This window comes from Gouania willdenowi, unplaced genomic scaffold, assembly GCF_900634775.1.
Source record: "Gouania willdenowi unplaced genomic scaffold, fGouWil2.1 scaffold_85_arrow_ctg1, whole genome shotgun sequence".
In the NCBI taxonomy this organism is placed as follows: Eukaryota; Metazoa; Chordata; class Actinopteri; order Blenniiformes; family Gobiesocidae; genus Gouania; species Gouania willdenowi.
The window spans coordinates 813,156-955,767 of NW_021145250.1; the positions used below are offsets into that span (position 1 = coordinate 813,156).

The 142,612-nt window shown below is 37.1% G+C and overlaps 13 protein-coding genes across 14 annotated transcripts in view; 2 read left to right on the forward strand and 11 right to left on the reverse strand.

Annotated features, from left to right (window-relative positions):
- Window positions 1-2,450: 2,450 nt before the first annotated feature.
- Window positions 2,451-18,283, reverse strand: LOC114460962 (chitin synthase chs-2-like). Its single transcript, XM_028442868.1, has 23 exons — window positions 18,128-18,283; window positions 17,085-17,181; window positions 12,427-12,559; window positions 11,791-11,979; window positions 10,820-11,699; window positions 10,424-10,607; window positions 10,182-10,277; window positions 9,928-10,089; window positions 9,661-9,835; window positions 9,483-9,584; window positions 9,250-9,391; window positions 8,959-9,159; window positions 8,771-8,886; window positions 7,073-7,241; window positions 6,283-6,462; window positions 5,941-6,207; window positions 5,312-5,492; window positions 5,212-5,237; window positions 5,067-5,131; window positions 4,055-4,165; window positions 3,749-3,963; window positions 3,574-3,670; window positions 2,451-2,747 (listed from the first exon to the last, which is right to left on the reverse strand). Exons 2-23 carry the CDS (start codon window positions 17,111-17,113, stop codon window positions 2,637-2,639), a joined length of 3,831 nt encoding a protein of 1,276 aa, XP_028298669.1. The 5' UTR covers window positions 17,114-17,181; window positions 18,128-18,283; the 3' UTR covers window positions 2,451-2,636.
- Window positions 18,284-24,835: 6,552 nt separating this feature from the next.
- On the reverse strand, window positions 24,836-36,475 carry LOC114460972 (zinc transporter Slc39a7-like). The gene is made up of 8 exons (XM_028442881.1): window positions 36,341-36,475; window positions 34,497-35,033; window positions 32,918-33,086; window positions 31,649-31,729; window positions 31,458-31,580; window positions 30,852-30,941; window positions 28,921-29,117; window positions 24,836-25,492 (listed from the first exon to the last, which is right to left on the reverse strand). Exons 2-8 carry the CDS (start codon window positions 35,025-35,027, stop codon window positions 25,238-25,240), a joined length of 1,446 nt encoding a protein of 481 aa, XP_028298682.1. The 5' UTR covers window positions 35,028-35,033; window positions 36,341-36,475; the 3' UTR covers window positions 24,836-25,237.
- A 2,910-nt stretch (window positions 36,476-39,385) lies between these two features.
- LOC114460959 (guanine nucleotide-binding protein G(I)/G(S)/G(T) subunit beta-3-like) lies at window positions 39,386-47,787 on the reverse strand. Its single transcript, XM_028442859.1, has 8 exons — window positions 47,680-47,787; window positions 46,363-46,508; window positions 45,508-45,571; window positions 44,635-44,791; window positions 42,464-42,530; window positions 42,181-42,382; window positions 41,816-42,032; window positions 39,386-39,508 (listed from the first exon to the last, which is right to left on the reverse strand). Exons 1-8 carry the CDS (start codon window positions 47,746-47,748, stop codon window positions 39,402-39,404), a joined length of 1,029 nt encoding a protein of 342 aa, XP_028298660.1. The 5' UTR covers window positions 47,749-47,787; the 3' UTR covers window positions 39,386-39,401.
- Window positions 47,788-55,625: 7,838 nt separating this feature from the next.
- LOC114460967 (asialoglycoprotein receptor 1-like) lies at window positions 55,626-60,361 on the reverse strand. Its single transcript, XM_028442876.1, has 6 exons — window positions 60,136-60,361; window positions 59,690-59,818; window positions 57,327-57,554; window positions 57,017-57,201; window positions 56,488-56,603; window positions 55,626-55,902 (listed from the first exon to the last, which is right to left on the reverse strand). Exons 1-6 carry the CDS (start codon window positions 60,245-60,247, stop codon window positions 55,722-55,724), a joined length of 951 nt encoding a protein of 316 aa, XP_028298677.1. The 5' UTR covers window positions 60,248-60,361; the 3' UTR covers window positions 55,626-55,721.
- Window positions 60,362-61,525: 1,164 nt separating this feature from the next.
- LOC114460958 (pro-opiomelanocortin-like) lies at window positions 61,526-64,726 on the reverse strand. Its single transcript, XM_028442858.1, has 3 exons — window positions 64,606-64,726; window positions 63,429-63,556; window positions 61,526-62,184 (listed from the first exon to the last, which is right to left on the reverse strand). The coding sequence occupies exons 2-3, from the start codon at window positions 63,543-63,545 to the stop codon at window positions 61,654-61,656; spliced, it is 648 nt and encodes a 215-aa protein (XP_028298659.1). The 5' UTR covers window positions 63,546-63,556; window positions 64,606-64,726; the 3' UTR covers window positions 61,526-61,653.
- Window positions 64,727-70,706: 5,980 nt separating this feature from the next.
- LOC114460906 (angiopoietin-2-like) lies at window positions 70,707-76,830 on the forward strand. Its single transcript, XM_028442777.1, has 6 exons — window positions 70,707-71,336; window positions 72,986-73,223; window positions 73,315-73,449; window positions 74,737-74,953; window positions 75,051-75,246; window positions 76,684-76,830. Exons 1-6 carry the CDS (start codon window positions 70,707-70,709, stop codon window positions 76,828-76,830), a joined length of 1,563 nt encoding a protein of 520 aa, XP_028298578.1.
- Window positions 76,831-78,401: 1,571 nt separating this feature from the next.
- LOC114460965 (NADH dehydrogenase [ubiquinone] 1 beta subcomplex subunit 9-like) lies at window positions 78,402-81,405 on the reverse strand. Its single transcript, XM_028442873.1, has 4 exons — window positions 81,289-81,405; window positions 80,133-80,325; window positions 79,947-80,060; window positions 78,402-78,581 (listed from the first exon to the last, which is right to left on the reverse strand). The coding sequence occupies exons 1-4, from the start codon at window positions 81,375-81,377 to the stop codon at window positions 78,450-78,452; spliced, it is 528 nt and encodes a 175-aa protein (XP_028298674.1). The 5' UTR covers window positions 81,378-81,405; the 3' UTR covers window positions 78,402-78,449.
- Window positions 81,406-82,477: 1,072 nt separating this feature from the next.
- On the forward strand, window positions 82,478-89,158 carry LOC114460970 (putative deoxyribonuclease TATDN1). Its single transcript, XM_028442879.1, has 13 exons — window positions 82,478-82,550; window positions 83,338-83,403; window positions 83,480-83,529; window positions 83,609-83,672; window positions 83,766-83,909; window positions 85,017-85,059; window positions 85,583-85,668; window positions 85,748-85,788; window positions 86,439-86,515; window positions 86,583-86,653; window positions 87,508-87,634; window positions 87,700-87,812; window positions 88,834-89,158. Exons 1-12 carry the CDS (start codon window positions 82,529-82,531, stop codon window positions 87,800-87,802), a joined length of 894 nt encoding a protein of 297 aa, XP_028298680.1. The 5' UTR covers window positions 82,478-82,528; the 3' UTR covers window positions 87,803-87,812; window positions 88,834-89,158.
- LOC114460971 (estradiol 17-beta-dehydrogenase 8-like) lies at window positions 88,819-94,038 on the reverse strand. The gene is made up of 9 exons (XM_028442880.1): window positions 93,915-94,038; window positions 92,587-92,799; window positions 92,405-92,511; window positions 91,524-91,619; window positions 90,007-90,092; window positions 89,569-89,653; window positions 89,114-89,156; window positions 88,968-89,042; window positions 88,819-88,899 (listed from the first exon to the last, which is right to left on the reverse strand). Exons 1-9 carry the CDS (start codon window positions 93,958-93,960, stop codon window positions 88,880-88,882), a joined length of 771 nt encoding a protein of 256 aa, XP_028298681.1. The 5' UTR covers window positions 93,961-94,038; the 3' UTR covers window positions 88,819-88,879.
- A 3,148-nt stretch (window positions 94,039-97,186) lies between these two features.
- Window positions 97,187-107,287, reverse strand: LOC114460938 (bromodomain-containing protein 2-like). 2 transcript variants are annotated; one of them, XM_028442823.1, is made up of 12 exons: window positions 105,695-107,287; window positions 103,734-104,037; window positions 103,474-103,611; window positions 102,707-102,842; window positions 102,143-102,330; window positions 101,291-101,806; window positions 101,077-101,205; window positions 100,807-100,998; window positions 100,488-100,729; window positions 99,626-99,945; window positions 99,385-99,513; window positions 97,187-98,556 (listed from the first exon to the last, which is right to left on the reverse strand). In XM_028442823.1, the coding sequence occupies exons 2-12, from the start codon at window positions 103,995-103,997 to the stop codon at window positions 98,429-98,431; spliced, it is 2,382 nt and encodes a 793-aa protein (XP_028298624.1). In that variant the 5' UTR covers window positions 103,998-104,037; window positions 105,695-107,287; the 3' UTR covers window positions 97,187-98,428. The 2 variants fall into 2 exon arrangements, with proteins under 2 accessions (XP_028298624.1, XP_028298623.1); XM_028442822.1 differs by having other exon boundaries at window positions 105,705-107,286.
- Window positions 107,288-125,589: 18,302 nt separating this feature from the next.
- Window positions 125,590-135,088, reverse strand: LOC114460941 (antigen peptide transporter 2-like). Its single transcript, XM_028442826.1, is given in 13 exon segments — window positions 125,590-125,846; window positions 126,341-126,477; window positions 126,737-126,871; window positions 126,874-126,895; window positions 128,181-128,360; window positions 128,442-128,630; window positions 129,216-129,344; window positions 129,888-130,085; window positions 130,153-130,358; window positions 131,704-131,803; window positions 131,805-131,840; window positions 131,842-132,050; window positions 134,440-135,088. Coding segments are annotated over 13 exon segments (2,322 nt in total). The 5' UTR covers window positions 135,026-135,088; the 3' UTR covers window positions 125,590-125,651.
- Window positions 135,089-137,340: 2,252 nt separating this feature from the next.
- LOC114460956 (proteasome subunit beta type-9-like) lies at window positions 137,341-139,635 on the reverse strand. The gene is given in 7 exon segments (XM_028442856.1): window positions 137,341-137,549; window positions 137,621-137,762; window positions 137,847-137,976; window positions 138,450-138,581; window positions 138,644-138,711; window positions 139,571-139,596; window positions 139,599-139,635. Coding segments are annotated over 7 exon segments (648 nt in total). The 5' UTR covers window positions 139,621-139,635; the 3' UTR covers window positions 137,341-137,421.
- Window positions 139,636-141,032: 1,397 nt separating this feature from the next.
- The window catches only part of LOC114460952 (proteasome subunit beta type-6-B like protein-like), a 5,384-nt gene continuing 3,804 nt past the window's right edge, over window positions 141,033-142,612 (reverse strand). The window contains exon 6 of the mRNA XM_028442850.1: window positions 141,033-141,331. Coding sequence (XP_028298651.1) covers window positions 141,204-141,331 — 128 coding nt within the window. The 3' untranslated portion in view covers window positions 141,033-141,203. The remainder of the gene's footprint in view (window positions 141,332-142,612) is intronic.

Sequence of the window (142,612 nt, forward strand, 5' to 3'; positions counted from 1 at the left end):
CACTTGATCATAAATATGAAGTTAAAGGACATTTTGATTAAAGTAAAAAAAAGTCTATAAATTCTTATTTTTAAGTCGATTATATAATTTTTGTGTATAGTGTTTTTTAGTCCCATTAAAGATGAAAAATGTATATATTATACACACAATTAAAAATCCCTACTTTAATCACCTAAAAACCACATTCAACTATTTTGGTTCTCGACATTTTCAGCCCTTCAAAATAAAGGTCCCAGAGAGCAGGGACCCCCACTGTAGCTGAAGGTGGTTGAACACAGACATGAACATTGAAGAACAGTCATGTGGAGACAGGACCATCTATGAGGGGGAATAAAGGGGAGATTTTTGGGGTCCATCCATAAAGTCAGTAAAATGATGGTCCATTGTTCTATGAATCTGTGATAACCACATTTATTTATTCATCTGAATAATATCCACTGTTATCCAGGAACGTTTATTATTATTATTATAGTCATCTTAAAGATGGAAATCCTGGTTTTAATCACTAATAAAATGGTTCAAAGTGACCAAAAATGGTGGAAAAGGAGGTGAAATGTGATTTTAAAAACCACAGAAATTAGTTAAAAGTGGATAAAAACAGACAGAAATAGTTTAAACTGGCTAATAAAAGGCATGACAAATCATGACAAATGTGGTTAAATTGTCAAAAATGTGCAGAAATTATGGTGAAAAGAGGTTGAAAGTGACAATAATGCGTCAACATATGTGACATTAGGTGGAAATGGTTTATAAGTGGAAACAATGTGTAGAAAAAACATTGAAATGTGACGTAGAAGTGTCAGAAATAGGAATAATGTATCAAAAATGTATTAAAAGGAGCAAAAATATGGCAAGAAAAAGTGATGAAAATATGACAAATTTGGTGTAGTTGCAGAAAAAACGAGCTAAAATAGGCTCAAATTGTTCAGAAAAATATTCTTTAGTTTCTTGAAGGCATCTGGTGACCCCTCCCAAGGTTGAGAACCCCTGATCTAACCAACAGTTTAAAATGGTGAAAACTCACTGATGGATGTTTTTTTTATCCATAAACAGACAAAGAAAAAGCAGAAAGATGAACTTTCTGTAGTTTACCGTGGGAGTCGTCCTTCTGCTGCTCACTGTGCACACCTGACAGCGCTCAGCTAGAGGACAGCCAATCAGAGACTGGAGGGGCGGAGCTCTGGTCTCACCTGCTCCCTGTGTTCCTAATTATATGTGCGATCAGCTTCTTATAGACGCGTCTGACTGCATATGTCTATTGTCTGTTGGAATTACAAAGATTAGTGAGAAACGTGCAGTTTAATATTACATGAAGACAGTAAAACAAGATAAAAAGGTTTCAGAGAGGCTTTAATTACACATTTAAATAAACAAAGCCTTTTACACAAACATAAATCATCATTAGCACATTCTTCACATCGTGTACAAAACAGCTTTACATTTTACAGCATTTTATAAATACAGCGTCACCAGCTTCTCCTTCTGAACAAACCAGCGTCTCCATCGCTTCGGCTTTATTTATCTTTTCATCTATTTATTATTTATTTACATTTTGCACAAAGTTGCATTATTGACGAGCGTGTCAGGCTTTTCAAACAGGACAGAGTCGCCAACGCCTCGCCTCAGCTTCTCTACGTCGTAGTGATTTACAGCGATAGAGGAATGTGTGGCTTCTTCTTCTGCACGTAGAGAACCAGAGAAGAAGAACATAGAGACACGCCCACAGACAGATACCGAACACTAGCCTGAGCTGAACATATCTGAGCCATTTTAACAAGAAACCAGGAGAAAATAGAGACATTATGAGAAGAAACCCAAAGGTACTGGCAGATGAAAACAGGCCCAATGTCATCTAGGGCAGGGATTCTCAACCTTGGGGTCAGGATCTCATTTGGGGTCACCAGATGCCTTCAACAATCTATTTTTTGAACAATTTAAGCCCATTTTTTGCCTATTTTTAACCTTTTTTTTTTTTACAACTAACCAAAACTTGTCATATTTTAACCTATTTTTTATCACTTTTTCTTTTTAATGTATTTTTGCTACATTACTCCCATTTCTGACACTTATCCATCATATTTCAATGTAAACCACTTATAAACCACTTTTTCCACTTAATGTCGCAGTTTGACCCATTATTGTGACTTTTAACCTCTTTTTACCAGATTTCATAATTGTTTTTGCCAATTTAACCACATTCACCATTTGTCGTGCCCATAATTAACACTTTAACCCTTTTTTTCACCACTTTTTCTGTCTGTTTTTATCCACTCTAATCTGCAACTTTTAACCAATTTCTGTGTTTTTTTTAAATCCCATTTCACCATCAACATTTTTGGTCACATTGAACCCATTTTATTTGTGATTAAAACCAGGATTTCCATCTTTAAGATGACTATAATAATAGTAAACATTTTGGATATTATTCAGATGAATAAATAAATGTGGTTATCACAGATTCATAGAACAATGGACCATCATTTGCTGACTTTATGGTCTCTGGAACCTTTATTTTGGGGGTCTCAGGCTGAATACGTTGAGAACCACTGCTCTAGGGGAACCTCACAGACACAACAATCATAGAAAATGAAAGATGTTTAATATTATTGGCAGTTTGTTGGAGATATGTTGAGTTCTTAAATAGATGATGATGCGTCTCCGGTGACGTCGGTCACGTTCAGCTCCTCGTCGCTTTCCTCAAATTCAGACCAAGAGTCGGTCGAGCTGACGCTTGTTTCTGAGCTCACCTGGGAGTGAGATGTGATCAGAGGTACAGTCAGTGTGTGCTACAGCCTGGGGTGTGTACAGGGTGGGGGGCACTGGCCTTCAGACTGTTAGATACTATTAAATAGGAAATATCTGATCACCAATGAAAGAACATCTAAAAGATCTGTGCAGTCAAGCCTCAGATCTTTGTTATAATATGAATAAATACAGATGGACGTTTGTTTATATTAACAGGTCTGTAGAAAATTAATTAAAGACTTGTTGGAAGAAAAAAAGTGCTGAGAATTAAAGTTCACACTTTGGGAACCACAGACATATTGATCTGAGGGTCACATGATCAACATTCATGTCAGCATTTAAAAGAATGAGCATTTGTTTTCTATATTTCTGTGTGAGTTTGTTATTTATAAAGACATTTTTGAGTTTTTGGAGGAAATCGGTGTATTTTTTATTTTTTGTAATTTTGCTTCTTTTTTTAATCATTGAGGGTATTCTTGTTGCCATTTTGTACTATGTTCTGTTATTTTGGATGATTTTGGGTATTTTTCTTCTAATTTTGAAAAATGTTCCGTAATTCTCTATATTTTTAGAGTAATTTTGTGTATTTTTGTTGCCATTTTGTAATTTTTTATGTATATTTATATGGGGTTTTGTGGACAATTTTGCATTTTTTGTTGTAATTTTGTATATTTTCCTCTAATTCTGTATGTTTTTTGGATGTTTTTGTTTACTTTTGTTATCTAGTAAATGTTTCCCTATTATTGTATTTTTTGGAATACTTTGGTGTATTTTTGTTGTCATTTTCTATATTTTTATGTTATGTTAAACAGGTGCAGAGATGTTTACCTGTCGACCTGCTTGGTATGAGTTTTGTTTTTCCTGCAGCTGCTGCTCTTTGGGTTCCGTATCCAAATAGGCCACGTAATGGATGAGAGTCCCTATTCTGAACAAACACAAAGATACAAAGTAAGGAAAGTCTGAACCCTGTGCAGATGTGACTCAGACACGACGTGATCAGTACCTGTGGTATAACATGGCCAAGAACTGGATAATAACCGTGATGGCAAACCCTACGATGAACATGAAGGCGATGGGGTCCATGGTGAAGAACTTTCCCGTGGGCTCCAGAAAGACGGTGTAGATGGGGATAGAGATGGACAGAACCTCTTCAAACAATTGGAGGGTGAAGGCCGCGACCAACCACATGGCATTGAGGATGAAGAAGACAAACGTGACCTGTGTTTTTAGAAGGAAACGAAGTGAATTTAAAGCCACGTCTCACATTTCTTCTTTTTTCACAGAGCACACACACACACACCACACTAACCTTGTTTTTCAGTTCTCTGAGTTCTTGTTTGATCTTTGCCTGATACTCCTTGTCATTGGGCAGAGGTTTGAGGTACTTCTCCATAAAGTCTCTCCAAAACTGCTCCTCCTCCTGCCAAGTGCCATAAGAATTGTGGTAAATTATACGTCTACAGAGGTCCTACAGTGTTCTACAGAGGTCCTACAGTGTTCTACAGTGGTCCTACAGTGTTCTACAGAGGTCCTACAGTGTTCTACAGAGGTCCTACAGTGTTCTACAGAGGTCCTAAGGTGTTCTACAGAGGTCCTAAGGTGTTCTACAGAGGTCCTACAGTGTTCTACAGAGGTCCTACAGTGTTCTACAGAGGTCCTACAGTGTTCTACAGAGGTCCTGCAGTGTTCTACAGAGGTCCTGCAGTGTTCTACAGAGGTCCTGCAGTGTTCTACAGAGGTCCTACAGTGTTCTACAGAGGTCCTGCAGTGTTCTACAGAGGTCCTACAGTGTTCTACAGAGGTCCTACAGTGTTCTACAGAGGTCCTACAGTGTTCTACAGTGGTCCTACAGTGTTCTACAGAGGTCCTAAGGTGTTCTACAGAGGTCCTAAGGTGTTCTACAGAGGTCCTAAGGTGTTCTACAGAGGTGCCATAAGAATTGTGGTAAATTATATGTCTACAGAAGTCCTACAGTGTTCTACAGAGGTCCTACAGTGTTCTACAGTGGTCCTACAGTGTTCTACAGAGGTCCTACAGTGTTCTACAGAGGTCCTACAGTGTTCTACAGAGGTCCTACGGTGTTCTACGGCGGTCTTACGGTGTTCTACAGCCATCATTCTCACAGTCTTGCTTTTTGCTCACGTTTGTGTCACTAAACCATGCCAAGAGCTAAATAAGAAGAACCCTCAGATGATGCCAAAGGACAGATGCAACACAATGTCATTATTGTCTGATAGTGAGGAAGTCGTGATGTGTAATTGAACGTTTCAATGTGACTTTTGTTCAGATAAAAGCTTGGATCCAAACACAAACACACACACCTGGTCGACTGAATCCTCCAGCAATCTCATTTCAGTGGAAGACTCTTGGATTTTGGTGACCCAACCTGTAAAAAAGTAGCTAATGGTCAAATAACGTCACAGAGGTGGAATGTGTTTGATTTTATTAACACTGAATCTCACTTACATTGAACAGGATGGTCAAAAACAGGTCTGAAAAATACGACAAACAGATTAGCATGATGCTAGTAACCATCTAAGCTTCGGGGTTTTATTGAAGCACTTACGACTGTTGTGCGTCGGGGTCGGATACGTTGTCCTCCACGATGGTGTTTTGGGGTTGAAGTTCAGGATCCTCAGGCTCTGGAACGCTGTGTTGGCCACTTCTCAGTGGACGACTTTGAGTTTGTTGGCCAGACTTCCCACAACATTTGAACCACGAGGCAAAGCGCTGAAAAGATCTTCGAGCTGCGAAAGAAATCACGGCAAAAATATGGCAAGAAAAAGTGATGAAAATAGGTTGAAATATGGCAAGTTTGATGTAGTTGCAGAAAAAGGTAAATACGCAAAAATGGGCTCAAATTGTTCAAAGAATATTCTTAGTTCCTTGAAGGCATCTGGTGACGCCCTCCCAGTGTCTTGCGACCCCAAAATGGGAGGTAAAAACATTTTTGCAATATTTGACTGTGTCCATGATATGAAACGCAGAAGTGTTTTAACTTCTCCCTCCTGTCTCCAACCAGGTGTGCCCAAACATCCTGATTACCTCCCTCAACTATTACAGGTTGGCATTATTGACCCCGCCCTGTCCTGTTTGTGTGCTATGTTATTACAGAGACAATGAATATTGGACACGCCCACCACCGAGACAGTCGTAGAGTGGTTTCTGTACGAGCATCGGTCAAAGAAAACGTACCTTTCTCCGCTCCGGTTAGCTTGACCTTTGCTTCCTGTTTGATAACACTGGTTTCCCTGGTGCCCCATGAGATGTTGTCCAGGTTGACCATGGAGTAGATGATGAGCACCAGATAAGCACTGGGGACGCAGAGGATGTAGACAAAGCTGTAGAAGATCAGCGTAAACTCCTGTGGGTGCATGATGGCAGTGATGATGTAAATGCAGGCCATGACGATGATGAACATGCTGCTGGGGGTCAGGATCGTTTCTTCTATGATCATTGACCCTAAGGGAAGACGAAGGAGATTTAGGGTCAACGCAGCTTTAAAGCAGTATCATGAAGAAGGTGGAGTGAACTGACCAATGATGGAAATGATCACGACCAGCATCAGGAAAGCGTACATGACACTCAGCAGTGCTGCGATGGTCAGCTGAATCTTTTCTTTGATCTTGTAACAAAGGCCTAAATATATGGCTGGAGGGATTATGGCGATGACCAAAGCAGCAGCAGAATGGATCCTCAGGACGAAGGCCAAACCGCCTGGAAGACAGAAGAACAACTTTTATTACAGCAGGATGTCTGATCTGAGGGTCACATGATCAACATTTATGTCAACATTTAGAATAATGACCAATCGGAGCTAAGTTTTTGGGTACTTTTTTGTCTTTTTGTTGTCATTTGTGGATTTCTCTGTAATTTTATGTTTTTTTGTTGTCATTTTGTGTTTTTTTTTTCATTTAATTTGTTCATTTTGTATATTTCTTTCATTTCTGTAATTTTGATGTTGCTTTGTGTATTTTTCTTGTCCTTTTGAGTATATTTTGGTAGCTGCACAATTTAGACCAAGAACTACCTCTGAATTACGACTGTAAATAAAGTTGAATTGAATTGAATTGTGTGACCAAGATGATACAACAGATGGAGAACTTCATATGTTGAGTGTCTGTTTCCTTTTTCATGAAGTATATACTAAGTATTATCATTAACGATGCTCCAATCAAGTAGAAACTGATCGATATCTGCCAGCATCCTTTGAAACAGATCAATCAGAATGGTCACACATGCAGACCACTCCTAACTCTAAAGCATCATGTGATCAGTGATGTCTTAATCATTCTGTGTACACGTCCACAATACAAAAGCCACCGACTTGCAATCATGAGGCAGATGGTGGCCGGAGAGAGGACGATGGTGCACATGATGAACATCTGGTAGAACAGGTACAGCTTGGATACGGAGGTGTTCTTCTTGGACGTGGTTGTGGTCGATCCAAGCAGATCCGAAATATTGGCAAGAGTTGACGGACCCCAGCGGCGGCGCTGGAAATATCAAAAACAAAGCAAAAGAAAGGCGTGAAAATATGATATTAGATCAATAGTGTCATAACAGCATGAATGGGTTTAAAAGTAGAGCGGATGCAGAGGAACTCTATTACTTTGTTTACCTTAAAGCAGTGTTTCTCAAATGGGGGTACGCGATCACACTACAGGGGGTACTTGAGACCAGGTGGGAGATGAACAAATAAAAGCATAAAAACAATATAGGGATTTTAAAATGTGTATTTTTGGTTAAGAATTAATCTATTTAGGAGAAAATAAAGTGTTTCCTTCCAACTTTTTTACAAAGTTGAATTCTTTAAAATTAAATGTTTGCTAACACTCATTAATTCCATCATTATGTTCTATTGTTGTTTTTTTTTTATAGTATTCTCAGCAAAATACTGGGGCTACTTGAGCCACAGTTTGAGAACCACTGCCTTAAAGTATTATGAAAAAATAACTTTACAATAGTTTTGCTACAGTGATATACTGTACATTCCTTTATCCTCATTCAGAGGGACACAGTTGAAAAAGTTCTGTTTCCTCCCTCCCTCGTTATTCCACATTTTGTAAAAAATAAATCTGCTCCAAACAGGACAGTTGGATTTTTCTCACATTGTGACGTCACACGGCGGAAACTCCTCCTGACAATCCTGGCACCTCCTACACTATAAGAATGTGAGCTCCTCCCTCTCAATCTACCTTACAGGTAAAACAAACACTGCGGTTTAATATAGAATATACTTGACATTTTATTGTCATATATCTAAAGCTACATACATGAAATGTGTTCTCTGCATTTAACCCCTCCCTGAGGAGCAGTGGGCAGCCACGGTGCAGCGCCCAGGGAGCAGTTCCATTTTTAGTAGCCGTTATATCACGTTGTATCGCCTTTGACTTGATCTGACGTGTTTGTGACACAATGCGATGCAGCGGTTGGACAAAACAATTGATTATCATCTTAAATGGACTATTCCTGTAGTTAGAAGAGATGTGGAGGAGAAGAAAGTGACTCAGCAGCTTAACACTTCGGTGAGTGTTTGAAACAGCTGACTGACTCCGCTGCTGCTGCTGTGATAAACACAGACCCTAAAGCAGCGCTGAGACGGACTCACAATCACAATAGCCTCTTAAATAACCATGTGTTTTACTTTAATGGGCAGCCTTTTGGCTAAAAACAATAGCAACAGTGTGTGGATAGCAAAAGAAAACCGCTTTGATGATCACTGATCACCCTCTGCGAGAGCGAGGCATGAAGTCAGCGTTTATAGACACGCCCACTCACGCTTCTATAAACAGCCTGTCATTAAAGTGACTTTTCAGAGGCTAAAACTCCAGAAAACAGGCAGTTTGGGAAAATAAACCTCAAATACTATGTTGTTGGGGTTATTAGAACAAATGTTGTTGGGTGAAAATAGCAGAATACTGGACTGTTAAAGAATTTGTCCGATAAGACAAGGTAAGAGTGTTTTTCTGGAGGCCAACACATTCACATACAGCTACTTTTTAAAGTCCTTAGACCAACTCACTTGGTTGTAAAGTTCTTTAAAGTCCTCTGGTGCGTTGGTGTAAGCGTCCGACGCTGCGTTGTACTCCACCCTCCAGCCCTGCTGTAGCAGCAGCGTGCACAGCCAACGGTCTTCACCTGCATGCACCAAAAGTACAACAGTGCGGTGAACGTTCTGCTCTGAGTAAGATAGAAAACAGTAGGTGTTACCTTGGTCATGTTGGATGTAGTGGCTCGCCTGGATGGACCTACTGGCATACGTCTTCATAACGTTATTATCCATTAACGCCTTGGCTCGGAACAGACTGAAGCATCCGGGGCTGCACAGCACGCTACCAAACACGTGCTCCGCCGTCTTCTGCAGCCAGTGACTGACTGCATACTCAAACTTCTGAAACCACACAGCTGGACCTGAACGTAGAGGAATCACAGCTCTTATTAAAACGACCACGCCCACTCTGGGTTGGCTGTTCTAACAGTGCAAACGGTTGTGGTGCACACCTGCTCCAGTAGGGTGAATTCGTGCACATGCAGCCCCTACTTTAGGATACATCCTCAGACGATCAATGAGCATCATTACAGAAGAAGGCTGGAAGTCCGTGTCCCCATCCAAAGCCAGGATGTAGGTGTTGTTTATCTCTTTCTGCAGAAACAGTTGCACAGAGCTGTGTTTTAGCAGTGATACACACACATACAGCAACTCCCAATCAACATAAACACTGTCCTTTGGTCACCTCTACTTCTGCTTTCAGCTCCTTCTCTATGTCGCCATCCTTCCAGCGATTGTAATATTTGGACATCAGTTTCCAGCCCAGCAGGTAGTAAAGATACATGATCTGCAGGAGATTCAACACATCTTATTGGTCAAAGTGTCACTAGCCACTGTGATCATGACATTTCCACCGCTTTTACCTGTGACCATCTCTTCTTGTGCCGAATGAGCGTTTTATCCTTGAAGTGAATCACGATGTTGTTTCCTTCAGGCATGGTGACAATCAGACGACCTCCGTACGGCGTTCTGATGACTTTCTGATCGGGGATGTGGTGACGCTCCCGGAAAAGCTTATCTTCAGTGCTCAGGAAAATGCTGACAAGATGGTAGAGAGGGAGTGTTCAGTGATTCTTCAAGCACATTACAGGCTGAACAACGCCCTGAAAACTGAAAGGGTCACTCCTTACTTGTAGACTTCTGTAATACTTTGCACGAGCATTTTTCCGTATTCGTTAAGATGACGCTCCCGCCCCCCATCTACATCTTGGAATGCATCATCAAAGTAAATATGCACTTCAAAGGTGAAGTCATTGACTTTGGGATTGTTCTTGGGTCGATACCGGTCGAGCCTGTGAAGACACAAAGAGATGGTCCATCAGGTGAGGAAAAGCTCTGAGAAATACTGCTGTGGAACTCCATAAGATGAGATGCAGTAACTGACCTGAAAACTGATATTACGATGTTCATCATCTCATCGTAGGTCTCATGCCACATTGTTGCACAAAGATATATGTTCAACATTTCCACTGGCCTCCATCTGCAGGTGACAAGAGAAAGAAAGCACATGGTGTAATTAACAGAAATAAAATCTCTAATTTCAACAAAAGTTTCCATTCAAACCTAAAAGAGACACCAAGGATTGATCAAAAGACCAGGGAACATCAGCTCTGCACAATCGCTTACTTTTTAGTTTGTTCTTTGTTCTGGATATCAAAGCGGGTGTTGAGGAGCAGCGACTGCTCGACAAACGCGCCCTCGTAAAGTCGTCTGATGAACAGGTCTTGTGTCCTCTGAATTCGGTACACGCTGAGGTAAAAGATGTGGATGGTGACGAGCACAAAGCCCAGCCACCAGGACACGGCCGTCCCTGAGGAAAGAAGATCAAGGGTGAAACTTGTTCATCCCAAAGACATCCTCAATCGTACACTTTAAAATGTAAACTTTATCCTGGCATGTTGTGTACGCTTTAGCTAGCTATTTTAAATCACTTCAAATCTAATCTAAGGTGCGTTAAGCAGCTCAGAAACACACGTTTACAATAGTAAACTAAAGCGCTGTGATTAACCACGCGTTTCTCACCCGTTAGCAGGCCGATGTCTATCATGGCTGACATGTCCAGGTAACACAGAGTGTGTGTGACGTCTAGAACCAGTTCTGGAAACATGTTTCCAGTCAGAGTTCGGTTTCTCCCGTCCACCACTGTTGCGCAGTACCCTGTGAAGTTAGCGCTCGCTGTGCCGTTCAGGCCTAGTTTGTAGTCTTCATAATAAACGATGACAGGAACAATGAGCAGAACCATGACAGCCAGAGAGGCGAGGTACAGCGGCACAATAAAGCACCGCCGCAGAGCGTGCATCTTACACGCAGCTAAAGAAAACCAGTGGCAGAGTGCGGAGGAGACGAGCTGGACCCCGATGATGATGGCTATGATCCTGGTTTCGCGGCCCGGGATGGATCTGACGATGTCCCAGTCCATCTGTGAGAGCGGGACGTAGGCGCCGAGCACACTGGCAGTCACTGCGATCCTCAGAAGGCTGGAGATGATGTGGAGAATGTTCTGGCAATTTTTCATGTCCTCGCAAATATTCTTGAGAAGCTGATTGCGGCTTGTCTTAGCGATCAGCCTGAAGTAGTTCTCCCACCAGTTAAAGGACACTAATAAGGAGCTTCCTATTGCCAGGCCCACCCATATGATCATTTGGGTATTGGTGGGATCTTTCATGATGTAGAGGACACCAAAGAGGATGAAACCGAGTAAAAGGAAGATAAAGGCGCAGAGGGAGGGCAGCAGGAATTGATTTCTCTCTTTGGCGGAGCACTGAGCAATTACTTGGAGGAGGGCCGATAAAATTCCAACACCGTTGAAAATGGTCACATTGGTGACAATATCAAAGTGTGGCATTGCTACAATAACGAGAACGGCTGACCCTGCAGATACGATAATCTCAAAGAACAAAATCTAAAAAGGAAGCAAAAACATTCAAAGTCAAACACATGTCACTCAGATGAGGCTAGGAGTCAGAGAGAAACAAAGGGTTCCGTTCTCATACCACAGCCATGGTGTCTTTCCGTGGCAGCTTCGATGTCTTGTAACAGGCCTTCCATATGCTCTTCAGGAATAGTAGAACACTGGAGGTGATGAGAGCGCAGCCGATACAAAGCAGGGCCACAGGTTTCTGCTCTTCAGAGAGGATGAGTGTGCCTTCGTTAGCCAAGGTTATTAAGAGGAGGAAGGATGTCTGCACAGAGGGAAACCACACAGCTGCTTCAACAACATACACAGTTTATCATTGCTAATAACAATCTTTCCATTCATTCCCATTGTACTCCAATCCAACAACCAATGCCTCCCTCGCCCCCTGCGCCCCCTCTACATATTTGTTGGATTAAGAGCCAATCCTGTGTCTTTCCTGGTGTAAAAAGAGATTTGCATTGAAAGCAGAAAAAGTGTGTTTAAGCTGTGATTAAAATAAGACGTCAGCTTTGATCACCAAGGATCAAAGTTAATAGTTATTCTGACGCACATAAATCACTACATTTTTGTGCTGACGAGTTTCTATTGTGCTTGAGAAGAAAACACGTCTTGTATAATTTACTGCTGTTTTATTGTTTCCTTTTGCGCTGGAGGGGACTTATTGTGCAGTATCAGAGCGTTGCCAATGTTCAGAGCAGAAAAAGGAGCACACCTTGCTGCAGAGCGCCAAGCCAAACACAAAGATGGCTACGATTGACAGAGAAATGAACTTGAGCAGCTTGAGAAGTTTCCATGGCGTGTGCTCGTCCTCAATGTTCGGGAATTCTCGAGCGATGTCCCATGGCCTGGAGAAAGAGAGCAAACGTCACAGTGAAACAGACGTGGTGATGAATAGAACATGTCAGCACAGCCTTCTATTCAAGTTCATGTTAATTAAACCATGTTAAGATCAGAGGTCATGAGACTGGCCTTTTTCTTGTGTTTTCTCACGTTGTCAACGCAAAGCCTCATAACTTTGGATAAAAGCTATAATTTAAAACTGTGGTTCTCAACCTTTTCAGCCCGTGACCCCCTAAATAAAGGTGTAGTCATGGAGACAGGACCATCTATAAGGGGGAATAAAGGGGAGAGATTTTTGGGGTCCATCCATAAAGTCAGTAAAATGATGGTCCATTGTTCTATGAATCTGTGATAACCACATTTATTTATTCATCTGAATAATATCCACTGTTATCCAGGAACGTTTATTATTATTATTATAGTCATCTTAAAGATGGAAATCCTGGTTTTAATCTGAAATAAAATAGGTTGAAAGTGATAAAACTTTGTTTAAAGTGGCAAATAATGAGCATGACAAATCATGAATGTGGTTAAATTGGCAAAAATAATCATGAAATATGGTGAAGAGGTTAAAAGTGACAATAATGGGTCAACATATGTGACATTAAGTGGAAAAGTGGTGGAAATGGTTTATAAGTGCTGAACATGTCTTGAAAGTGGAAAAAAATTCCAGAAAATGCATTGAAATTTGATAGAGAAATGGCAAAAATTGGAGTAATGTAGCAAAAATGCATTAAAAGAAGCAAAAATATGGCAAGAAAAAGTGGTTAAAAAGGTTAAAATATGGCAAATGTGGTGTAGTTGCAGAAAAAGGGTCAAATTTTTAAAAAAGTATCCTTAGTTTTTTTCAAGGCATCTGGCAACCCCCTCCCCGCGTCCCGCGACCCCAAAAGGGGTCCTGACCCCAAGGATGAAAACCTTTGATTTAAAAGACTAATATGTGACGCACTATGAGCAAACCAGGAAAAAGTTTAGAGTTGTTTACAGATTCCAAAATTGTCATTTCTAAGCTTTCCAATGATGTCACACACAGAAATCAAAGAATGATTGAAAACGTTTTCTAAAGTACATAACCGAGAAATTCCTCCTCAAAGTTTCGGAAGGTTTCTCACCTCCCTGAGCAGTCAGCAGGGGGCGCTAACAATGGCTGTACATCTCTGTTACTTTGCTTTAACCCGACCCCCCAACAATGCTTATCAACAGCAGTTTTAACTGTTTTAATGTGATTTACATCCATAAATATTACCTTTACCTTCACTATAACGTTCATTCAGAAACACAGTTTCATATTTAGGAGCCAAACTCGTCTCGTTTGGTCTTAGGAATTACTGCTACGATAAAAAAACACACTTCCTAAATCAGCGTTTGTTCAGAATAGATGCCTACATATCCATATGTTTTAGTTTTATTGGTCCTAATCAATAACAGAAACATTTGTACAGCCAAAAAAAGCCGGATTGTCAATCAGCTGTGGAATTTACAACGCACCCACAAACATAGCAGCTGATCTAAAACAGGCCGTTTTCAAACATCCGAGTGTTGTCTTAACGACTTCAACTAGCATGTTTAGCAAAAACATAATTATTAATTTTCCCTGAAAACAAAGGCGTGTCTCATACACCATTCTGGTTCAGCGCTTCGTTCTTATTTTGATTGACAACTTTTTTGTGATCAACCAATTAGGTTGATCCGTTGATTCTCCAGAACTAATGATCTTAAAAGCGTGCAAAGTGAACAAACACTTAGTAGGTTGGGAATGAGATACATGCATTTCAACCTATTCACACGCCACACCGTGTATATCTCACACAGAGAATTGACCAGGATGCGTTCACACCGAACGCGACTGAAGTGACTAGATTACATTCAATATCAATGTAAATGATGCAACTTCAAGCAAACTCTCTTCAAACGACCAGACTTGCGTAATTCCAGCGACGAGGTTGATTTAGCATCATGTGTAGCATCCAACCAAAAAATACCGTATGCAATGTATTATGTATGTAACCCTCATTATAGGATGAACTTCTTATTACTACACTTTCAGGACAGTTAATGTACTGTGAGTGATTGGTGATGAGACACAGAATACTTCCTGGTTCATGTCCTCCCACCTTTGGGACCAGTGAAGTCAATGTTTTTGTCTTTGTTTGATCTCATTTTCAGATTAATCTTTAAACTACCAGTTTAGCTGCCTTATCCGCACTAGCAGTTTGTCTTTGAGCGAGCTAGGCCTGGTGCCCTATGTTGTTTACAGATTCCAAAATTGTCATTTCTAAGCTTTCCAATGATGTCACACACAGAATCAAAGAATTTGTTGCCCTACGCCCTCCTATACCAGCTCCTGCCCACTAGTCCCAGAACACCCAGAGGTGCCCATTAGCCAGCACCCAGCCTGTCCTAACCCTGAGAGCAGAGGTATGTGACGTGTGAGTTAGGAGGAGATGATAATCAGTGAGGAATGTAGATCAGAGAACCGCTTCTTCAGGTCACACTTTAGGTGTGGTGACTCCACCTTAAATATAAATATATAGTAGATAGTGTTACATAAAGATGGAGTGGTTACATCAAAGGAAGTTCTCGTCTGATGTGGTTCTATAAAAACCACTGAAGCATCACCTGCTCTGACAGAAGAATGTCCATCATGTAGAACCTTTGGAACTCACTTAAACGCAACAAAACTACCCAATGGGGATGATTAAAGTTCTGATTCTGAGTCTGATTCTGAGTCTGATTATGAAAGCAGAACAAACAAGCAGAATCAAGCATTGAATATAGATCTAACAACCAGCACTGTAAACTGTAAACTGTAAACTGTAAACTGTAAACTGTAAACTCTGAGAAGAAATTAGGCTTTAAATTCATCACAGACGCAGTGAGTGACAGCAGGTGAAATTCTAACAGGTTCTTACTTTAAAAAACTTTCGGGCAGTCTTGTCAATGTGTGTGTGTGTGTGTGTGTGTGTGTGTGTGTGTGTGTGTGTGTGTGTGTGTTGTCTCCCTCACTGTTTAGCTGAGTGTTTTTGTTTCCTTGTTTTCTCTTTGTTGATGATAACATGGTTTTTATGAAAGTCACTCTGACTATAAATCATAAATTTCACACGCAGCCTTTACTTCACAAGGTAGGACCTGAAACAATCAATCATTTTTTAATCAATAGCTTTTCATTTTTTACTGGAATGTGTGTACTTGTATTTAATCGTTGACAGTCTTTTACTTAATTATTGACGTTTTCTTTTCTTTGTTTAGTGTTTCTTTTCATCTGTAATAATTCTCAAGCCTCTGTAAGTGACTCATTTCCCCCTAATCATTAAATTACATCTGATTCTGATTCTAAATGCTCCAAAAACCTAAATATTCTTTTATGAATAATTTAAAAAAAAAAAACATACAAGAGCACAAACCTCCGTCATTAATAACCATAAAGTAAGTTACAATGTATAAAGGAACCACAATAGTTTTTTTATTTAAAGAAAAATCACAATAAAATGCATCTGATCCAAATAAAACAGATTTGGCCCTTTAGAGCATCTAATTTGGCCCCCAGAAGAAACTAAAGATGAGAGAAAAAACATGTCTCATTGTGTAAATGACACAATAATTTAGCTGTAGATACTGTATCTCAGCACCTCCAAACACTTTACAAATGCTTATATCACAAATTATTCTACAAAATTAAACAACAATTGTTCACTATATCAAGGAAATGTTGGATATTGTGGGTGTCAAATACTTTATTTATACTTTATAGGTATTTTATCATAGCGAGGTCACAAAAATGTGTTCAACATTCATATCAGCATTAGAACAATGAGTGATCTGAGCATTAATACAGGAAAGAACAAAGTTTTTATAGGAATATTGTGTGTTTTTCTGTCAATCTGTGAATGTTTTTTATAGTCTTTCCTCGTCGTGAGGCATTTTGTGCATTTCTGTAGTCCTTTTGTGTATTTTTCCAGTAAATTATATTTTTTGGAGTCATGTTGTATTTGTGTGTCAATTTACGTTTTTCTGAGTAGTTTTTGTGTATTTCTGTTGTTGTTTTGCTCGTTTGTTAGCAATGTGGGTGTGCAGAGTCATTTTTTCATGTTTTTTTGTCTTTTTGTTGTCATTTTCTGTAATTTTGTATATATTTCTGAGTAATTTTAAATTAAATTAAATTAGGCCGAGGGCCGGCAGTGGCACATTAACATTAAATCACTCTTCTTCCTGCTAAAACCTGCTCAGTTTTGATCAAACTGGTGTGTATTTGTTTGGCTCCTGAACTAAAATGACACACGTGGCCTAAGATCGACCTTTGGTTGAAAATGTTTCAGTAAATAAATAAACAATCAGTGGTGAAAACATGTCCTATAGATGATAAACATTTCACTATGAGAAAACAACAGAAGGTAAATGTCCAGTAGAGTTTTACATTTCAGTGAGAGAAAAAAATCAAACTAAATATGAAAGATGCACTGATTTAAAAAGAAAGTGAATCAATAGACTGAGTTTGTTTCTTAATGATGATAAATAAATATTTGCACTCACCTGTTCGTCTGTCGGTCCTCGTCCTCCATGGTGTGAGGTGGAAATAACTGGCCTGGTTCATTTGGAGATGTAACAGTGAAGGAGACACACCTAAACTCTAACAACACACCCAGATGTGAGCGTTTCCCTCTCAGGACAAAATGGATTTGAATCATCAGTGATACACAATTATGTCTAAATCTAATCTAAAGAATGGTTAAACTTTAATGATGGTTAGCACGTGTCAGAGAATTTAGTTTATTTATAACTCATCACATTCAGCACAGAGGGAGGATTCTATTGAATCTGTGGTTTTAACCCTTTTTATGGGTCGTGACCCTCATTTTTAGATTATAAATTTCTGGTGACCCCAGAATTACTTTTTGATTGTTTGTTATAATTGTAAACAAATACAGTTACCACAATTAGTGCAAATGATTAGTTATATTTGAGAAAGTAAAAATATAGAATATGTTTTGTTTGAGATTGTGTGTGGTAAAGAGTAACATTTCAATAATAATAATAATTATAATAATAATGAATAAATAAATAATTGTAAAATAATTAAACATTTACATTTTTATTTTAAATTTTTATTAAATTTTTACATTTTTATTAAAATTTTACATTTTTATTAAAATTTTACATTTTTATTAAAATTTACTTTTTGTTACATTTTTACATTTTAGATTTAACATTTAGATTCAACATTTCAATTTTATTTTAATGAAACATTTTATTTTAATTTGAAATCTTTACATTCTAAATTTTTTTATTTAATGTTTAGATTAAACATTTAGACTTTGATTCAACATTTTAATTTTTAATTTCATTTTTTTAATTCAAAATTTAACATTTTTAATTTTAGATTTAAAATTTAGATGTAACATTTAAATTAAAATTTTAGTTTAGATTTTTAAACTTTAATTTAGATTTTAATTTTTATTTAACATTTACATTTAACAATGACATTATATTTTTACAAGATAAAAAAAATATTTACATCTGGTCAAAAGTAACGTAAAAAATGAGAAAGAGTTATTTATTTGCTTTATTTTACCAACCTGTGGCTCCGGGTCCAGCGCTGTGCGGTCCAGGCCACGGGGAGAGCGATGGTCCTCCAGAAGAGGGCCCACCGGCTCGACCTGGCAAGCCTTTCCGAGGCGGAGAAGGGGGACGACCTGTGTTCCCGGCTCCTCAGGGCGCACAGTTCAAGAGCCCAAAACTTGGCTGTGGTTCTGGAGAATCTAAAACACCCTCCTTTTGAACCGCTCTGGGGAGTGTCTGTTCGGATATTTGTGTGGCTGCGAGTTGGTCCGCGCCCCTCACTTTCGTCCGGTTTTACCGGCTGGATGTTTGGCATGGGTGGTTCTCCTTCCCTGATTGGTATGTTGCACCTGCCGGCTGGTGTAGCGTGTGATAAGCTTGTCTGCAATACGGGAGCTACAATAATTCTATAGTGAGACGTTGAAACGAATGTTATGAAATAGAACATTAGGTTATGTATATAACCCCGGTTATATGAATATGAGTGAGATGTCCCACCAGACAACCCTTCTTGCCGCTTGAGTGAGAAGTGGTTTGTCTTTTGAATACCATGTGTTTGCTGTTGTTTTCTATATTATTTCGGTTCTCGTTTTGTGTATATTTGTTATTGTTTTGTGTGTTTTCTAGTTATCTGGTGTGTTTTTGGAGTATTTACATTATTTTAGTTGTCTTTTGTGCATTTTTTCTAAATTTTGTATGTTTTTGTTTCATTTATTTTTTTTCAGAGACTAGTTTCCACGTGATTATGATGATGATGACGATGATGACGATGACGACAACATTGACGATAATGATGATGATGATGATGATGATGATGATGATGATGAGACTTATGGGTGGAGAAGAAGTAAGTCAGATATGTCTTAATTATCAGGACTAGTCAAAGCGAGTCAAACTGGTCGCTGAGTTTTTGGGTGTAGATGCTGTTTACCTAAATTAAATTAATCAGAAGCAATCATTTCATCAGGTACAAATGTGTTCTGCCACAGACGTCTAACCCATCTGTAGCATCAGATTGCATTTTCTGTGATTTCACATTCAGATCAACCATGTGTGAATATTTTCTTTCGGTTTAAATTTTAAATCTCCAGGTTCATATTTTTTTCCCATCATTCATGACATGAAATTAATTTCACATTTTTTAGATTTTTTAATACGCAAGATCTCATTATGCAACATATCTACCTTCATTATCTACCTCGCACACATCTATGGACACACACATAGACATTATATACGTAGATGGGTGTCTACAGGGCGGCCATCTTGGAGCAGTGCCATTCCATCTATAGAGGAATGATGTGCTGACATCAGATAGATAGATAGATAGATAGATAGATAGATAGAGTAGATAGAGTAGATAGAGTAGATAGAGTAGATAGAGTAGATAGAGTAGATAGAGTAGATAGATAGATAGATAGATAGATAGATAGATAGATAGATAGAGTAGATAGAGTAGATAGAGTAGATAGAGTAGATAGATAGAGTAGATAGAGTAGATAGATAGATAGATAGATAGATAGATAGATAGATAGATAGAGTAGATAGAGTAGATAGAGTAGATAGATAGATAGATAGATAGATAGATAGATAGATAGATAGATAGATAGAGTAGATAGATACAGTAGATAGATAGATAGATAGATCAAAAGGAACCCAAATGAAATCAAAATAAAAATTTCACTCATTAAGCCTTTGCAGTCGACGGACGTGCCGATGTGTCCTGATCACATGACCGATTTAAGACAGCACAGCGGCCAGATGCAGCCTCACAGTGACCATTTAAACTTGTGTTAAAAGTGAAGACTCAAAACTATATACCAGTTTTTAAATGATCTTGATAGACCAAGTAAAACAATAGTTATGATAGATTAAAAAAATGCTGCACTTCATTTTTGTTGAGTTCAGTATAAAAACAAACAGTAAAGACTTTTTCCTTCGCAAAGCAAAATTCTGTTTCCTATTGGTGGAAAATTACACAACATCAACCAATCAAAATTCGATGGCAACTGATGACGTTTGGTTGCTGAGGAAGCGCTTCTTTAATGACAAACGCTGAGTGCAGTGGCACAAATTACTCCCTGGGCGGGGCAATCTCCATAACACCATAGAAACGACTGCGTTCAGGAGAAATATGAAACAGACGCTGCACAGACTGAAAAAAAACCTTAAAAAATAAGGAGACGTTTTCTAGTTTCAGAAATGTCCCTCATTCCACTTCTCATCGTTATTGACTCCGTTTAACCATTTTCTGTCAACATTTTACACACTGTTGTTCAATAAAGCAACGTTTAAAGCAGATTGTAAGTAAATATCTGCAGCAGATACCACAGCACACTTCCACAGGTGTGGAGAAACACATTCCTCCATGATTAATCAGGAAGAATTATCACAGGTGTTAATTATACTGTACAAGTCTAATAAAAAAGGTTATTTTCAAAGTGTGAAGCATGTATAAGAAATAGAGAATTGAGAGGAAAGCACGAGTGTAAAGAGTCACTAATGGAGCCGACTTCTTCACTCAGAGCGGAGGATCACTGAGAGCCATTTAACGCACACGCACGGTGCACCGTATTCTCATAATTTTTGAGGACAGGGAACATGTGAAAGACTGTATCTCAGAGGCTCCGCCCCCTGAGCTGAGCCCTGCAGACAGAGGAGGCTGTAACTCTGAGAAAGGTTCAAATAAAGACACTCCCATAGTCCAAAGGACCTGTGTCTAATGTCTGTGGTCCATAGACATTATATATGTATATAATGTCTATGGTCAGAACAATGTGCATCATCATCCACTGGTTCAGAGACACAGATGATGGTTAAAAAGCCTCTAAAGGCTGACTGAAGTACAAGCTCCGCCTCCAGGTGGACCACACCACAGGGTGTGATAGGCCACACCCTGTGACGTGTCCCCCTGTGGACAGGATGTGTTTGTTTTAGTGGCACAAATAATCTGTAGCATCTGATTGTGATGTTTTGTAAGCAGTCGTTTTAGATGATTTGTGAAAAACGCCCGAGGCATTTCATGCTTTTTTATGTAATTCGTTGCATATAACTTGATTTTTTTTTGGTAAACTTGTACATATGTTATTGATAACTACACTTTGTATTTGCATTTCCATTCATCAAATCAGTTCGTTAAACATATTTGTGATTTTCACAGTAAAAAGACCTTTTTTTTCTAGTTGAATTTGGTATTTTGATGTAATTTTAAGTCCATTATCTTTATACAGTATGTCAAAATGATCAATTACTATAAATCCATAAAGCTGAAGTTGCACTGAAAAAAGAAATGATACCAAACAAGGCAAGTTAAACTGTTTTTATGGTGAGATAAAAAAAGTAATCATAAATCCTGGACTCCAGAGGGTTAAACCTGTTGAGGATATACAGTACGTATCATTTTCATACTAAATGCAAACAAAAAGGGTTATAAACCATTTCATATTCATTATTTTATTTATTTAACATTTAAAGTCAGTCCGAAAACAAAAATTGGGGAATGTACACAACAGGTTAAATATATATTTTGCTCCGTAGTGACTCTGTATTTTTTCAGTGGTGTAACTCACACATCAGGTTAGGACACTTTCCTATTTCTTCACTTTTCAAACTGTTGTCATGGCAATAGTTTGAACTTTGAACATGTATAAAGCTTTGTGTTTTCTTGTTTTATAAAACACTTATTTACTATATAAGTCGGTGACATTTGATCCACACACACATGATAAACTATTTTATTGCATTAACTACATATCACATGCATTTTTTCTCTTTAAAACTTTAACATGTTTTGTTGCTTCAACATATAAGTGAAATGCCCATGTTGCTAATAATTATATAATGTAGGGTAAACAGTGTTATTAACTGTGATATTAATAAGTGGTTTTTTATTATTTTAAATTTCGTGTGCCACGTTAATCTGAGTCTGTGCCCCTGCCATGGCCCCCCAACCAAGATTTCCTAGACCCGCCCCTGTGTGCTCTGATTTTTATTGACAATGTTGCTTAAGGCTATGCATTGCATTTGACAATTATTATATATTTGTACTACTACTGTATCATTGTTATTCTTATAATTATCATTATATTCTCATATTATCTTTTATTATTAATATTTTATATCATAGTTGCTATATTATTATTAATACATTACATTATTATATTACCTTATAATATTAATTATTATTTAATATTGTTTTTATTATTGTATTATAGTTACTGGATTCTTATTAAATAATTTTGTTATTGCTATTATGATTATAACCATTACTATTATTACTGTCACTATTATATCCATATCATCATCTTAATTATTACGAGTACAGTGCCCATAGGAAGTATGTATTCATATAGTGGGAGGAGCTTAAGTAGAGTTGTCAGTTATGGCCAAATGAGTATGTGTTTGAAGGTTGGATGTACATAGAGGTGTACATACTGTACTCTGTAGTACACAGACTTTGAAGGCATGTGTTCACAGCACAGAGATGCCCCTCCCCCTCATGTCCGGTCTAACCCGCGTTCAAAATAAAATTTAAAATAAATGTTTTGCATCATCAAATAAGTCCAAAATAATGTATGCACACACTCAAACTATGAGGAAGCTGTTAAAAAAAGTTTTTTTTGAATAACATGTTATGGTTTCATTTATTCAACTTTTTTTTTTTCAGGAAATGTACTTTGATCTCCTCACATGTTTTGTCTTATTTCAGTAAATCTCCTGAAAAAATGTGCCTGAATAAATAAAACCTATTGTTAAAAAAAAAAAAAAAAAAGGATCTATCAAAGCGATCAGCAGATGCCTTTGAAGAAAGTAAGATCAAAGTAAATTTTCTGAAAAAATGAAACCATAACATTTTATCTAGAAAGAAGACAAAAACCACAGTCCAACGTCATTAATGTGTCTTTGATCTAGTTTATGTTGAGGCTTAAATGCAAATCAGACACAGATTTAGACTGAAATGCAGGAATCTCAGGTTAGAATTCACCATCATTTTAATCCTGATATGAAAAAAAAAGTTGTGATGTGAGAAAAGACAAACTGAAAAGCACCAACACTTGTCAAACTTTCCCATCAACACATCACCAATAAAATCAATGCTTAACAAAACCTAAAAAATTACAGTAATACACCGGACCTGGAACTAGTAGTTACAGTAAAAACTACACGATTAATTTCTCTGCATTGTTGTTTCAAAATTACATAATATCACTAACAATCATGTCATGAAAAGCTCTTACTTTTATTTAGTGACACATCACTTCAAGTCTGACATGTTGGTGAATGTAACATAATGCTAATTTATTGTGATCGTTAATCCATCACCATGTACAGTACACTGATGATATATTCTAATAATATACAGTAAGTTGGCTTTCACTGAGTGCATATTGATCCCAGAGTTGTGTAACGAAATAGAAAATGATTAACTTGTCATTTTATGTATGAAAGAAAGAAAGGACATTTTATTAATATTTAATTAGCTATTGCATTTTTCTAATGTATTTTTTTAATTACGTTTTTATCTGAGGAAGTGAAAATATAGAATACAGTTGTTTGACATTGTGTGATGATGTTTTAATTTGAAAAAGAAAAATTTCAAAAAACTACAAAAAAAAAACAATTTTAATTCTATTTATTATATTTAATTATTACATTTTTCTACAGGAATTTTTTTAACTAGATTTTTATTTGAAGAAGTGAAAGTATTGAATACAGTTTGACATTATGTAATTGTGTTTTAATTTGAAAAATAATAATCTAAAAAATTACAAAGACGTAATTTTTTTTAATTAATTACTAGACATTATAGGAGACCAGTAGTTAAGACACACCCACTCTATACTATAAAATCTGCAAAGAACAAGCTATGCTACGCTAACTAGCGACTTCTATCCACTATTCTCTCAGTCCAACATACTCACCACAGATTGTACAGTCCACAGGTTCTTATAGGAGGGGGCGGAGCCAACAGTGACACATGATGGTCCGCTGACATCACAGGATTTCGTTCTCAGCCAATAGCAAAGTTCAACAGCAATAGCCAGGTTTCATTTAGACATTTTATAACTAAATACGACAAATTAAAATAGTTTGACTAAAATGTTGTGAGTTGGACCAGATTTAATCAACACGACTTCATCACAAATATCTTTGTTTTCAGCAGAAAAAGGCGGTTTTGGGGTTTAATAGTTATTGTTATTATATTCCTGGTTTAGAGGCCCCGCCCACTGAGGTCAAACAAACACTGGCAAGAAAAGAAACACATACAAGTGTCAAACTCAAGGCCCGGGGACCAAATCCTGACCCTTTAGAGCATCAAATTTGGCCCGCAGGATCTAAAATGCCAGAAAACATGAAACATTAGTAATTCAGTTATAGAAATACACACATTCAATGAATATCCACAATATTCACACGCTTTCATCACATGACGGCAGTCATTTTAAATCACAAATTGTTGAAAATTAATTATTTTTTCCAAAATCCTGCAATTTTATTAAAATTATTCCACAAAATGTTTCCCAAATTGAATAAAAAATTAATCACAAACTCAGGGAAATGTAAAGTTGTCTGTAACTTCTCATTGCTTTGCATATACTGTATGTATTTATAGCGACACTTCCCGTTTTCCCGCCCACCTGAGATCAAACTGGTCCGTATTTGTCCCTTCAACTAAAATATGTTTAACACCCCGTGGCGTAAAAAAAGCTTAAATGCCTCACATAGTGTTTTAAACATTTCCATTTATTGTGTTCTATGTACGAAAACTGGCACTGAGCATCTTCAGTTTGACAAACAGGTTCATCACTGAAAACACCTGGAGGAACACACACACGCACACGCACACGTACACGTACACACACACACACGCACACAAACACAGGAAGCAGGCAGTCAGGTGGAAGAACACGACCAACGTTTCCACCACATCTTCATCACTTCCTGAATCGCAGACGCTCAGTCTTTCAAACGTGGACGACAGCGTAACAAATGATCCGTGGTGTTGCTCCCATAATAAAACACATTCAGTCATCTCCATCTCAGGGTGAAAAGCTCCGCCCCTCTGACCTTTTCACCTTTGGTCACCCGCGTCCGTCCGTCCGTCCGTCCTCTGGGGGTGAGGATCCTCACTCGTACTCAGCGATCAGAACCATCATGCCCACGCCAAACAGCAGCGCCAGGATCTCCATCAGTGATTGGCCCAGGCTGGAGCGCCCCGCCAACAACTCTGGGAGCACCGTCACCGTGGCGATGTAGACGAAGCCCCCGGCCGTGAAGGGGAGGATCCAGGCGGTGGCGGCGGCGCCCACGCCCTCAGCGAACAGGGAGCAGGCGGTGCCGGCCAGGGCCCCCAGAGCCGTCAGCAGCTGCAGACACATGGCCTTAGAGGAGAGATGATCAACAACTGTAAAAACACTGTAAAACATTTCATCACAATGTTTGTCTCCTAATGGACACAAACACACACAGGTTGTGCAGCTCAGACACTGAGGGAACAAATGAGAAAAGTAGCCAGTACTTAAAAACCTTAAAATGTTTTATCAACATTTATGAAACATTGTGTAGAAGTCAAACTAAAAGTGTGCTACACCAAAAAATATTCAGATTAATCAAACCGTGCAGAGCTGTTCATAAATCAGAGCCCACAGAGAATTTATTGTTTTACAAATGTTCTTTTTTTTTATATTATTTTGTGATTATTTTTTGCTTCTTTTTAATAATTTTTGCCCACAGGTTATTTTTTTCTTTTTTAAATAGATATATTTATCTATTTATTTGTTTTAATTTTGTTTATTTATTTTTTGCCCACAGAGAAGCACATTTTTTCTTTAACTTTTTAATAAATTCATTTTCGTTTTTTTATAATTTTTTTGCCCACAGAGGTTGTTTTCTTCTTTTTTAATTATTTAATTTAATTTATTTATTATTCTTTTGCCCACAGAGAAAGTCGCACAGCTGAACTCACTTCCTGTACCGCTCCCTCGACACGCCCACATTTTTACCATAAATGGCCAAAGCAGCTCATGAATGTTTTTCTACTAAACGAGCTGCTGACCAATGGGATTCCACGATCCATCGTGTCAGAAAGACGAAGAAAAAGGAATTTCAGGAGGAGGAGGAGCTATTTGTGAACGACTATTGATTTTGCTGATCACAGTAGTGACATCACCGATAAATAAAGTCTAGGTTATGTAAAAGCCACACCTTCACAGTATAAACTCCTCACGTCGGGGAGGTGTGGCTCCACGGCAGAGCGTGCACGTTACAGTGCACGTGTCAGTCTGCTCCACCACTGCTGTGTCAGCATAAATGAATGAATCGTGTCCATGTCACAGACTGTTGCACATTTTACCGTTCACGTGCACACGTTCAGCACCTCGTGCGTTAACATATCGGTGCGCATGAAAATAACCACAAACATTAAACACACACATGGTCACAGAGTTTGTCAAACGCGTTGCACAGTTCAGATTTTAAATGCACGTCATGTGTCAACTTTTAACAGTGTCAACAGTGTGCTGACAAGCTGTGGTGGCTGAAGTTAGCAAGTAAATCACGGACTGTTGAAGACCCTGAGGGCAGTTCAACTGTCTGTGATAATTCGCTAACTTTAGCCACCAGAGCGTGTCAGCGCACTGTTTAAACAAAAGAGGTTTACATCGGCATCTTTAACTTTTCAGAGGAGATTCTTTGCACTTCGTTACAACTATTTTAGGCCTTTAATTATTATTTAATGTATTCATGAATGGGTCAAGTTTAACATATTTATACTTTTATATTATATTGTGCATTGTTGGAACGTCATTGCTAAATAAATATATCTATATATTTTTTTGAAGCATTAATATTAATTTATGTAATTGTTTTAGTGAGGTTAGTAACATCCAGAGCCATAAATGTAACGGTACTAATAAATGGCATAATGTTGCAGTTTTAGTTTTCTCATTTTCAGTTTCGGCCAATAACTGTCATTTGGGTTCCCTAGTATCATAAATATCTCTCTTTATAAATATGTGGACAAACAAGTCTAGATGTTTAAACAGCTCAAACTTATGTTATATGAACCTGTCTATATAAATGTAACTGGAAACTCAACATGTATATAAACATTAACTAAGAATGAGCGAGTACAGCATTATCTGTATCTGTACTCAGAGTGGGCGGGGCCTAACCTGAAAGTGGGCGGAATTTAACCCAGGTGTGGGTTGGGTTGTCTTGAAATGGGGGCGGGGCTTTAACGGTATGTAATTCTAAGCATGCAATTGATATGTGTTGATCAGAAATTGTTTTATTTCTGATTAGAAAACTATCAGATATAAAACTAAGCATTGAGCTTCAGATCAATGGTTTTGATCATAATAAGAATCAAACTATTTACAGAACAAGTTTTAATTTGCAACAATGAATACAACACATGCGGTTGCAATTATGAAGTAAAATGTGATAAACAACAGTTTTCATACTCAACATAACTTTATTTATTTACCTTGATTTTTTTTTAATGATCCGTGTCATTTTTTTAGGTTTTTTTTTTATTATTTCCACACCAGGTGTGTGTGTGTGTGTGTGTGTGTGTGTGTGGTTTAATTTGTAATACTAATTACACCACTGCTACCTTTATTTTTCTATGAAACACAACAAGACAGTGTCAGACAGTGTGTGAAGTCAAAATCACAGGTTAGAGCTAGCTGATGGTTTACATAAAGAAATAAGAAAAACTCAGACGACCAGCAGAGTCAGAGAGAGGGAGTGTGTGTGTGTAGGTTAAAATTATTCATACCATTACTACCTTTATTTATTTTATGAAATACAACAAGAAAGTGTCAGACACTCAGTGAAAAAGAAAAGAAATCACCGACAGGCAGACAACGCGCTCTGCCAAGAACCACGTCTGAACAAACCCACGTTTACCAGAACTCTACTGGTTAATAAGAAGTACAAACCACAGTAAAAACAAACCTGAAGCTGTAGAAACCCTAAACGTTAACGGAAAAGACCCGCAAACCTGAGTGAAGAGAGGTGTTCTGTGTGTGAGCAGAGGGGAACACAGCAGCAACACATCTGAATGTGTGTAGGGGCGGGGCCTATCACAGAACGCAGACACAGTCAGCTACCCAATGAGGATTTTCATTCAATCCTGACTCCGCTGCTGCTGTGATAAACACACACCTGAAGCAGCGTTTGTCTGACTCACAATCACAATAGCCGCTTAAATAGCCATGTGTTTTACTGTAATGTGAAGTTTTTTGGATGAAAACAAGAACAAGATCGTGTGGATAGCAAAAGAAAATGTCTATCGACACGCCCACTCTCGCATATGCATGAAGGCCCCAAAAACAGCCTGTTTTTAGGAGCATCATTAAAGTGACCTTTCGGAGGCTAAAACTCTGGAAAACAGGCGAGTTTGGGAAAATAAACCTCAACTACTGTTGTTTGGGTTCTTAGAACAAATGGAGATGGGTGAAAAAAATAGCAGAATACTGGACCTTTAACTCGAGTTTATTTCTAACTCCTTTTTTTGTTTTTTTGCGCATGCATGATCAAAAACTAATTCTAAAAAGAAAAATGTCTTTGGGGTCGCCAGTAATTCTTGATATCAGAACAGGGTCACCGTCCAAAAACGTTTGTGAACCACTGCATTAAAAAGGAAAAGTCTTATTCTGTCAGTTTAACAGTTCTACATCAAATATATTTTAATTTCAAAATGTAATATGTTTTAAAATAATGTTTCTTTTTTCCTATAAAATATTGTATGAATCTCGTGAGCCCGTCCTGTACGTGAGAAAGTTGGGATAAAGTTGGTGCTCACCTTCCTCTTGGTGCAGCCGGACTGAACGAGGATGGCGAAGTCTCCGATCTCGTGTGGCACCTCGTGGAGCAAGATGGTGAGCGTGGTGACGGCGCCGACGGCCGGGCCCACCAGGAAGGAGGCGCCGATGGCCAGGCCGTCGGTGAAGTTGTGAGTGAAGTCTGCAGCCAGGTTCAGGTAACCCGACACCTTGATGTCTGCGTGAGTCAGAGACAGAGAGAGAAACTGTTAGACAGCGGAATCCACAGAAATACCAACCGCAGAACGCCAAGAGGCTGAGAATTGTTAAAGTAGGTCACAATGTTCAAAAACAATAAGACAAAGAAATGAATTACAGCTATGTACAGCTTTCACACATCAGGTCAAAGTGGGAGCGTGACTGAAGCATGGCTTGGCGTGCTGCCAGAGGGCTTCACTTACAGACAGCTTTAGTGACGCCACAGGCGCCGCATTAGCTGAAACTAATCTACATTTAACAATGACCTAAATTCATCGTCATATTTAGAGTCATTTTTTAACTGCATTTATAGGTTTGTTTAAGTTGCCTATATTCTGGTGTTTCCATTTATTAATATTTTGAAGCGGTTGGAAACAAGCGTTTATATACATTTCAGATAAATCGATAATAAAGGCAGGGCCTCATTGGTCGATAAATCAAAAATAAAAAAATTAATTAATAAAAAGGTTAAAAGTTTGCTTTCATCTCCACCATAAAAGCTCTGTTTGGTGACATTTTGCGCATTGCATTGTGGGATGTTGGAATTGTGTAGACGAGGAAAAACGGGAAAAAACTAGAACAAAAATAGAGTCAAAAAACAAAAAAAATCCCAGTCAGAAGAAAGGACAAACTCTTCTATGAATCCTATGTTAAGCTTTGTTTTCTTCAGACGACTGTGCTTCAGGAAATTTACTTTGATCTCCTGACGTGTTTCGACTGTCAGTCTTCTTCAGAGGCGTCTGCTGATCGCTTTGATGTTTCCTTGACTTCCGTATAATTATTTTTGAACAATATGTGTACATATTGTTCAAAAAGAACATGCTAGAGGTATTATGCAGAAGTCAAGGAAACATCAAAGCAATCAGCAGACGCCCCTGAAGAAGACTGGCAGTGGCAGCAGAGCGTCAAGAAGCTGATCATTGTTTAAGTAGGTCACAACGTACAATAATCAAAAAGATAAGACATACATTAAAGCTATGTACAGTTAAAAGTGCCAGCGTGCCTTAAGCATGACTCAGCACAATGTCAGCGTGCTTCACTTACAGACGGCTTAAGCGAGCGCCGCAGGCACTGCAATAAATCAAAAATCGACCCAAAAAAAAGTTTGAAAGTTTGCTTTCATCTCCACCGTTAAAGCTGAGTTTGGTGACATTTTACGCATTGCATTGTGGGATGTAGGAGTTGTGTAGACGAGGAATAACGTGAACAAAATAGAACAAAAAGTGTAAAAAAACTAAAGAAATCCCAGTGAGAATGAAGGAAAAAACTCTTCTATGAATCCTATTTCAAGGTTTATTTTATTCAGATGACTGTGCTTCAGGAAATGTACTTTGATCTCCTGACGTATTTTGACTGTCGACTGCCAGTCTTCTTCAAAGGCATCTGCTGATCGCTTTGATGTTTCCTTGACTTCCTCATAATTATTCCAGCAAGTTTATTTTTTATTTTTTTTGAATAATACAGTATGTACACATATTGTAAAAAATTATTACGCGGAAGTCGAGGAAACATCAGAGCAATCAGCAATTGACAATCGAAACATGTCAGGAGATCAAAGTAAATTTCCTGAAGAACAGTTGTCTGAATAAATGAAAGGATAACAGATTACAGCACTAGCTGGGATTACTTCTATGAATCTGTCTATGTGACAGATGTTTTATGATTCAGACCTGATTAATCGAGCTCACAGAAATGAAGGGTTGCAAAGTCGTACCTGAGCTCTTTGTCTCCTTCTTTGGTACTTTTTCCTTTTTCTTCTTTTCCGTTTCCTCCTCTCCGTCGCTGTCCTTCACTTTGGGAGCAGCTGAAATCATCAAACACAGATTAACCAATTGTTTTTATTTCTTTTGATTTAATCTCTAACAATACAGAATTCAGGAGCTTTAAGAGCGATTGTTTGTTACCAACGTAATTTCCCACTGTGGATGTTTAAAGTAATGTTTGTAGCTGATTTCCTGAGAAAATTCATTCTTTCAATATTTTTCATCAAAAAAACTCAAAGTAAAAGAATCCATGATCTATTATTAGAAGTTTGATGCTAACTTAAGTAATTCCAGCAAGTTCATTTTGTCATCTTTGTGAATAATATGTTGGGTTTCATTTATTCAGACAACTTTTCTTCCGGAGGTTTACTTTGATCTCCTCAGATCAAAGTAAACTTCCTGAATAAAAGAAACCAGAATATGCTAAGCTAAGTAGTAGTTATTCCTCACAATCAAATCCGGAACTGAAAACAGGTCCCCGACCCACCAGTTGAAAACCTCTCATGGACACATGGTCATTGTGTCAAACAGCGGGGGAACAAACAGGTGAACGGTACCGTGGGAATGTCCGTGTCCGTGTCCTCCCTTCAGAAGACGGACAAATTTCTCCACAACCAGGAATGCGATGATGCCCCCGAGAACCCAGAGACCCACCGACATCATGTGACCGTGGGCCGCTCCTAGGAGAGAACGCCAGTCACTCCAAGCATCATGGGAGTTATTAGGGAAAAAAAGAATGTGTGCGTACCATGAGAGTGGCCGTGATCATGTGACTCCTCAGAGGCGTGAGAGTGTCCGTGATCTCCGTCTGAGTGATGAGGGTGGGGCTCTGTGACGGACAGAAGGTCAAATGTCACAATGTGTTCTGTGAACTAAGAATATTTTCTGAAAATTTTTTAGCCCATTGTTGCTTATTTTTAGAGTTTTTCTGCAACGACAGCAAACTTTCCATATTTTAATGTATTTCCATCACTTTTTCTTGCCATATTTTTGCTACTTTTCTGCACATTTTCTCCACTTTCCAGACATGTTCAGCACTTATAAACCCTTTCTACCACTTTTACACCTAATGTCACATGTTGACCCATTATTGTCTTTTCACCATATTTTATGCTTTTTTTTGCAATTTAACCACATTCATGATTCGTCATGCCCATTATTTACCAGTTTAAACTAATTGTTCCAATATTTACACTTTGAACCATTTTCACCACTTTTTCTGTCTGTTTTTATCCACTCTAATTTTTAACAGTTAACCAATTTCTATGGTTTTAAAAAATCCCATTTCACCACCTTTTCCACCATTTTTGGTCATTTTGAACCATTTTATTAGTGATTAAAACCAGGATTTCCATCTTTAAGATGACTATAATAATAATAATAAACGTTCCTGGATAACAGTGGATATTATTCAGATGAATAAATAAATGTGGTTATCACAGATTCATAGAACAATGGACCATCATTTTACTGACTTTATGGATGGACCCCAAAAATCTCTCCTTTATTCCCCCTTATAGATGGTCCTGTCTCCACATGACTGTTCTTCAATGTTCATGTCTGTGTTCAACCACCTTCAGCTACAGTGGGGGTCCCCGCTCTCTGGGACCTTTATTTTGGGGTTGAAAAGATTAAGAACTACTGGTGTAAAGTAATCTCTGCTGATTGGTTGGGTGAAGACCACATGGTTCTAACTCTCACCTATAGACACAGGACTGGTGCATAAAAATGTCATTTTCCTGATAATAGGTTTTAATTGACGTGAGGATTATGATGTGGGGGTCCCCTTTAAAGAGTCCCTGGATCCAAAAATCTAAACAATTAAGCCACTTTGTGATGTTTTGTCCATTTCAGAGCTTAAACATCACCTTTTTCACGTGTAAATAAAGGGCTGCATATCAACCATTATAACTGACGTATTGAAAACTGTCAGGATGCATTCAAACAACAGGCTTTAAAAATGGAGATAATGGTGAGAATGAAAGTATAGTTGTTGGTGTGTGAAAGTGAAGCCCACCCAGTGCATGAGGGATGAGGTGCAGGAAGGCGTCTCCCAGTAGTCCACCTGAGGCGAAGCTCAGCAGCACCTTCAGCAGGTTCTGGTGCTGGTCGCTGTTGGACTGGACGGGGATGAGGAAGAGGATGAGGAAAGGAGCCGCGCTGATGAGCAACGTGGCGCCGATGGCCTGTGAAAGGTATCAACATGTGTCAGGCTGACCAATCATCGCAGAGGAACGCACAGGAAAATACATTATGAGTCACTTTGAACACAGCACGCAATAATAGTATCACCACTTCAGGGCAGCAATTACAGCAATCCTGTCATACTTAGCGATCATTGAAAGTGAACCAATAAAAGCCTTTTAAATGAGTCAGCACACACACACACACACACACACACACAGACCCAGCTTAGGTTAACAAAGCTAAGCAGGACTTATATCCTGGCTACATTTCTCACCACGCTGCAGCTCCCTGGTCTCTCTGGCCCTCTAGTGGCCACGTGTGTTACAGCAGAATAAAATGAAGAGTAGAAACTGAATCCTAAACTGTTTCATTACAGTTTTTAGCAAAATAAAAGTAATAATTGCATTTTGAAGGTGTTTCCATTGATGGTTGTTTTGGGGGAGGAGCCTGATAACTCATCTCTAACTCTAATCTCATCCTCTGAGACATCTCTGCAGGAGGACGGACACTCCACACCTCCTTAGAACACTCTGGATTCAAAGGTTGTTTCACGTCTACTGTGACACTAATAATCATGATTAAGTCTAATATCTGAGTCTCCTCTTACACGTACCGCGCCATGTTTTCTCAGAGAGAAGTGGTCATGTGACCAGGTGCGTCTCGTCCTGTCACATGGAATTGTGTAAAGAGTGTTTCTATTGAGCTTTAACCATACATTTATATATGGAAAAGTCTGAAAGGGTTAGAAATGAAAATCTTTGTCTAACAAAACACATTATGCACCATATTCATTTTATTAACTTTTATTACACGGCACCACTGCCTGTAAACATACCATTGTTTTAGTTGCTTTTTTTTTTGTCAAAATGACAATTTGTGCTGATTTTTGTTGCTCTAAATAATCAGGAAAAATTAAAGATCGATGTAAACCTATTTGGTTTAATGAAAGAGGATAAAAACAGTTCTGACCTGAAAAAAAAAAACAGTGACCTCAGGGGGGCGACAGTTCCAACTCTACGGTTGCGTTGTAGACAATGAGGCAGAGAAGAAGAGCTCTCCTAAGTGACCTTTACTCTCCCTTAAACGCTCTGGTGGCTGAAGTTAGAGAGTAATCATTATTTTCTGCCACTGAAAGCCGTATCCATGTGTTCATCACACCCAAACTTGACTATTGCAATAATAATCTGTTCTGTTCTGCACATCATCAAAAACCTTTCTAAACCGTAATATCATCAATTTTCTGTAGTTACCTTTATTGTTGTGTGTTCCTACTGCTAAATGTCTGAGTTTTTGAAAAGTGCTTAAAAATAAAAAGTATTATAATCATTACCACACCAATGTAATTGCAGTGTTTTGTAGATGTTTCCATAGAAACAACAGCTTATGAACAAAGTTGAAATGATATTAACCTGAGTCCAGAGCTCCAACGTGTCTCTCTTCTGTGACTCCGCCTCCCTCTTCACTCGCTCTGCTCCGTGTTCGCTCCCCTCCTTGTGCACGTAAATGATGTCCTCGTGATGTGCATGTCCGTGGTCGTGTCCATGCTCATGATCGTGTGCGTGTCCGTGGTCGTGTGCGTGTCCGTGGTCGTGTGCGTGTCCATGACCGTGTGCGTGATGCTCCTCCTCCTCCTGTTCTGCGAGGTTGGCTTCTGCGCTCCACTTGCTAGCTCCGTGGAACATCTTCACCTGTGAGCCGTGCGAGTGGTCATCGCCGCCCCCGTGGTGGTGACCATGGTGATGGTCGCCTCCCCCGTGGTGGTGACCGTGGTGATGGTCGCCTCCCCCATGGTGGTGACCGTGGTGATGGTCACCTCCCCCGTGGTGGTGACCGTGGTGATGGTCGCCATGGGAATGGCTGTGGGCGGAGCCTGGATGAAAGGCTAACAGCAGCGCTGCAGATGTAGCCAGTGTCAGCGCTAAGAGACGTGCGGCGCCCATGTTCTCCTTGTGAAATACAAGAATAAAGTACATTTATTATCACAACCTGGCTTCTCTAATATCACATTTGTCTTGTTGTTGGTCCAAAAATTCAGAAAACATCCAGTGATTGGAGTCCATCCATAAAGTCAGCAAAATGATTGTTCTATGAATCTGTGATAACCACATTTATTTATTTATTCATCTGAATGATATCCACTGTTATCCAGGAACGTTTATTATTATTATTATTATTATTATTATTATAGTCATCTTAAAGATGGAAATCCTTGTTTTAATCACTAATAAAATGGTTCAAAGTGACCAAAAATGGTGAAAAAGGTGGTGAAATGGGATTTTAAAAACCACAGAAATTGGTTAAAAGTCACAAATTAGAGTGGACAAAAACAGACAGAAAAGGTGGCAAAAAGGTTCAAAGTGTCAATATTGGAACAATTATTTTGAAACTGGTAAATAATGGGCATGAAAAATCGTGAATGTGGTTAAATTGGCAAAAAAAAAAAAAAAAAGCATGAAATATAGTGAAAAGAGGTTAAAAGTGACAATAATGGGTCAACATATGTGACATTAGGTGGAAAAGTGGTGGAAAGGGTTTATAAGTGCTCAACATGTCTGGAAAGTGGAAAAAAAATGTGCAGAAAAGGAGCAAAAATGGGCTCAAATTGTTCATAATAAATATTCTTAATTTATTGAAGGCATCTAGTGATCCCAAATGGGATTTTTATTTCTAAATTCCTTGATTTTGTGACCAATGTGTGTAATTTTTAGAGAAATCTCGTGACATTGTTTATGAAAAATTGCAGGATTTGGAAAACAATGAGGCGTTCTTCCACAAATTAAGATCGACAGTTGCAAGCTCCTGCAAATGTTGTGTAGTTTCATTAAAATGTATGTATTTGTAGATGGTAATTTACACCATGTTTATTCTGTCATTTTAACTTTCTCTTTCGGGCCACAATGGATGCTCTGAAGAGCCGGATTTGGCCCCCGGGCCTTAGATTTGACACAGCTGTAGGATCATCCTTTACCTGTATCACACACACGTCACCAACACACACACGTACTGCTGTGAATGGCTAATGTGTGTTTGCCGTAGGATTAACAGAGAAAACGTGATTAAAGCCCACTGTGTGCCTGTTTGTTTGTGTTTACACACTTTAATCTGACAGTAAACAGTCAAACATCATCAGTTTCTCTCTTTTCTCACCGGCTAATCTGGTGAACAATCAACTCGTTAGCTGCACAACTTGTAGGCTAAAGAAACATAACCGGCTGCTAGATGTTATGAAGCTTATAAAACACGACGTTCTTACCACTCAGTGACAGAAGTTTGTTCCCTTTGTGTCCCTGGAGAACTCTGTCCTGCCGGCTAAAAGTGCTAAAAGTGCTAATGCGTCTGTCTGAGCTGCTACTGACGTGGAAGATCTGCTGGTTTCCCGTGTTAGCTGGTGATCACTTCCGGCTGCGTTGTTGGTTGCTATTAGTAACAGGATGTGACGTGTCTTCGGCAAACTTTTCAGTTGCTTGTAAAACGACATTTTTGCGTATTAATCGTTGTCATTCGTTTTTATTTCAGGGACATGATACAACTAAGTAAATACATTTAAAAAAATGTATAATTAAAAATAAATAAAGATAAAAATAAATTCAAAATGTGTTATAGAAAAACTAGTTTAACCTGCAAATCTGTAAATCCTGTTTATAGCTTTGTTAATTTTCAATTTTTATTTATTATTATTATAAATAAATAAATAAATTATTATCATTATTATTATTATTATTATTATTATTATTAAATAATTAATTGTCAAAAATTCTGTAAATATTTTGTTAAAAAAACTATTTTATAACTTGTTACAGTATCAAAGTGATTATCAACGTGTTTAAACATAAAACGCACTTCATAAATTATAGACTGTTTACAAATGTTGCTGCAAACCGCGTAGTTTAAACCCTGATAGAGACAATCCGCAGAAAGAAAGAGTCACGAGTTAACTCGGTAACCAGTACATTTGTAACACCAAAGCGTTCATTGAAACGTGGCATTTATTCAAACAGTGCCCAATGAAATCTCGCGGAAGTGGTTTCATTCAGTTCTGATGACGAATACAAACAAACATACAATCATTTATTATGTGTCATGTTGTTGCTAGTTTAGCTTTAATCCACACAGTTAGTAGGAGATCAGATAAAATAAAATAAAACAATTATTGTATAAAATGTGCCATGTTGTTTTTGTTTTTTGTTTGCAAGCTTATTCCATATTTTATATTTTATAATTTTTTTCTCATGTTTAATCATTGCACACTCCGATGTATGTAATTAAAGAAAAAAAACTGACAACGTGACAGTTTTTATTAATACTGTTATTTATGTGTGTTAGAGAAGCTAACACATAAGCTACTGTAATTATAGGATTATCATCTGAAAAGGAGGACATTTGGAGACTAAAACACCCATCAAAATTCACCCAAGGATGTCTATAAAATATAATAATTATGTATTTAATTATATATTATTTTCACTGATAGAGATGTGGTCCTCACTCCTGAAAATTGGTCTAGACCAGGATAATAAATGTCAGACTGCTGTAAGCGCTTTCTCACTATTGCAATCCATTTTTTTATAAAATAATTTGGTGTTTTATTTAAAAAATGTATATATAGTTTTATATATTTTCATTATTATTTAATGGGTTTTTCTGCACATAAATTCTTCCAAAGTCTAAGTCTGATTTAAAAAAAACGGTATCAAAATGTTTTTAAAATTCAGGAGATTAATGCTTTTTCTTTTGTCTATTGAGAATTAAATATAAGCTCTATTAAAAGATCATATATTATACTACAGGTTTGTTTTCTTTCTGGTGTCATGCAGAGCATCTCGTGTGTAAACTGTGCAGCCGACTGCCGGCTGTGGCTGCTCCGATGCACAAAAAGAGCTCAAAAAAACAGTTTCATACACGTCGCCAAGACACCAACACACATCCTTGCGTTGTTTGCAGTAATAAATAAAACTACATTAGGGAAAATGTAGAGAAAAGCACAACAAAAGCATAAATAAAGAGACAAATCAGATGGAACCAAATATAAACACTGCGTGGGATTGTATTTTATGTCTACTTTAAATGTGTTTTTCCTTCATAAATGTGCACAAAATAATACAAAAAGACAAAACAATTATAAAAACTCAGAAAACCCCCCAAAAAATCTTAAAAAGACAAAAAAAAGAAGAAAAAAGAAGAATAGAAGAAGAAAAAAACAAAGAATAAATACTAAATTATCTAAAAAATATATTTTGTTTATGGTATTAAATTAAACACATTTTAGAAGTGATTTTTAAACATAGTTTTCGTATTTGTTTAAAAATGTTTAGGTTTTCTTTTAGTCAGACAACTTTCTTCAGGAAATTTGCTTGACATGTTTTGACTGTCAACTGCAAGTCTTCCTCAGAGGTGTCTGCTGATTGCTTTGATGTGTCCTAAAAGAAGACAAAATGAACTTGCTGGAATTATGGTTTGTTTATTTACTGCTGATTGCTGTGAAATCACTGGTTATAAAAAGCACACACACATAAACTCAGATGCAGAATTCTATGTTTATTAGAAATATTTTCAACAAACATGTTTGCCTTTTTACAGAGTAACTGCACATGTGTAAAAGTTCTACAAAATGTAGGTGTGATGTCGTTTTAAAGCTTGTTTGGTACATTTTGTTATAGTTATTTTCACTCCGAGACGGAGGAGAAACAAACAGCGGCGGTGGCGGCCATTTTGGCTCAAAGTCTTGAAGAGCCAAAATGGCGGCTCTACCATGCTGCGTGCTGCTCTGGATGCAAACACTGTACATCGACTCTTCTTCTACTGTGTCAAACTATAAAATACAAACAAATGTACACATGGGTGTTTGCTCTACGTAGCTTCAGGGCTCGTTTACAGGTCAAAGATCTCAGAAAGGATAAAAATATATCTTAGTCTATGCTTTTTATCTTCAACATGTACGTATTCCTCCTTTTTTATTGTTTTAGTCCAAAATCTAATTGAGTTTAGTGACATCTTCGATGTTGCTGATTGTCCGCTCAACAATCCTTTAGATTAATGTGCTATTTTTATTTTACATTTCTCAGTATTTTAGTCACCCTGACAGCAACACGTCACTCATACGTCCAGGTGGATGCATGGTGCACTGATTACCTGATGCCATTAACACAGCGTGACTCACTCTCACAGCCTCACAGATATTTGCATACATGAATGAGGAAGAATTGATGATGCAGGGAGAGAGACAGAGAGGAGCTCACACTTCTTTTTTCCTATATATCTTCATCTTTCCTCCTTTCCTTCCTCTCTTTCCTCTCCTTCCTCTCCCGGTGTTTTCCTCAGTTCCACAGCTTGAGGAAACTGTCCCAGGATCCTGTGCAGACGCCCATGCCATCGGCGGGAACGCCGGTGCAGCTCACCCTGTTGTCATGGCCAGACAGTACGCCTGTGTGAGGAACGATAGCGAGGGAAGAGTTCATGAAATATTTAGGCAATAACTGGGCAGTGGGATATATTTCAGAACCAAATCTCCTCCACATACAATATTATGGTCATTTTATCACGTGTTCAGAGACACGTTACGCGCCATTAATTGTTTAAATGAGTGAGAAATCGTCCCCTGAACACACACAGTGTTTTAGAAATACTTATTAAATAAATAGATAAATGTGTCCTTGAAGCATTGTATGGGAAACACATGGTTTAAACCACTGGTTCTCAACCTTTTTTAGACCACCACCCCCAAAATAAAGGTCCCAGAGAGCGGGGACCCCCACTGTAGCTGATAGTGGTTGAACACAGACATGAACATTGAAGAACAGTCATGTGGAGACAGGACCATCTATAAGGGGGAATAAAGGAGAGATTTTTGGGGTCCATCCATAAAGTCAGTAAAATGATGGTCCATTGTTCTATGAATCTGTGATAACCACATTTATTTATTCATCTGAATAATATCCACTGTTATCCAGGAACGTTTATTATTATTATTATAGTCATCTTAAAGATGGAAATCATGGTTTTAATCACTAATAAAATGGGCTAAAATTGACCAAAAATTGTAAAAAACAAAAACAAAAGATGGTTAAATAGCATTTTAAAAACAAGAAGGTGGCAAAAACCACCAAAACAGTGGTAAAAAAGGGTTCAGTTTCAATATTGGCCTGAAAGTGGCAGAAAAAAGTTGGAACAAATAGATTTTAACTGGTAAATAATGAGCATGACAACTGGTGAATGTGGTTAAATTGGCAAAAATAAGCATTAAATGTGGTGAAAAGAGGTTAATAGTGACAATAATGGGTCAACGTATGTTACATTAAGTGGTAAAAGTGGTGGAAAGGGTTTATAAGTGCTGAACATGTCTTTAAAATGGAAACAAATTTCAGAAAAGGAATTGAAATGTGATGTAGAAGTGGCAGAAATTGGAGTAATATAGCAAAAATGCATTAAAAGGAGCAAAAAATATGACAAGAAAAAGTGATGAAAATAGGTTAAAATTGCAGGAAAAGGGTAAAAATGGGCTCAAATTAAGAAACTTAGTTTCTTAAAGACATCTGATGACCCCCTCCTAGTGTTACCAAGGTTGAGAATCCCTTATAGACAACATAAGGAGGTGGAAACAGTGCTTCTTATTTAGATAATTACACACCTAGAAATAGGAAAATCACATTTTAAAATAGCCTGAGAGAAATAAAGAACACTGTAACTTATAGCTGCTGTTTACAGTCACAAAATGAGCAAAGGCTGTTAAAATACAGTATGTAAATAATAATAATCTTAAAGGGATCCTTTATTGTTTTTACAAGTGTGTTAAAACCTTTGAAATGTCCATATTAGTATGAATGTAGTGAGTGTGTGAGTGTTGGTGGTGATTGGAAGGTCAGATGATTCACTATAGCAGCCTCGCTTCCGTCAGTCTGCCCCAGGGCAGCTGTGGCTACAATAGTAGCTTACCACCACTAAGTGTGGAGTGAAAGAATAATCCCTTAATTCTGTAAAGTGACTTTGAGTGTCTATGATAAAGCACTATATAAAAAAGGTGCATTATTATTGTTATTATTTGTAGTAGATCTTTAACGAAACACATTGTTTTGCACCATATTCATTAAATCACTTTTTAAAAATGGGATTAATTTACAAAATTTTAAAAGTTAAAGATGTTGATGTAAACCTGTTTTGTTTACAGAAAGAAGATAAAAACAATTGTGACCACAGGGGGCGACAGTTTCCACTCTGAAGTTTGGTAGTAGGCAATGAAACAGAGAAGAAGAGCTCTCCTAAGGGACCTTTACTCTCCCTTAAAGAGTGCGCTGACCCGCTCTGGTGGCTGAAGTTAGAGAGTAAATCACAGACAGTTGAAGGACTCCCACCTAAAAGGACTTCCGTCCTCATGGTTTGTATGTTTTCAACAGTTCATGAATACTCGCTAACTTCAGCTACCAGAGCATGTCAGTACACTGTTAAAGGGAAAGTAAAGGTCCCTTAGGAGAGCTTTTCTTCTCTGCTATTTCCGAATATTGAAAATGATTTTAAAAGGGTGAAAACAAGGTGTCAGCTTTGTGTTTGTATGAAGAACAGAGCAGAACGTGCTTTGCCTGAGTAAAAAACACGCCTCAGTCAAAGCGTCTCGTGTTATTCAGTCACTGCTGTGTGAATTAGAGAAGATGTGACTGCAACATGTCTGCGTTTGACCTCAGAGTCGAGATGAAATAATCTATTAAAACTTTACGATACATCGCAATCTCCCACTCACCGACTTTCTCTCCCTTCAGTGAGTCCCAGATGTGACAGTTGAAGTCGTCGTAACCGGCGAAGATTAGACGTCCTGAGTTGGAGAGAGCCACAGACGTGACGCCGGCGTTCAGGCTGGTGTCCTGGTAGCCGATCACTTCCTGGTCTGCGCGCAGGTCGTACATCTTACAGCTACAGTCGTCAGAGCCTGTGATGATGGCGTTTCCACTGGGGAAGAACTGAGCAGAGCAGGGAATAAGACTCCTTACTTTAGCTTGTTTAAGTTATTTCATAACAGTAATACACTGCTTTTATCTTATCAACATTTTTCTGACATTTCCATGACTTAATAATGACGTAATGCCACAAGGTGTGTAGTTTCCTCACAGCGATAGCGTTGATGTCACTGGTGTGTCCACTGAACGTCTGCTTACAGGTTCCTGACCTGATGTCCCACAGTTTGGCCAGAGAGTCACAGGCTCCAGAGATGAAGCTGTTTTCATCAGGAGACAGAGCCAGAGACATACAGTCCCCGATGTGGTTGGTGAACACCACCTTCTGCTTCCCGGTCTCCAGGTCCCACAGACAGCTGTAGGTCACACATGTTTACTGGGTTAAGATCATGGAATCAGTTTGTGTAATTTCATGTTTAATGTTGTTAAAAACCCACCAGGTGGTGTCACCAGAGGCCGTGATGATCTCAGAGTCACTGAGGAAGCGGGAGCAGGACAGATACCCTGAGGACCACACACACGTTAGAGCATAGACGGTTTTTTAATCGCAGTGTCATCAAACTGGAAGTGGCCATATTGGAGGTACTCAGCAGGTAAACAAAGCAGATCCCGAAAGTCGAACTAAAGGAAACGGTGAATTATTGCCCTGTTTTTGGCTGTATCAATCAGTCAGACCATGAAAAACATTTAGAGTTTTATAGACTGTTAAAAGTTATAATAATACAAGGAGAACAATGTCAAAGGCTATCAGAGGAAAGGAGGCGCTAGTGGTTAGCGAAGCTAAACCAGTCAAACATCTGGACAACATCTGATTTTGTTGGGCCCATTTCTTGTCAGGTAAGTGAATTGTTGATAGCAGCGCCTTGTTGATAATAATATAATTAATATCAAGCTACTGCATGTGGCATTATAGACTTAATATAATCACATTTAATAACTGCTACAGTAGCAACACAGTTGTTAAAATGTAGAGCTAAAATGTAGAGCTGTATTTCTCATTGTATTCCAGGTCAAAGGTCTGAACATTATCTAAAGGATGACCCAGATTGGGTTAAAAGCATGTAGTTGACCATACCAGGATACGCAATAGACGGAAGACTCTCTGGGTCGTCATTGATCCAACTCGTATAGATCTGCACCACCAATAAACCATCACTTTTCCAAGTCCTTCCCTGTATGTCTTTGCATCTAGAACACATTTTAAGGAGCTTTTCTGTTGTGTCGGACATTGAACCATCGCAGTGTTTACCCCCGAGTGCCTCCAATATGGCCGCGCATCCAGGTTACTGCTCAGAACGTGACGTAGGTGAAAACCCTCTATACGCGGAGTTTGTATATTATACATAATATATAAATATTTTAAGTGCCATAAAACACAGTGATCGTACAAAATTTAAACAAATTAATTTGTTGTTCTTTTAAAAATACAAGTGTTTTTTGGCACTCGAGTCATGTGACCAACGTCTTCCTGTCAAGGCTACAGTTCCTTATTACGGTAAATAATAAAGCCTGGGAGGAATGTCAAACAGTTTTCCTGCTGTGAAACGTGTTCAAATGTAATTTAGATTATATATATATACTGTATACGTATATACTGTATATAACGTAGTTTTCTGGTGCTTTGATTCTAACATGTTACTGTTAGTTTCATGTCACAGATGTTATGCTGCATTCAATTGCATTCGAAACCTGGATCCGAGTCGTCAATTTTGACCTCTGACGTAGATGCGTTTCATTCAGGAAGCTCGGAAAACATGACACAGCAAGCTGACGTTTGTTTTTATATTTTTGAGGAAGAAAAAATGCCTGTTGGGGAAATATACAGTATATGAGCTCCTTGACAGTAAGAGAGAGAGAGAGAGAGAGAGAGAGAGAGAGAGAGAAACGTCATAAGCTTTAAGTCAGACTTGACCGCTCCAGCAGGGGTCTATCCCACATGCTTCATAGAACCATAGACTGTAGAGTACATTGAACTATACTGGTTTCATTAGTTACGCAGAGCAACATTCAAATGAACAGAGTGGGGATAGAAACACACATGCCATATTAGACGGCACATAAAAGTAAAAGTTGAGGAGAAAGTGACTGTTTTCGTCTAACGGTGGGCGCCGCCATTTTGATAAAACGTCATTCCGACTGACCCGGGCTGCTTGGATCCTGCTCGAGTTCCCGAGTTGGGGTCCCGAGCCCAAGGGTCATTTTATTGCACTTTTCCGATTCGATCTGTCGGATTTATCCGAGTTCCGAGTGCAATCGAATGTAGCATAAGTTCTACCTCTGGTGTGTAGTATAAGTTTTCAGTGAAATGGTTCCAACTTTTGAGAGTTTAGGTTGGTTCTTCTTCTGTTGCGCAATTTTTCTCCACAATGTAAATGGTGAAACGACACTGCACCCAGCAGGTCATGTATGGTACTGCAGCAAACATGTAGCAGAAAGATTTTATCATGAATTTACAACATTAAACGACACGTCGAAGCAAATTTTTGTACTGAACATTATCAAAAATGTCACAAATGTATTTTGCATTATTGCATATGCTACACACACTCCGCCTATGGTTAGATGGTGTTTCCTTCATCCAGCAGGAAGGGGGAGGAGCCTAACTCACCTGTGTGTGCGTCCAGCTCCCTCAGGGTCTTAGGACTGGCTGCCTTGATGTTGTAGACCGTGCAGATGTTGTCCAGACCACCGCTGGCCACCAGGTTACCGGACGGAGCGAAGGCCACGCTCATCACCCACGCAGATTTCAGAGGGACGGCGGTCAGCTGCAGAGAGGACGTTTATGTTATTATTATATTATTTAGACGTTTACGTCAGAAAGAAAATACCTTTTTCTTTTTTTTACTTTACTCTTCTCTCTTTTTATTCTTTTTCTTTTTTCTTTTCTATTTTTTCTTTCTTTTTGTCATGGTTTTTTTGCTTTTTTTATTTAAAAAAAAGTGAAAAAAAGCAAACACCTGTTCTATGTATAAATATCTACTGTATATTTGAAGATCCTGGACAAGTGTATGAATTTAACTTCCTCAGTTCTTCTTCCTTTTTTTGTGTTTTTTTTTTTCTTCTTCGCTTTTTCATATTTTTTTCTCTTTTTTTGCTTTTTATTTCATAAAAAAAGTGGAAAAAGAGAGAGAGAAGAGTAAATACATGTTCTATCTATAAAGATCTACATATGAAGATCCTAAAAGCATTTCTAAAATAGCTGAGAAATGCACATTTATGTAAAGGATTCTCATGCATTCATTGATTATAAATGTATGTAAATATTTACACTGCGTACAGTTTAAAGCTGATTATTGATCTTCCATTTAGCATCAGTTAGCTGCTGAATTATTTGACTTCACACCTCACAGCATCTTTCTTTAATATTGTTTAGTATAATTAAAATATCAAAAATAAGAGGAATCTCCTGGTTTTGTGTGAGAATTTAGGAAAAAACGTAACTCATGTAAATATGAAATGTATATCTGAGACTGAGTCGTACCTTGTTTCCTGTGAAGGTGTCCCAGATCAGCAGCTTTCCATCCTGTGACGCACTGACCATTTGCCTGAGAGGAAAACACCATGAACACAAATAAGCTGTACATGCAGTAGACCACATCCACTCTAAACCAGGGGTTCTCAACCTTGGGGTCAAGACCCCATTTAGGGTCACGAGACACTGGGAAAGGGTCTCCAGATGCCTTCAAGAAACTAAGATAAATACTGTTTTTCTGCAACTAAACCAAACTCACCATATTTTAACCTATTTTCATCACTTTTTCTTGCAATATTTTTGCTTTTTTTAATGTATTTTTGCTACATTATTCCTATTTCTGACACTTTTCATCACATTTCAATGTCTTTTCTACACATTTTTTCCACTTTCCAGACATGTTCATCACTTATAAACCCTTTCCATCACTTTTCTACCTAATGTCACATATATTGACCCATTATTGTCACTTTTAACCTCTTTTCACCAGATTTCTTGATTATTTTTGACAATTTAACCACATTCACCATTTGTCATGTCCATTATTTGCCAGTGTAAACTAATTGTTTTTACTAGTTGCGATAATAAAGACCTTTATTATCAGACTCAGGGTCCATAAAAACAATGCAAACATTGTTTTCTTTGATTGGAAATAGGGATATTCATTTTTGACTGATGTCAACTTTTTTTTTTATTCCAAAAGGTTTTTCTCCTGTCTTTAAAGACATTATATCTAAAAAAGAATCAAAGATTCCACATTGTTGGAAACTAAATCAAGCAAAGAATTAAAATCCACATTAATGGGATTTCTGCAGTGCAGCATCTGAAGTCACATGATTCACGCTCCGCCCACTTCCTCCTCACCTGGAGTCAGCTGACCAATGCATGGCGTAGATTTTGGCCAGGTGACCTTTCAGATTCTTCCTCAGTTTGAGCTGAACCCGACCCACCGCCTCCACTCCCCCCGCAGAGGCCGACATGCTGCCGTCGTTTACGGCCTTACGAGCTGCCTGAGGGTGACCCAGAGAAGGACAGGAGTCAATAACCATCCATCCATCCATCCATCCATCCATCCATCCATCCATCCATTGAAAATGCTAACCCTAACCCTACGCTATTAATGCAGCACTTTTTTAGCAGCCAAGGTTGCTTCAAGTGTCAAAAACCTACATTTTCTATATCTCTATGAATATTTATCGTACAAGTTTGATGTTTACATTTATGAAAAGCTCATCTCAAGTGTAGTATTATACTTCATTGGACCAAAGCTGTACAACGTACAGTAAAAAGATCGCTAGGGGTCAAAGTTCATGATGTCACAAAAAAAAACTTTTTTCCTATAACTTGGCCACAAATTGAGATCCAGTGCTCAGACTGGTACCATTGAACAACATTTCCTTTCAATGTGTGACCTTGACCTTCACTCAAGGTCACAATTAAAGTCAAGGTCAGTCTTCTGTTTTTAGTAAAAAGAACAAACAGATACAGGTCGTCATTTTTGGCATTTTTTTCAATTTTCAATTGCCAAATACATATTTCCCTTGCAAATACAGGTATTGCCTAGTATATAAATGAATTAATCCAGTGGAGGTGTTATGAGCGCCAAAGTAATCTGTGATTAAAAAAAACATTAAACCAATACATTGTTTTAATATTCATAAATAAATATTTTAAATACATGTTTTCACCCATTTAAAAAAGTAAGATAACAATAACTATTATGTCTCGTAATTAAAAAAAAAAAAAAAAACATAAATATATCTCCATTGTAAAAGTTTTCCAATCCTTACACTGTAAAGTTTAGGCGACACTGAGAGTAAATGTTTGATCAAATGTTGGGGTGATTTTTGGTTTAAACTGCTGTTCCAACACATGAATCATCAAGTTTAATAAATATTTAGAATTTATACTTTAAAGGTCTAAGATTAGCAGAAGCTCTTTGGTTTCTGAGGCCGATGTGAGTCCTGGAGAGCTGCTGTCCTGCATGTTTTAGATCCACTCCCAATTTGTGTGTGCCTTTACCTTATATATGCATATTTTTATTATTTTTATTTAGTTTGATTTCTCCTGTAATTTAATGAAAATGAGCTGATAATGTCTAAGACACAGAAACTCTGCAGGATTGATCAATGTGAGGATGAGGATGATGATGATGATGCCGTGTGGACATTTGGGGCTCACCTCAATCTGTGCACGGAGGCCATCGCACTCCTTTTTCAGGGCGTCCATTTCAGCTTTCTCAGCTGCCATGGCGACGGTTTCTCGGGGGGGTTATTCAGGAAAGAGTGTCACACTGTGGCTGCGCAGAGGAGAAAAACAACACTAATGTTAGTGACGTTATTTAATAATGTGTGAAACAGAAACAGTGTCTGACCCTGATACCTCATCTCATCCATACCTGAGCACTGTTGCATCACCAAAGTCTAGAGATCAGATTAAAGAGTGTAATCCTCCTAAATCACCTCACCTTCACCCTCACATTTACTCTATCAACTTATTACAGTATCCTCATTATATGGTCTCACTTATGGAGCTAGAGTTGTGTCTTTATTATTCAATCAAAAACAAATGTTTAAATGCACACAAAAAAAAACCCACTTTTTATTGAAAATGTGATTTTTTTTTATTTATTGGTCATCATTTTTAAGTATTTGGGCCATAATATGGCTACTACACTTGAGTTTCTATCATTCAATAATAATATTTTAATTACTTCAATAAAAACATGTATTTTTCAATCAAAAAAGATTTGTTTTGCATTTGAACAGTTTTTTTTTGATTGATGTAAACTATTTTTTTATTGAATAATAAAGACACTAATGATTTGATTTAATTTTATTTTGAACAGGAGCACAACAGCAGTGTAACTCACAATGACAAAATAAATAATTATAATAATAATAGTTATTTAAAAAAAAGAAAATAAATCAAACAAAGCAAAAAGAGAACAAATGGTACAAAAATCCTGCTCGTGAAGCCTGTACATAATCAAAAAGGAGTATGAAGAAGTATATACTATATATCTAATAATATTCTTATAATATACACCTATTTACACTATAATATACAAATATATACACATAATTATTGATATATATCTATATAATTATACATTAATCTGTCCACACATACACAAGTATATGTTTATCTCTTTAACATTTGTGCTTCAAGAATATAAACTTTATGTATTTATGTTTAAATTACTTTAAATTCATATATATATATATTTTCAAATCTACCTCCATACAGCACCAAAATAAAACGTATTCTAACAGAAACTAATACACATGTAAAGGACGATTGAAATGAGTTTCCAGTTATTATCTCACTTCTTTACCTTTATTTTGAAAATTCAATCCCAAGAAAAGCTATTCAGACTTTAGAAAGTCAACAAATTGTGACATCCAGTTTATAATTAATGTAATAATATAATATACTGACGTTAAAGAGGCCTGAAAATACCCTGAAGTGGGTCAAATAAACTCCTCCAGAGGGATTTGGGGAAGTTTGGCTGAAAGATTATTTTAGAAACATTTTTCTGTGAAATCGACCTCAGGATTCACCAGAGCTGGTTCCAGTTTGATATTTTTACAGACACCATGAGAACAGATTACTGTATATTAACACATTAGTCACCTTCCACAGGAGGAAATGTTAAATGTTTTAAGCTCTGTTTGCTGACGTCTGATCCATTTATCATAATTAAGCACATACAGTGAGTAAAGGAGGCTTTTTATATTCATATTAAAATCAAACATCATCACAAACAATGTCCGATGTGTGATTTTATAATTTTATAACGTGAAAGGGAGCTGTTTGTTTGTGGTTTGTTGTAAATTTGATTTTTTTCCAAACCCAGTCTCCTTATGTGTGAATATTTAATATCAATGGGACCATGACGATGAGTATGCATGCTTACTTTGGTATTTTATTTTGAAAAGCTTGGAATAAAGTTAAACTTTTGTCATGTTTCGAGCTCGAGTGATATTTGGAATGCAAAGAGCAGCAGTTTTATGGAAGTTTGATTTGAGTCTTTATTATTTAATCACAAATAAATATTTTTCAACCAAAGAAAAAAGTTCAAAAGCAAGAAAATTTGAAATTTTAGACCCAAATAATTGCATTTGAGCACTTTTTTTAGTATTTAGGCCATATTATAGGTAGTGCATTAGTGTCTTTATTATTAATTAAAAAATAACAATAATATTTCATTGAAAGGAAAGAAAAAAAAAGTGTTCAAATGCAATTATTTGTGTCTCAAATATTTTTTTTTCTTTGATTCTTATTGAAGTGTTTTTTATATTTTTTTTATTATTGAATAATACAGACACAAATCAACCTCCATACAGTTCCAGGACAGATCAGTGTGTGTTTGCTTAATCCTCTGTCTGTGTGTGATAATAAGCTAATAAAAGCACACACACACACACACACTGATGGTGGGCCTGTCTGTGGTACTGAAAGTGGTCTCCTGCATGGGCTGGTTTTGCTGCTGGTTTTTAAATCCCGACAGGAGATCTAAAGGAGAAGCTTTACCGCTCAAATCTCCTGTTCATCCGATTACTGACTGCTCTTTACCTCAGGATCAGCGAGGGAGGAGGGAAGGGTTGATGTGGAAGGTTGGTTAAAAGTCAGAGAGCAGCTCCTCAAAACCACAGCCCATAGTTTTCCTTCATCGTACGAAGGGAAAAAACTAGATTCTGCATCTGAGAAGTGTCAGTGTCAGTGGTGTGACAGCTTCCTGCCACCTCACCATCCATCCTCTCTACAGCCTCTAAAGATCACCTTCAAAAGGGTTTAAGGAAGCACTGCAGTGGACTCAACGTTAGCTGTTGTAGTTGTTTGAGTTGCTTTAAAAGTTATAAATATAGTTGTCCTACATCCCAATAAGCTCTAAGCAGAGACAGCTTCTCTGAAATCACTAAAAAAGCTGAATAAGAGGCAGAAAAATGTCCTGGAAATCCATTTCCATCATCAAAGAGTCCATCAGTTCTAAAAAAAAAAAAACACATGGATGCTTCTGTGTTGCAAAAAGAACCAAAAATCCAGTTTTCACGTCTTAAAGGAGATGATTCATCTGCACGGGGCTCCACAGGTTCCTCAGCAGCACTCAAAGATACGTAAAGGAGGAACTTACCTGTCACACCTGCAGCTCCTGGTCCAACAAGCAGCTCCTCAAACCCCACAGTCGCACCTCGGGAGCTCTGCTGCTGCAAAACTCTCTCTTTCTCTGTGCCTTCCTACGCGCTGAAGAACAGATGAGGATTGGAGGGGATGAAGGAGATAAGGGATGAAGGGATAAAGCTCAAAGATGGAAATAGAGAGGGCAGGAGAGAGAGAGAGAGAGAGAGAGAGAGCGAGAGAGAGAGGAAGCTGCAGGTAAACCGCTTGGAGGAGAGAATCAGGTTATCAGGTCAAAAGACAAGAGGAGGTGTAGAAATGAAGGAGAAAGGGAACAGGTGGAGGTGAAATGTGAGAATATGAGAGTAAAGTGAGGACATATGCAAAGGTTTGTACTGAAAAAAACACTAAAGATGGAGGTTTGGGGTCTTTTTTTACACAAAATAAACTGATCTGATTATTTTATACACGTTCAGCATCACTTTATTGTTTCTTTGATCTTTAAACACACACACACACACACACACACACACACACACACACACACACACACACACACACACACACACACACACACACACACACACACACACACGTTGGTGATTGATAACTTCTGTGGAGATGGATGATGGATGATGGATGGATGATGGATGATGGATGATGGATGATGGATGATGGATGGATGATGGATGGATGATGGATGGATGATGGATGATGGATGGATGATGGATGGATGATGGATGATGGATGGATGATGGATGGATGATGGATAGATGATGGATGATGGATGGATGATGGATGGATGATGGATGGATGATGGATGATGGATGATGGATGATAGATGGATGATGGATGATGGATGATGGATGATGGATGATGGATGATGGATGATGGATGATAGATGGATGATGGCTGATGGATGATGGATGATGGATGATGGATGATTAATGATGGTTGATGGATGATGGATGATGGATGGATGATGGATGGATGATGGATGATGGATGGATGATGGATGATGGTTGATGGATGATGGATGATGGATGATGGTTGATGGATGATGGATGATGGATGGATGATGGATGATGGTTGATGGATGATGGATGATGGATGATGGATGGATGATGGATGATGGTTGATGGATGATGGATGGATGATGGATGATGGATGATGGATGATGGATGGATGATGGATGATGGATGATGGATGATGGATGATGGATGATGGATGGATGATGGATGATGGATGATGGATGGATGATGAATGGATGATGGATGATGAATGGATGATGGATGGATGATGGAGAACCAGAAGTTGATGGAGGTGCATTGGTTGGTTGTAGCTAATGAGCTGAGCTGCTTAATCAGGGTCTAATGGGATATCCGGGAATGTGAAATCTCGTTATGGAATTAGAGCAGGACAGGCTGAACGTGCGTCACACCTGATGCACTGAGTGCAGAGGCCACGGAAACAAAAAAAGTAAGAATCAATAATTAAAAATCACTTCCTGCTTTTTCAAAAAAATCACTGCATGTGATCAAAGTGAGAGGAGATGGAGATGCTGGGAGGATCTACGGGATCTGCAGGAGGTCGAGGTGATCTGAGAGAGAGAGAGAACAGGGTCCAGGTCAGGTCTGTGTAAGGCTCTCTGATTGGTCCAATCCACACCCTGTAATCTGAGCCCTCATCACCTCAGGAGATTTCCTTCCTTTTCTTACTTCCTGGAATCTGGAGGTGGAGCAAAACTCACGCTGATCGTCTGCTTCTCCTTTCCTGGAGGGCTGCAGTCCTGCATGCTTTTGATGATCTGAATCTGAAAGGCTGATTATGAATGTTTTATTATGTTAGAGCTGAAAACATGCAGCACTTCATTCCTCAAGGATCAGTTTGACATTCCTGTTGTCAGAAGTGTCTAAAGAATGAAACGTGCAGGATTGACTGACTGACTGGTGAAGGGTGTGTATGTTATTAATACCAGTCATTAGCTGGGTTGACCATCACCCTGGGAAGTGATGGAATTTCGAAAAACCCTTAAATATCACAGAAAAGTTCTCACGCTTTCATGAGGAGGTTTTTCAGACATTTCTGATATTGAAATGTGTCACAAAAGCGCCGTGGAAACACTTTTTCTGCCAAGACACGTCAAAGGACGTGACGTACCTGGTCACATGACCACGTCTTTCTGCAGCGTAGTCACACGGGATGAGACTCCAAAACAACCTTCAACAGAAACACGTTTAAAGCTCAATTATACTAGAAAATGTCTATTTGTACTGTCACCAAAGCACGAGTACGTAGTGTCTTAGGTCAGGTTTAGGGTTAGGTTTAGTCTTAGTCATGTGACCTAAACTGGCCAAAGAGGGCGCTGCGTATGAATAGAATGTCGGTATATTGATAAGGCAACCATATGGATAGCCACTACCATTACACTACAGTATGTCGACATTTAGAAATATTACTTTTATTTTGCAAAAATCTGTAATGGAAACGCAGCTATTGACTCCCAACTGAACCACAGTGAGGTGGTTTGTAAAAAGAGACTCTAACGTTTAGCGCGTCTAAGAAAACTGTCATGTTTTCACATTGAGGAGACGTTGAGTCTGTTTTATTCAGCGTTTAGTGAATCGTGATTGTTATTTTCTCTTGTGTTTTCTCTGTCTGTCTGTCTGTCTGTTGTGTCAGTGCAGAGCGGTTGCTATGGCTACCGTCCCAGTCTGTAATCTGGACTAATGAGCTGTGACAGACGAGGGCTAGCTCAGTTATAACCAGCTCTATGCTAACGAGCTAAAACAAAGCGTGCACGCCACTGACGCTCAGCTCTCCACCTTTGGCCTCTTCACTGACCACAGGAAGAACACATAGCATCATCTTAAACAGGGGTTCTCAACCTTGGGGTCGTGAAACACTGAGAAGGGGTCGCCAGATGCCTTCAAGAAACTAAAAATACAATTTCAGCCCATTTTTGTTTGTTTTTTTTAAATCCTTTTTTCTGCAACTACACCAAACTTTCCATATTATATTTTTGCACCTTTTAGTGCATTTTATGCACATTTTTCCACTTTCCAGACATTTTCAGCACTTATAAACTCTTTCCACCACATGTCACATACTGTATGTTGACCCATTATTGTCACTTTTAACCTCTTTTCACCAGATTTCATGATTATTTTTGCCACACATTTTCCCACTGATTGTCAAAAGCGTAAAAGGCACTTTGAAAACTTTCTTCTGCTAAAAGGTGCTTCATAATAAATACAGTTTTTCTGATTGAATAAATGACGTTATGCATCTCAAATAAATCAGATTTTATTATCTTTCTTTAATAGGAAAATACATCATGTCACAGAAATGAGATACATACACTATATACACTCATTTTATTCTGATTCTTTCACTGTCCAGAAACACTAGCTGCCTGTTGCATTGCATTCTGGGTAACCTGAGCTTGGCATAGTTAGTGACCTCTGACCCTGATCAGGGTTGTTAGTGGATGATTTATTATTAAATGCATTTATCTATTCATTTATCACAGATCATTACTGATTTATTAATCACTGATCATTACTGATTTATTTATCACTGATCATTACTGATTTATTTATCACTGATCATTACTGATTTATTTATCACTGATCATTACTGATTCATTTATCACAGATCATTACTGATTTATTAATCACTGATCATTACTGATTTATTTATCACTGATCATTACTGATTTATTTATCACTGATCATTACTGATTTATTTATCACTGATCATTACTGATTCATTTATCACTGATCATTACTGATTTATTTATCACTGATCATTACTGATTTATTTATCACTGATCATTACTGATTTATTTATCACTGATCAATACTGATTTATTTATCACTGATCATTACTGATTTATTTATCACTGATCAATACTGATTTATTTATCACTGATCATTACTGATTTATTTATCACTGATCATTACTGATTTATTATCACTGATCATTACTGATTTATTTATCACTGATCATTACTGATTTATTTATCACTGATCATTACTGATTTATTTATCACTGATCATTACTGATTTATTTATCACTGATCATTACTGATTTATTTATCACTGATCATTACTGATTTATTTATCACTGATCATTACTGATTTATTTATCACTGATCATTACTGATTTATTTATCACTGATCATTACTGATTTATTTATCACTGATCATTACTGATTTATTTATCACTGATCATTACTGATTTATTTATCACTGATCATTACTGATTTATTTATCACTGATCATTACTGATTTATTTATCACTGATCATTACTGATTTATTTATCACTGATCATTACTGATTTATTTATCACTGATCATTACTGATTTATTTATCACTGATCAATACTGATTTATTTATCACTGATCATTACTGATTTATTTATCACTGATCATTACTGATTTATTTCCCGAAGTTTCATGAGTTTTAGTTTTTCCACTCAGTAAATAATTAGCAATGCAGCTGATGTAGTTTGCTGCCACCTGACGTACAAAATCAGTACTGCACCATAACTCACCATTGAACGAATATAGTTTCTAATTTACAGATAAGCATACATTTCTCCTGTAATGTAATATCTAATCTATAATATCTATCTGTCTCATTTGTTGCCACAAATTCGTATTTTGTGTCTATATGTAATGTCTGGGCTCTGTAGTTAACAGCAGCAGAGAGAATACGAAGCAAACATTCAAGTATAAAACATTTTATTTACACATGTAACTTTCACATTCAGTCCCAGCTTGTATTTTATGAGCCCGAAGAAGAAAAGATCAGCGTTGAAGGTCCAACACAGTAAAGATTAAAACAGTGAAACAGATCATCCCTGATTTCTAACCCTTAATCATTAAAAATCATGTAGATTTTAAAGGCACAGGCACATTTTCTAGATGAAGATGTAAGCTTTCAGTGCATGTTATAGTGCAAACATAATAATAATAATAATGATAATAATAAGAGCTGTGAGAGATTTGGATCAAAATTAATTCATGCAAATTTTACGAAAGCCTTTTTGTGAGGTTTTTTTTTTTGTTTTTTTGTTTTTTTTTTAGGACGGTGTCTCAGTGAGGGATGGCCGTACTGACTCCGAGGCCCATTTCCTTCTCACAGATAAATCTCCAGTACATGGAGCAGGGAGCGTCGTACCAGCTGCGAATGGCCACGCGCTCCAGAACGCGAGTTTTCACGATGTAGCCACAGTCCTCGTCAATGTGGTTGTTGGGCTCGCCTTCTTCCCAGAACCTGTCAGAAAAACATAAATCAAAAATCATCAAAAATCTCTGGATTTCCATAAGATTTGTATCACATAGCATGATAAGAACAGGTTCGTAAGTTCATGGGATCCCAAATGGTGTCCTCTGCTATAAACTAATGATGCATCACCAGATTTTAATCATACTATAACTGTATATAAAGTGGTGAGTGTCCATTAGAATCACATAAAAAGGATGGAGAAGAGTTGTCATGACCTCGTGAGCAAAGTTTTAAAAAAGAACGAGGGAAAAAAGGAAGAAAAGAGAGAAGAAAAGAGGAAAGAGCTGAGATTCATCTGAACAAACAACAGGAAGAGAAATGAAATACTTCTTAGAAAATATGATGAGTTGCAAAAAGCCCGGAAAGGTTCGCGCATATGGAAAAAAACAGGAAGTCACAGAAACATGAAGAACTTATTAAAGGGGAAGTGAAACAAAAAATTGACAAATGGATATATTTTGAATAAATGATAACAAAGCATTAAAGTCCAGTTGTTAGTTTTGTGTTTTATTGATAATCAGACCAATGTGAGCCACATGGTTCACACAGTGCAGAGATACATGGTACACCTACCCTCCAACCAGAGGTGAGCCATCCACCCACTTCCACTGGTCCTCTGTGTGCTCGTCAGTGATCCCAAACCAGAAGGCGTTCCAGTGTCCTCTAGGAAGGAGATCCCACACAAACTTCTGAGATGTGAGAGAGAGTGTTTGATATCCATCAAAAGTTGTTTATTTAACACGCTTTGTGTGATCTAACAAGTTCAACTCTACTGGTTCATATTGGTTCTGTACGTCTCTAACAAGTACAACTCTACTGGTTCATATTGGTTCTGTGCGTCTCTAACGAGAACAACTCTACTGGTTCATATTGGTTCTGTACGTCTCTAACAAGTACAACTCTACTGGTTCATATTGGTTCTGTACGTCTCTAACAAGTACAACTCTACTGGTTCATATTGGTTCTGTACGTCTCTAACAAGTACAACTCTACTGGTTCATATTGGTTCTGTACGTCTCTAACAAGTTCAACTCTACTGGTTCATATTGGTTCTGTACGTCTCTAACGAGAACAACTCTACTGGTTCATATTGGTTCTGTACCTGTTCCTCAGCCGTGTGGATCATGGCCAGGTACGCTCCCTTGCTCTCGCAGTAAGACTTGCTCTCGGGCCAGTCCCTGGTGTTCCTGGATACAAAGTAGCAGCTGCTGTTGAAGAGATGCCAGTCGACGGGACACACGATGGGGGCCGAGGTGGACTTCTGTGTGGGTTTGATCACCACAGGGGCTGAAGCACAAACGCATCAAATCTACTCAAGTTGTGCAGAGATTTGAAAGCTTTTACATGTATTTAATATTTAATATAGGCCGAGCAGTCCAAAGTGATCATCTGGACAGCGTGGAGCTGTTTACCTTTGGTGGAAGAGAGTTTGGCCAGAAGCTCGTCTTTGTCTTTCTGCAGCTCGTCTCTCTTCATCTGCAGCTCGTCTTTGTCTTTCTGCAGCTCGTCTCTCTTCTTCTGCAGCTGTTTGTTCTCCTGCTGCAGTTTGTTGATGGACTCCATCAGTGCGGTCATGTTCGCATCGAGCTTCTGACTCGATGCACTCGCTTCGTCGACACTGGCTTGGGCTTTATTTTTATCTGTGGAAGACATGTGTTGTGGCGGTTTAGGTGAATGAGCTGGAGTCAAACTTTAGGGTTGCTGGTCAGATGCTGACTCGGGTTTGGGAAACAGAGATTTGGAGGTAAACCAGCTTTCAGTGTGTGTGTCTCAGTGAATTTGCTGTTGTTCACTTTTCAGACACACCCAACAGCAGGGAGTAGCTCATAATCAGGGAATCTTCTACAGACTTACATGACGAGAATGTCTGGAACAGAGGTTTTTAAAATGAGGGTCAGGACCCAAAAGTTGGTCTAAAGCAGTTTTTAGTGGGTCATACAAAATCTTATATTGTGCTTTCATTTCTTGCTTTTGTACGATTAAAACTAGAAAATATTTTTTCTCCAGCTCAACGTTAACATAATATACTTTAATATTTTATCATTAATATTAACCATTGTAAAAGTACTTTTCTAGGCATTTTTTTCCTTTGAAATGCTCCTGGGTGGTTCAACTTTTTGAAGTTGGTGCAATAAAAACAGCCGCAAGAAAGAAAAACAACAAAATACAAAATGACCACAAAAAAACACTACAGTAGACAAAAATTGTCAAAAAAAAGACACTACAACTGCCTGAAAGAACCACAAAATAACCTTAACAGAATGACACAAAATTACTTAAAAAGATGTTTTTAAAAATTATCCAAAAATGAAACATAAAAAAATTGCTCAATATGACACAAAAAGACAATTACAAGATGAAAAATTACATAAAAAGGCACAAATAGACCCAGATAAATTGATCTCATTGAGATTTCAAGCAAACATTACCTGTTTTATATTTCATAATAAACTACAAAGGGATGTTTTGGGGTCCCGTAATTGAGAACTACAATCTAGAACATCCAGAACTGCAGATATATCTGCCCACCGATATTATCGGCCCACCAATTTGCAATAAAAGGTAACATTGAACGTCGGTATCGGGTTTCCCACTCATTTTTAAAAACTGATTTGTGCTGCTCTGCCTCGAGTGCTTTGTGACCAAACTTACTTTGTTTGTGGTGTTTCACTGTTATCTACTGATGAAAAATTATATCGCTCTACTTTTCCACCCTCTCCTCATTTCCTGTCAAAACCGGACGTCCCTGAACGTATCCTGCGTGGAGCCTCATTCCTTCTACAAATGTGTTGTTAACCTTCATTGTATGAGCTAAAGCAATGTTGGTTAGAGTTTTTAGTATGTATACAGTGTTTCAGTCATTTTACGCGGTAATTTATACTTGCTAAGCGAAGCTAACCGCTAACTCGCTATCTTTAATAGGAATGCAAAGATATTTCCTAAATCGTCTAAAAATTGATGCAAATAAAAGGGGATTTAAATGGATCCTGCACAGTATGTGCTTCAATACTCTGATTAAACAATAGGGGGTGCTGGGACTGTTTTAGTGACGCTTGTTTTGACGTCACGGTCTCTGGTTCAGCCGCACACTCGAAATAAACAGATCATTTCTGATCATTTCATCCTCCATTTCCGGTCATTTCTAAATTTATGGGAACATTATTGTGTGATATATCATTTCAAAGGTAATTCATTGAAGATTACGATTATGCCTCTCGCAATTCCATTAGGGGCCTGGGGACCCCCCTTTTTTCAGCAATTTCCAGTAAAGTCGTTTTCTCATTTATTTGTGAGTCAAATATTGCGACAGTTGGTGATACTGAATTATTGACACATACCAATATATGAATGGGGCCCATTACTCCATATGTGCCACGGGGGCACCAGGGAGCCCCGGGGGGCCCATTTTTAATGCTCGTTGAATCGGGCTGTAATTTGACATATTTGATATTCTATGAACAGATGTCTAGAGCCTCTCAGAGATCTTTTTTAACTTTGTGGAACCGAGTCATTTGACTGAATTATCAGGAACGTGGTACGTGCTATTCAGCGCGGGGACATTCTGCGGGCCCGGCCATAGTTCATCAGAACTTGTTCTTAAAGTGTGGGTGCATGAGACGCACGGGGGGGGGGACTCTCCTCGTGTGCATGGACGTGAGTAGTATCTGGTTGAAACGGGTTCAGGCTTAAACAGACATCGGCTTCATATCCTTCCACCCCTAATTATTACAAACCCATAAATGATCTTTTATAATATATTCAGTTGTGTACTCACAGTGAGCAGACATAGATATGATGGAGATCAGCAGGATGACACACAGTGCAGCTAAACAGATGCTGATGAGGCGGTACAGCCCCAGTCTGCTGCTTTTAGGGTCCACTCTGACCGGGGATGTCCTGTGACCTGAAGGAAAACACAAGGAAGGCCAATGTTACCTCTGTATTAGTCATTTTATCATGAAATACATTTAAAACATCCTCAAACATTTCTGGGATTAATTCTCCTGCAGGGGAGCATCAGAGGAATCTGAGCTCTGTTCAGACTTGTAAAAGTCAAACTAATCACTAAACACAGCGTGGGAACCTATGGTGTTATATAACAGTAAAAAATGAAGAGTTGTTTAATAATTCATACACAAGCCCAGAAATAATGAACTTAATAATAAGATAAGTAAAGTGAGTGAATAGGTGATAAAGTGTAATGAGATGAAATGTTGTTACCTGTGTGTCCAACATCTGGTCTGGGGTTCATCTCGTCATAGTTAGCCATGTCGTCATCGATCAGTTTGGAGTACATCCCCTCACAGGGAGCAGAACCACCGGTGGTCGACATTCGTCCAGATACAGATTAAACAGACTCAGAGTCAACTGTGTCTAACTACAGCTGTGTGTGTGTGTGTGTGTGTGTGTGTGTGTGCGTGTGTGCGTGTGTGTGTGTGTGTGCGTGTGTGTGTGTGTGTGTGTGTGTGTGTGTGTGTGTTCAGCCACCTCTGTTATAAACAGACCCAGCCTCCACGCCGTGCTGACATCCTGTCAACACTTTCAAAGTAAAAGTAGAGCATTTGTGTGAGCATGTTCAGCACTTATAAACCCTTTCCACCACTTTTTCACCTAATGTCACATATGTTGACCCATTATTGTCACTTTTAACCTCTTTTCACCATCATTTCTTACTTATTTTTGCTAGTTAACCCAGGTCACGATTTGTCATGCCTATTATTTGTCAGTTTAAACTAATTGTTCATACTTTTAAGCCAATGTTGACACTTTTGAACCATTTTACCACTTTTTCGGTCTGTTTTTATCCACTCTAATTTGCAACTTTTAACCAATTTTTTTGGTTTTTAAAATCCCATTTCACCACCTTTTCCACCATATTTCCAACCCATTTTATTTCTGATTTTCTGATTGTCGTTACAACCTCTGATTAGAATGAAACCTCTAAACTCTAGTGCATCTCCATCTACAGCTAGAAACGGCAACTGGATGTAAATATAGAGCAGCTTTATTGACTTCCCTTCATTTTTCTCTTATTATTACTGATTGACTCCTAAAGACGCCACTTTTTTTGGTTTATTCACATATTTCATTTTTTTCAGAGTTTATTACGTAGAGTTTTGTGAGTGGAGAGTTTTTATTCACATTTTACCACAAAGGATGAGAAGTTTTTACTAGATATTGGCGATTGTAACTATTTTGGGTATGGGATTAAAAAAAAAAGACAATGACCCTCATAAGTTTTGCTTGCAAACATCTTTATGATTTCAGGTCATTTACAGTTATACAATTCAGTCATTTACATAAATAGAAATATAAAACACGTTTTTCCTCTTCTTTTCCTTCCTTAACTTTATTTTTGTCAGTGGACGGTTGTAGATGAAAGATTTGCTAATAGTAAATAAAAGCCACACTATGGATGAGGAGTGAGCTGTTTCAGTGACAAGGCTCCCTCTAGTGGCCGTGAGAAAAATAACGCATGTCATTTAACGAACTAACAGAAAATGAACTGGTTTCCAACAGTGGGATTTGACTCCTAATCTTGACTTTTCTAAGATGCTGACAGCAACACATCATGATGTTTCTCAGGACGCTAGCTTCAAATGAGGAATAATTTAGTTTGAAGGTGTCAGAGTTTATTATAAGAACAGTATATTTTGTGCTAACAGGGTGTTTAAGGTCAGATTTAAAGGAAAACTCAGAACAGAAGGCTTTGAATAACGGGTGAGAACTTCTTGACGATCACTGCTCCCTCTTCTCCTCCTGTCCGTCTTTATTGATGACGTTCTTGAAGAGCGTGAGCAGTGGCCTCTGGCTCCTCTCATCCCAGCTCTTCATGAAGCCCCCGTAGCGTTTGCTAGCCGGCGGGCCACTCCAGCGGAAGTGCTTCATCTTGTACGTGGCGTCTTTTTTCTCCTGGAAGTCGGTCGGAATTGGCGCCGACTCTTCCTCTGCTTCTTTGGGCTTGTCCTCCATCTCTCCGATGATGCCAAGGAGCTCCCGTCTTCGCATCTCTCCGGGGAAAACCTCGGCCGATTCCTCCTCCACATCGTTGGAGGTGTAGATTTTAATCGGGCGACGTTTCTTTCCGACGGGCTTCCCCCAGCGGAAGTGCTCCATGGAGTAGGAGCGTTTGGCCTGAGGCGAGGGGGAGGAGTAGGAGGCTATGGTTAGGTCAGGGAGGAGGCCTGAGAGTGGAGGAGGTTGAAGGTGGGCTTCGCCGGGAATGAGGGGCATCTCGTTGGGGAGGGAACGACAGAGCTGGATACACTCCTTAAAGACAGAGATAGAAAACACATTCATCGGGACACTGGTGACGCTCAGTGTTTTGGAAATATGGAGTTTCTTCTGGATCATTCCATGTCCTATCAACAAATGGTCCATGCACTTCGGTCTCAAAGAATTCTAAAATTTGTGCCAATTGTTCCGTTATTTTTCAATATTCACACTAGAAATGTTTAGTTTGATGAATACTTTTTTAGATATGGAAGATTTAGTGATATTTACCTTTCACATATAAAGGTAAATATGGTATAGTAATAAGCTCCACCTACTCTCTGCTATACATCCTATCTGGTGGACATGTCAGCTCCTCTAAATAGTCACAAAGTCAGTGTGTGTTTGGGTCTGGAACATGTTTGTGTCTTCAGTAAACTACTTAGCATATGTCTCAGCTCCCTGTAATGTGATCAGCTTAGAGCTATGAACATAGACTGTTCACATCACTAATGATTAGTCACAGATATGCATTGGTTCTAGACTCACACGCTCTGGAAATATGAACAAAATACTTTTATTTACTATTTTCATTGGTCCATAACTGCATGTGGGAATGGAAGAAAAAATGTGATCTCTGTTTTAATGTATAGTATAAATAATACTCTTTCTTGGGATATAAAACATTTTTTCTTCTTGTGACTTTTTATTTTGGACCCCAACTTTGTTATTTATTGAAAAAAATAAAACATATTGAAACTCCTTTACATGAGGCCATTGTAACTTTAATCTGTGTCTTATAATCATTTGTTGTTTATTAGTTTTTCACTAGTAACATAAAAAATATAAAAAACAATTGCATCAGAAAAACATTTATTTTTGAAATATTGGAAACTTAAAAAATGAAGAAAAATAATGACGCACAAAAATGGACATACTAAATTGTATTAATCCGATCAAACTAAAAATGTACAGTGTGTCAAATGAATAATCACAGAACAATTGGTTAGAATTTCAGAATATCTAGAGACTGAAGTGAGTGATCATTAACTATGATTATAAGTAAATAAATTTTTTTCTTAATTTTTAAATTTTTAAATTTCTACATTGTACTTTCCCTGCATGCCCCTGTGTTCCCATACCTGTAAGCTGCTGGAACTGTGAATTTCTCTTGGAGATGAATAAAGTATCTATCTATCTATCTATTTTTGATGTTTAGACTATTCTACATAGAGTATGAGAAACATCTACTATCACTAGTGTGATCAACACTAAAAGGGGAAAAATGTGTGTTTTTTTACCAGCATGCTGCTCTCAGAGTCAACCTGTTGACAGCTCGGATGCTCCCAGCACTGGCTGACAGCTCCTCTGACCACGCCCACCAGCGTCGCCGCCACCAACACCCACAGAGGACACATCCTCTTGTTTTCTACAGAGTCATAGCCACAATCAGCATCACATAATCATCACTCAGAGAACTCTATCTCTCATTAAAAATGAAAAAAACAAACATGAATTCACTTTACATGGTCAATATTAGATCAATAATAAATGTGCTGCTGCACCAAAAGGAATAAAATGCATTATATGTATATATATATATATATATATATATATATATATATATCAATTTACAGAGGAAAATTATATGTGAACATCTAAAAACAACATTTGAAACAATCACATTGTAGCAAGCAAGCAATATACAAAAAGCAAATTAATCTGTTAATATATTTTAACAATGATTTCTAAGGAAATGTTTTTTATAATAAACTGGGAAAAAACATATCATTTTTTTTTCAATCTGTTGCTTTAAAAAACAGCCTTTTATTTCACAACAGATTAAATTAAGAATAATGTCATTGGCACGCGTACATTTAACAAGATAATTAAGAGATTAAACATTAAACGTCATATATTTATTAATTTTTATCGACAACAGAAAAACTCAAACGTAGCAGAATGTGTTTCATGTTTTCTTTCCTAATTACATAAAATGTCTAACAATAACAACATTGTTGGATTAGTTACTTTAATTATTTTATTATTTTAATAAAAATATTTCTTCGCTTTATTTCTGTTTTTTGTCCTTTTACACCATAAAAAAGTATCATTTTACAGTATTAAGATATGAACTATTATTAGCTTGCTTTATAAATAATTACTAAAATTGTGTTTTACATAATTACTTAAATTAGTTTTTTTTAAATCATGGCCTTAATAAAAAACAAAAAAAAACAAAAAATAATTGTTTAAAAAAAAACTTGTTTATCTAAATATTTATAATTGTCGAATTTAAAAGGCTTGATTTCTAAATGGCATATTGCTATATTCATCTTCAACTTAGTTTCATATAAAGTAAGATTAATATATATATTTTTAGGATTGTTGAATTATGATTTTTCCGTCTCTCCTTCAGGTTTTCATGTTGGTATGAACAGTAATTATCATAAAAAGCTGAAATGATGATCAACTCACCACCTGTCCTGTCCTGTCCTGTACGTCTCAGTCTCTCCGCTGATCGGCCTCAGTGTCAGACTGAGATGATGATGATGATGGTGATGATGATGATGAGCTACTTGACCCTTGGGCTTTATACTCTACCAGCCAAGGACACGCGCACACAGAAGCACACGGCAATGACGTTGTGTCCCTCCCCATTCATGTTCGTAAACATGCTCTGCTCTCCGTGGAAATGGATTATCAATTAAATGTCATCTACGTCTTCATCATCATCATCATCATCGTTATCATCTCCATCTGAGTCAAAGTGACAAACTTTCCAGGAAAACTTACAAGTAACTCCACTGCATGAATAAAACTGTAATTTTCAATCCCTCGTTTAAACATTTCTAATAATTACATGATTTTTAAACTGTGATGTATCCACTCACACATGCAGCTACGCCTCATTTATTGATTAAATTTTAAAAAGGTACAATGTGATGAAGGGAGCTGAAAAAAGCAAAGCTTATCAAGTTCAGTCCGTCTTACATTATCTATAAAAACATACTTCATTTATAAAACCATACAATCATTGATAATACAATTCACTTGAATATAAATGAGCCTTAAATACAAACTATTGAAATAAAATCCTTCTAAAAAGAACGATAAAATCTCCAGTTTTCTGCAGCTGATCTACAAAGTTTGTTTAGAGTTGCTTTTAAATTGTTTTAATTCAGTGACGTCTGATCTGAAACGTGTTTAGTTTTGACAAGTATTCCAACACTTTTGGAAACTCTGGTGAGCAAATATTTGATGTAGGTTTCCAGCCGAGCTTCTGATCAATAAAAACACCTTCACTAAAGGTTTAGAGGTATTAAAACGTGTCTAATAAGCCGTACAAACCACAGGGAATCAGGAGTGCGCGGCTGCTGTGCGCCACAATGCGCCCTCAATCCATTTAGTGCGTTTCCCTCTGATGAATAGTAGGCGGAGCTCACAATGGGAGCAAAAAATGGGAGGGGGGAATTAATTCAGGGGAAGTGAATTTTCCGTACAGTATATAAATGTAGCACGGCCCACAACCAGGGGGTAACTGTCAAAGTGATGACAGAAGTGATATTTGTGAGGAGACAAGGCTGGAAAGAGGAAAGACGACCATGGGAACACATTTTCAGACCTCAGGTTATTATATTTGGGATGAATGAATTCACAGTTCACACGCACGCTCATCAGCCACGCACGTGCACACACGTTTCCCCACTGAGGAATGAATAAATAATCTATCTATCTATCTATCTATCTATCTATCTATCTATCTATTTGCTGGAATTCATCCATTTTTTTTTATTAGTTTCCTCTACTAATTCCTCCAATTCTGCTGCTTCAAATTTAGTTTTTCACTTCCGCACACTCAGCTCTCCTTCACGCTCCATGTTCAACATAACACGTACAAAACGTTTATTTAAATAGGGTGGTCTGCACCACTTCTGCACGTGCACCAATCATTGCTGCAATCTTAGTGAATTCCTCGCAGCAGGTGAGAGGCAACTTGTTCACCACCCTTTATTTCAGATATTAGTGAATCATTCACTCTTTCAATTAACCCTTTTTCAATTGTTAATCATCACTCTTCCCATTATTGGTCAATTTCCGTTTATGAACTTGGTTTTGTTCAGATTTAATGATCATTTGTTTTCATGAAACCAACACTTTAGTTTCTGCCATTCATTTTTGACCCATCAGTAGATCTCCTCCTTAGCAGAAAATATTTGTCTCATCTGCAAAAACCACCATTTTATAAATATTTGACACTTTCCATAAATAATTTATGTATAGGATAAATAGTTTGGGTCCCAAGATCGACCCCTGTGGAACACCACAGGTAATGCTTGAGCACATTGATGTACTTTAACACCGTACCGCTCCATTTTTTTCAGCAATATCCCATGGTCTATCATGTGAAAGGATATTAAAAGACTTGAGACGTTTTTTTAAGGGTTTTTTTTTGGTATTTTGTGATTAATAATGACTGCAGTCATGTGATATAAGGCACGGGAAAAGTGTATATTCTTGCGAATATATTGTAGAGATTAATTGAATTTGTATATATGAAGAGACCAATGTATCTACAACAATAACTAATGTTTTCACTGTCAGTTTTACTTCTGAATTGGACACTTGAGTCTTCTCTCTGTGTGGAGTTTGCATGTTCTCCCCATGCTTGTGTAAGAACACAACAGTGTAACCACATTTTAATGACAGCAAAATTTGTATTGAATCATTTTAACCCCATTTTTTGTTTTTCACACTTCTCCAGGCTTTTGTTTTGAAAAACCACAAAGGATGAGTTTAAACACATTGTGTATCTTGTTAAAATAACTTTAGTTTTCACACTAAATGCACACAAACGTTTCTATTTTCCTATTCGTCTACAAGCTTCAGTGTCGGCTAAAAATGAGAAAAAAGCAAAGGTCTTGCGGGTGCAGCAGGTGTTGTAAATGTCAGCCGGTGTATTGGTCAGATTAACACCTGAGCGATAGGGTGTCATGGTGGAAAGAGGGGGATCAAAGGTTCACCCAAAGCAGCAGCGTGACGAACAGATAAAGCTGTTCAACACTCCTCAGACAAATCATTTAACATCAACATTATTAAACAATATAACAATAAACTAATTAAAAAAAGGCAGAGGGTGAGGTTGTAGGTTTGAATCCCTTTAAATGAAAACATTCGTAAGGAGGAAATAAAAGGTTCCACAGTGGAACAGTTGAGGGTGGAGCTTAACAGGATCCGGTAACTGGAGCCCAAATATTGGTTTACACCTCAAATTGACGGCTTATCACTTTTATTTTGTAATCCATGATGTTTTTACAGATAATTAAAGAGACGTGGTGTGACGTCTGGAATACAGGTGACACTCCAAAAATTACAATATTGTGCAAAAGTTTCATTATTTCAGTAATTCAAACTAAAAGGTGAAACTATTATATTATATTGACTTATTACATCCACAGTGAGATATTTCATGCCTTTATATGTTATAATTTTGATGATTATGGATTTTGCATAATATTCCCATCTGTGGTACGTTCTACCACAGCATCATTTAAAACAAACACTGTTTGTTTTAAATGAATCTTTGCATTATTTGGTTCTAGAATGATGAATTGAAGCAGTTTTTCCATTTTTACATTTGTCCACATATTAGAGCTCATCAGAAATGTATGTAGCTATAAATGTTTTATATTTCTGTTGCTTATTATTCGCTACATTATCACAACTTCATTAAAGGTTTCCCTCAAGGTGTAGCTTTAATTTGTAATGAATCATTTTCCCACATTTAAAGGGGACAAAAGTCAGGGCTAATTACAAACATTCCATTTTAGCAAAGGATGCTGAAAGTCAAATCTAAAATGTTTTTAGACAGAAGAGTCACTGAAAAGTCTTTACTCGGAGGTTTTTCCTTCTTTTTGTGTCTCTAATGGAACAAATGGAGCAGACAGAAGAAGGTAGAAGGTAAACATAAAGCCATTAGGGAGCTGCCATGGCCTTGTATCCCACTCAGTCCATTACAAACAGACAAACACACACACACAATGCTCAGGTAGAGGAAAGGAAAGAGAAATAATGGCATTGAGGAGCTCGACTCTTGACATCGTGTCAGAGCTCAGAGCACTTTGTTCACTAACGTCTGCAGGTCAACTCTGGTCCGTAGTTTGTGAACTTTATTTATCTTCATCTCATTGAAATGTCTACATTTTTGGATACAACGTCTCCTGAGCTTGGGTTGGGTTTTTTTCTGGGTTGTCCAGGTCCCTCCCACGATCCAAAAACATGCACGTTACTCTTCAAAACTAAACATAAAGGTGAACGGGTTAAAAATGACCAAAGAAGGTGGAAAAGGTGATGAAACGGGATTTTAAAAAACACAGAAGTTGGTTAAAAATTGCAAATGACAGGGGTTCAAGTGTCAATATTGGCTTGAAAGTGGCAGAAAAAAGTAGGAACAATTAGATTAAATAATGGGCATGACAAATCACAAATGTGGTTAAATTGGCCAAAAAAAAGGCATGAAATATAGCGAAAAAAGGTTAAAAGTGACAACAATGTGTCAAAATATGCAACATTAGGTGGGAAAAGTGGTGGAAAGGGTTTATAAGTGCTGAAAATGTCTTGAAAATTGAAAAAAATTGCAGAAAAGGCATTGAAATTCAATAGAGAAGTGTCATAAATGGAGTAATGTAACAAAAATGAATTAAAAGGAGGAAAAATATGGCAAGAAAAAGTGAAAAATAAAATAAAGCATGGCAAGTTTGGTGTAGTTGCAGAAAAAGGGGAAAAATAAGCAAAAGTGGACTCAAATTGTTAAAAAAAAATGTATATTATTCATTTTTTGAAGGCATCTGGTGACCACCTCCCAAATTGGATATTGTCTGTAACTTCATTACTTTACAATATTTACAAGGCAGAATAATGTTGAAATTGCTCGTTTTCCTGCCTAAAATTTGCCATGTAACGTGAGAATTTATTCACATTGTTAATATTGTATAGTTTTAGCTACTTGTCTGTTACCATGTTCATTAATCCTTTAATCTAATATAATACATGGAATAGACCAATGGCTGCCACTCCCTTTAGAGGATTATCATGATGTCATAACTATTATCTATCACACACACACACACACACACACACACACACACACACACACACACACACACACACACACACACACACACACACACACACACACACACACACACACACACACACACACACACACACACACTTGTGTAAGAACGTGGCAGCAGGTAGGCACCTCATCTGCTTCTCATTCACTCCGTTTTTAGTTTGATTTTCGTTTTAAAAACATTTTAAATTTTTATTTGAGAATTACAAACACTTAAAACTGACTGTTTGCTGCACACACACACATTCAATGACTGTGTTCACCTTTCAGTCTGTACCTGTTAAAGACACAAACCCTGAAAATAGAAGTCATTTTAGGTGAGAGTCCTTCAACAGTACGTGATTACTCTCTAACTTCAGCTACCAGAGCGTGTCAGCGCACTGTTTAAGGGAGAGTAAAGGCCCCTGAGGAGAGCTCTTCCTCTCTGCTTCATTGTCTACTATGAAACCACAGAGTTGGAACTGTTTTTAATCCTCGTTAGGTAAACAAAATAGGGCATCTTTAACTTTTCCCGATTATTAAGTTGTTATTTTGACTGAAAAAGCTGCTAAATGATCTAAAAATCAGGCTGAATGTTTCAATCTAATAGAAAACAATGGGATGTTTACAGGAAGTGGGGCCGTGTGACATCATCAATCATGTGATTTCAAAATGGAGGAACACAGGCTCTAAAACGGTTAATTAGTCCTATTATTAAAAAGCGATTTAATGAATATGGTGCAAAATAATGTGTTTTGTTAGACATAGATCTTCTAATAAAAACATTTAAAAGGTTTTGGGCCAAACTTGAAAAAAATAATGGAGGATCCTTTTATCACTTATCTACGTTAACAAAAGGCAAATATATTTGTGTGCATTTGGTTTCACTTGTAATCATTGTACCCAACATGATTACAAGTGAAACGTTCAGAGACGATAAAATCATAAGGTTCAGACTTTAAGTATATATTTTCACTCCTGTATTTGTATTTAAAACTTTTCCATTTGAGAGTTTAATTAGGTTAGGCTTAGGTTTAAAATCAGGCACAAGAATGTGTTATTAATGTGAGTCGCGCTGCGGTTGCTAAAGTGCGGTAACATGACCAACATGAGACGTCAGACCAGAGCAGTGAAAACTCCTGACATTTTGTTGACTGGGATTTTTATGAACAAATTTATGAATAATATGATTTGATGATCACGAGACAACAGCAGACAACGGAACAGAAGGAAGACTTCATATATCTAAACAAAAACAATCATGGAAATGAGTCGTCATATTTGTCACCAGCACATTTAAAAGGCTCTTGTCGTGATGCTAGCAAAGTTTAAAGCTCATTAGAAACATCTAATTAAGATTGAACCATTATCCACAAAATTTAATCATCTATTTTTGGCTTTTTTTTACATTTTCCAAAGCGCCCCAATGTCCTGAAACAACAACAGAGAGCTAAGGAGGTTCAGGATGAGGTCGGTCTTACTGACTGGTGTTTTCCTGCTGACTGGTTGGTGTTTCCAGTCTTATACTGGTAACCCTTTGACCTCAGATGACCTCACCACTATTGGCCAGGTCCAGGATCTACAGCCAGACAGTTTCTCTGGAGCTAACGCACACAGAAGATATCCAAGCATGAGAAGAGGCAGGAACGTAGCAGACACGGAACGCTTCAGAGACGACGAACTGGACGTAAACAAGGACGATTACGAAGATGCTGACTGGCATCCTCCGTCCTCGCTGTTGGAGAGTCACATTGACCTCATTTCAAACTCTCCACTGATGAAGTACAGCGACGACACCGGCAGAGACGACAGCAATGACCCGACCTCCAACAGGACCCCAGGGTCGGGTCATTGTGGCGAGTTCAGCAGCCAGCTGACGCCCAATGGGCAGTGCCGCCTGATGGCTACGCTGCCCACTGTGGGGAATGCTGAAAAACTCTGTCCAGACATTCTCCACTGCACTGAAGACGTCTCCCATTGGCTCAGTGAGAACAGGAACAGGAAGGAGCAGGTGGAGCAGCTGAAGGAGACGATGTCAGCGCTGCAGGAGGAGCTGAGGAGCCATCAGCACCAGGTCAAGGCCTTGGAGAAGCAGGTAGAGCTTTAGAACAGCCCGGGAACCCCAAAATAAAGGTCCCAGAGAGCGGGGACCCCCACTGTAGCTGAAGGTGGTTGAACACAGACATGAACATTGAAGAACAGTCATGTGGAGACAGGACCATCTATAAGGGGGAATAAAGGAGAGATTTTTGGGGTCCATCCATAAAGTCAGTAAAATGATGGTCTATTGTTCTATGAATCTGTGATAACCACATTTATTTATTCATCTGAATAATATCCACTGTTATCCAGGAACAATTATTATTATTATTATAGTCATCTTAAAGATGGAAATCCTGGTTTTAGTCACTAATAAAATGGTTCAAAATGACCAAAAATGGTGGAAAAGGAGGTGAAATGGGATTTTAAAAACTACAGAAATTGGGTAAAAACTAGTTTAAACTGGCAAATAATGGGCATGACAAATGGTGAATGTGGTTAAATTCGCAAAAATTAGGATGAAATATGGTGAAAAGAGATTAAAATGACAACCAGGGGCTTCAGGGGGGCTGGGAGGGCGGCACGCCCCAGGGGCCCGGATATGAGGGCCTCTACCATGGCTCAGGGGAGCTGGAGAAGGCGGGCCCAGAGCCTGAGGCACCCAGAATATGGGCCGTCTGTCACCCATCATGCAGATTTATACAGGGGTTGTATAGACCCATTTCGTGTGACGTATGCATACTGAATTAGGTGCATGCGCGCACAGGCAAATCAAATTATGATATCATGAGCTTTATTATTTGGGTGCAAAGGACCCGGTCATTTGCCCCGCCCCGGATTAGTTCTGCTTGTGGGGTCAACATATGTGATATTTGGTGGAAAGGGTTTAACAGTGCTGAAAATCTGCAAAAAAAAGGCATTGAAATTGGAATAAGAAGTGGCAGAAATAACAGTAATGGAGCAAAATGCATTAAAAAGAGCAAAAATATGGCAAGAAAAGGTGACGAAAATAACTTCAAGTATGGCAAGTTCGATGTAGTTGCAGAAATATTGTAAAAATAAGCAAAAATGGGGTTCCTTGAAGAAATCCAGCAACCCCCTCCCAGGGTCTCGCGCCCCCAAATTCTCAACCTTGGATCCTTTAGAAGGTAAAGAACTTCACATCTACTGGGAGATGGTGATCCATAACTAAACAAAGGTTTCATTTATTCAGACAACTTTTTCCAGGAAATGTACTTTGATCTCCTGACATGTTTCCTCTTCTCTCTGTGTTTATCTCTCATGTCTCCACACTCACTAAGCTGTCTTTAACCCTGAATGCTAACAGGATTAGCTGCAGCTCCCTTTAGCCAAGGTCCTACTATTACCCACTATGTTTTACACAACACCACCCTCACCTGAGAGTTTCTAAGACCACAAAAAGGATTCAGGCAGCGTCGTAGTCTCAACTTTGGGCTGATAGAGCAAGTAATCCTCACTTTAACATTTGGTGGCCACAAAGTTTTACCATGTCAGTCTGGGGCTCTTCTTGATCTGTTAATAAAACAATTAAATTGAGGCCCAAAATAGACAATAAATGTGGGGATGTGATTAAAGCAACAAAGATCAGTGGTTGGATTACAAATGTAATTCTATTTCTCTCTTCTGTGACTTTCAAACATAAATAATCATGAATTGATTAAACTGACCTTCTTGTCATTTCAGCGAGGTGAAATCATTCAATTGAACTCGACCTCTGACCTTCGGTTAAAGTCGCTGGAGCAGCGTGATGCAGAAGCAGACACGCTGCTCCACGTCCACGCTACGCTGCTGCAGGAGCTGCAGACGCAGCTGAGGAAGCTGACAGCTACTGCTAAGAGCGTTAGCCTTAACGTGGGCGGCACAGTGACTGTGGTCAGAAGGAACCGGCCTCCACTCAGCATGCAGAACTCACAACCTCCAGGTGCTCATATATGACACATGCACTGAGGGGGGGGGGGGGGGGGGTTGTGAGCTGCATCCTGACTTTAAATGCACGTCCATGTTCTTCCCAGGTGGGCGCCCCCTGCCCGCCTGTCCCAACGACTGTGCATCTCTGTATCACTCTGGTGTCAGACGTTCTGGAGTTTACGCCATCGTCATGGCAGCAGGAGTCGCCCTGTCTGTGTACTGTGACATGAGCACTGAGGGTGAGACGTTAAGTTCATCTGCACTGTAGACATAGGTGGAGTTTGAGATTGTTGCCGGGGGGGCAAAAGAAAAAACAAAATCAAATATATAGACCATCTCGAGATTGGCGCCAACCACAATGTGTGTAACATATACAATCATGCAAAAATGATTAATACAATTTGTGATAATGTTCACCTCAAAAATCGTTTAATGTTGTAAATTCATGATAAAAAGCTTTCTGCTTCATTTTTTGCTGCAGTACCATAACATGAACTGCTGGGGGCAGTGTTGCTTCACCATTTATATTGTGTAGAAGAATTGCGCAAAGTCTCAAAAGTTTGGGACCATTTCACTATAAACGTATACTACACACCTGAGGTAGAGCCAACATCTGTGACATGAAACTAAAAGTGTGTTCACACCGAACGCAACTGTAGCGACTGCAGTCACTTCAATCGCCCCTGATGAGTCGTTTAAACATAGTGGTGCTTTTTGGTCACTTCATCGCTCCAGTGACGCGACAACCAGGGAACAGTGTGTGTGTGTGTGTGTGTGTGTGTGTGTGTAAAGCCGGCGACAGGGGGGAGAGAAAGACAGAAGGTTGATCACTTCTTCTCCGTCCGTATGTTTACAGCACTTATCAAAGACAGTTCCGCTTTTAATGATCAACTTAAGGAGTTACTAAAGGATGAGTTCTCTCAGAATGTCGGATTATTCAAGAAATGACTTTAATTTTGCCTCGATAAATTGAGGAAGTGTAGTACAGCCCTCTGCTGCAGCCGTCTGCACTGTAGCGGGAGGGCGGGGCTACTGCTGCGGCTCTACAGACAGTGAAGGATGGGGGAGTTGTTGCTTAAAGTCGCTTGAAATGTTCCATTTTTTCAATTTTGAGTGACAAGGTCAGGCGCGTCCAAAAGTTGTTGCCACAAAACAAGCATTTTGTGGCCACAAATGAGTACTCTAAGTTATACATTAGTCCAGTAGATGCTTTGGTTTTCCGTTCCAACCCTCTGACAAACAAACTGCTTTTGGCGTTTTTCTTTGTTTTTTTCCCCAAGTCTTTAAATATTGCCTCTAAATAATTTTTTGTTAGAGTCAATGCTACAGACATTGCGTAGGGCAAGATTCAAACCAGGTTCTTCTTTTTTTCATTTGTTTATTAACAATATAACAACATTTTAATCAACAGTTTTCCATTGTATACAATATTTTCAAACAAAGACACACACGTCACTCTTTACAACAAATGATTTCTATTTATACACCTGTTTGCGTGTCTAACGGGGTCATCCATTTGTCTGGAGGCGGGGGCTGGACCGTGTTCCAGCGACGCCGTGACGGTTCAGTGAGCTTTAACCGCCGTTGGTCAGAGTACCGTGACGGCTTTGGAGAGCCACACGGCGAGCACTGGCTGGGTAACCAGCACCTGCATCAACTGTCCAATCAGGGCCAATACAGCCTCCGCATCCACCTGCAGGACTGGAGCCACGCCCACAGACACGCCCTTTACAGCACCTTTAGGTGGGTGAGGAGGAGCAGAGCTCTACTCTACCTGAGGAGTAAAGTTTATACATCAGATGAACTCAATGAAAAGTGTTTATCTTTGTGGCCCTCACAGGATCTCTGATGAAGACGATCATTACCGCCTCCACGTGTCTGCTTTCAGTGGGTCAGTGCAGGACTCCTTCAGCTGGTACCATGACCAGCACGTGTTCAGCACGCCGGACACGGGACACATCTGTGCTGAGATCAGCCACGCTGGATGGTGGTTCCATCAGTGCTTCTACGCCAACCTTAATGGCGTCTATTACAAGGTGGGCGTGGCATCGACACAAACAGTAAAAGTAATGAGGAATTTGTGGCATCGACAGGATTTAAAAATGAGTATGTTAGAGTAACCGTGAGTTGATGACATTTTATATTCAGCTTTAAGTACAGATGTTTACGTATATGTGAAAATGTCTAATATTTCATAGTTTCCTGTTGATACCTGGAATGATATTACAATATTTCATTGCAAATAAAACCTTAACAATATCACTGACTGTACACATGGGGAAATTTTCATTAGGGGCTTTTCAACATTTGGGATGTAGAAAAATCATGTAAATTTAAATTTTCCGTTAGCTTAGCTGTGCTGTATGAGCAGCAGAGCTAAAAGTCTGTGTAAAGCAGAAATAAATGTGTGTTATGAGTTTGTCACGCCACAGAAACATGTGATTGACCACTGAGCCAAATTGATGACAAAATCGCTAAGTATATAAAATCAAGACTGAAAATCATGGAAAAACAACCTCTGAAACACTGGGGGCGTATCAGTAAGAGGTGCTGGAACCACGCCCACGCACGGGAAGGGCACCGCCTTCGTGTATTAACCCTAACCCTATGGGAGAGAACAGTGTGAAAGACCAAAAAACTTCGGCTAGGAAGTCTGGTGTGCTTCAGCAGCAGGGTCAGGTTTATGCTAATGATGGCTCCGTTACATAACGCTGCAATGATTTCTGACCCGCCCACTAAATCCTGAACACAGGAATTTGAAACAGTTTGTGACGCCCAGCTCCACAATGACATCATAAATGTTTGAATGGTTTTTTTACATGTTTTAAGGAATACATTTATAACTTACTTAATGTAAAAATGGCTGAATTTGCTTTACACAGAGTTTAACATGGAGTTGAATGATGGTCGTTCCACTCCGTTACCTTTTCGTGGTAACAGAGAGGAACGGACAAGATGAAAGTTGGTCACAGCCATCACACACTGAGTTACAACTCAATGGTTCCTGTTCTCATACCTAATGTCCTTCATTAAAAATTTGTTCTAAGGTTTCCATGGATACGGTTGATGATAACGGAGTGAAAAGGAAAAGTGCTGAAAATCGTCAATCGAACACGCGTTACAAAAAACAACTATTAAACTAGGATTTAAGATTTATTTAGCAATACACACTTGATATTTCAGTGAGTAAAATATTTCCTGTAAACAATATTTATGTGCCCCTAATGATAATTTGACCATATAAAGATCACAATTACCTTATATATTTTTCTGCTCAAATTTGTCACAGATTAAAAAACTCAAAAGACATTTGTTATTTATATATAACTATTCATTTGGTGATTTATTTGCAATGTTTATTTGACTTAAGTGTGTTAGATATAAATCCATAGAGTGTTTTAAAGACTCTGTGGCTTATCTTTGAAAACAATTGTTGTGATGAAGTTTATTTAATGTCCGTGTGTCTTCATCAGGGCGGACATTACTCTCTGAAAGCACAAAACCAGTTGGGGCCAGACGGCATCGTCTGGTTCTCCTGGAAGGACTCGGACTTCTACTCTATGAAGGCGGTCACCATGATGACACGCCCACAGAACTTCAGGTCACGCCAGTCGCCATAGTGATGATGACGCTTTAGCAGTTAAAAAATGAAGACGTTTGCAGGTTTTCTATAATTTATGTCACGTGTCAAACTCAAGGCCCGGGGGCCAATCAGGCCCATTAAGAGCGCTCAGTTTGGCCCGCAAGAGAAAGTAATTAAAAAAAAAACATGAATCAATGTGTAAATTACACAGCGCTCAGTTTTCCCATGATTATATCACATGATGGCAGTCATTTTTAGAAGCTAAATTGCTGAAAGAACTATCAATTTTTCCAAAACCCTTTAACTTTTCTGAAATTATTCCACAAAATTTCCCCAAATTAAATAAAAATGAATCACAAAATCAAGTAAATTTAAGTGTAGATCCTGCAGGGACTTATCTGTCACTTATTGCCTGGATATTGTCGGTGCCTTAATTAACTTTACTCATCATTTAAAGATGGAAGTGCAAAATAAGGCATATTATTATTTAACTTCCTTGTTTTTTAAACTAAAATTAACACATACAAAGCAAAGTAATGACTTCTCTTTACGTTCTCCCGTTTTTTGTGTTGTGGTCTGTGCATCAGTATTACTAGTGCAGTGCCCGTAGTATGTACAGTATATATGTAGCACTGTAATATAGGCTAGCATACATCTGCAGCTTGCTGAGAGGGAGAAGTAGAACTATGAAGAAATTTTCTTCTGTTGATTCATGTTTTTTATTTTGCCATTAAAAGGTCATTATGTCTCAATATAACTCCATTAATCAATCAATCTTCATTTGTATAGCACCAATTCATAACTATAGGTTATTTTTGTAACCCTGGTTCTATGAGTACTATGAGTGAGATGTCTCACTATGGGATGTCACCTCTGCTACATTTATTATTTCTTTTGTTAAATATTAGAATATCAAATTTAATAAAAAGATTGTTATGTGGGGTGGATATGCTAGCTAAAACGTCCAACCCTGCTCCTTTATCCGAGCTTGGGACTCAAAGAACCTATGACATCAGCAATGGAACTTGCTTTTATTTGAGAGAACCAGTAACATAGACAAAATTTCTTAACATTAAGCAGTTCTGCAAAGCTGCATTTAAAGAAATTATTTTTTACCAGTATCAATTCGGTCCAAATAAACCCGACGTTGCACACCCTTGAACCAAGCAGCAGCCATGTTGAAAGTCTCAGCTCAGTCTGTCCCTGAACCGCAGCTATATTTGAACCACAGACACACACAGACAGATTTCTTGCTTTATAGATAAGATGCGTATACTGGGAACTCGTGCAATGAGAAAGGTTCCACGCTGTCTGCATTTTTTTTGTGGGTTATTTTTCTGTAATTAATCATTTCTATTTTAATACGTTAAAGTTCCAGCACTAATTGAAATTTACAAAAGATTAACATGTGGAACAGTACGTGTACTAGAAAGTAGTTTTTGATTAAACTAAGCATAACAGATAATCATGGTTAGCTGCTATGAACATGTATTGTGAAGATGAACTCAACACAAAGTGTTTTAAAGTATTTAGACTTTATTTATTTATTGCAGTAATTACAGGTGAACGTTCTAACTCAGACTCAGAGGTTCCTTTCTACTCAGGACAGAACATCCCGGAACGACGGACCCCGTGAGGTCGGGTGGGGAGGGGTCTTTACGAGGGTCGCTCCCTGGGGCGGGTGACAAGCTGCCACCATAGAGGGGGGAGGTCGCCCTCCTTACGAGCAGGGGGCAGGGCTTCAGTCCGGGGACCTCCGGCTGGAGTCTCTGCCTCCAGCTGAGCAACCTGGAAGCACAAAGCTCACGTTTATACAGGATCCTTGTTTAAATTTCAAAATAAAAGCCTCCTCGCATTAAGAGTGTCAGGAAGTCAATATGAAGGATTAAAATCAACAAAGTTTTTGTTTTGTGAAAGTTTGCAAACTTTTCTTGTATTTAGTTTTGTAGATTATACTTTTTAATTTATGACTTGTTACCAGGGTGGGGGTCAATTATAATTGTAATCGCATAATTGAAAATTAATTACAATAATGGTGTAAGTATAATTGTAATTTTAAAAATCTGTTGCTGTTGTAATCATAATTGAATTGTAATTTAGTTTACAAGTGTGTCTTTGTAATCATAATGAAAATTTTATTCTATGCAAAACTTGGGTGAAAAACAAATTAGATATTTTTTAGTGTATTTTGATTTTGATTTGAGACACATTGACGCTAACACAAAGCTAACACAAGAGGAAGGTTAAGTTTTATGGGGTAACTTATTTCAGACTCAGTAATTGTGATTAATTGTAATTAAACTTTTGTTATTGAGAATGTAATTGTAATGGACTTTCAAGGGATAATCATAATTTAATTGTAATTGGGAAAAATGCCAGTCACTGTAATTGTAACTGACTTGTAATTGAACGCTGATTTGTCATTATTTTTCATCCTCAACTCCTTGTTGTATTAATGCAGCACTAATAATATGTATGTCATCTCATAGACAATGTCAAGGATGTGCAGTCGACCTTTTTTGGAGCCAAAATGTCAAGGTCAAGGTCGTGTCAAGCGTCAAAAACCAAAAATGTCTCTACAAATATTTATCGGACAAGTTTGATGTTTACATTTATGAAAAGCTCATCTCAAGTGGAGTATTTTACTTCATTGGACCAAAGTTGTACGACCTACCAGTAAATAGATCGCTAGGGGTCAAAGTTCATGATGTCACCAAAAAAAAAGGTTTTCCCTATAACTTGGCCACAAATTGATACACAGCGCTCAGACTGGTACCATTGAACAACATTTCCTTTCAATGTGTGACCTTGACCTTCGCTCAAGGTCAGTCTTCTGTTTTTTCTGCATCATTACTTTCAATTTCATAATTAAAAAGAACATAAAGGGACATTACTCAACAACAAAATACACACAATAATATGTATTTCACATGAACTATTCTATTTGCCAGTTTTCAATTTCTAAATACGCATTTGCCTTGTAAATACAGGTGTTGCCTCGTTGAAAATGTAATTGTAACTGAGAAATGTAAATGACCACAACCCTGCTTGTTATATTTGAACAGGAACAATTGATGTTGTGTGAAAAAGAATAAAAGAAGAAAACAAAGTTAAATTCTGTTGTTCTTCAACACCATCACTACTGGCTCTCACCTCTTTGTCCCAGCTCAGCATTCTCAGCTTCTTCCACTGCTCCCTCTTAGAAAAGTAATCTGGATACATGGCCTTCTCCGAGGGGTGCCAGTGGTCCAGCAGCCACTCAGGAGCCTACACATTGTTGGACATTCACTTTAAATGTAATGATACACAATTATTCACATGTATGACTCCTGAGCTCACCTTGTCGCAATCATATCTCTCGTAGGACGTCCCTCCAGGGGAGTCGGGGAAGATGTAGGGCTGAGGATGCTGTTTGGTCCAGAACTCCTCCTCCCCTGCCTTCAGCATCATGGTGGCCTTCACCATGTCCTTCTCAGCCTTGTTTTCATCAAACCGAGCCCGCAGCAAGCAGGCATAGAAACGGTATTTGTCTCTGAGAAGATAAACACAAAAATATTAAACGTCAAACAGTAACCGTTAAATATGACACAATCAATATTTATCTCTGCCACAGGCTGATCAACAGCGAAAATATACACAATCATGTTAGGGCTGAACAATTAAAAAAAACAATCTAATAGCATTTTTTTCCCTTCAATATTGTATGGAAGTATTGTATTTCTGCAAGTAAAATAAATAGTCAAAGTAAAATAATATTTTTAAAAGTATTGAATATATATATTATTTTATTATAAAATATATTTTTTTTTTAAGATAACATCTCATAATTATGACTTATCTTCAATCAATTAATTATGTCATACCATACTTAAGAATTTTTTTAATAAATATTTTACTTTTCCTAGTTTGTGTTTTTTTTACAGGCAGAAATGGGCTTCCATAATACTGTGAAATATGAGATTTATTAATATATTTTAATTTATTTTTTAAACTATATATATATATATATATATATATATATATATATATATATATATATATATCAAATTTATCATAAACATTATTCTTATAGACTAGGTTTATATTAAGATAAAGGAAAATGAAGCACAAATTAATATATTGCAGTTATAATACTTGTCACGTGCACACAATAACAAACATAAAATAAACATTTGCACTCCAGCCGTCCCTGGACCAGCTAACCAACGGCGCTATGTGGACTGAGAACCGATGTTTGGAGACCCGTGATGTAAACAATAGTGTTATTAAGGATTATTATTAAAACCAAATGAAAAATTAAGGATTATAAAAAGTCTTATTGCTAATTGATGAGCGCTTGATGAGTGTAGGAAAGCATTTATTTGTCAAACTGGAGGAATGTGTGACCTAACTAGCAGTTAGCTTAGCTTTAGCCGCTCATCAAACAGGCGGAACAGAGACACTGCTAATGTTCCATTCTCCCACCCGGTGACCGGTAACAAAAAGCTGCTCTCACCTGAATATGCACCAGGATTCCAAGTGTCTCAGTGACTTCTTGTAGAGCCGCAGCACTTTCTGCTGGTGCGTGAGATAGGCGGACGCCATTTTTCACCGTCCGCTGTCACCTTCTCCAGCGCCGCGGTGCATTGTGGGATTTTGTGGCGTTCAGAGACAAGTTCCGTAAACAACAAAAAAAACGCGCGTGTACATTTCTAAAGTTGGTGTTTAATAATCTGCTTTTATCTGATCAATCATTTTACTGCTGTGTGGAAAATATCGGTTTACAATGTATCACGGTTTTCGTGACGATATTGCTCCTTAGAATGTTTTTTTTTTATTTTACAATGTGTGCATATGTGGTCTGGTTATAGAGGTTAACATTACATGTGGTGTAGTAGTGCACTTTTATGTGCAGTAAAAATGAATTTTAGACTCAGACTGACTTGTGTTGTGTATAAAATTTGTGTTTTTGGAAAAAAAAAATGATTAATATCCCAATTATTGACAGTATAATATTAAATCCAATCACAATATATGTTAAATAGGCACCTGAGTTGCATAATAACCTGAATCATGGCAAAAGCATATGGCAGTAGCTATCCGTACGGTTGCCGTATCAATATACCGACATGCTATCCGTACAAAGCATCCCTATTTGGCCAGTTTAGATCATGTGATAGGTCAGCCATTGGTCAGTTTAGGTCACGTGACTAAAGCTGACCCTAAACCTAACCCTAAGATGCGACGTACTTGTACTTCGGTAAACGTACCAATAGCACCGGGAATTGTCCGTACGCCAACTGTATAAATAGGCAGTTTCAAAGCATATTATATCCCAGCCGTAATACTCTCATGACGGTCAACTAGTTTTGAAAACAGGTCAAAACAAAGCATTATCAAATAGTAGGTGGACAGTGGACTGCATATATTAAATATTTTTGAATGATCCTTAATATTTTAACAAAAATGAGTAGTACTTCTCAGGTAGTTTTTTTTTTTTTTTCCATAATCGGTAAAATGAGTCATTATGTTGACTGACATAATAAATATGGAAAATATCATGAATATCCACTTTGCTGTAATATATTTTAAAAATGTAAATACCTAAATAAACAGCAGTAAACACCGTATTAAGTTACTTACCAAGTAAAAGGCGTTGCCCCCTTGCCTCATGCATTACGGTAATGCAGCATGCTATGCTACTGTCGCTGAGAGTTTCGTGTTTGGTTTGGTGCAGGACTCTCACTCGGTCTGTTATGGCTCAACTTAAGTTTATTGGTAAGACAGTTTGTGTTTTTGGATGAATTAATAAACGTATAGACTGCGTGTTCGCTGTTATACAGCTAATCTGGGCGGTATTTCATCAAAGTCTTCTTAATAGAGCCAGGCCTACGGTTTAAACCTAGTTTAGCCAAGCCGTCCGTGACCACGCCCCTTTTCTAAATTTCATCAAACTCTTCTCAGCTTGTTTCTCTCCAGCTCAGCCAATCAGCTGACAGCAGAGCTCGTCTTCATTAGACCCACTACATCGATCACAGATTGAATGATTAGAGACGTGAGGGCGCATGCGCTGCAGCTATTACAATGATTGAGCAGCCAATAGAAACCACTGCTGAGACCAACAGGACGTGACGTCATCTGTTACCGAGCAGTGAGAATAAAGGCCATATTTAATCATTTAGTATGATATCCTGTTTAATTTCCTTTTAAAATACTGTATTTAAAATTATAACAGAAGTTTCTTTGACTCCATGTTCCTTTTGTAGATCTTTGTTGAGTGTTTTAAAACAGTGGTTCCCAAACTTCAAACAAGTAAAAATCTGAAGGAACACCTATTGGGCCAAAATAGCCTTTATAGCACGTGTTATTTAGCCTGGTTTATGGACGTCGCGAGGTGTGCACGCCAACAATAATTAAATAGTTTTTTGCAGATGATCTTGATTACAAATGTTTTAAACATAGCTAGCTAGTAGCTACTTAGCTAGTTTCTCATTCGTTAACTGTAAAAGTAGTTAGTTTTATATTTGTCTCAATAGAAAAATAAGTGTCTCCTCCCTCCTGGCAGATATCGGGGTGAACCTGACTGACCCCATGTTCAGAGGGCTGTACAGAGGGAAGCAGAAACACCAGGGTGAGCTCTTCCTCTCAGGCTTTCCTCACTACAGGTGATGTTAGAGACTTTCTGACGCTTGTCGTTTTCCTCACAGACGACTTTGATTCAGTCATCGAACGAGCTCTAAAAACTGGAGTGGAGAAGGTAAACTAGAGCTAGTGACAAAGATGGAGATGTTGGAGGTAAATCTACATGTTTTATTTGTTTCTTTGTTTTGTCACAGTTTATGATCACTGGAGGAAGTCTGGAGGACAGCAAAGAGGCCCTGAAACTAGCGCAGAGCAGAGGTGAACATCTGCACTCCTTAAATTAATATAAATGAGTCTGTAAATGTGTGTTTGTGTAGTTTTTGTGTATATTGTGTCCTGTGTGTCTTTCAGAGGAGTTTTACTGCACGGTCGGCTGCCATCCCACGCGCTGCGGGGAGTTCCAGCAGCACGGAGAGTCTCGCTACTTATCAGAGCTGCAGGAGTTAGCGGCGGCTAACGCGGGAAAAGTGGCGGCCATTGGGGAGTGTGGACTGGGTCAGTGGACACAGCTACACTTTTACATTTTTAAAATAACATTTCTATTTATTCAATATTTCATTTACTTCTGCTTTGCTGATGTTGGTTTTTAAATTTAATGCAATATTTTTTATGTAATTATGGGGTGTTGATTGTAAAGTTGTGCATTCTAAAACAAACAGCAACTTTTAGCAACAAACCACGTTTAAAAATCATATGTGAATTTTTTTTGTTATTTTTTACCAGATTTACAATTCAATATTTATGATTTTTTTTCTCATGAAAATATTATATATTTTGGTACTTCCAGTGAATTTGCATATGAGCTAAATTATTAGTTTCACTTATGACATTTAGATTTAACAATTACATTTAACATTTAGGTTTACATTTAGCATTTGGATTTAGATTTAGATTTAATATTTAACATTTATATTAAACATTGAAATGTTATTTTAAAAAGTAAATATCGCATATTTCACAAATATTGCTGTAAATTTGGTCAAAAGTAACGTAAAAAAATATAATTATATATAAATATAATTCACATACTTTTATTAAATGTGGTTTGTTATTAAATTATTTTAGTGTGAGCAACTTTACAATCTGTGCCCCATATGCAATGCACAATTTTCACTTTTATAAAACCTTAGTAATACTTTGTTTATTTAACAAATACAATTTACTAAATCTCTGTCAGAATGTTATTTTCTCCCCCTCAAAATAGAAATAATGATATATTTCTCTATTATTATTATTATTGTTGTTGTTATTATGCAACGCTTTTATTAAAAGCAGCTGCACAACATTAACATATTATTATAAGTTTGTTTACAGCAGAATGAAATATTTACCACTGCAACATGAAAACAAATCAGACACAGAGCAAAACAAATATAATAAAGAAGAGATGGGGACCAGATGTTTGCCTCTGCTTTAGTCTGTTTCTGTCTGAGGGACAGCACGTGTGAGTGAGTTGTGTTGAATGGCTTTGAGGGAGTAAAAAAGGCCAGCCAGCAGATTTTCAAAATAAGATTTTAGCCCAAAATCTATTCTAAATAATGTATGTTTTCCTTTGTTTTTTCTCTTTTTAAACATGACTTTAATCACACATTTCTTTTCCAGACTTTGATAGGTTGGAGTTTTGCCCAAAAGAAACTCAGCTTAAGTAAGTCATAGATTACGTTTTGGGATCATATAATTAGACTCAAAATAAATGAATTATGTTTTATTAATGCAGCAGATTATTTGCATATTTCAAGAGAATCGTTCACTTTGGTATAAAATGATCTCAGATACTGTCTAAGGGCTGCTATTGCTATTCAATGGTTATTATAGAGAAAAACAAAGCACATATTCAGACTTGGGAGAACCAAACCTTTCCACTGACACCTCGTTTGACCAGAGCTGAGCTTTTTTGGTTATAAAATAACCATTGAATAGCAATGGCGGCCATCTTGAAAGATTGCCGTCATAATGACTTTTTGAGTGGCCAACGCCTTTTTCCAAAAATAACGTTCCTTAGAGAGTATTTGTTCCAAATTTCATGCTTTTATATCAAAGTGTAGAATGTCTGCTGCTCTACAGTGAAATACAGTCAGATTAGATTTTAACCCTTGTTTTCAGATCTTTGGTGTTAATAAATCATTATTTCCTCCTGTTTCTCACTGTGTGTGTTTTTTACGTCAAAGGTTCTTTGAGAAACAGTTGGATTTGGCCGAGGAGACCAAGCTGCCCATGTTCCTCCACTGCAGAAACTCTCATCAGGAGTTCATCGGTGAGTTTGTGTTTAACGGAGAAGCTCCAGATGATCACAGAGGTCAGATTAACGTTCACCGTTTCTTCATCTTTTACAGAAATCATGAAGAGAAACAGAGACCGGTGTGTGGGAGGAGTGGTGAGAACCTTTAGACACTGTTTGATAGGAAATGTACAAAATATGATGCACGTCACTAGTTTTTATTCAAAAATATAGAATAAATATATAACTAATTACATAAAACTGAGGAAAAATACATATAATCACTAACGTAATATCAGTAAAAAAAAAAAAAAAAAAAAATTCAGTTTCTTAATTTATGAGAAAGGAAACAATAGCAAAAAATATTAAGAAATCAGTCATAAATTTCTACAGCTTTAATTAAATTAAATTCAAGACTTTTTAAAACCAACTTCACAGAAAACATCATTGGGGGTAAAAAAAAACGCCACATTTAAATTTAGCACTGTTGCTATGCTACTCATATAGCACAGCTAAGCTAACAGCTAACTATTTCTAATGTAATGAAAGTCATTTGACCACATTAGATACAGTACAATCCCTTTGAGCAGCTTTCCCCCGTTAGCCCTGACCATGCTAACTACCGTTAGCTTGTAGACGCTGTCGAATCTTTGTATTTATATTTTATAAATGGGATTAAATAACATTTCCAATCTTTAAAAACATATTTAAAAACACATTAGATATGACGTGTGTTTAATAAGACGTGAGAATAATAATAATAATAATATCTTTTTGTGGTTGTGTAATAACGTAATGTCTCTAAGGTACATTCGTTTGATGGAACGTCTGCAGATGCTGCTGCGCTCATAGACCTGGATCTGTACATCGGAATAAACGGATGGTGAGAGTTTGACTCATGAAAGTCAAATATTAACGCGTCACCTTTTCCTTTTTATCCACTTTTCTAGTTCCCTGAAAACAGCGGCAAACATCGAGACCATGAAGACGATTCCATCTGAGAGGCTGATGATAGAAACAGGTGAGCAACGCATTACTTCCTGTACGCCTGGGAAATATATCAATATCTTTTTATTTTGTAGATTATTTCTTTGAATTAAAATCTACTCATTTTAGGAGAACATTCAGTAAATAACATTTAGACGGATTACTGAGTGCGTCCCAACCCAGACCTATCCCTGAACTCACTCACACGTGCTGTCCCTTAGAGGAGAAAAAAGCCAAAAGTGGCTCATGTTGTGCAGCTTAAATGTAACTTAGAATTGTCTTCCTGGTGTGTTTTAATTTCATCTGGTCGTATTTGTACCAGTGCGTAGGATCACCTTATTTTGAAAATCCAAAATTAGGAAATGGGGAGTTACGCGTTGAGGCGTACGGGCACGCCTAGCAACAGAGCGTTTATCAGACCTGGGACAGAGGGGGCGGGGAAGAGCGCGCCGAGCGGAGTGCAGAGCGTACACACACAGCAAAACAGGCTTCCAGCAACACATCCCAGCCCAACCCCTCCCCCATAGTGTTGTGACAGGAAAGCCAAATACAAATAGAAATATAGATCCTGATGATATTTTTACACTGTAAACATTTCATCTAGATTTATATTTGGGAAGGTGAAAGTATAGAATACAGTTGTTTGACATCGTGTGGTGTTTTCATTTGGAAAAACTACAATAACTTAAAAAGAACTAAAATTGTAATTTTTAATTTCACTCTGTGAAGATCAGCCACACAATTTAATTACATTTTAATGTTCTTAGTCAATTACTAGAAATTCCAGGCGACCCCACAGTTGAAAAACGCTGCTTTAATAAGTTAAAAATATTGATTTACAGTATATGGTATTTCACCATTCTGAGAAAAAATATGACTTGGTTCCAGATGCTCCGTGGTGTGGTGTGAAAAACACTCACGCAGGCTCCAAACACGTGAAAACACTTTTTCCCACGAAGAAGAAGTGGGAGGCGGGGCAATGTGTGAAGGACAGAAACGAGCCCTGCCACATCATGTGAGTACATTTAACAGATTTAATACATTATAAAATCATTCATCACTCATTCAAACACGTCTCAGACAAGTTCTGGAGGTGATGTCTGCGGCGAGGGACGAGGATCCAGTGGAGCTCGCCAACACCATCTACAACAACACGCTGAAAGTCTTCTTCAGCTCACGGTGACGCACGAGAGGTAAGAGTGATGTCACTGAGTTAAAGGGGTTCTCCACTGCTTCTAAATGTACTGATTAGATTCTAATAAGTACATTATTATGCTCCATATTTGTTTTATTAACTTTTAAAAATAGGACTACTTTACAGTTTTAGTTTAGTTTTGTGTTCCTCCATCTTGAAATCACGTGATTGATGATGTCACAAGGCCCCACTGCCTGTAAACATCCCATTGTTTTCTATTGGAGTGAAACTTTCAGCCTGATTTATACATTATTTAGTAGATTTTCTGTCAAAATAACAATTTTGGTTGCTCTAAATAATCAGGAAAAGTTAAAGATGTAAACCTCTTGTTTACAGAAAGAGAATAAAAACAATTATGACCCGAAAGAAATCTGTCACCGCAGGGGGGCAACAGTTCCAACTTTGCTGTTTGGTAATAAACAATGAAGCAGAGAGAAAGAGCTCTCCAAAGGGACCTTTACTCTCCCTTAAACAGCGCACTGACACGCTCTGGTGGCTGAAGTTAGCGAGTAATCACAGACTGTCACAAACCATGAGGATAGAAGTCCTTTTGGGTGACAGTCCGTGATTTACTCACTAACTTCAGCTACCAGAGCGTGTCAGCGCACTCTTTAAGGAGGGGTAAAAGTCCCTTAGGAGAGCTCTTCTTCTCTGCTTCACTGTTTTTATCCACTTTCTGTAAACAAAGAGGTTTACATCGACATCTTTAACTTTTCCTGATATTTTAGAGCAACTAAAAACAGAACAATTTGTTATTTTAACTGAAAAATCTGTTAAATAATCTAAAAATCAGGCTGAATGTTTCACTCCAATAGAAAACAATGGGATGTTTACAGGCAGTGGGGCCGTGTGACATCATCAATCATGTGATTTCAAGATGGAGGAACACAGGCTCTAAAATGGTAGTCACATATAAAGAACATGAATATGGTGTATAATAATGTTTAATTAGCCATAGATCGTATAAAAAGTACATTTAAATGTAGTAAATGATTCCTTTAAATGTTAAATGTTTACAGAGTTCAGGAAGTCTTAACTTTCAGCCTCGTGTGACGGACAGCTGCTTCAGCCAATGAAAAGTCCTCCTGACAGAGAGACAAAACGTTGGCGTCCATTTTTTTTAAACGCGTTTCCATGACGACAGAGTGAGTACCTGTGACGTGGATGCTCGCCCCCGTCACGTATCGAGAGTCGTCTGAAGCTAAGAAGGCACACACATCAGCCACCTCTGGAGGACAGACACACGGACCAATCAGTGGCTTTAAAAACCTCGACCTTTGACCTTTTAGTGTAACAGACCTGCGGGCTCGCCCATTCGACCCATCGGCACCAAAGACTTCATCTGAAACGATCAATAAAGTTGAATTGAATCATGAGAAGCCATGCATGAAAATCAAATGTTAACATTACATACGTTGAGATAGTTATTTAGAATCGATATGTTCACTAATCCATTTTCATCTGTGTACAAATAAAACACATAATTAAGCTGAGCTTCTGTTTGTTCCAAAAATACAATAAAAAAAAAAGTTTGAATTTTTTTATGACATGTTAAAGAGATATTTATGATAATAACCTTTGAACACATTCAACGCTGCCAAATATGACAATTTTTTTCTTATTTTTTTTTGTTTCTGTGAAGTTCATATCTCAGGTTTGATCATATATATATATATATATATATATATATATATATATATATATATATATACTGTATATAGTAGCCCATGGTCTAAGAGTTAGGCTCCTCCTACCTTGTCTATGACCTTCTCTGGAACTTTGTCCGTCATGGGGGTGGAGATGAAGCCTGGCAGCACACAGTTACACCGGATACCAAACCTGACGGAATGAAGGAAACTCATCATCTGTTTAAGGGAGACTAAAGGTCCCTAAGGAGTGCTCTTCTTCTTTGCTTCATTGTCTACTTCAGACATGCAAAACTCTGCAGTGTGGTAGTAGATAACAAAGCAGAGAAGAAGAGCTCTCCTGAGGGCCTTTTACTCTCCCTTAAACAGTGCGCTGACACGCTCTGGTGGCTAAAGTTAGAGAGTAGATCACGGACTGTTGAAGGACTTCTATCCTCAGGGTTTGTGCGTCTTCAACAGTCCGTGATTTACTCACTAATCTCAGCCAATCAGAATGCTCCTTAATATTAAATTATGAATGTATTATTAATATGAATCATGACTCACCTGCTCAGCTCTTTGGCAGCAGTCCTGGTCAGAGCCTCCACTCCAGCTTTGGAGGCGGAGTAATTCACCTGTCCTATGTTTCCCACCTGTCAACACACCACAGATCAGGGCTGAGGTCAATTACATTTACAATTACCAGCATTTTTCTCAATTACAATTACTGAGCCTGAAATAAATAACCTAATAAAAGTTAACCTCTCTCTTTTGTTAGCATCGCTAATGATAACAGGTCATAAATCAGCTGTAAAATACACTATAAACTAATATCTATCATCTAATCATTTCTCATCTATTGATTACCTTGTTTATTCTTCTTAATCAATGAAAATATAGGTTTTAATATTTATGGTGTGGGTGAGTCTTTTTGTGTCAGTATAGCATAGATTTATATTTTTAAAATTGTAAAATGTGAGAAAGCTTGATATGAAACATATTTTAATAACTGGTAAACACTTATGTATAGAACTGTAACATGGTTCCACAGTTTTGCATTGAATTATATTTGACAATTTTTATAGAATTTTCATGGCACTTAAAATTACAAAGTCAATTATTATTTAATTACAATGGACCCAAACCCTGTCAGCGATCCACTGAGATCATTTAAAGAGTATTTAAAGGTGCAGTAGGTAACTTATAAAAGTGACTTTTTGTCATATTTGCTAAAACTGCAACTATATAAAGACAGCGTTACATAAAACTAGTCATCTGTACAAAAAACAGGCTCATTAAGTGCCGCCTACTGCAAATTGCCAGAATTCACCGCGACCGAGCAGAAAGAACCAATCAGCGCCAGGATTGTGTTTGATGGACTGACAGCTGTCGATCACAGCTCACGCCCCCTTCCTCCTCAGCTAGCGTTAGCATTAACAGCTCACACAGCAAAGGTGCGTTCACACCATACGTGACTGTAGCGACTGCAGACGCTTCAACATAGCGGAGCTTTTTGGTCACTTCATTGCTCCAGTGACATCATAACCAGGAAACAGTGTGTGTGTTTACAGTATGTTTACAGTACGTATCATAGGCAACGCCGCTATGGTTTAAATGATCAACTGATAGAGTTACTAAAGGATGAGTTCACTCAGAATTTAGGATTATTGAAGAAGTTAACTGCTTTAATTTTGCCCCAATAAATTGAGGAAGTGTAGTACAACCCTCTGCTGCTGCCGTCTCACAAATTTTTCAACTTTGAGTGACGAGGTCATGTGTGACCTCGTCACTCAAATCATGCCAGTCACGTCGCTCGAGGGGAGATAACTTAAGGTCGCGTCATTTACATTGATTTGAATGTAATCTAGTCGCTTCAGTCGCGTTTGGTGTGAACACACCTTTATCAGTTTTGTTGTGTGATTTACTGGCCATTTAGTAATATTTACTATGGAGGCAGGGCAGGAGAGGGAGGGGGAGGGATCTGAAAGTTGTACTGTGCTACGTCCTCTCTCTCCTCTAAGTTACCTACTGCACCTTTAATTAAAGCTTGAGTGTGCGTGTGCTGATGTGTGTGTGTGTCTCACCTTTCCCACGATGCTTCCCACAGTGACGATGGATCCTTTGGACGCTCCACACGCCACCAACGCCTGAGCCACAGCCTGAGTGACCAGGAACGAACCCTGAAACCAAACGTCACCAACAAACGATCGACCAACAGTTTACGTTTAATGTTTGGAAACAAAAAAATTGTTTTACATTTTCTAGGTTGTTAATCAAGCTTTTGGCATATTTGTTTTTTGTTGAATTATTAAATACAGATATCATTATAATGAAGAAAAGAAACTTTATTTCATCCATTATTTCAAATATTAAAATAGAAGATTAAATCAGTTGAACAATTAATTTAAATAATCAAACTCATACAAATTTGTAATTTTAAACATATTTTGACTTTTATTTACCAAAACAAAGTCTCACTGGGACTAAAAATCTCTTCTGAGAACTTTTAAACTGAAAAAAGTTTACATTTTTAAATATTAAATGTAAAAAAAAATGTTTTACTTGAAACTTGTCATAAAAAACTTTTATCTTTCTCAGAGAAACTCCAGTTTTAGAAATTAATTTAGTAAATTTTGATTCAACTACGGAAATAAAGTGTTTGCTTTTTTTTTTTTTTTAAATAAATCCATTAGTTCACATTTATTACAGGAACAATTTTCAGCTTTCATTGATTATGGATTGGTTGACAGGACTTTACAGTCTGTGAGCGGTTCCAGTTCAGCTATATTCAGCTAGTTCATATATATATATGTGTGTTAGATAGATATACAGTATGATGTAGTATTTTAAGATAAAATCCCTCATTTTGTTTGTGACACAAAGTTTAAAAGAAGCAAATCACACCTTGTGACAATTAATGTCCAAATTAATCAATTAATAATTATTAATAATCAAGCAAACAAACCTTTAGATTGACCTGAACGACAAGGTCAAAGTTTTCCTCGTCCATGTGAAGCAGGAAGTCGTCCTGAGTGATGCCTGCTGCGTTCACACACACTGAGGGAGGCTGAAGTACTCCGTCTGTCCCAGAGGAAGAGTCGTTTGATTGGCTGAGAGAGATCACATGCTTCTTTAACATGATGGGATGTGGTCGCACCTGAATCCGTGTCATCAGCCTCTTCACGCTCTCTTTACACGCCACGTCCACCGCTGCAGCCGTGTGAACCTGCGCTCTGAGCGCGCTCTGCAGACTCTCCGCCGTCTCATTGGCCGACTCCTCTCTGATGTCAGCGACCACCACGGAGGCTCCTTCAGACGCCAAACGCTGACACACGGCCCGTCCGATCCCACTGCCTCCCCCTGACAGAGAGAAAGGAGAAAAACATGAGCGAGGACTCTTAATAACAAGAAAAGAACGTTTAAAATCAGTAAAAACAAATATTAAATCAATCAAACTAATCCTGCAGATGGAATAAAATGTGATTTCTGAATATTTGTAGTGTTTTCCTGCTCTGTATCATATTACAGACTGGAATTAGATTAATTAATAAAAGAAAGTGCGCAAATTTAGCACAATATTGTGTTTTTATGTTTAAATGTATTTGTTTATCACAACGTTAAATAGGTGGTCATAATAAAAAGGCTGTTAGATATTCTGTCCTCAGGTGATTTAAAACAGAGCTTCTCAACCTTGGGGTCACGACCCAATTTGGAGTTGTGTGATGCCTTCAAGAAACTAGAAATAATTTCTGAACATTTTGAGCTCATTTTTGTTTATTTTTACCATTTTCTGCAACTTCACCATATTTTAACTTATTTTTGCTCCTTTTAATGCATTTTTGCTACATTTCTCCCATTTCTGACACTTCTCCATCACATTTTAATGCCTTTTCTGCACATTTTTCACTTTCCAGACATGTTCATCACTTATAAACCCTTTCTACCACTTTTTCACCTAATGTCACATATTTTGACCCATTACTGTCCCTTTTAACCGCTTTTCACAATATTTCGTGCTTATTTTTTGCCAATTTAACCACATTCACCATTTGTCATGTCCAATATTTACCAGTAATTCTAACAGTTTTGACACTTTCAACCCTTTTTTGTCAGTTTTTGGAAACTCTAATTTGCAACTTTTAACCAATTTCACCACCTTTTCCACCATATTTTTAGTCACTTTTAACCCATTTTATTTCTGATTAAAACATGGATTTACATCTTTAAGATGACTAGATACTGTGGTGCAAATAACAGTAAACTTCCTGGATAACAGTGGATTATTAATCTGATAAATAAATAAATGTGTTGTTATCACAGATTCATAAAGTAATTAATCAAACTTTATTTTGAGAAACCGTCACAATGAAGCTAAACTTTATGTTCACCGACAGGAAAACAAATAAACAAACATTTTCTGAGTCGTTTTAAAGTGTTAAAACTATAACTAAAAGAGAATTAAAACATAAACCAACCAGTGACCAACGCCAACCTTGACACGAGCCTCGTGGTGGCCGCCATGACACTTTAGTGTTGTTGTCGTTCTGCTGTTTGTCCACCAGGGGGAGACTGAGCGCGTAATAGCACAGGACGGTGGCGCGGAAAGGACAAACTTCCTGAAGTCACATAGTTCTTGTGTTTCCTTTATTTTACTCACTGTAAAGGCTTTAAAATGTTTACAGACTATATTTAATATTCAGAGTTTAATCATAGAGTAATAACTGTAATAACCAAAGGATAAACAAATTATTAAAATGTAAACTATTTCAAAATTATGATCAAAGTGTTAAAAATCTATAATAGTGATGGTAGCATAAAAAACAAAAAGTGTATTAAATTCATGAAATGGCCAATACACCCTAAAGTTAAAGAAATTCAATTTAAAATTATAAATAATTATAATCCAGCAGCAACAATACTTGTTTTTTGAGGCGGAGCCATGTGTCTTCTGTTCAAAGGAGGAGGAAACTATTAAACTATTAAACTATTAAACTATTAAACATCTTTTATTCTCTTGTGACATAATTAAACACTTTTGGCATAAATTAATAAATTGGTTAAAAATCAGAATGGATAAAATTGCACAATTGCAGTTGGAACAAGTGCTTTTTAGAAACAAAAAATTGCCAAAACTTTACAATATAATCATAATTATGGGTAATTATTATCACTAACAGTATTTAAAATTTAACTTAAAATCTGTTTTACTTCCTGATCATTTTTTTTTTAAATGAAATATATTGAGAATGTATGTGATAATGTCTCCAAATATTTGTTGCTGTGACTTGCCTTGCTGTATAATTTATTAATTTATTTTATTTACTTCTCATTTCTACTATGTATGTGTACGTGTATATAAGACAATAGTGTTAGTAATATTAGACACAATTGTCTCCCAATGAGAGTTATGTATAATTGTTTGTATATTGCAATAAAAAATAAATAAATAAAAGTAAGTAAAGGTTTTCAAATTTTAATACATCATATAATAAACTTTTAAAAACAGTCTTTTTTTTTTTAAATGAGTCAATTTTAACTTAATTTGTGATTGTGTTTTGCTTTATTGCAAACAAAGTACGCAACTACAATGAGTTAATTTTTAAACCATTGTAGCTTTATATTTACTTTTTTCTTTTTGTTGAAAATAATTACGTCCATGGAGTTTAAATATATCTAGAATTTAAAATCCAGATAAAACCAATGTTTTCCAGACATTAGAGAGATGGAAAACGTCTTCAATCCTCACACTACTTTTATGATGTGAAATAATTTATGCAGATAACAAATAAATACATTTTTTAATTTATTTTTTGTCTTCTTTTCTTTTTTCTTTTTTTTACTTGAAATAACTTCAAAAATTAAAATTCAAAACGACAAAATATTGCTCAACAACCATTAATTTTACCTGTATACATTATTTTTAATGAAGTCATTATGAAAGCAAAACTGTCGAACATGTAGTTATTTCTAAGCATCACAAGAAAATCTTTGAAAAATGTTATATTAAACTCGATTAATTTAAATTAGTTTGACATTTTATTAGAGGAAATTATTATTAGAAGGAACACAGAAGTGTTTTTTTCATATTTATTTTTTTTAGAAGCATGAAAAAAAAAATTGCTGAACATTTGTAGCAATAACTTAGCTACTTTGTCCACTAAACAGCAGAAAAACACTGGTAAAAATTATGGAATTATATTACAAAGAAAAAAATCTCTAATAATATGTTATTCAATCATACACAAGTCGGTAAATTTAAAAAAAAATGTTTAACAATAATTAGGATGAATCAATCAATTTTGACACATTATTTTTGAATATGTTGAATAGTCTTTTTTCTTCTAAAGGGCAAAAATATCGCTACAAATAACTAAAATAGTCTCATTTCAAAGATTTACTGGCTTTTTTAAGCTGACATAAATAGGTTGCAGTAACTCATTTTGTCCACCAGAGGGCAGAGATTCCCACAACAGAAGACAAACTCTCACTCATCACGAAGATGGAAAAAATGAAATATAACTGTAAATTTAATGCATTAAAGCACTAAAAAAGATGTGAAAAGTTGACCATTTTCCTTTCTCATAAACTCATAGAAGAATAAAACTGTAAATCACACAGATCACAAACGTACCGCTAGGTGTGAACAACAACTTTACGGCAGGTGTGAGTTTGTTCCACTTCCGGTGCAGAAGTTTTACCCGGAACATGAATACGTCATAATATTTTTATTTTTTTAAAAAACGACATTATATGTAAATGTAGGTCAGAAGGATTTGATGCATTATTTGGAAATCAGGTGTTAAACTAAAATATATTTGTCGTAAATTAATTTGTTTCTTGTAATAGAAAACAAAAAGAGACCACGGATTTAAAAAATCTGCTTTCATAACCACTTAATATTTTTATTAAGTAGTTATACCAACTACTTTTACAAATGTATGTTTGCTTTTTAAATAAACTATTTTTTAGGCACAACTTACCCGTATGTAGATGTTTTAAATAGTGATTTTAATCATAAAAATCAAACGCTGATGTAGTCACATTAAGTGTCCACCAGAGGGCAGACTGAAACACACCGGAGATTTAACATTTAAAACAACTAGTTATGATTAAATAACTTGTGTTTTTATATATACATGTTTATTAAGGATAAAACCACTATTTTACTAAGAGCTGTTTCATAGATTGTTGTTTATCATAAGACATTAAATAAAACGTTAATAGATGCTGACAGATGTTGGATCTACAGAATTTCTTCTGCATTTTATTGATAATCTGCTTAAATTAAAAGCAAAAACTAATATTTTAATAAAGAAAAACTGGACTTTAAAGCAGCCACATATCAATTTGCCATTTTTTTTATATATATTTTGGATTAAACTTTAATATAATAGTTTTCTTCTACCCATTTTTTTTTTTTCATACTGTTTACCATCATATACATTTTTAAAGATTTGAGAATAAATATGTTTAAATAATTATATTAGAAAATGGAAAAGGCAGAGTTTTAAAAATAAACACCATCAAAAAACAAAATGCAATATATTTTTAAGACACTTTCATTAATACAAATCTTAAATGTTCACACATATGGAGACAGTGTTACATTTAATTATTATTCATTTTTGTCTTTAATGTAGTAAAGACGTAGTTACTTATTTTGAGAAACTGACATGAATAATTGGAATAATTTGGTTGAATAAATCCATGTTTGTAAAAATAATAAAAGCAACTGTTACAGCCTGGGAAAAGAAATACACGTTAAATTTTATTTATGAACAAATGAAATACTGAGTCCAGCACAGACGCCTTTTAGGCCAATTTAAAATTAAGGAAGACAAAGCTGGAATAAATAATAACACAGGAGATTATTGAACAAAAACCTCCAGTTGAACATGTTTTTTTTTAATTTAATGCAGGCAAAACTAAAACATGCACAAAGCCTGTGACATTTGAACACGTGTCCAACCCTCCAAAAGTTTATAGTCCAGTCGTCTCTGTTCCTCCTGAATAAATAATCTCTAAGGATGAAAAACTAAATCTTAGTTGCTTAAAATAATAATAAAGCCACACCTTTCATTAGTAACTTCAACAAAACATTGTATTAAGACGTCAGAACAGGTTTTTCAACTGCAAAACGTACTAAAATAAGCCCTCACACAACCTTTACTTTAGATTACAGTGTTTTTTTTACACGGTGGAAAAACTGATCTAACATTCTTCTAATCGGTTCAATCAAAAGAGTCATAGAATAGATGTTTGAGCCACGTGTGAGCACACACACACGTCCTCACAATTTATTAGCAGATTGGTCACAAAGAAGAAGAGAAAACGCCGTTACAGACAAACTCACAGTGTGTGGAAAAGACGACACAGAAAGCAGAAAAAAAAAAAAAACGTACAAGCTGTAACTACGTCTCATTTCTGTACAGACGAACCCTCAGGGACGAGATGCAGGAGCGTGTGTGTCTGTGCGTGTGGCATGCATTCTGTATTTGGACTGAAACCAAAGGTGCGTCTGCGTGCAGAACGATTTTTAACGCCTGCGTCAAAACCATGAAGAACGCCACGAGGCTGCGCTCGTGGTGTCGGAATCGCCAACAATTCATACGTGACACGCTTGCACGCAAAAACACTTCCCCAATAGAAATACGAAAGAACCAAACCAACTCCGCCCACCACACGTCATAGTTCCCACAATCAGGGAATAAATTAGCTCCATAAAATGCTTCTTTATAAAAGAAAATATGTTTATTGGACTGTACCACCTGGTCTATACAGCGTCCAGACAGGGGGAGGGGGGGCGTACGGTGCAGACAGAGGGGGCGCGTTGTGGAAAGGGACATGAACTCCAGAAAATGGACACATTCTGGCCCTAGCACCTTCATCCCTCGCACACACGCCCGTCTTTGTGTCGCTCCCTCCACAAACGGGGGTCGACCCTTCCACCTTCGTCTCGGTTGCGTTCATCAACCGGCACGTGTCCGCATCAGCCCGAGTCCGAGTCGCTGGTGTCTGAGGATGAGGACGAGGAGGAGGAAGAGGAGGAGTCTGACGAAGAGCTGCTGGCGCTGAGACGTGACGGCTGGTTGTGAGCCTCGGCCGCAGGTTTCTCTGCTGCAAAACAAAAAAAAAAACACGACATCACGTTCTGATCTGAACAAACGCAACAGGACGACTTCCTGTCATGATGTCAAACTGGATTTTTATTTAAGTATGAAGGTAGAATCATTAATTTGAAGTTTTAGAAGCAACAGCTTCAAACCAGCCTGTCCAGGATCAGACGTGACCTTTGATGTTATTCCTTTGATGTTAGTCAGTGATAAAAATTAACAGGTTCTTTAAAGACTCAAAATTGGAAGTAGATTTGTGTCTTCGTTATTAATTTTAAATAAAAAAAAAAAAACATTTTTAATAAAACAAAACACTTGTTATAATGTAAGTGTTAAAATGCAAAATGAATATTTGAGATCCAAAAATTTGCATTTGAACACTTTTTCTTCAAGTTTTTTCTTTGAAAATATTATTTAAAAAACACTTCAATCAAAAATATTTTCAATAAAAAGTCACATCAATCAAAAAAATTGTAAAGAAAAAAGTGTTGAAATGCAATTTTTTTGAATCTCAAATATTTGTTTTGAAATTTAACATTTCTTTGATTGAAAATATTTCTTTTGATTAAAGTGTTTTGTTTTATTGAAAAGGTTTTTATTATTATTAATAACAAAGACACAAATCTACCTCCATATTTGAGTCTTTTAAGAACTTGTTCATTTCTATCATGATTAACATCAAAGGAATAATATCAAAGGTCACATGTGACACTCCTGCTTCTAAAACTTAGTTATTTTTGCATGTAGAATCTATTGTGTACTATTTCATAACTAAATAACGATGTTGTATTGATAGTGTGACAATGATCCAGTGGTTAAGGTGAGATCTTACGTTTGGTCTTCACAGGCTTCTTCCCAGAGTTGAGCTGTCCACTGACATCCATCAACCTTCTCTCCAGCTCCAGCTGCTTCTCCAGAGCCAGCTCCTCACGGGACTTCCCCGCGCTGTTCTTACTCACCGCTGTAACACCAAACAGAGACAGGGGAGTGAGTGAGTGAGTGAGTGAACGAGTGAGTGAGTGAGTGGGCGAGTGAACGAGTGAGTGAGTGAGTGGCGTCTCATGTCCACTGACCGTATGGCTTTCTGGGTTTCTTCCTCAGACACGTCATGACGTATCTCTCCAGTTCCCTCAGCGTGGACGGCTTCAGCGTCTCAAAGTCGATCTCGATCTCTTCAGGGTTGGTGTCGCGGAGCGACGGCTCGCGTGATTGGATGATGTAGACGACGCGGCCCAGCTTCTCCCCGGGGAGCTTGTTGATGTCCAGGCTCAGCTGACGCTTCTCGTCGTAGGACATGGGCGCCGTCTCCTCCTCTTCGTCAGAGTCGAAGTGACCCACGATGGGGTCGTGAACCGGCTGGGGCATGTTGAACATGATGCTGCTCTTTTTGGATCTGATGGAAGAGTCAAATTAATGTAAGACCTTTCAACATTTCATCTCAGAGGGTCGCCAGATGCCTTTAAGAAACTTTTTTTTTTTTTTTAACAATTTGAGCCATTTTTGCTTATTTTAGCATTTTTTTTTCTGAAACTACACCAAACTTTCCACATTTTAACCTATTTTCATCACTTTACTTTTAATGCATTTTTGCTCCTTTCCTCCCGTTCCTGACAAATCTCAATGCATTTTCTACACATTTTTTTCACTTTTACGACATTTTCACCACTTTTACACCTATTGTCACATATTGACCCATTAATGTGGATTTCCATCTTTAAGATGACTATAATAATAATAAACGTTCCTGGATAACAGGGGATATTATTCAGATGAATAAATAAATGTGGTTATCACAGATTCATAGAACAATGAACCATCATTTTACTGACTTTATGGATGGACCCCAAAAATCTCTCCTTTATTCCCCCTTATAGATGGTCCTGTCTCCACATGACTGTTCTAGAATGTTCATGTCTGTGTTCAACCACTACTCACTTGCTCTTATTTTTCTTGCTCGTGGCCTTTTTCACTGGAATCACAGGACACGGCGTCGCTCGGTTGCTCTTGGTTTTTGAAGTTTTAGCTCGTTTGGGTTTAACAGGCGACAGATCGTCTTCTAACCGCCGATGCTTCTCCCCCTTTCTCTTTTTCTTCTTCTCCTTCTTCTCTTTCTTCTTCTTGGGTTTGACGATGGGACCCTGGGACAGCGCCGTGAGCTGCTCGTGCACGGCTTTCAGCTGGAAAAACACAAACAGGTCAGCCGTGGTGCGGTTGCTTTTCATCTCATGCTTTTCCCGCTCCGACGTGCACAAACCTGCTCCTGCAGCTCAGCCAATCGGTTTGCTCGCTCCTCCTCGGAGTCGGAGCTGGGGCTGCTCTCGCTCTCCTCGCTCTCGCTGCTCAGCTCACTCTCTGAGGAAGACGAGGAGGATGAGGAGGAGGACGAGGAGCTAGGTGGCGCCGGGGCCTCGTCTGGCATCTTAGCGAAGCAGAACTCGAACACGTCCTGTGAGGAAACCAAGTGACACATGTTAGAAACTAGACTACAAAGTGGATTCAGGTCCCAGTACAACGCTAACATCACCTGTAGTTTCCTGGCCATGGCCACCACGTCGTGGTCGGGGGGGTTATACTTGTAGCAGTTGGAGAACATTAGCCGAACATCTGCAGAAAACTGCTGAGCGTCTCGATATTCTCTGCTGTCCATCTTCCTCTGAACACCACAAGCACACAACCGATCAGTGAAAACATACGAGCACCCTGTGTGGAGTTTACATGTTCTTCTCGTGCTGGCATACCTTAATGGTGCTGAGGTCCATAGGCTGCTTGATGATGTCGTGATAGTCATGGAGACCCAGCGAGGAGGCGTCCACGGGCTTGTGGAAGGGCCAGGCGTACGCCGCATGCTTCTTGGACAGCAGCTCCTTCAGGATGCCGCTGCAGTAGCGCAGCTGCGGTGTGAGCTTGCTGCGGCGCACTGGCGGGGGCAGGATGGAGTCCGGCAGGTCCTTTTTAGGAGGTTTAATTGGTCGCCCGCTCAAGCCCCGCCTGTTCCCCGCAGTGTCTTTAGGACCTAGCATCAGCCCTGTGGGGCTCATGCTCATCCCCATGGACATCCCCTGGCTGAGGGTGAGACCCTGGCTCATCCCCATCCCAACACTGTGGCTGTGTTCCATTCCCAGGGAGGCCAGGGTAAGCGGCGAGTTGTGGCCTCCCATTCCCAGGCCGATGCCACTGACGCCCATTGGGCCCATTAATGGCATCGCTACGGTGGTCGGGGTGGTCGTGTCAGCTTTCCTCTTCACGCCTTTTTTCTACATAGAGAAAATATCCCAAATAAAGATTTTATCCTGGTTTATAGAACAACTAGGGCTGGGCAATATATTGAGTTTTCTATATAGAAAATTACCATATCGCCTGTATCAATATATTTTTATTTTACAGCTTATTTATTTTATACTCAGAACAGCATGAAAAAGTCAAAGGTGGCTCATATTGTGCAGCCGTTTGTTAATAAATCAGCTTGTGTGACATTTTTCACCAGCAAATTTAACCCAGTCTTTCCTGTTAGACTTTGAGTTAAAAATATCAAAATGTATATTGTATTTTGATCCATATTGCCCAGCCCTAATAATGAATATAAATATTACCTTGGTTGTGGGCTGAGTGGCCATCCCTGTGACGGCAGGGATGCTGTTGTGCTCAGGGAGCAGACTCTTGCTCAGGAGAGTCTGTGGAGGGGTGGAGAAAATGGAGTCGGGCGTTTCGGGGGTGGGGGGAGAATACACAGACTGGGAGACCGCAGGGACTTGATGAGCTGTGGTCACTCCTCCAGACACTGTGAGATAAACGACAGAGGAAGATGTCAGAAAACTACAGGTGAACTTAAAGTCATCCGGATCAATTTTTTTTTTAAACCAATGATGCAATTTGTATTTTGTGTAACATGGAAATAAATGGTGGTGGAGGTGCAAATAAAACACGACCTCACTCGCCATTTAAGAAACCGACACACTGCTGAGTATGCAGCATTTTAAGATAGCAATCATGCTAATGCTCATGTGCAGTTAAAATAAGTTGTTGTCTCATGGGTATTGTTTAATGTTTTACAGTAAAATATGAACATTTAAGGGGAATGCTGTCAGTTTGAGAAAATAAAAAAAATTGGAATAAGCCAGAAAATTGAAATCGGTGCACCCTTATTTGTTTATTACCTTTTTTCACTGGTTTGACAGACTTGCTCCGTGCAGGAGGGGAGGGCAGCTCCACCTCCTCCTGAGGCATCTGAGCCACCTTCTGTAGAAAGGCTTTCTCCAGGGACTGAGCCATCAGCACGATGTCGTCTGTTGGCTGTTAGAGGGGCAAAAGTAGAAAACCAAACAAAAACCATGAAACAGGAGTTTCATCACCTATATCAATAAAAGCAAGGAATTATATTTCTGTGTGTGTGTGTGTGTGTGTGTGTGTGTGTGTGTGTGTGTTTTTGTTTCTTAAATATCTCTGCAAATCAGGCTCAGACTGACCTGATATTTCCAACATCGTCTTAAACATTGTCTTAAATGCAGCTTTGCAGAACAACTCAATGTTGACAAGTAGTCATACTAACTCAGGATAAGTTAAAACAGCTCAATGTTGACAAGTTGTCATGGTAACTGAGGATAAATTGGAAGCTGCAAAGAATATCCTTAAAAAAAACTAACTATTGACCAGCAGGTGTCCTCAGTGAGCAATGTTTGTAGCTAAGGTGAATAAGAATAAATTGCACGAGTGTAATTCAGAATTAAATTTGCATTAGGAATTGAGTATTTACAAGGTCAGTTTAAAGAGGATTTAACTTTAATTCTGAATTAAAGCTCCCATGTAAACCATTCATGAAAAAGCTACTTAACCTTCCACTTTTCTATAGCTACACATACTTCCTACAGAGACTGCACTAGTTAAATAAACACATTAGAAGTGTTGGTTTAACCGAGGCCTTTACCTTGTTGTAAATGTAGCAGTTGGTAAACATTGTGTTGAAGTCCTGCATGCACTCGCTGGCACTGTGGTAGTAATTGTTTTCTAATCTCTTCTTAATGGAGCCCATGTCCATAGGAGTTTTGATGATCTTGTGATAGTCCTGCAACAAAGCCACACACGTTCAGAACGCAGATGGGCACTCTGCACGTAACTGGTCTTTTTGTGAGAAATATTAAAAACCAAGCGTTGGTCTCGTCTTAATTGACCATAAATTCCACTTACAGGAAGGTTGAGCTTCACAGAATCAACGGGTTCATGGAAGGGCCAGGCAAAGTGGTGCCTCCACAGAGACTTCAGCAGGACTTTCTGTAGGAACTGGAGCTGGTTGGTCATCCTCCCCTGTCGGTTGGGGTCCTTCACAGGAGGCTGCGGGGGTCCCGACGGGGCCATGTGACTGAAGAGGGGCATCCCCGTGCTCTCGAAGCCCTCGTAGAGCAGCGAGGGTTTCCGGATGCGCTTCGCCGCCATGCCCGAGCCCTGATCCATCGTGACTCCCAGGATGCTGACGTCAACCCCGATAAGAGAGCTGCAAGGAGATGCCAAAATGATGCCCACATCAACATCTGGCAGGAACACACAGATGTTCTCTAATCTGCTGTTTGAATATTTTATTGAAACACCATCTATTACCATCGCTTCCTTATGGTTTTCCTTTAACTTCAGATTCAGTCTATTTGTAAATAACAGGGAAACCAATGCTGACAGCTTTGAACTACATGTAACTTTAAGCCCACCCACATTTCACTCTCCCAGGGGATTGTGGGCGGGGCTTTAACTAAGGGTGGCTTACTTTGATGCCGGGGCTGTTCACATGCTGTCCTACAGAAATGAGTAACAAGCCAATAGTGTTTGCTTTCCTTTTAGCAGATGATGTGAGGTTTAACCATTAACTGTCTGTAGAATCTAGGCTTTAAATTATTTATTTTTGTTCCATTTCACTTCCTCCTCCACTATAATAATGCACCTCCTCACCCATTGTTTCCTCAATTCTGCAGCAGCAGCGACCTTCCATAAAGTAAATTTGTTTCTATTTCATAAATAACTTTGGTTTAGACACGTGTTGCACTACCTGGCAAAATTGTTTGGGAGTCACTGGTATAGGTCACATTCTTATTACACAATTGTTTAGAGCAAAATACAAAGACACATAAATGCCTCAATAACAAGGTTCATTTTAAAACTTTAATACAATAAATATAAATGTCTGGGAACTTGTAAGTATTAAAGTTGATAACTAAACTAAATCTGAATTCGCTACAGATAAAGCTGGGTGCAAATAATTAAGATAAATATAAATAACCATAAAGCCAATTACATTAAAAAAAAAGAACCTAACGTGGTTCGGTTGTTGGATATGTTTACATTCCTGTGACCTTTAAACTACTTCCTGCAGCAGTTAAAGTAAACATTGTTTAAAATGATACAACTTATTGAAACACTTTTGACAGTTAATAAACTTTATTATAAAAAAAAAAATGAATAAAATGAAGTTAAAGAAACAATGCAATTTATTTATTTAAACACAAACAATACATAATATGGTACAGAGTTATCATTTTTGAACTGGGGGTATTTATTGGGCGCCGTTACTAGGCAACCAGTTACAACGTAGACCTAACAGACCTTAAAATTATTGTGTAAATTTTAGTAAAACAATATTTCATAAAATATTTAAATAAGGGACAATAGCTTACTTTGGCTGCCCCTGAACGTCACATGGCTACAAAAACATACCGGTAAGAACCGGGAATAATGTCACCACAAACCGGGCGTTAACAGTAAACAACACTACCATTCTTCCCACAAAGCCTACGGGTGATGTAAAGCTATACCACACACACACACAGAAGCCTCAATACGCCCTCACATTACAGCGGAGTCCGCCCGGTGGAGTAATGCTAATGTTAGCAATGCTAACACCGACAGCAGCGGGAGATAGTAGCCCTGACGGCCGAAGATGGCGCCGATAAAACCAAAAGTGGCAGTTCCGTTAAAATTCAAATAAAATCCATTAGTTAGTGAAATATTTCAGTCCAAATAAGTCGTATGTCCCTGCAGGAAATCCAGGTGCCCGCCCCCATCTCCCTCCATAACACCAACTGACGACATTAATATTTTCGTATTAAAATACGGGATTACCGTTGAAATACCCCCTCGGATATCAAGTTCACAGTCTGTTTTACCGTAAGATACCTGTCAAGGTGCGGGTTTACAGCCATATCCATCAGGATGGATCCGGATTCTGTTTGATAGCCAGATCCGACACCGCTCGTCAGGTCGCGCTGTTCACCGCCAAACAAACGCCTTCACGTCTGCTCCGTTGAAATGGCGACGCTGCGGCTACACCCGCTCCTTTATAGACCGTGCTTTCAACCTATTGGAGGAGTGACACGACAACGTTCCAACCCCTTCGATTTCTATTGGATGCCACGGTCATCAGTTAGCGTGGCCACACCTACTCAACAGCGAAGCTCCTCCGACATGTTTTCTCCCTGCTTCATTTACCCGCTGTTACTGTCGGTCAAAATAAACGTTTCAAAACAATAAATCCGGTCTATTCAGGACACAAATGTACACACTCCGCCATATTATCCTCCACTACCTACCGACAGATACGAAGCTTGACGAGCTCGAATTACGTTGGGAAGTTTAAAGTGACGACGCTGATTGGCCAGCAGGTCCAGCATCGAAGGTAGATCCCAGGAAGCTCATTGGTTCCTGGCCCTGTCACGCGCATCCTCTGTGAGCAACAAGTCTCTGCGCGAGCGCTCCAACATGTCCGTATTTACGTCTCGTGGAAGACACGCAGATCCGCCATCTTGAAGCACGATTTCACCACAGATTTTTATCAAATATAACCGGTAAAATCAACCTTTAAGAACAATAAAAGCACACACGACGACGGAAATTACTCTAACACGCCAATGTGTGGTGAGAGCAATCGAAGTTAACGATTGATTAGTGTATAAAGGTTAACAGTTGGAAACAAAGCCACGCGGCCTCTTTGGCCCAGGTGCGGAAATAAGTCAATAAACCGAAACTCAATTAAATGTATAAAAGCCACACAACGGGAATACATGTATGATACGCAAATGGCTTCAGAGTTATCAAGCTAAGTGAAATGAGAGGAAAAACAACCAACTGAATGACACAGCATTTTTCCTTGAAGCAACAAGCAAGCCCTTGCAAACCTTGAGGTCCAAAACACGTACAACACACATTGTAATGAAGAAATAAACATGAAATAAGAGCCCCCATATTGATAAGATTACTGCCAAACAAGTAAAACAAATGATTACCTAACAACTGCTGCCCATCCCCCACCCCAAGGTTATAAACTTCCTACAATGTCACTCCATAAAATATACAGTCAACTAAATGCGGATAAAGTTACTTAGGCTTTCACCTCACACTGTATACATGTCATTAAATGTCAATTTGAATTATTATTTTTTTTTAAGTTTTTTTTTTTTTTTTTTTTTAATATATATAATACATATCTAAAACCAGCCACAATATACATTTTAAAAAAAATCAATGCAAACAAGTGTAAAGTGGTAAATCCAAAAATGCGGCGACACCTTTCTTCCAATAATCTTCATGTCTTCCACCTCGATACTTTAAAACCAACACATTTCTCTCAAACATGTCCGCCTTCTTGTCCGGTGGGGGAGGGGAGTCATGTGATGAAATAATCTTCATCAAACGTGAACACGTGGCATTCCGCAAAACCCCCACCACCTAAAAAAAAAAAAAAAAAAAAAAAAACCGCATCTGCGTCGATATCCCGTTGATGAAGAATCCAAGGTTTCCTTCGATTTTCAAAAAGAGCGTCAGATTCGGAGATAAAGTTGTACAAATATCCCAACAAAGAACATACTTTCCCGTGTATGTGCCTCACTCCGATTGGTCAGACAAAGCCACGTGACAAAAAACCCGATTCGCGTGCCTCTGATTTAAAGTACTTTTCCACTCGGTTTTGTTGTAAATCCGTGTGTGAACGCAGAAACGACTCGCATAATACACATTTTCGTTTGATTTCAAAGGAAATAAAAACGTCCGTTCCCGCACGGCGACGATTGCCGTCGATCTCCTTTGGTGACGACATTGTGAAACGCGCATGCGCATTTAACATCTGCCAGCAACGCAGACACAAGCAGATCCAGGGTTTTTTTTTTAATCCGTTTCAAACCACGTTATCTTTATCATGTTAACGGTATGGAGGGTAGGAACCGATCAGTCCTTTCAGAGTAAAACAGGAAGAAGCCCCACATAGGACACTTTCATGCTTTTACACTGTTTTAATCGATGCTGTGCAAATAATATGTACTTTTTAATGTAAGCATTAATAAAAGTTGTTTTGGTAAAATAAAAATAGTTATTGATAATAATGGTATTTTTTAATGAGATTTTTCATGAATAATATTGAATTTCTAACTGTTTATGTTTAATGCACACGTTCATTATTTAGAATTTTTACTTTTTATGTCAACTATGCATTCAATGGATTATTGTGTGTGTGTGTGTGTGTGTGTGTGTGTGTGTGTGTGTGTGTGTGTGTGTGTGTGTGTGTGTGTGTGTGTGTGTGTGTGTGTGTGTGTGTTTTAATCAAAATCATATAATGTTGAGACACAATTAATTGATTTAATAACAATGTTTTGAAAACAGGAAGCTGAAAAAATTAGATTATTTGTTTACTGTAATGTAGAAAAAAGGGTGGGAGGGACTAATAAGTTTATACTTCCTCCCACTGCCTTTTGAACACAAAAATAATGTGTATGAAGTAATTTTTTTTTTTTGGGGGGGGGGTAGGATAGGTGGTATACCATTTGCATCAAATCTTTTGTTTATTGTAATATTGCTTCTTGTACAATTGCATTTGCAAATTGTTCCAAATAAAACAGTAAAATTGAGAAAACAATGTTTATATTTTTATTCAAGAGAATAAAAAGTGTTTTCCTTATTTAATCAAGGGTTGATCATTAATAAGTAGGCATGCTTTTTTACCCATCTGTCATATTTGAATTTGTCAGAACTGTCAGGAGATCAAAGGACATTTCCTTAAAAACAGTTGTCTGGAATAAATGGAAATTTAACATATTGTTCTAAAAGAAGACAAAATGAATTTGCTGTAACTATTACACAGAAGTCAAGGACACATCAAAGCAATCAGCAGATGCCTCTGAAGAAGACTGAAAATTAACTTCCCGAAAAACAGCTGTCTGAATAAATGAAATGATTTCAAATAAATAAATGTATTGTCTGAATAAATTAAACCTTAACATATTGATCTAAAAGAAGACAAAATACATTTTCTGGACCTATTATGTAGAAGTCATGGACACATCAAAGCGATCAGCAGACGCCTCTGAAGAAGACTGACATTTGACCGTCGAAACATGTCAGGAGATCAAAGTAAATTTCCTAAAAGAAAAGTTTTCTGAATAAATGAAACCATAACATATTGATCTAAAAGAAGACAAAATGAACTTGCTGTAACTATTACGCAGAAGTAATAGGACACATCAAAGCGATCAGCAGATGCCTCTGAAGAAGACTGTAAGTTAACTTCCTGGAAAAAGAACTGTGAATAAATGAAATTATTTCAAATAAATACATTTATTGTCTGAATAAATTAAACCTTAACATATTGTTTTAAAAGAAGACAAAATGAACTTGCTGGAATTATTATGCAGAAGTAAAGGAAACATCAAAGCGATGAGCAGATGCCTCTGAAGAAGACTGTAAATTAACTTCCAGAAAAACAGCTGTGTAAATAAATGAAATGATTTTTAATGAATACATTTATTGTCTGAATAAATTAAACCTTAACATATTGATCTAAAAGAAAACTAAATGAACTTGCTGTGATTATTGCCATTATTTTCCTATTAATTAATTAATGAGGATCTGAGAAATAACAGCCTCTCAGAAACAGGCATGTGAGGAAGGTTAGAGGATGACATCAGAGTCAGCCTCCTGTGAGTCATCAGTAACCTCTCTCTCTCTCTCTCTCTCTCTCTCTCTCTCTCTCTCTATCTCTCTCTCTACTGCTTGGTTGCATCATTCTGTCACATGACAATCATTTCTAAGCTGTTGCCAAGGGGAAGCTTCTCTGTCCCTTTCATAAAACTAATCAGAGGCTCTCCGTAGTTTAGCAGATATTAGAATAAAGTCTCTCACCAACATCTACACGTGTTAAATGATCAAAGCCTGCAGTAGAACCTGTTCCCCCAGTGTCAACATCTGAGAATATTGTGGTATTTAAAGGTCCCGTTCCTCTTGAATGTCAGATTCTCTGCAAAACCAACATTACAGTAGCATTATTTGGTGTGAGTCAGATCTGTGTCAGAGCTGACTTTTCAGTTTCTATGGAATAAGAAATAAAAATAAATGGAAAAACAAAATAACTTTTGGGAGATCTCGCTAAACTAGGGCATGCAAAAAATAGCAAAAATAAAAAAAAACAAACAAGAGATTGTGAAACCCTGCAATAGTTTTGCAAGATCTCGAATTTTGAATTTCTTTAAACTTTTTGCATGTCCCTTTAGGACTAACCTGGTGGCCCGGGGGCAACATGTGGCCCTTGCTCTTAATTTTGAGTGGCCCCCAAAGTAAATGTACAAAAATGACTTAAAAAATATACAAAATTACAGAAAGATACAATAAACAACAATAATTCACAAAGTGACTGACTCGAAAAATACACAAAATGGCAAAAAAAAAAAAAAAACTACAAAATTATGGAAAGATTACAAAATGACAACATAACATAGAAAAGAAATACACAGAAAATGGCTATAAAATAAACAACAAAAATACACAAATTGACACACAAAACAACTAAAAAATAAAAAAGAGAGGAAAATACACAAAACGACTTAAAAAAAACACAACAAGACAACAACAAAAAGTACAAAATGAGAGAAAAACACACAAAACGACCACAGAAAAAAATCAATACAATACATGAACAAAAACACATGAAATGACAACAAACTCATTAATCAACACTCAGTAATGTGATTTAATTTACCGACCAAATCCTCTAGAAATACAAAGGGGTGTGTGTGTGGTGTGTGTGTGTGTGTGTTGTGTGTGTGTGTTTGTGGTGTGTGTGTGTGTGTGTGTGTGTGTGTGTGTGTGTGTGTGTGTGTTAACAGACTGAACACTCTCTCCATCCCTATAGACAACAGCTGAATGGTGCTGTCATGCAAATGGATGTAAATGTTTAAACCTGAGCAGGGCCACTTCATTACACTACCAAAAGAGAACAGAGAAAGGATGAATGGGGGGGGGGGGGGGGGGGGGGTTGCCATGGTAATGAATGAGGTTACAGGATAAACTGCTTTGTAGAAAGACGAAGAGACAAAGTTTACATACTGTATGTTGTGGCCGTCCTCATCCTGGTCAGGTGCAGCTCAATGTGTAGACAACAGGTTGGGATTTGTTAAACATGACATGATGAGTGACAGTAGATCAGATTAAGATGACTGGATTTCCTAATCCTGTGAGTAATCTCTTTTGTGGCATATGTTCCAGAGCCCCTTTTTTATTTTTTAAAGTTTGTTTTATGGGATGTGAGATTGTGATGATATTATGAATTAATGAGAAAAGATCAGAAACATTAGTATTTAGAAAAGTTTGACTCGTCAAAGCAAATACGTTCATTAAAAACTGCAGATAAATTCATTTATGTAACACGTCATTTATTGCAATCATTTTTTTCCTGTGAGTCAGACGTGCTCATTTATGGAATCCTGTTTCCACCACTAAAAAAATAAGAAATCACTATGGCAAGTCATAATTATGAGTTTGTAAAGTCATAATTATGAGAAAAACATTTTTTTTTTTAATGTAAATTTACAAAGAAATATACAAGACGGTGACGGAATCATTTTGCAATAAAGACTTTTTTTGAACTCACAATATTTTCTACACTATGTACCATATGTTGTATTCTAATAACTGAATAAACAGCCAAAATATGTGTTTTTAATCAAATATTATTATTATTATTATTATATTATTATTATTATTATTATTATTATTCAAAGTGTAATTAAGAATGGTAACAGTCAGTGTTGGTACACTGCTGCAAATGCTCAGTTTGTATCTCATAATTATGACTTTGTATCTCAAAATTATGACTTTCTTTCTCATAATTATGACTTTCTTCTTAAAATTATGACTTTCTTTCTCATATTATGACTTTCTTTCTCATAATTATGACTTTCTATCTCAAAATTATGACTTCTTTCTTAAAATTAAGACTTTCTCGTAATTATGACTTTTTTCTAAAAATGATGGACTAACTCTTCTTAAATATGAATTTCTATTTCACAATTATAACTTTTATCTCATAATTATGACATCCTTTCTAAAAATTATGACTTTCTATCTCATAATTATCACTTACATACTCATTATTATGACTTCTGTGTGATTTTTATTTTTATTTTTAGTGGCTGATGAACAGGTTTCCATAGTAACACTACACTACTGTGTGCACAAAAAACGGACGGTTTGAATAAGCGGTGTCATGTCGCCATCTAGCGGTCATTCTAGGTAACTGTGGTTCCATGAGCCCAAGATGATCTTTCACAAACTGGTGGACTTGAGTTTCTTCTAAAATGTGATTATGATATCAACAAGTTTGCCAGTCAAACTCTCAGATTTTAATAAACAATCTTTTCTTTATTGTAAACCTATTTCTACACCACATACCATTCTAGAACAATAATAGATATATTGTGATGAGCAGAAGATCAGTTTTTATGAATGAATGGTACAGCAGAGATGTCTGGGCTTTCTCCCATTTAATGGATGTGATAAAAACATTCTACATTACACACATTTGGACTCAGAAAAAAAAAAAATATAAATAACCAGATTGTTAATGTAAAGACTTTCACTGTCACTTACAGTAAAAATATGAATAAACAAGATATAATACATTCCAAAGTTATCATTAAATTAAAACAGCTTTATATTAATGATGTTGAATTTTGTAACCCTAAAGGAACACTTTTTTGACTTCCTGTTCCACTAACTCTGCTAAAAGACATTATATCCTTAAACGTTTTAAAATTGACCAAAGGAAAAAGATTAGATGCAAATATTTAGTTTATTCAGTTTCGCCCAAAGTGAAAGAACTTCATTTTATTATTAATAATAACGTTTACCTCACAAAAGAATTACTGAGATCACTTGGATGTTGGTTATTGTGTATTTTGTGAAGTCAGGACTGAGGATTTGAATCATATTTTATTTTTGTGTGTGACATATACATAGTGCAGAGTTTTTAGAGCAATATTCAGATTTAATTTATATCTAAAGGGATTCAATTTAATCTGTTCACTGTATCAGATGTGAAATATGACATATTTGTTAATGATAAAATGGTTAATTTCAGTGTGAATAATATTGTTTTGTTCAGTAAATATTAACTTCATAAATGTCGTTTTTTCAAATCTGAACCTAATTTTAGCCACTGGAGGAACGAGCTTAATGTTTTTGCCAGTTCTTTATCTTTTGTTAATGCCTCTTGATTTAATTCAATAGTTTCATTTGTTTTTGTTTTGTTTTTTATTGTAAGTACATTGTTTAGTCCCTTGGTTCTTTTTTTGTTTTGTCCATTATGTCTTTTACCTTGTCTATAATCTGTATTAATGTAAAAAGTGCCTTTTTGTTTGTATCTGTACTTAAAAAAGTGTAAATAAATAAATAAATAAATAAGGCCATCTGTTTCATTTAAAGTTTGATGTCCATCCATATTTATCAATATTATTCTTGTTTACTTGAATGTCATTGCGGATTTCATATTTTCACTATTTTTAATATAAAGCGAGGGCAAAAACACACAAAGAATGATATTAAATAGGAGCTGAAAAACACGTTTAACTCTTATATCTTATTATGTTTGATTGTATTTTCAAATATATGTTAATTTATTTTATTATTTCATTCAGACGTTACAGTAAAGTTTTGATTTGATCTGCAATCTTCCCTTATTTTACTTCATTTCTAGCTGTTTTATATTTACCGTCTGTGTTTATTATTATTTTTTGTTTGCCAGAGCAGCTGCTTTACTTTCTATTCTAATCGTTTCTATTCTTTTCTCTTGGTTATTGATCATATTGTGTGAGTGAAGGACGTATAAGGATTTCACCGCATGATATTGTATAATCATCAGGCACGGTTTGCATGAATATTATGATAGAAATAAATATAGAAATACTTTGAATCTCATATAGGACTGTAATATAAACAGATTTAACTAATTAGAAAATAATCTAAGAATATTCTTAGTTCTTTTTTAGGCTATTTTTTTTTTTTCAAAATTGCTCAATAAAAAACTATATTTTCTCGTCTATTATTGAAACATGATTATTTTAAGCTGTAGAGGTCATTTAATCACACTTAGGGAACCAATGTTTGAGACACAAATGAAAAATCATGTGAAATTATAGAGAGGGTATTTATGATATGAAGAGGGGGTACACACACATGACTTTATAAAGGGGGTACACGGGACAAAAAAGATTGGGAACCAACGTAACCAAGTTATTACATATTTAGTATGTTTTTTATGCATTTTAACCTTTTTTTTAACTAAAACAAATGCAGTTGGACAGAGGTTGGTGATGCATACTTATTTATTATTATTTTATTTTTTTAAACAACCTTGAACTTTGATACTAATACAAACATTCTGTGGAATAATAATAAACATGGATTTATATAGAAAACAAGGGTTTAAATCTTGCAGTAATGACAGTTATTGTTTGTTTGTTTTTTCCCATCATAAATTAAAATAATATTTAAAAAGTAGCATTTTCAAACATTTCCTGATTTTTATTTTGGAGATGCTGCTCTGGTATTATTTAGTTCCACTTGGAGGCGCTAGTGCTCTTACTTTGAAGCAGCTGTTCCTTAAAGTTTGGAAATCCAAAAATATAAAGCGGGTACACGGGACAAAAAAGATTGGAAACCACTGTAAGTTATTACATATTTAGTATATTTTTATGCATTTAACCTTTTTTATTAAACTAAAACAAATGCAGTTGGACAGTGGTTGGTGGTTATAGATTACATTTTTATTTGTTTTAATTGTTTTAAACAACCTTGAAATTTGATACTTTAACAGAAAAATTCTGTGGAATAATAAACAGGGTTTTATATAGAAACAGTTATTGTTTGGGTTTTTTCTCATGAATAAAATAATGTATTTATTTACCAGGAGGACCTGTTTACAAAGTAGTATTTTCAAGCATTTCCTGACTTTTATTTTGGAGACGCTGCTCTGGTATTATTTAGTTCCACTAGGGGCGCTAGTGCTCTTACTTTGGAGGAGCTGTTCCTCAAAGTTTGGGAAATTACAGGAAATCACGTGGTGTGAGAAATCCAAACGCTTGGAGCGCTGTTTGACTGATTATTAACTTTCACTTTTTTATTTGATTTGCATCATGATCTGACACTGTTTTACTGTTACTGTTGTTAAAATGCTGACACATGGAGCAGAAAACCAGCTTTAGTTCAGCTGATTAATGGCTTTCTGGTCATGTTTGGTCTTATTAATAAGTCAGGGGTTATTCACATTTATCACATTTCCCCACTTTTAAGACATGTTCAGCATATATAAACCATTTCCACCACTTTTCCACCTAATGTCACACATGTTGACCCATTATTGTCACTTTTAACGTCTTTTCACCATATTTCATGCTTATTTTAGCCAATTTAAGTTGAGTATTCTAGCTACACATCTCCTGTTTGTGAGTTATGTTAGGCAGCCTTTGTATTTCATCTCTAAATTAAATTTCAAATAGTGAGGATTTACCTCCTGCTGCAGCAGCACAATGGAAATGGCAGGTTTGCATTTTACATGTAAATGAACACGTTTGAATGAAGATCACTTGATTTTCTGGGACGTAATGAATGTATATTTGAAACATGTGCCATGGAAAAATGTAAAGCTGGAAGAAGAGAAGAAGAAGAAGAAGAAAGAGAAGTAAGAAGAAGAAGAGAAGAAGAAGAAGAAAGAAGAAGAAGAAGAGAAGAAGAAGAAGAAGAAGAAGAAGAAGAAGAAAGAAGAAGAAAAAAAACCTTGTGATATATTTCAAATGATAATTAAAAAAAAAAACTACTTAAAAAGTAAATTGAATTTAAAAACAAAACTAGAAAAGAATATTTAATGTAAATTTTGCCAAACACCAATGAAATTTTAAAATTAAAAAAGGGAAATCATATTCAAATATATTAATTATCCAACAAATTAAACAACAAAAAATGTAGGAAATAAAAATTCATTAAATACCATTTAAAAACTCAGCTTTATGTTGATTTTTATCTTTTAGCAGCTTTGATTTAAGTTTCTTTGTTGGAAAATATTTTTTTTATTGAAGTGTCATTTTAAAATATGTATTTTTAAAAAAAAAAAAAAAAAAACATTTGTTCAATCAAAAAAAAAATTGAATCAAAGAAAAAAGTGCTCAAATGTAATGTTTTGAGTCTCAAATGTTTTTTTTTATTTCCACAATTTATTGATTGAAGTAAACTTTTTGTTTTTAATTTTAAAGTTTTTTGTTCTTTGATTGAAGTTATTTTATTATTCTTATTGATTGAATAATAAAGACATAAATCTACTACCAGAGCCGTTCTCCATTTTGTCGGTTTGCTTTCGCTTTTCAAGGTGTAGGCGTAAGATGGCGGTCTGTGCACCACGAACTGTGCACCACACACCAGACATGTTTTAGTGATGACTCAGGACATTTACGATCATCAACCAATAGCTATCAGTCTGTGACGCCAAAAACAACTGAGGTGGTGACTGTATTTGATCACTATCTGTGGATATCAAACCACAGTTCAAACTACAATCACTTCATGCAGAAAAAACAGTCCATTATTAATACAGAGGTCATACATTTACCAGTTCTTTGGTACCAGTGTAACCGTGGTGTGGATTCAAGCTACATATACATGTATTTCTGAGATGTATGAATGTAATTTAAAGCTCTATGGTTGGTTTTCTTCCTTTTCTTTATTTGTTTTCTCACGATACATTTTCTATGATAGAGTATCCACAAGCTAACAGAAGGTGATGTTTACAGGAGAATCCAGAGTTTAACTCCACACAAGTCGAGTACAGTAACGTGGGTTTTTAGTGTTTTAACAAACTTGATCAAAACTCTTCCTGGTTTTGGTGTTTGGTCTGTTGTTGTACTGACTCGTTTCATTAAAGCAGATGTTCTCAACCTTGGGTCGCCAGATGCCTTCAAGAAACCAAGATTATTGTTATTTTTATTTTTTAACAATTTGAGCCCATTTTTGCTTACTTTTAACCTTTTTTCTGCAACTCCACCAAACTCACCACATTTTAACCTTTTCATCACTTTTTCTTGCCATATTTTGTCCTTTTAATGATTTTTGCTACATTACTCTCATTTTGACACTTTTTCCCACTTTTAAGACATGTTCAGCACTTATAAACCCCTTTTTATCACTTTTCCCACCTAATGTCACACATATTGACCCATTGTTGTCACTTTTACCTCTTTTCACATAATTTCTGATTTTTTTTGCCATTTAACCACATTCTTATCTGTCATGCCCATTATTTGCCAGTTTAAAATAATTGTTCCAATATTGACACTTTGAACCCTTTTCACCACCTCTTTCCACCATTTTTTTTTTTTTGTTGTTGACACTTTTAAGCCTTTTTATTTGTGGTTAAAACAATGATTTACATCTTTAAGATGACTATATATTATGGCACTAATAATAATAAACCTCTGGGCTGAAAAAGGGTGAGAACCACTGCATTAAGGACACCAAAACAAGAACCAATGCTGTGCTGACATTCTTTGAGGGACTTTCCAGGACGAGTTAAACAATAAACCATCACTGCTTTGAATGCTTGGTAAAAACCAGTCCAACCAGAAACACAATAAAACCAACAGGCACCGATCATTACCATCACCAGCGATGCTTCACACAACACAGTCAGGTAAACATTAGTGGGAAAACTTCAAACTTTTTTTTTGACAAAGTATAACAAAACTTTAGCTGCTAATAACTAAAAGTGTTCCATAAATAAGACATGGTCCAATGATTTAACAAATATAACCAAACATGATGGAAATTCAAAGTAGTGCAAAACAAGCCAAAAATTATAAGTGTACACATGAAATTTAAATATCTGATCATTCCTGGTCCAGCAAAGTGAAATGTCAGCATGTTGTAGAAACTTCCAGCAAGTTCTTCTAGAATAATATGTTAAGGTTTCATTATTTAGGATTATTTTAGCTGTAGAGGCCATTTTATCACATTTCAGACAATAGGAGACAATAATTAGCTACATTTTACAAAGGAGACGTATTTACTATTGAAATAATCACAAAAGTTCCATTGTGTTTATTTATTCATTTTAAAAAATAAATTTCACTCATTGTTGGTGGGTTATAGATACCATTTTTATTTGTTTTTATTGTTTTTAAACAAACCTTGAAATTGATACTTTAATACAAAATATTCTGTAGAATAATAATAAACAGGGTTTTATATAGAAACAGTATTGTTTGGGTTTTTTTCCCATAAATTAAAATAATGATTTATTTATCAGAAGGAAATGTTTACAAAGTAAGCATTTTTAAAACACTTGCTGACTTTTATTTTGGAGATGCTGCTCTGGTATTATTTAGTTCCATATGGGCGCTTCGTGCTCTTACGGGTGGAGGAGCTGTCCTCAAAGGGGGGGAAATTACAGGAACAACGGGGTGAGAAATCCAAACGCTTGGAGCGCTGTTTGATTCTGATTATTAACTTTCACTTTTTTATTTGATTTGCATCATGATCTGACACTGTTTCTCTGTTACTGTTGTTAAAATGCGACACAGGGAGCAGAAAACCAGCTTAGTTCAGATGATTAATGGCTTCTGTCCGGTGGTCGTAAGATCAGAGGTTTTCACATTATCACATTTCCCTTTTAATACCACTGTTCAGCATATATAAACCAATTTCCACCCCTTTTCCACCTAATGTCACATATGTGACCCATTATTGTCACTTTTAACGTCTTTCACCATATTTCTGCTTATTTTAGCCAATTTAAGTTGAGTATTTCGCTACAATCTCCTGTTTGTGAGTTATGTTAGGCAGCCCTTTGTATTTAATCTCTAAATTAAATTTCAAATAGTCCGGATTTACCTCCTTGCTGCAGCAGCACAATGGGAAATTAGCAGGTTGCATTTTACATGTAATATGAACCACTTTGAATGAAGATCACTTGATTTTCTGGGACGTTAATGAATGTATATTTGAAACATGTGCCATGGAAAAATGTAACGCCTGGAAGAAGACGAAGAAGAGAAGGAAGAAGACAGAAGGAAAGAAGAGAAGAAGAAGAAGAAGAGAAGCAAGAAGAGAAGAAGAAAGAAAGAAGAAGAGAAGAAGAAGAAGAAGAAGAAGAAGAAAGAGAGAAGAAGAAACGAAAGAAGAGAAGAAGAAGAAGAAAAGAAGACACTGGGATAATATTTCAAATGATAATTAAAAAAATACTAAAAAGTAAATTGAATTTAAAAACAAAACAGAAAAGAATATAATGTTAATTGTGCCAAAACTAATGAAATTTAAAATTAAAAAAGGGAAATCATATTCAAATATAATTATCCAACAAAATTAAACAACAAAAATGTAGGAAATAAAAATTCATTAAATACCATTTAAAAAACTCAGCTTTATGTGATTTTCATCTTTTAAAGCTTTGATTGAAGTTTCTTTGTTGGAAAATATTTTTTTCATTGAAGTGTTCATTTTAAAATAGTATTTTTAATATAAAAAAAAAACATTTGTTCAATCAAAAAAAAGTGCTCAAATGTAATGTTTTTGAGTCTCAAATGCTTTTTTTTTTTTTTCACAATTTATTGATGAAGTAAACCTTTTTGTTTTTAATTTTAAAGTTTTTTGTTCTTTGATTGAATGAGTTATTTATTTCTTATTGATTGCATAAGAAAGAATAATCTACTACCAGAGCCGTTCTCCATTTTGTCGGTTTGCTTTCGCTTTTCAAGGTGTAGGCGTAAGATGGCGGTCTGTGCACCACGACTGTGCACCACACACCAGACATGTTTAGTGATGACTCAGGACATTACTATCAGCAACCAATAGCTTATCAGTCTGTGATGCCAAAAAACACTGAGGTGGTGACTGTATTTGATCACTATCTGTGGATATCAACCACAGTCAAACTACAATCACTTCATGCAGATAAAAACAGTCCATTATTAATACAGAGGTCATACATTTACCAGTTCTTTGGTACCAGTGTGTAACCGTGGTGTGGATTCAAGCTACATATACATGTATTTCTGAGATGTATGAATGTAATTTAAAGCTCTATGGTTGGTTTCTTCCTTTTTCTTTATTTGTTTTTCTCACGAGACATTTTCTATTATAGAGTATCACAAGCTAACAGAAGGTGATGTTTACAGGAGAATCCAGAGTTTAACTCCACACAAGTCGAGTAATGTGGGTTTTCAGTGTTTTAACAAAATTGATCAAAACTCTTCCTGGTTTGGTGTTTGGTTCTGTTGTTGTTACAATGACTCGTTTCATTAAAGCAGATGTTCTCAACCCTTGGGGTCGCCAGATGCCTTCAAGAAACCAAGATTATTATTAATTTTATTTTTTTTAACAATTTGAGCCCATTTTTGCTTACTTTTTAACCTTTTTTCTGTAACTCCACCAAACTCACCATAATTTAACCTATTTTCATCACTTTTTCTTGCCATACTTTTTGCTCCTTTTAATGCATTTTTGCTACATTACTCTCATTTTCTGACACTTTTCCCACTTTAAGACATGTTCAGCACTTATAAACCCTTTTTATCCACTTTTCCACCTAATGTCATATATTGACCCATTGTTGTCACTTTTAACCTCTTTTCCCCATAATTTATGATATTTTTGCCAATTTAACCACATTCATTATTTGTCATGCCCATTATTTGCCAGTTTAAAATAATTGTTCCAATATTGACACTTTGAACCCTGTTTACCACCTTTTCCACCATTTTTTTTTTTTTTTTTGTTGTTGACACTTTTAAGCCATTTTTATTTGTGGTTAAAACAATGATTTACATCTTTAAGATGACTATATACTATGGCACTAATAATAATAAACCTCTGGGCTGAAAAGGGTGAGAACCACTGCATTAAAGGAAACCAAAACAAGAACCAATGCTGTGCTGACATTCTTTGAGGGACTTTCCAGGACGAGTTAAACAATAAACATCACCTGCTTTGACTGCTTGGTAAAAACCAGTCCAACCAGAACACAATAAAAACCACAGGCACCGATCATTACCATCACCAGCGATGCTTCACACAAAACCCAGTCAGGTAAACATTAGTGGGAAAACTTCAAACTTTTATTTTGACAAAGTATAAACACAACTTTAGCTGCTAATAACTAAAAGTGTTCCATAAAATAAGACATGGTCCAATGATTTAACAAATATAACCAAACATGATGGAAATTCAAAGTCTTCAAATATCTGATTCATTCCTGGTCCAGCAAAGTGAAATGTTCAGCATGTTGTAGAAACTTCCAGCAAGTTCTTCTAGAATAATATATGTTAAAGTATAGTAGAATATAAAATATTAGTTCTCACGTTCCGAGCGTTACATGGTCAGGCCCCTAAATAGATCTCATACTTGTTGTACCCCTACTCATCAGGGCGATGTCTTCGGTCTTCAGGTCAGGGTCTCCTAAAGACCCCAAAAAAATAAATGTAAAACCAGAGGAGACCTGGTGTTCCAGGCTGTAGCTCCCAGACTCTGGAATAACCTGCACCAGTCTCTCAGGGAGCTCAACTGTGTGGTCACTTTAAAAAACTGTTGAAGACTACACTTACAGTAAAGCTTTTAGTAACTGGATTTAATTTTTATTTATCCTTTAATGTTGCTGTTCTTATGCTATTTATGCATCCATGTTTTATTATTCTATTATGATGTTGCACTTTTACTTTTACCACAACTCTGTACAAGCACTTTGTGATTTTATCTGTAAAAAGCACTTTATAAATAAACTACGTACTAACAAACTTACTTTTTAGTGTTTTAAAAAACTTGATCAAAAACTCTTCCTGGTTGTGGTGTTTGGTCTGTTGTTTGTGTACTATGACTCGTTTCATTTAAAGCAGAGGTTCTCAACCTTAGGGTCGCCAGGATGCCTTCAAGAACACCCAGATTATTGTTAATTATTTCTATTTTCTAACAATTTGAGCCCATTTTTGATTTACTTTTTAACCTTTTTTCTGCAACTCCACCAAACTCACCATAATTTAACCTTTTTTATCACTTTTTCTGGCCATATTTTTGCTCCTTTAATGCATTTTTGCTACATTACTCTCATTTCTGACACTTTTTCCCACTTTTAAGACATGTTCAGCCACTTATAAACCCTTTTTATCACTTGAATAATATTAAACAGGGTTTTATAGAGAAACAGTTATTGTTTGGGTTTTTTTCTCATGAATTAAAATAACGTATTTATTTACCAGGAGGACCCCTGTTTACAAAGTAGCATTTCAAGCATTTCCCTGACTTTTATTTTGGAGCCGCTGCTCTGGTATTATTTAGTTCCACTAGGGGCGCTAGTGCTCTTACTTGGAGGAGCTGTTCCTCAAAGTTTGGAAATTACAGGAAATCACGTGGTGTGAGAAATCCAAACCGCTTGGAGCGCTGTTTGACTGCTTATTAACTTTCACTTTTTTATTGATTTGCATCATGATCTGACACTGTTTTACTGTTACTGTTGTTAAAATGCTGACACATGGAGCAGAAGAAACCAGCTTTAGTTCAGATGATTAATGGCGTTCTGGTCATGTTGGTCGTATTAATAAGTCAGAGGTTATTCACATTTATCACATTTCCTACTTTTAATACATGTTCAGCATATATAAACCATTTCCACCCACTTTTCCACCTAATGTCACATATGTTGACCCATTATTGTCACTTTTAACGTCTTTTCACCATATTTCATGCTTATTTTAGCCAATTTAAGTTGATTATTCTAGCTACACATCTCCTGTTTGTGAGTTATGTTAGGCAGCCTTTGTATTTCATCTCTAAATTAAATTTCAAATAGTGAGGATTTACCTCCTGCTGCAGCAGCACAATGGAAATGAGCAGGTTTGCATTTTACATGTAAATGAACACGTTTGAATGAGATCACTTGATTTCTGGACGTTAATGAATGTATATTGAAACATGTGCCATGGAAAAATGTAAAGCTGGAGAAGAAGAAGAAGAAGAAGAAGAAGAAGAAGAAGAAGAAGAAGAAGAAGAAGAAGAAGACACTGTGGATAATATTTCAAATGATAATTTAAAAAAAAAATACTTAAAAAGTAAATTGAATTTAAAAACAAAACTAGAAAAGAATATTTAATGTAAATTTTGCCAAACACTAATGAAATTTTAAAATTAAAAAAGGGAATCATATTCAAATATATTAATTATCCAACAAATTAAACAACAAAAATGTAGGAAATAAAAATTCATTAAATACCATTTAAAAACTCAGCTTTTATGTTGATTTTCATCTTTTAACAGCTTTTGATTGAAGTTTCTTTGTTGGAAAATATTTTTTTATTGAAGTGTTCATTTTAAAATATGCATTTTTAATAAAAAAAAAAAAAAACATTTGTTCAATCAAAAAAAAATTGAATCAAAGAAAAAAGTTCTCAAATTTAATGTTTTGAGTCTCAAATTTTTTTTGGTTTTTTTTTTCCGCAATTTTATTAAAGTAGACCTTTTTTAATTTTAAGTTTTTTGTTCTTTGATTGAAGTTATTTATTATTCTTATTGATTGAATAATAAAGACATAAATCTACTACCAGAGCCGTTCTCCATTTTGTCGGTTTTGCTTTCGCTTTTCAAGGGTTAGGCGTAAGATGGCGGTCTGTGCACCACGAACTGTGCACACACACCAGACATGTTTTAGTGATGACTCAGGACATTTACTATCATCAACCAATAGCGATCAGTCTGTGACGCCAAAAACAACTGAGGTGGGACTGGATTGATCACTATCTGTGGATATCAAACCACAGTTCAAACTACAATAAAAACAGTCCATTATTAATACAGAGGTCATACATTACCAGTTCTTTGGTACCAGTGTAACCGTGGTGTGGATTCAAGCTAAATATACATGTATTTCTGAGATGTATGAATGTAATTAAAGCTCTATGGTTGGTTTTCTTCCTTTTCTTTATTTGTTTTCTCACGAGACATTTTCTATTATCGAGTATCACAAGCTAACAGAAGGTGATGTGTACAGGAGAATCCAGAGTTTAACTCCACACAAGTCGAGTACAGTAATGTGGGTTTTTAGTGTTTAACAAACTTGATCAAAACTCTTCCTGGTTTTGGTGTTTGGTTGTTGTTGTACAATGACTCGTTTCATTAAAGCAGATGTTCTCAACATTAGGGTCGCCAGATGCCTTCAAGAAACCAAAGATTATTATTAATTTTTATTTTTTTAACAATTTGAGCCCATTTTTGCTTACTTTTTAACCTTTTTTCTGCAACTCCACCAAACTCACCATATAATTTAACCTATTTTCATCACTTTTTATTGCCATATTTTTGCTCCTTTTAATTGCATTTTGCTACATTACTCTCATTTCTGACACTTTTTCCCACTTTTAAGACATATTAAGCACTTATAAACCCTTTTTATCACTTTTCCACCTAATGTCCACATATATTGACCCATTGTTGTCACTTTAACCTCTTTTCACCATAATTTATGATTATTTTTTGCCAATTTAACCACATTCATTATTTGTCATGCCCATTATTTGCCAGATTAAAATAATTGTTCAAAATATTGACACTTTGAACCCTTTTTACCACCTTTTCCACCATTTTTTTTTTGTTGTTGTTGACACTTTTAAGCCATTTTTATTTGTGGTTAAAACAATGATTTACATCTTAAGATGACTATATACTATGGCACTAATAATAATAAACTCTGGCTGAACAGGTTGAGAACCACTGCATTAAAGGAAACCAAAACAAGAACCAATGCTGTGCTGACATTCTTTGAGGGACTTTCCAGGACGAGTTAAAACAATAAACATCACCTGCTTTGAATGCTTGGTAAAAACCAGGTCAAACCAGAAACACAATAAAACCAACAGGCACCGATCATTACCATCACCAGCGATGCTTCACACAAACACAGTCAGGTAAACATTAGTGGGAAAACTTCAAACTTTTATTTTTGACAAAGTATAAACAAAACTTTAGCTGCTAATAACTAAAGTGTGCCATAAATAAGACATGGTCCAATGATATTTAACAAATATAACCAAACATGATGGAAATTCAAGAGTAGTGCAAAACAAGCAAAATTATAAGTGTACACATGAAATTTAAATATCTGATCATTCTGGTCCAGCAAAGTGAAATGTTTAGCATGTTGTAGAAAACTTCCAGCAAGTTCTTCTAGAATAATATGTTAAGTTTCTTGATCTCCTGACATGTTTTGGACTGCCAGTCTTCTTCAGAGGCGTCTGCTGATCGCTTTGATGTGTCCTCGACTTCCGCGCAATAATTACAGCCATTTACTTTGATCTCCTCTACATGTCAGGAGATCAAAGTAAATTTCCTGAAAAAAAGCTGTTTGAATAAATGAAAACTTTAACATATGATAGTTTAGAGACATTAGAAAATATTATATTAAGACAAAAAAATATTTACACACAAAGATAGAAGGTCACAGTGAACATTTTAACACACAAAGGTAAATACTCCTATGAACCACAGTTAGTGGAGATTATGGCAGTAGTTCTTTCAACAACAATTTACAACTGAATTATTTGGTAATTTACACAATGATTCATGTTTTATGTTATTTTCACTTTCTCCAGTGGGCGGATCGGATGCTCTGAAGGGCCGGATTTGGTCCCTGGGCCTTGAGTTTGAACCATACAGACTAGAATGAATGATTTCTAACCCCAAATACAAAAATATCCCTTTGTGTAACTCACATAAGTAACGTTCATAGATGGGAGTTAAATGAAGTACTGATGATGATGATGATGATGATGTTCATGTGACTCTTCACTGTGGTGAGTTAAAGTTCTCTCTTAGTTTATAGTAACTTCCTTTCATGGCCATCAGCTCCTGGTGGGTTCCTTTCTCCTGCACTTTGCCTGCCAGGACCACGACAATCTGATCCGCCTTCTCGATAGTCTTCAGCCTGTGAGCAATCACCAGTAGCGTCTGGTTGGGACGGTTCGCCAGGCTCTGTTGTACCTGTGCAACAGACAAATACATTGTTTCCCCATATAAAGAATATCATTATTAATACTGTCTATTTAAGTATTCATTTTTTATGTTTTGATCACATCTGAGCTGTAAGAATTGGTTTGGTCACTGAATTATTGTAATATGTATTTTTTATTTTATTTTAATCCTATTTCTTTTTTTTATTTCTCTATTTACTTACTGTTTTTGTAAATCAGTACATTATTTTTTTAAATGCATTTTTTTAATTATTATTTTATGGCTGAAACATTAGAAAAAACACATTTTTATTTCCTGTTTGATTTGTTTTTATTTTAATGTGGCCCTAATATCTAACACTCATGGAAAGGCAAATGTATTTGTACAGGTCATTTCCTTCATAGGGTTGAACATAATTAAAAGTCAAACATGCAGAAAGAGATAACATCATACAATCATCTACAACATTCTGCAGGTTTTCCATAAAGGTGGAGTTTATCACGGCCCCTGAACAGGCAGCATACCTTATGTTCACTCTCAGAGTCCAGAGAGCTGGTGATTTCATCCAGGATGAGAACCTGAGGTTGTCTCACTAGAGCTCGAGCGATGGCGATCCGCTGACGTTCGCTCTTTGATAACTGACCACCACCCTCACTCACCTCTAAAATAAACACATCATTAACATATTAAATAACATATTAACGTATTATTTTACATCTTAAACACTTTGCCACACTGTGCTCCTGTAAGGCTGATAAACAGAGCCACAGAACAAAAAGTGTGTAAAACTCTATCTAATGTTAAAAAAATGTAAAAACAAAGAAATCTTTACAAAAGTCTTTTAAAATTAAGAAAAACCTAATTTGTTTTTTAAATCTACAATCACCAGGACCAGATAAAGCAAAGTAATGATTCATTACCTGTGTCGTAACCTCTCTCCAGCTGTACGATGAAGTCGTGGGCGTTGGCGTTGCGTGCCGCTTCCTGGATCTCATCCAATGAGCATTCAGTGAGCCCGTAGGCGATGTTGTCTCTGATGGAGCCTGAGAAAAGACGGGCTCCTGGCTCACCACCACCACCTGGTCATTCACAATACTTTATTTATCCCCGAGGGACAATTCACTTTCACTTTCATCCCATCCAAGAAACATGAAACGACAATCACATATAACACACATAACATGGGAGGACAGGAGCGGGAGAACTGTGGTCACCGCAAGGGCGACGCCCCGTATTTAGATGAAAAGTGGAGAACAACAGGAGGAGAGGTGAGGGAGAAGGCAGGTTGTAAAACCTCCTCAGCGTACACGCACCAGAAACAAGACGGAGCATCTTTCTGCACAACATACTAGTGGATAGATGAGACAGCATTGACGGCTGGCTTTGGGAGCCAATGATAATAAGCCCAAAACAGCCGCAAACATAATACGGACTTCGCAATAGGTCAGAAAGCTGCCAGCTCCAATCAGCAGCATGCCTGCTACAATAATTCCAATCATGTAGATGTCTTCCACGTCCCTCGCTTGGACAGGCGGGCTCACCACTGCATGTTCGTTTTGTAGAAAAAATGTGGTCGACTGCATTGAGAAGACAAACTGATCAATTCCATAATTATGGTTTTGAATAGAGACGCAAAGAGAGGCTCCTATTAGATTCACAAGACCAGACAAAAACATAACAGCAGCAAAAACAGATACGGGTGGAAAAGAGGGAGCAGAGAAAATGTGACCGTCTTTGTCGAGGAGCAGAACAAACACACTGATCAGCCTGACTGCATGAAAACATAGTTTACGCATTACTTAAAGCTTATAAACTGGCATAAGAAAATACCAATAGATGCCAACACAAAATTAGGGCCAGAGTCATTTCCATGCCCTCGTAATAAAAAATGATATGTATTTTTTGTCATTTTGATGATTTTTTTGTCATTTTGATGATTTTTTTGTCATTTTGTGGTTTTTTCACATCCCTCTGAGTTGTTTTGAATGGCTAGAGTCGCATTGTGCATTTCTCTTGTCATTTTGTGTGTTTTTGCAGTTGTTTGTGTGAATTTTGTATATTTTCGTTGTAATTTCCTGTGTTTTGGGAGTAATTTTGTGTATTTGTTTTAGGGGCTACGCAAAATCAGGGCCAGAATTATTTCCATTACCCTTTGAAATGCACAAAATCTAAATAGTGCAAAAAAACTGTCAACGGAAAACACTGTTAAGAGGCTCCAAAACCAAACTTCAATGGAAACACGTACAAATTGCAAATATACTTTGTCGAAACTTAAGAAATATCACTTTTATTTTGTGAAAACTGTAATGGAGACACAGCTATTGAAACCATCAGAGATGGAGTGAGAAAGGTGGAGTTTTTCACCTTCTTGTGGAAATACTGGTGGTCGTAGGACTTGAGAGGTTCACTGTCCAACAGGATGTGTCCGTTCCCATCCTCATGCTCATACAGCCGCTCCAGCAGACTCACACACGTGCTTTTTCCTTCTCCAGACACACCAACCAGTGCTGTCATCTCACCTGGCTTCAGCTCCAAATTGAAATCCTTCATTTGAGAACAAAGAAAAAGATCATCTGCTGCTCCTGACTGTGATTCATGAACACTTCTTCTGTTTACCATCCCTACCTGCAGCACTGTTCTGCTGGGGTTGCTGGGGTAGGCGAAGGTGAGGTTTCTGAAGCTGACGTGTCCCCTCAGCTGATCGGGTCGCAGCTTTCCATCTGTGCTGATCCTTGGGGTTCGGTCCAAGTATTCAAACACTTTCCCAGCAGCACCCACTGAGTTCAGCATGTCGCCAAAGATGTAGGTGAGTGTCTGGAAGAGACGAAGTGTGAAACCACTGAGCCTTGTCATCATAATTGAACCTGGGAGTTTTTTTCCTGTCGAGAAAAGCTTTAATTCACACGTGTCAAACTCAAGGTCCGGGGGCAAAATCTGGCCCTTTAGAGCATCCAAATCGGCCTGTGGCAAAAAGTAAAAAAGAAACCCTGAAATGACCAACTAATTCAGCTGTAAATATCTCAACTAGATATTTCCAAAATAAACCACAGTATTAGCAGGGCTAACATTACATCCACGCTTTTATTATTCCTGCAATTTTCATCAAATTATTTCACACAATCTGCTAAATTACATAAAAAAATGGCCACAAAATCAAATAATTCAAAGTGAATATCCTGCAGGGACGGATATCTGATACTAATTGCTTTGATATTATCAGTGCCGTACATATTTATGATTTATTTATACTTGGAAGTGCAAACTACAGCACATTAATGATTCAATTATTCATTTCCCACCTAAAATCTGCCCCCACTGAGAATAAACTGCTCTATATTTGTGTTAATGAATGAAACCTTAACATAGACAGAATGAAGTGAACAGAGGATTGTGGGATACCCTGATGTTGTCTCCGAGGTCTGAATGGTAGAGGATGAAGGAGACCAGGTTGCCTGTGGTCATCTGTCCCGTCTGGATCAAGGTTCTGCTGTAGAACATCATGAGAACCTGCATACTGAGGCCTGTCAGCTGCACACAGGGAAACAAACAAACAGAGGATCATTAAAAGAAACTAAAAACCCCATGTGGGACACCTAAAATGTCTAGTAATTACTGATTAAAAGTATATATATTGCTCATTTTATCACACTGAGCTCAGACATGGGCAACAGGAGGCTTGGGGGCCATATGCGGCCCACGGTCTAATTTTGTGTGGCCCCCAAAGTAAACGAACAAACCGATTAAAGAAACAACACAAACAATAAGAGGAATTTAAAAAAATGACAACAAAAATACACAAAATGCCTCAAAGAAACACAAAATTAATTACTGAATAAAATTAATAAAATTAATACTATCATTAAATTATTTGTAAAATTAAAACATACTATTTTAAAAAACTGTATTCTACACTTTCACTTTCTCAATATACATCTAATAAAAAAAATGTAAAATACGGTATACAAATATCTAAGCTACTCATGATCAAAAAAGTATTGGGGGTCGACAGAAATGAGTGATATGGAAATATGGGGTCCTGACCCAAAGGTTGAGAACCATTAAACTTCTCACCCTTCGTGCGAGCAGGTAAATTGCTCGGACCGTGTCCCTGCGGTTCTTGATGCTCCCCATGTCCTGCAGGATCCTGTCGTAGCGACGAGCTTCGTGACGTTCAGAGTTGAAGCTCCTAACGACGCGAATGCCAGATACCACTTCATTAGCAGCATTGTTGGCCGAGGCTATGGAGTCCTGGAGGGCCAGAGTCAACCTCTGAGGAGACAAACATCCATTTTAAACTGATAGGAAGCCTTTGTTCAGGGACAGACGGAGCTATTACCTGGTACTTCTTGTCGTAGATACTCTGGATGAGGCCAGTGATGGGCGTCTCCATCAGTATGAGGAAAGTGAGTTTCCACGACAGACTGAGCATGAGGAGGATCATACCCAGGGTTTTAATAAAAGTCCTCAGCAGCACGTTGACATTCAGACACACAGTCATTCCCATCAGTTTGGTGTCTTTTGAAAGCCTGGATGTGATTTCACCTGTGGGAAAATGAAAAATAATTAGCAATGAATGTGTTCTATAGCTGCTCATCAGCTTCTGAGTAATACTGGCAGTATATTTATTAAGACAAATGTTTTCAGGAAGTTTACTTTGATCTTCTGACACGTTTCGACTGCCAACTGTCAGTCTTCCTCAGAGGTGTCTGCTGATTGCTTTGATGCGACTTTATGAGACTCTCTTCTCCAGATACCATTGGACGACAGGGGGCGTGGCCAGTACTCACATTATTGTTGAGTTGCTTTAATGGGTATTTGTACTTTTTTCAGTATATTTATAAATCAGTCATTTTACTTGTACTTAAGTGTGTTTTAAAGGAAGTAATTCATTACATTTCTACACCCATTGAGTAAATTATTATTAATATTTTTTAAATGATCAACGGATATTGTGAAACTACAAAAAATGAAATGACCAGAAAACATCATAGTCGAAAAATCAGATTAAACGTAATGTATCACATGAAAACAGCATTGAATATATTTTTTTACTTTTTTATTTTATTTTATGTTTTACAGTTCATAAATGTATCTATATTTAGAGTCTGATAATGTTTTCTTCTATTTTGAATGGAAGTAATTGGTGTTGTTTTATTTAAAAAACAATTGTACATTTTGACAAACCTTTTATTTTATACAGATGCCTTTGAGGAAAATAAATGAAGTTCCAATTGTGGTAAATTTGGTCTTTTCCTTTTTAAGTTTATACATGAGATGTTTACTGTATGTAAGGGAACCGTACCGAGATTTATTACCAACAATAAACGTGAAGGGGTGAAAGTAACTATAGTAACTTTTACTTTGAGTATTATTTAATTCAGCTACTTTTTACTTGTAATTAAAGGTATTGTAGAGAATGTTATTTTGGCTTCAAATCACGAGGAAAACTGGGCTCGTGCACGCTTTCTCACACACACGTTTAATAGGCGTTCCCTCTTGGAAGCAGGTAGAATGTTGCACATGTGCATTTTTTTCAAAAAGTGGAGAGAGAGGGCGTTTGTTTCCAAGACTTCTGTAAATTTAAGTATTTTATGTATGACTTACTTGTACTTGAGTACATTTTTATTCAAGTAACAGGACGTCTCTGTTAACACGTCTGGTAACCAGCCTGACAGAACTGTCAAGTTGGTCGCACCCAGAAAGCAGCAGGTGCCTCTGAGGAAGACTGACAGTTGGCAGTCGAAACTTGTCATGAGATCAAAATAAATTTTCTGAAAAAAGTTTGTGTGAATAAATGAAACCTAAACATATTCAGAATGAACGTGGATTACATAGTGTCTTCTGATTGGCTGGATGAATGCTTCTTTAAGCAGTGTTTGTACCTCACCTGTCTTTATGGTCTCAAAGAATCCGATCTCCTGCTTGGTTAAAGCCTGAAACAGTTTGACTTTGATCCTGCAGGTGTATGAGCCGATGGCACACAGTAAACAGACCTCCTCTACAGCCCGCGCTCACAGAGCTGAGCCACCAATCAAAGAGAGAGAAGTTCAGTAGGAGGCCATGAAGCAGATAGACACACCTGAGAGGAAACGTTTCACTCCATATTGTACATACTGTACCTTCCCAGAGAGAAGAGACTCATCAAAAGGAGAGCAGACAGGAATTCACTGGACTGGTACTGAGTGCAGAGGATGTCAATGACTCGACCGGTGTAGAACGGGATGAACATCTCACCTGGGATTAAACACACACACATGCACGGATTAGCATTAAATACATCAGAGAAGAAAGAATCAGGATGATTTTAAATAAATCTACTAAATATCACTGGTTCTAACAGAGAAATCTCAGATAAAATGAGAAACTAATGACAACAAATCCACTGAGGCTTTGTGTTTTGTGTTATTTAGGTTATTTAGAACTTGTGCATGTTCATATGAACTTTATTTATTTTTGTCATGGGCTTAAATATCTTCTATTTTACTGAACAATTTTAGTCTATATGGGTAAAATGTTCGGTGTTCATCCATAAAGTCAGCAAAATGATGGTCCATTGTTCTATGAATCTGTGATAACCACATTTATTTATTCATCTGAATAATATCCACTGTTATCCAGGAACGTTTATTATTATTATTATTATTGTCATGTTAAAGATGGAAATCCTGGTTTTAATCACTAATAAAAAGGTTCAAAGTGACCAAAAATGGTGGAAAAAGGAGGTGAAATGGGATTTTAAAAACCACATAAATTGGTTAAAAGTTAAAAATTAGAGTGGATAAAAACAGACAGAAAAAGAGTTTAAAAAGGGTTCAAAGTGTAAATATTGGAACAATAGTTTAAACTGGTAAATAATGGACATGACAAATGGTGAATGTGGTTAAATTGGCAAAAAAAAATAAGCATTGAAATCTGGTGAAAAGAGGTTAAAAGTGACAAAGAATTAACATATGCCCTTGGTTTCCAAGTGGGGTACGGGTACACCCAGGGGTACACAGATTGTCATAGTGGGTACATGAATATGAATTAAAAACATGACAACATTGAAAACTAGAACATAAATAGACCAGCAGTCAGGAGCCTGCATGCATTGCCACAAATCACACAATGGCTGACAGTGCATCCAGAAATTATTCAAATCCTCAAAATTCTACACAAAATACCACATAATGACAACATGAAAAAATTATAATTTAGATTTTTGCAAATTTGTGAAAAAAAGAAAACTAAGAAACCTTTTTCAGTAGGTGTTACATACAGGTGTAGGCGATGACCCAAATGCAGGGATGGAGGCGGAGCTCAGATGCATTACACCAATATTTATTGTTGTTTTAGACTCAGTCAGACAAGCATGGGTTCAGTACACACTACAGGTGGTCAGTTCACAGAGGCAGAGGTATTTAAAAAACATAAAAGGCAATCCAAGAACACAGAACACGGGTACACAAGAAGAAAGTTCAAATGTAGGACAAAAACACTGGAATACTAAATTCAAAAACACTTATTGTAGAACCAGGAACTACTGACATGAACCATAGTCCAGATAACAAGTTAGAACACAATATGTCTCAGCACTGACCTGAACTAAAGCCTCTCCATTTATACACAGAGCAGTTAGTTCATCACCAGCCAAGAGTTCCTGTCTGCCCTACAAAATAAAACCCCATCCTGACAGTAGTGGGACTTCAGATTAAAATTATGAAGATGAACGGGACAGTGAAAAGTTTGGGAACCACCGACATTATGAGACTTTAGGTAGAAAAAGTGGTGGAAAGGGTTTATATAAGTGCTGAAAATGTCTTGAAGGTGGAAACATTTGATGGAAAAGTGGCTGAAATGGGAGTAACTTAGCAAAAAAAATGTATTAAAAGGTGATGAAAATAGGTTAAACTAAGCAAACCCTGTATTCACAACATGTATCTGGATGTTGACAAGTTTGTTCATTTTTCCATTAAATTGAAAGTAATAATGTAGGAAAAACAAAAGACTGACCTTGACCTTAAATATGACGTTGCGCGAAGGTCAAGGTCACACATTGAAAGGAAATGTTGTTTCAATGGTACCAGTCTGAGCACTGCATCTCAATTTGTGGCCGTTATAGGAAAAAAGTGTTTTATTTTGTGACGTCATGAACTTTGACCCCTTCTGATCTTTTTACTGGTAGGTCGTACAGCTTTGGTCTAATTAAATAAAATACTGAGATGAGCTTTTCATAAATGTAAACATCAAACTTGTACCATAATTATACATAGCGATATGGAAATGTTTGGTTTTTGTCACTTCACGCAACCTTTACCTTGACATTTTGGTTCCAAAAAGGTCGACTGCACATCCTTAACATTAATCCTATAGGATTACATACATATCATTAGTGATGCATTAATAGTCTAGGAGGAGTTCCATGACAAAGTAAAAATTATAATAAAAACTCTTGTGAGAACAATATGGCAACTTTGTTGTAGTTGCAGAAAAAAGATAAAAAAATAAGTATAAATGAGCTCAAATTGTTCAGAATATATTTCTAGTTTCTTGAAGGAAACCCCCTCTCAATGACCCCAAATAGGGCCCTGACTCCAAGGTTGAGAACCTTGTCTTGTGAGTGAATGAGATGTTCTATACTTACAGATGACTGCTAGAGACAGGAAGATCAGGCCCCCCAGCAGCAGCAGGTAATCAGGTCTGAAGAGGCGAAGGACCCGGATGAACAGGACTCTGGACTTGTGTTTCTGCTTTTCTTCTTCTTCTCCCTCTGAATCTCCAGATGTTTCGGGGATGCTGAGCTCCCAGAACAGAGCAGCAGCCACGGACGAGCCTGCGCACATCACCCAGCATCGCGCATCACCCGGTCGGTCACACCAGCTGCCCTGGCCGCTCAGAACCACGGACCCGGCCTCAAACACGGCGGGCAGCAGACTGTACACCGCTATGGACCGGATCAGCACCGGCACCGGCCGACCGAAGGTGACGAGAGTCCCAGCGATGAGAGCCCAGCCACGGAGAGCTGCGGACAGCCACAGCAGCGCCATGTGCGCAACGGACGGAGACGACACGGACACGGACACGGACACCAAACCCAGCGCGTAACTAAAAAACACGTCCGCGCTCAGCAGCAAAGACAGAACGGACAGCTTTAGAAGTGAACCCAGAGCCATGGTTCTACTGAATGAACGTGTGTGAGGCTGTTGGAGCCTCAGAGACTTTTGGTTCATTTCTCATCAACATCACACGTTTCCTGTCAGAGCTCAGACACAAGACAAAGCAGGACAAGTTCATCCTAACACCTCATTTCTCTTTTGTCAGGGTTAAATATTATTATGAGGATAAAACCTGCCAAAATTAATAAAAAATAAAAATGAATAGCTAAATAAACGTGGGGAAAAAATACACAAATACAAAAGTCAGAAAAATGCAAAAAAAAATAAAATACAAGCCTTGTTTATTTTTATTTTGTACTTTTTATTAATTTAATCATTTTTATACATAAAAGTATTTTCATTTATATTCTGTTTTTAATAATTTATTTATTTTATTTTGTCATTTTTTTCCCATCTGACTTAACGACATGCACAATAATTCCATTGTACCTGTTCTTTTTAGCTTATACATATGGAAATAAACTCTATTCTATGTTATTTTCTACTTTTTTTTTTTTTTTTTTTTTTTTTTTTTATCAATTTGTATTAACTTTTTGGACAACATACATATATATATATATATATATATATATATATTTAACATTTATTTATTTAATAATGTATTTATATTTAAACTTTTGTATTTTTCCCCCCACCTATATTATTTATTTATATTTACTTTAAAATGTTTCCTATTTATTTCTTCATTTAATTTAATTGTGGCAGGTTTGGTCCTTCATAAAACAGGTGATTCCCCTTCATTGTGAATAAAACAGAGTAAATAAAACAAGTTAGGCACAACAGAAAAATAACAAGATTCGGTATAAAGTGTAGATAATTAATTTAAATTAATGGCATCACAATAATTGACACGAGAGGAAACGTTTTTACAGTTTAAATGGATTTTGGTTTATAACTGAGCTTCAACAACTAAATAGTGTTTATTATTTCATCACTGAGTGCTAACATAATGTGGAATATGGATAAAGAATATTAGGATTGCATTGTTCAAAAATCACAATTTAAATTTAACTAAGATATACAGTATTCATGCTTTTCAGGATTTTTTTTTGTAAACTTCCCAAAAAAATGTGTTTTTGTGTATTAAGATTAACAAAAACCTTTTTTTTTTTTTTTTTTAACTTAATTTAAATGCATTTAAATACAACACAATGTTAAACAGAAATGAACAAACAACTACAAAGGAACAGGAAGACAATAAAAGGAACAGACAACAAAGGAATAATAAACACAATAATCATAAAGGATGTTTTAGGTGCCCGTGTGGATATATTTATTGAAGTTTTGTAAATGTTTATGACCTTATTGTTGCAGTGGTTTCAATTGTGTGAAAATATGGTGTGATTTTGTTTTGAAAGTGATGTTGTTTTGGCTCCATTAGGCTTTGTGTACGTGGTATTTAGCAAAGAATATTAGGGTTTTGAATCAGAAGCCGGTCATATATCCTGTTTTATTGTTAATACATTCCTGTAAGTGGATCCAGAGGTTTCCGCGCTGGTTGGAGCGCAAAAAAAAAAGAGGGAAGCAATAAATCGCCTTGTTTTTTTGTGCGTTACTTTTCTGTAATTGATTAATCACAATTAACGCATGAATGTTTTAGCCCTAGTTCAGGTATATCATCAGTAACAGTTTGTCCTTTTTGTCATAATAACAGACAAACCCCCTTTTTATATGTTGTGTGTATCAACAGACTCCCAATAACTCTGTATTGTGTATCTAACAGTAATTCAGTCATGGTGCCGTGTTATGCACTTATATGGGTTTGATTCCCAGCAGGGGTTCTCAACCTTGGGGTCAGGATCCCATTTGGGGGTCACAAAACACTGGGAGGTGGTCACCAGATGCCGTCAAGAAACTAGGAATATTTTTTAAACAATTCAAGCCACTTTTTGCTTATTTTTACCTTTTTTCTGCAACTACACCAAACATATTTTTATCTATTTTCATAACTTATTCTTGCCATTATTTTGCACTTTTTGATGCATTTTTGCAACATTTCTCCCATTTCTGACACTTCTCCATCACATTTTAATGTCTTTTCAGCACTTAAACCCTTTCTACCACTTTTCCACCTAATGTCACATATGTTGACCCATTATTGTCACTTTTAACTTCTTTTCACCAGATTTCATGTTTTTTTTTTGTTTTTTCATGATTTGTCATGTGTATTATTTGCCAGTTTAAACTCAATGTTTTGGCCACTCTAATTTGCAACTTTTAACCAATTTTCTGTAGTTTTTATTTCTTCATGTATGGAACAAAGTTCTGGCAGAACAAATTCCTTTAAACAGAAGCAACTCTTTTTGCTTTGTCACATTTTTTAAAGAGAGAATAAAAACTGTAATGAATGAACAAACATTACACAGAAATGTTCTTTTTCTTTCTATTATTTATTTATCTGAAATATTACCTATGGTGCACGTTTTCCCCTGATGAGTGTTAGAAATGATTCACTGATTAAAGAATTTGGGTAAGTGCTTTGGAAGGATGATTTTCTCCTCTGTGCTGTGTTGGTCAATGGTGACGAGGAAGGCCACGCCCCCACTGGAGCCGTCACGGGTCATCGCCAGAGACAGAGCTATGAAAGACAGACAGGACTCTGATTCTCCTTCTGCCACGAACAACATCAACGTGTACGAGGAAACTCACTGTTAAGAACAAACTGCTGACACTCGTCTCTGCTCATCCCTTTACGATACTCGGCATCGACAAAGCCGTAAACGTAGAAGCTTCCGGAGCCTCCGATGGCGAAGGGGAGTCTGGTCAGGAGGCCGTTCAGGGTGGCAAAGACCTGGAGGTGAAGGAAAGTTGTTGCTCTTTGAAGACATCAGAGATCTAACCAGTTTTAATTGTAATTATTATGAGACAAACGTACCTGGCCTCCATCTTTCCTGTCCCACCCAGCAACAATAAGATGTGCCATTAGTTCCTCTTTGTATTTGTACGAGATGTTTTTCACCAGCGTGGCAGCAGAGCAAACCAGGGGATCCTCACCTATTTCAATACTGATGAGAAAAGACGTTAAACAGTCAGAGGGTGACGTATTTCAAACATAATTATAACTTTTAAATGGAAGGATTTTCAAAAACTTTTGAGTTTTATGAATGAAAATATGTATTTATTTACTATAACATAGCAAGAACCTCCATAAAAAATAGTATTCAAAAACCTATTTTTCCAATCCACCAAGGTGCAAAGCATTCACTAACCAGTGTTACACTTCATAACATTGTTTTGTTAAAATGTCAAATACATACTGTACATGCTGAATGATTGGATGCTCTTATGAGCCAGAATTGGCCCAAGGGTCTTAAATTTTACATTTTTGATTAAAAAAAAAAGGATCTGACATTAAAATAGGCTGTACCATTCAAAGGTTACATTGGAGGAACAGATTACCGCATGTTTGTTCTACTCATTAACAATGAAAGTTAACAGAGATATGTATCTAAATTCCCTCTGATGGGTGTTTATTTACCTGTGAACATCCAGCTGGTGGTTGACTACCTCAGCCATGGTCTGAGCGTCTGCTGCAGACCCTGACAGAGCACAGTAGATCCTGTCATGGAGCGGAGACAGCTTGTTCATCACCCTGTTCACCACTGCATCGCTGAGAGCAACACAAAGAAATCATAATAATATTCATTCTAACAAACTTTTCTCTTTTCTTACCCAGCAGACACCCGGGAGTCTGACCCCAGTACGACCCCTCCATTAAACTCAACAGCAATGATGGTTGTCTGCAGACAAAAGCAAGAACATGAGTTAAAAGCAGTGTTTTTCAACCTCGGGGTCGCCTGTAATTTAACTAGAGTCGCTTGAAATGTCTAGATTAAAAAATATATGTTGCTCATTCATCCCCTCAGGCTCAGACATGAGCAACATGAGGCTCAGGGGCCACATGTGGCCCATGGTCTCATTAGTGTGGCCCCCAAAGTAAACAAACAAAATGATTAAAAGAAACACACACACACACACACACATATATACATATACAGTATATAAATATAACATAGCACATACATTTTCAAAATGACAAAAAAACACTAAATGACTCATAAAACATACAATTACAGAAAAATACACAAATAACAAAAAACAAATCTAAAACGTGAACAAAAACCCACAAAATTACCCAAAATTTACACAAGGTGACTAAAAATACAAAAAGACAACAAAAAACATAAAATGTGGACAGAAGTACACTACATTAACCAAAGTTGCACAAGACGACTAGAAATACACAAAAATAACAGAGAAATGTATGAATTGACAACAAAAATACACAAAATGGCTCAAGAAATAAACAAATTATTTAAATAATTTGTTGAATTATTTTAATTTAAAAAAATAATAATAATTAAAACACAAAGCACAATATTAAACAACTGTATTCTATACTTTCACTTTCTCAAATATAAATCTAGTTTATATAAAATAGAATATGAAAATATCTGAGGTAATGATTTTGAAATGTGGTCTCGATCCAAAAAGGGCTGGGAACCACTGCTTTAACGCATGCGCACTTTACGCAGCGCTCTGTGCGTAACAAGATGAAAGAATAAAGACTTAAAACGGGTAAAATAAAGTAGAACTTACTCCAGTTTTCACTTCTTCTGTCACAACTCTGGACCAGCTCCTCCCAGCATGGTTTCCCAGTGGTTATTAACACTAAAACACGGTGTGTGTGTGTGTGTGTCTCAGAATGACTCCATGTTTGATCCAATCGAAAACGAAAGTTTGATCCTTCCTCATTGAGCTGCTGCTGAACCAATCACAACAAGCTCGTGTTTTCTCCCTGAGGCTCGTGCACGACACGTGCGTGTTTAACGTTGTTGAAGATAAATTATGATTTGATTCCATTTTGTTCAAATGCATTATTTAGCATTAAATTATATATATATATATATATATATATATATATATATATATATATATATATATATATATATATATATATACAGCTAATCACCCAATTTATATAATTTTTCATTTACTGTATATTGCTTAAATTATATAAAATGTAGCATAAAACATTAAAAAAAAAAAAGCTTAAATAACAGCATAAATACAACAAAGGGGTCTTGTTAGATGTAAATCAAAATGTTACATTTATATCTAAATGTTAAATTTATATCTAAACGTTAAATCAGTTGCCAAGTGTAAAGTTAAATCTTTAGGAACTATGCAAAGTGGGCGGGGCCACGTGATTGACAGGGGCTGACCTGCCCACTTTGTATCATTTCTAAACATTTAGCTTTACACTTGGTGACCAATTTAACATTTAGATATACATTTTACATTTAGATATAAATTATACATTTAGATATACATTTTTACATTTAGATATAAATTTTACATTTAGATATAAATTATACATTTAGATTTACATTTAACATTTAGATTTCAATTTAACGTTAGATCAAACTTTTACATTTAGATTTTTTTTCAGGTTTACATATTTTTAACAATGATATTGAACATTCTGTTTTACATGAAATGAGCTAAATGATCAAAAATATGTTGCTATGAAACAGTTTTTACATGCGGCATACAATGAATTTCAGAAAATTAAAATTATATTTAGACCTTTATTTTAATTTTAATATTACATGTTTTACCATTAGAATAGAAATGAATATAAATTCATGTAAATATCTTGGGTAAATAAAATATTTAGTAAATAGGGTGTTTAATGTGAAAATAAAGCATAATAGTTAAAGTAGTGATGGAGATAATAAAGACAAAAGTCCATTTGAAAATGAAACATAATAAAAAGATTAACTTTAAATTGGATGGAAATAAAATGTGTCTAATAATAATTAAGGACACATTTTAATATAATAATAATAGTGTTAAATATGTGATTATATAATGGTGCCACACTGTATTGCAACAGGTTGAAACAAAGTGTAAAAACAAACGTTTGGTCTACCAGTCAGAGATGTTTTATTTATTAATTTACAGCTCTGAGTGCTCAGGGAGGGAATTATATTCTCTTTTAATTAATTCATCATAATAAATGTCATTGAAAATAAAATGATGTATTTACAAAATCACAACCAAAATGAATATATGGGACACTTTTGGTTTGACTTGAATTAAAAACAAAAACAATTAAAAAGCTGTTTCAGAAGCAACACAGAGATTAATTCTAGTATTTTCTAAATTCCTGACACAATGATGATGATGATGATGATGACTGCATATTATTTCATGTTGATGAAGGAGGTCATTCGTGGTTAAAGCGAGGCAGTTTGTTTCCAGGTACGACCACGTGCTCCACACCTGTTTCACTGATGACCGCCAGGTGAGCCACGCCCCCGCTCACGTTGTCTCGACCCATGGCCAGAGCCAGAGCTGAGAACATTCACAAAAAAGTCAATATACGTCAGGTGAAAAAACACAATTATTCAAATGAGCCACAAGCAGGAATGATTTGGTAGAGTGAGGCTTATTTATGTCACATCTTTGACATTTCTGTGTGAAATGACTCAGCATCAGATAAAGTAAGTGTTGTTACCCCCATGTGGGGTCCTCTTTAATTTTAATGGAGTCGCCTGAAATGTCTAGTAATAACTGATTAATATATATATATATATATATATATATATATAGATCATTTTATCACCTCTAGCTCAGACGTGGACAACAGGAGGCTTGTGACCTTGAGCGAAGGTCAAGGTCACTCATTGAAAGGGAATGTTGTTCAATGGTGGCCAAGTTCATTTGTTTTTTCTGACGTCATGAACTTTGACCCCTACCAATCTTTTTACTGGTAGGTCGTCAGTGACGTGCCGTCAGGGTAGGTAAGGTAGGCAGTGCCTACCCAGGATGAATGATATTTTGATTGTTTGCTTTAATTATGATATAATTATAATTATTTATTTTTCCATTTCCAATAGCCTACAGTACCTATAAGTTTGAAAGTGTCAGCATTTTGTGCGTTTCATAACCCAAATGACTAAACATCGCTATTTCCTGGTACGGCTGCACAGTCTCACTCCGCTGTAAGGCAGGAGGAGGCCACGCCCCCTCTCAATAGCACACGGCAGCTCTGCCTCTGTTCCCATAGCGTGTTTTTACGCGTTTGCGCATGCGCAATCAGGTCCCCAAGATGAAAACCATTTACGTCCAAAGGCAGCTCTCTACACTGCCTTTGGACGTAACCGCGCTATGCTAAATGCTATACGTAAGTTCACAGTGCATTAGTGAATTGATCCCATGTGACTGCTGCTGCTACGTTCTCTAGCTAGTGGGCGGGATAACACTACAGTCAGGATAACAGCGCTAGAGATGAATAGAGAAACTTTTTTTTGAGGAAAACGACATCTTTTAAAAGATGGAGACCAACACCTGAGCTACCAGACCTTCAGCAAAGGTAAGGTCAGAACATTGTTGGTACTTTCTACAGTGAATGGAACAAAAGAAGGATTGACTTTGTGGATGCTCCTCACTGAGGCTGTTCTGAGTTGTTGTTGTTGTTATTTTCTCCATGTTTCTGTGTTTCCAACACAACAACAGATGTGCTGCCGTGTCATGAGATATATGTTGTTGGGAGAGTATGGAGGCTATATTAAATAATTGTTTATGTTTCTTTAATGGTGTTTATGATGTTGATTTTCTTAGATGCTAAACACT

Excerpts from the sequence above, each read along its gene's own strand:
- LOC114460962 (XM_028442868.1), bottom strand. The coding sequence starts at position 17,113 with ATGGAGGACGAGGACCGACAGACGAACAG. Across the intron at positions 10,090-10,181 it reads ATCGTAATATCAGTTTTCAG|GCTCGACCGGTATCGACCCA; the intron begins GTCAGTTACTGC and ends GTGTCTTCACAG. Across the intron at positions 8,887-8,958 it reads CTACATCCAACATGACCAAG|GTGAAGACCGTTGGCTGTGC; the intron begins GTAACACCTACT and ends TGGTGCATGCAG.
- LOC114460972 (XM_028442881.1), bottom strand. The coding sequence starts at position 35,027 with ATGGGCGCCGCACGTCTCTTAGCGCTGACACTGGCTACATCTGCAGCG. Across the intron at positions 31,581-31,648 it reads TGATCACGGCCACTCTCATG|GAGCGGCCCACGGTCACATG; the intron begins GTACGCACACAT and ends GTTCTCTCCTAG. Across the intron at positions 30,942-31,457 it reads CGGACACGGACATTCCCACG|CTGCTCCCAAAGTGAAGGAC; the intron begins GTACCGTTCACC and ends TGATGATTTCAG.
- LOC114460959 (XM_028442859.1), bottom strand. The coding sequence starts at position 47,748 with ATGGCAGCTGAGAAAGCTGAAATGGACGCCCTGAAAAAGGAGTGCGAT. Across the intron at positions 46,509-47,679 it reads GCCTCCGTGCACAGATTGAG|GCAGCTCGTAAGGCCGTAAA; the intron begins GTGAGCCCCAAA and ends GGTCACCCTCAG. Across the intron at positions 44,792-45,507 it reads ACACCTTCACAGGAAACAAG|CTGACCGCCGTCCCTCTGAA; the intron begins GTACGACTCAGT and ends TCCTCTCTGCAG.
- LOC114460967 (XM_028442876.1), bottom strand. The coding sequence starts at position 60,247 with ATGTCGACCACCGGTGGTTCTGCTCCCTGTGAGGGGATGTACTCCAAA. Across the intron at positions 57,202-57,326 it reads CAAACTCTCTTCCACCAAAG|CCCCTGTGGTGATCAAACCC; the intron begins GTAAACAGCTCC and ends TTTGTGCTTCAG. Across the intron at positions 55,903-56,487 it reads GGCTCACCTCTGGTTGGAGG|GTTCTGGGAAGAAGGCGAGC; the intron begins GTAGGTGTACCA and ends TTTTTCTGACAG.
- LOC114460958 (XM_028442858.1), bottom strand. The coding sequence starts at position 63,545 with ATGTGTCCTCTGTGGGTGTTGGTGGCGGCGACGCTGGTGGGCGTGGTC. Across the intron at positions 62,185-63,428 it reads ACTCTGAGAGCAGCATGCTG|GAGTGTATCCAGCTCTGTCG; the intron begins GTAAAAAAACAC and ends TCTGTCTTTAAG.
- LOC114460906 (XM_028442777.1), top strand. The coding sequence starts at position 70,707 with ATGAGGTCGGTCTTACTGACTGGTGTTTTCCTGCTGACTGGTTGGTGT. Across the intron at positions 74,954-75,050 it reads GCCCTTTACAGCACCTTTAG|GATCTCTGATGAAGACGATC; the intron begins GTGGGTGAGGAG and ends TGGCCCTCACAG. Across the intron at positions 75,247-76,683 it reads TTAATGGCGTCTATTACAAG|GGCGGACATTACTCTCTGAA; the intron begins GTGGGCGTGGCA and ends TGTCTTCATCAG.
- LOC114460965 (XM_028442873.1), bottom strand. The coding sequence starts at position 81,377 with ATGGCGTCCGCCTATCTCACGCACCAGCAGAAAGTGCTGCGGCTCTAC. Across the intron at positions 80,326-81,288 it reads GAATCCTGGTGCATATTCAG|AGACAAATACCGTTTCTATG; the intron begins GTGAGAGCAGCT and ends TTATCTTCTCAG. Across the intron at positions 78,582-79,946 it reads TGCTGAGCTGGGACAAAGAG|GTTGCTCAGCTGGAGGCAGA; the intron begins GTGAGAGCCAGT and ends TTGTGCTTCCAG.
- LOC114460970 (XM_028442879.1), top strand. The coding sequence starts at position 82,529 with ATGGCTCAACTTAAGTTTATTG. Across the intron at positions 83,404-83,479 it reads AGGGAAGCAGAAACACCAGG|ACGACTTTGATTCAGTCATC; the intron begins GTGAGCTCTTCC and ends TTTTCCTCACAG. Across the intron at positions 86,654-87,507 it reads GAGGCTGATGATAGAAACAG|ATGCTCCGTGGTGTGGTGTG; the intron begins GTGAGCAACGCA and ends ACTTGGTTCCAG.
- LOC114460971 (XM_028442880.1), bottom strand. The coding sequence starts at position 93,960 with ATGGCGGCCACCACGAGGCTCGTGTCAAGGTTGGCGTTGGTCACTG. Across the intron at positions 92,800-93,914 it reads AAGGTTGGCGTTGGTCACTG|GGGGAGGCAGTGGGATCGGA; the intron begins GTTGGTTTATGT and ends TCTCTCTGTCAG. Across the intron at positions 89,157-89,568 it reads CAGAGAAGGTCATAGACAAG|ATGAAGTCTTTGGTGCCGAT; the intron begins GTAGGAGGAGCC and ends TGATCGTTTCAG.
- LOC114460938 (XM_028442822.1), bottom strand. The coding sequence starts at position 105,736 with ATGGATATGGCTGTAAACCCGCACCTTGACAG. Across the intron at positions 103,612-103,733 it reads CTGTGAAGCTCAACCTTCCT|GACTATCACAAGATCATCAA; the intron begins GTAAGTGGAATT and ends GCTTTGTTGCAG. Across the intron at positions 99,514-99,625 it reads GAAACCCAGAAAGCCATACG|CGGTGAGTAAGAACAGCGCG; the intron begins GTCAGTGGACAT and ends TTGGTGTTACAG.